Raw genomic sequence first — 116,110 nt, forward strand, 5'->3', positions numbered from 1 at the left:
ACTGACCAGTCAGTTTAACCTCGGTAGTGGGGAAAGTTCGAGCAACAATAATCCGGGATAGAATTAGCAGTCAATTGGACAGGGATTAGGGAAAGCCAGCACGGATTTGTTAAAGGCAAATCGTGTTTAATTAACTTGATACAGTTTTTTGATGAGGTAACAGAGAGTCGATGAGGGCAATGCAGTTAATGTGGTGTGTATGGAATTCGAAAAGGCGTCAGATAAAGTGCCGGATAATGGGTTTGTCATCAAGATTGAAGCCCATGGAATAAAAGGGGCAGTAGCAGCATGGATACAGAATTGGCTAAATAACAGGAAACAGAGTGTAGTGGTGAACGGTTGTTTTTCGGAATGGAGGGAGGTGTACAGTGGTGTTCCCCAGGGGTCGGTGCTGGGACCACTGCTTTCCTTGATATACATTAATGACTTGGACTTGGGGATACAGGGCACAATTTCCAAATTCTTGCTCCCAAAATGTTCCACTTCACTGTCATCTGCATTAAAATTCATCGGCCAATTATACACCCATTTTGCAAGTTTATTAATGTATTTTGTATTTGGTCGCAATCTTCATCAATATTATCCAAACTCCACCCCACCCCGCCAATCTGGTGTCATCTGTAAATTTTGAAATTGTACTTCCGATTCCCGAGTCCAATTCGTTGATGTGAATTGTGAACAGTGGTCCCAGAACCAATCCTTGTGGAGCCCCACTTTCCACCTTATACAGTGTGAGTCGCTACAATTAACCCCACTCTCTGTTTTAGAGCAGTCGTCAAGAGAAACTTCTTTACATAGGGAGTAGGCAGTCTGTGGAATTCACTTCCACGGTTAGTGTTTGGGGCACACAGTTCTGTAATGACAAGTGGTCCTCATGTTTTTATCCAAGACAGGCCTCAGCCCAGTCATTTACTCTAAATGTTGGTGCAATAGTTCAAGCTCAGAGGTGCCAGGTATCGGGAGCAGCAGTAGCTGTAAATAAAATCTAAATGTAAGTAAATACCAATATAGTTCATCTTCATCTATTTCGAGTTTAATAACTTTTGCTGAATGTGGCCCAGGCCAAGTGCCAGGATATCGGGTCAGGTTCACCATAGGAAATGAGTTTGACATCCCTGAGATAGACAATGTGAACCGGATTACCCTCATCCACTAACCCAGCAACTTCTTCAAAAAACTCAAGCAAGTTTGTCAGACACCATTTTCTTTCCCAGAAGCCGTGTTGAGTATCTCTAATGTCTCCTTCTCTTTCCCCATGATCATAAACAGCATCTCTTAGGGTCCCTTCAAGCATCTTCACTCTGATCGAGGTCACACTGATGGGCCTGTCATTCCCCGGCTCTGATCTGTCCCCTTTAATGAAAATGAGAATACGTGAGCTACCTTCCAATCTCAGGGGACAATCCCTGACTCTATTGAGCTGTTGAAGATACAGGCAAGGGGCTCACAGAGCACCCGTCCCATCTCTTTAAACACCCGGGGGTGGATATCATCTGGACCTGGAGCACAATGCATTTTGAGAGTTCATATTTTATCCAAGATGACATCCCATTCTATTTTAATATTTATGATGTTATTGTTGACAGCACATCCCACAGCTGGAATCTGAGCATCATCCACAGGAGTGTAGACTGATGTGAAATAGTCATTCAACAGCTCTGCCATAGCCCGGGAATCTGTCCTGAACTGTCTTTCAGTGGCCCCAAAGCATCTTTAATGGTCTTCTGACTCCTGACGGAGCTGGAAAGACATTTGCTATTATTCTCAGAATTGGGCACCATCTTCTTTTCCAAAGATCTCTGAGCTTCTCTAATGGCTGCTTTATCTCCCTCGATTGTGGGTGAGATTTGACCCAATTCTCCTGTAAACTGAATTCATCCTGATCCGATCTGGGTTAAATGTAAGACAGTTCGGGGAGTCAGGAATCATTCACCGCTAGACCCACACTGACAGGTAAAACCCCAGACGGTTCCTTAGTAAGGATTCCTCTGGTACCTCAGCATATCTTTGTCAGCTATCTTACAGTCCACTCCTGGAGGCCCCACTCCCTGAGCCTGCAACCTTCAGCAGGGTCAGTGGTGGAGTTCCGCAGTGGGAGTGATCCCAGAGTAACTGTCGGGATCGCCCCCACCCTGTGGATGGTCCGGGTCGTGTATTTTTAGTGATCCTGGTGTCTAACACGCACACATCAATAAAACCGGGAATTCTGGAAACACTCTGCAGGTCCTTCTTTATCTGGAGATCAAATGACTGTTGTATAATTGTACCAGCAGTTAACAGGCTCCTGGGAACTCCTCCCTCTGCTATTTTAATGCAGCCTTTAACCCATTTATTTATAACGGATTTCAGCAGATCAATTTTGCTTTTAAATCTCTTCTCACAGTCAGAACATTTAAAAGGTCTCTCATCAGAGTGAACTCGCTGGTGTGTCAGCAGGTTGCATGATTGAGTGAATCCCTTCCCACACACGGAGCAGGTGAACGGCCTCTCCCCAGTGTGACTGTGTCGATGAGTTTCCAGCTCTGAAGGGTAATTGAATCCCTTCCCACAGTCCCCACATTTCCACGGTTTCTCCGTGGTCCGGGTGTCCTTGTGTCTCTCCAGGTTGGACGATCAGTTGAAGCCACGTCCACACACAGAACACGTGTACGGTTTCTCCCCGCTGTGAATGGTGCGATGTTTTTTCAGGCTGTGTAACTGGTTAAAGCTCTTCCCACAGTCAGTGCAGTGGAACACTCTCACTCGGGTGTGTGTGTCTCGGTGCTTTCCCACTCACACTGCTGTTTGAAATCTTCTCCCACAGACAGAACAGACAAATGTTTCTCCTTCCACATTCAAAGGCCGATGATATTCAGGTCCTGATGAATCGAGTGACTCTGTCAGATCTTGACGTGATCTTTGGTTTGAGTTTCCCTCTGCAAATTCTCCCCTGTAAAATGAGTTTATAAAAGTTATCACTGGAAGTACAGGATAGAAATTCAGATCAGATAACTTTACTTTCGATGGAACATTATTTCCTCTCTCATTCCTCAAAGCTGTAAATCCCCGTCCCACACACTCTCCATCCTCCCTGTGCTGAAATCCAAACCCATCGCATCATCTTTCAGTGGCCCTAAACCATGAGTGAAAGGGTGAGAGACGAATGTGAGAGTGAATGTGAGAGAGTGTGAGAGTAAATGTGAGAGTGAGTGTGAGTGAGAGAGTGTGAGTGAGAGAGTGTGAGAGAGTGAGTGTGAGAGTGAGTGTGAGAAAGTGTGAGTACAGCAGTGGGCTCGGTGTGGAGAATGAAGTGGGGCAGGTGGAGCATGTTTCAGTGGGGCAGCAGTGATCATAATCTTATTCGGTTTAGAACAGTTTTGGAAAAGGACAGGGGACAGTCAAATGTGAAAATTCATAACTGGAGGAGGACTAATTCCAGTGAGTTAAAAAGGGATCTTGTCCTGGTGGATTGGAATCAAAAATTGGCAGGCAGAACAGTAATTGAACAATAGAATCATAGAATCATAGAAGTTACAACATGGAAACAGGCCCTTCGGCCCAACATGTCCATGTCGCCCAGTTTATACCACTAAGCTAGTCCCAATTGCCTGCACTTGGCCCATATCCCTCTATACCCATCTTCCCCATGTAACTGTCCAAATGCTTTTTAAAAGACAAAATTGTACCCGCCTCGACTACTGCCTCTGGCAGCTCGTTCCAGACACTCACCACCCTTTGAGTGAAAAAATTGCCCCTCTGGATCCTTTTGTATCTCTCCCCTCTCACCTTAAATCTGTGCCCCCTCGTTATAGACTCCCCTACCTTTGGGAAAAGATTTTGACTATCGACCTTATCTATGCCCCTCATTATTTTATAGACTTCTATAAGATCACCCCTTAACCTCCTACTCTCCAGGGAAAAAAGTCCCAGTCTGTCTAACCTCTCCCTGTAAGTCAAACCATCAAGTCCCGGTAGCATCCTAGTAAATCTTTTCTGCACTCTTTCTAGTTTAATAATATCCTTTCTATAATAGGGTGACCAGAACTGTACACAGTACTCCAAGTGTGGCCTCACCAATGCCCTGTACAACTTCAACAAGACATCCCAACTCCTGCATTCAATGTTCTGACCAATGAAACCAAGCATGCTGAATGCCTTCTTCACCACCCTATCCACCTGTGACTCCACTTTCAAGGAGCTATGAATCTGTACTCCTAGATCTCTTTGTTCTATAACTCTCCCCAACGCCCTACCATTAACGGAGTAGGTCCTGGCCCGATTCGATCTACCAAAATGCATCACCTCACATTTATCTAAATTAAACTCCATCTGCCATTCATCGGCCCACTGGCCCAATTTATCAAGATCCCGTTGCAATCCTAGATAACCTTCTTCACTGTCCACAATGCCACCAATCTTGGTGTCATCTGCAAACTTACTAACCATGCCTCCTAAATTCTCATCCAAATCATTAATATAAATAACAAATAACAGCGGACCCAGCACCGATCCCTGAGGCACACCGCTGGACACAGGCATCCAGTTTGAAAAACAACCCTCGACAACCACCCTCTGTCTTCTGTCGTCAAGCCAATTTTGTATCCAATTGGCTACCTCACCTTGGATCCCATGAGATTTAACCTTATGTAACAACCTACCATGCGGTACCTTGTCAAATGCTTTGCTGAAGTCCATGTAGACCACGTCTACTGCACAGCCCTCATCTATCTTCTTGGTTACCCCTTCAAAAAACTCAATCAAATTCGTGAGACATGATTTTCCTCTCACAAAACCATGCTGACTGTTCCTAATCAGTCCCTGCCTCTCCAAATGCCTGTAGATCCTGTCCCTCAGAATACCCTCTAACAACTTACCCACTACAGATGTCAGGCTCACCGGTCTGTAGTTCCCAGGCTTTTCCCTGCCGCCCTTCTTAAACAAAGGCACAACATTTGCTACCCTCCAATCTTCAGGCACCTCACCTGTAGCGGTGGATGATTCAAATATCTCTGCTAGGGGACCCGCAATTTCCTCCCTAACCTCCCTTAACGTCCTGGGATACATTTCATCAGGTCCCGGAGATTTATCTACCTTGATGCGCGTTAAGACTTCCAGCACCTCCCTCTCTGTAATATGTACACTCCTCAAGACATCACTATTTATTTCCCCAAGTTCCCTAACATCCATGCCTTTCTCAACCGTAAATACCGATGTGAAATATTCATTCAGGATCTCACCCATCTCTTGTGGTTCCGCACATAGATGACCTTGTTGATCCTTAAGAGGCCCTACTCTCTCCCTAGTTACCCTTTTGCCCTTTATGTATTTGTAGAAGCTCTTTGGATTCACCTTTGCCTGATCTGCCAAAGCAATCTCATATCCCCTTTTTGCCCTCCTGATTTCTCTCTTAACTCTACTCCGGCAATCTCTATACTCTTCAAGGGATCCACTTGATCCCAGCTGCCTATGCATGTCATATGCCTCCTTCTTCTTTTTGACGAGTGCCTCAATCTCCCGAGTCATCCAAGGTTCCCTACTTCTACCAGCCTTGCCCTTCACTTTATAAGGAATGTGCTTACCCTGAACCCTGGTTAACACACTTTTGAAAGCCTCCCACTTACCAGACGTCCCTTTGCCTGCCAACAGACTCTCCCAATCAACTTCTGAAAGTTCCTGTCTAATACCATCAAAATTGGCCTTTCCCCAATTTAGAATTTTAACTTTTGGGCCAGACCTATCCTTCTCCATAGCTATCTTAAAACTAATGGAATTATGATCACTGGTCCCAAAGTGATCCCTCACTAACACTTCTGTCACCTGCCCTTCCTTATTTCCCAAGAGGAGGTCAAGTTTTGCCCCCTCTCTAGTCGGGCCATCCACATACTGAATGAGAAATTCCTCCTGAATACACTCAACAAATTTCTCTCCATCCAAGCCCCTAATGCTATGGCTGTCCCAGTCAATGTTGGGAAAGTTAAAGTCCCCTACTATTACCACCCTATTTTTCTTGCAGCTGTCTGTAATCTCCTTACATATTTGCTCCTCAATTTCCCGTTGACTATTTGGGGGTCTGTAGTACAATCCTATCAAAGTGATCTCTCCCTTCTTATTTTTCAGTTCTACCCATATGGACTCAGTGGGCGAACCCTCGGATATATCCCCTCTCACTACTGCCGTGATGTTCTCCCTAATCAAGAACGCAACTCCCCCTCCTCTCTTACCTCCTGCTCTATCTTTCCTATAGCATCTGTACCCTGGAACATTGAGCTGCCAGTCCTGCCCCTCCCTTAGCCATGTTTCAGTAATAGCTATAACATCCCAGTCCCATGTACCCATCCATGCCCTGAGTTCATCTGCCTTGCCCATCAGACTTCTTGCATTGAAATAAATGCAGTTTAATCTAGACTTCCCTTGGTCTTTGCCCTGCTTTCTCAGACCATCTGTCCGGTCATGTTCTGTACACTCTCCCTTACTGCGTTTTGTTTCTGTCACCACTTTATTTCCCACTGACTTCCTGCATCGGTTCCCATCCCCCTGCCACATTAGTTTAAACCCTCCCCAACAGCACTGGCAAACACTCCCCCTAGGACATTGGTTCCAGTCCTGCCCAGATGCAGACCGTCCAATTTGTACTGGTCCCACCTCCCCCAGAACCGGTTCCAATGGCCCAGGAATTTGAATCCCTCCAGCTTGCACCATCTCTCAAGCCACGTATTCATCTTAGATATCCTGTCATTCCTACTCTGACTAACCCGTGGCACTGGTAGCAATCCTGAGATTACTACCTTTGAGGTCCTACTCTTTAGTTTAACTCCTAACTCACTAAATTCAGCTTGTAGGACCTCATCCTGTTTTTTACCTATATCGTTGGTGCCTATATGCACCACGACAACTGGCTGTTCACCCTCCCCCTCCAGAATGTCCTGCAGCCGCTCCGAGACATCCTTGACCCTTGCACCAGGGAGGCAACATACCATCCTGGAGTCTCGGTTGTGTCCGCAGAAACGCCTGTCTATTCCCCTTACAATCGAGTCCCCTATCACGATAGCTCCGCCACTCTTTTTCCTGCCCTCCTGTGCAGCAGAGCCAGCCACGGTGCCATGAACCTGGCCACTGCCACCTTCCCCTGGTGAGCCATCTCCCCCAACAGTATCCAAAACGGTATACCTGTTTTGGAGGGAGATGACCGCAGGGGACCCCTGCACTGCCTTCCTACTCTTCCTCTGTCTGTTGGTCACCCATTCACTATCTCCCTCAGTAATTTTTATCTGCGGTGTGACCAACTCACTGAACGTGCTATCCACGACTTTCTCAGCATCGCGGATGCTCCAAAGTGAATCCATCCGCAGCTCCAGAGCCGTCAAGCGGTCAAACAATAGCTGCAGCTGGACACACTTCCCGCAGGTGAAGGAATCAGGGATACAGGAAGGAGCCCTGAATTCCCACATCCCACAAGAGGAACATGACACGGCGCTGGGATCTCCTGCCATGACTTAACCCTTAAATTAGCTTAAGAACAACTACAATGTCAAGAGAAAAAAAAAGGAAAGAAAAACTACTTACCACTCCCTTTAAGGAGTTTACTCCTTTAAATTGTTCTCAATTTAGAGAATGTTAACTGCACTCGGGACCTTGATTCACTAAAAAATAAACGCTACTTCCGATAAGACCTGCAGACCTTCCCTTTCCTTTTACTTCAGTTACTGTAGATAAGTAGAAATACTCACCTGAACCTACTCACCAATCAGGTGCCTCCCCTGTGTCGCGTCCCGATCTGATTCCTGACGTCACTTCGAACTCGGTCGCAGCTCGGCTCGGCTCGGCTCCTCTCAGCGCTCTGAAATCCCGCCTTTTATCGGACGCTCCCTCCGCTCGGCTCGGCTCCTCTCAGCTGTTCTCAGCGCTCTGAAATCCCGCCTTTTATCGGACGCTCCCTCCGCTCGGCTCGGCTCCTCTCAGCTGTTCTCAGCGCTCTGAAATCCCGCCTTTTATCGGAAGCTCCCTCCGCTCGGCTCGGCTCCTCTCAGCTGTTCTCAGCGCTCTGAAATCCCGCCTTTTATCGGACACTCCCTCCGCTCGGCTCCTCTCAGCTGTTCTCAGCGCTCTGAAATCCCGCCTTTTATCGGACGCTCCCTCCGCTCGGCTCGGCTCCTCTCAGCGCTCTGAAATCCCGCCTTTTATCGGACGCTCCCTCCGCTCGGCTCGGCTCCTCTCAGCTGTTCTCAGCGCTCTGAAATCCCGCCTTTTATCGGACGCTCCCTCCGCTCGGCTCGGCTCCTCTCAGCTGTTCTCAGCGCTCTGAAATCCCGCCTTTTATCGGACGCTCCCTCCGCTCGGCTCGGCTCCTCTCAGCTGTTCTCAGCGCTCTGAAATCCCGCCTTTTATCGGAAGCTCCCTCCGCTCGGCTCGGCTCCTCTCAGCTGTTCTCAGCGCTCTGAAATCCCGCCTTTTATCGGACGCTCCCTCCGCTCGGCTCCTCTCAGCTGTTCTCAGCGCTCTGAAATCCTGCCTTTTATCGGACGCTCCCTCCGCTCGGCTCGGCTCCTCTCAGCTGTTCTCAGCGCTCTGAAATCCCGCCTTTTATCGGAAGCTCCCTCCGCTCGGCTCGGCTCCTCTCAGCTGTTCTCAGCGCTCTGAAATCCCGCCTTTTATCGGACGCTCCCTCCGCTCGGCTCCTCTCAGCTGTTCTCAGCGCTCTGAAATCCCGCCTTTTATCGGACGCTCCCTCCGCTCGGCTCGGCTCCTCTCAGCTGTTCTCAGCGCTCTGAAATCCCGCCTTTTATCGGACGCTCCCTCCGCTCGGCTCGGCTCCTCTCAGCTGTTCTCAGCGCTCTGAAATCCCGCCTTTTATCGGACGCTCCCTCCGTTCGGCTCGGCTCCTCTCAGCTGTTCTCAGCGCTCTGAAATCCCGCCTTTTATCGGACGCTCCCTCCGCTCGGCTCGGCTCCTCTCAGCTGTTCTCAGCGCTCTGAAATCCCGCCTTCAAGGAGGAGTTGGTTTGGGTACAGAGTAGACAGATTCCCACGAGGAGGAAAGGAACAGCATCCAAAGCTTGAGCTCCCTGGATAACTGAAGATTTCGAGATCACCATTTCTCCTTCATTTACAGACGCTCCCTGACCGATCACCATTTCTCCTTCATTGACAGACGCTCCCTGACCAATCACCATATCTCCTTCATTTACAGACGCTCCCTGACCGATCACCATTTCCCCTTCATTTACAGACGCTCCCTGAGCGATCACCATTTCTCCTTCATTTACAGACGCACCCTGACCGATCACCATTTCTCCTTCATTTACAGACGCTCCCTGACCGATCACCATTTCTCCTTCATTTACAGACGCTCCCTGACGGATCCCCATTTCTCCTTCATTTACAGACGCTCCCTGACCGATCACCATTTCTCCTTCATTTACAGACGCTCCCTGACCGATCACCATTTCTCCTTCATTTACAGACGCTCCCTGACGGATCGCCATTTCTCCTTCATTTACAGACGCTCCCTGACCGATCACCATTTCTCCTTCATTTACAGACGCTCCCTGACCGATCCCCATTTCCCCTTCATTTCCCGGCGGGTCGTGAGGGGGGGATAATGTTCACTGTTTTATATTCGGGTCTGGGGCCGCACTCGGGGTTTGTAAAGCCTGAGCCTGGGCCTGAGCCCGGACCCGGGCCCCGGGGTTTATTGAGCCTCTTGCTCCGATCCTCTGACCTGCACCGAACGCGCTCCTCCCGCAGCCTCGACTGGCCGCGCATGCTCAGGACACACTGCCCGGTAATGAGACACTACTGCGCCTGCGCACTGGCCTCCACTGATTCAGATAGGGCACAATCTGTACCGCGCTGCATGCTGGGTGATGCAGCCGCCATTGATGATCTTAATATCAGGCCGAAAAGCAAAGACATTTGAAGCAGGGCGAGCGCGTTTGGACCAAGGAAAATAAAATAAACTGAAAGCCCAGCCCTTCGTGCCATTTAAACCGGCACAAGCACACAGCATAGAAGCCCCCGCCCCACATTGGTGAACTCCAGAAAATATTTTTTTCGGTTACTTTTATTAATTTCGTTTTATTAATTGTTGCAACTGACGGGTTCAATTAATGTTTATTTTCCAACTGCACCTCAGGACCGTCAGTTTCACCATTAACCCCGCCCTGGTGATTAAGGAGATATCCGGACCAATAGGAGCAGCAGGAATTGATCGGAATTTCCTTTTATCGGTGGGGTGCCGCAGGGATCAGTGCCGGGGTCTCAACTATTTACAATATATATTAATGGCTTGGATGAAGGAACAGAGTGTCTTGTGGCCAAATTTGTTGATGATACAAAGATTGGTGGAAAAGCAAATTGCGATAAGGATACAAAGTGTCTGTAAAGAGATATTGACAGGTTAAGCAGATGGGCAAAAATTTGGTGGATGGAATCTCATGTGGGAAAATGTGAAGTCATCCACTTTGGGAGGAAAAATAAAACAGCAAAATATTATTTGAATGGAGAAATACTACAAAACGCTGCGGCACAGAGGGATCTGGGTGTCCTCGTACATGAAACATAAAAAGTCAACATACAAGTGCAGCAGGTTATCCGGAAGGCAAACGGAATATTGGCCTTTATTTCTAGCAGGATGGAGTATAAAAGCAGGGAAGTCATGCTACAACTGTACAGGGTGCTGGTGAGACCACACCTGGAGTACTGCGTACAGTTCTGGTGACCTTATTTAAGGAAAGGCATACTTGCATTGGAGGCAGTTCAGAGAAGGTTCACGAGGTTGATTCCGGGTATGGAAGGGTTGTCTGAAAAGGAAAGATTGAACAGGTTTGGTCTATAATTATTGGAGTTTAGAAGAATGAGAGATCTTATTGAAACATACAAGATTCTGAGGGGGCTCAACAGGGTTGATGCTGAGAGGATGTTACCCCTCATGGGGGAATCTAAAACTAGGGGGTATAGTCTCAGAATAAGGGGTCGCTCGTTTAAGACGGAAATGAGGAGGAATTTCTTCTTCCAGAGGGTTGTGAATCTTTGGAATGCTTTACCCCATAAAGCTGTGGAGGCTGAGTCATTGAGCACATTCAAGGCTGAGTTAGACAAATTTTTAATCAGAAAAGGAGTCAAAGGATATGGGGAAAGGGCGCAAAAGTCGAATTAATCTAAAAATTAGATCAGCCATGATCTCATTAAATGGTGGATCAGGCTCGAGGGGCCGAATGGCCGACTCCTGCTCCTTTCTCTTGTGGTCTTTTGGTGAATTGACTGGAGAGATGAGCGAACAGTTGGTCCTGCAACCAATCAGAGTGTGTGAGGGGCGGGAGTTGCGGCACTGAATGGGCGGGTCTAAGCCCAGATGTCCCTCATTGTCTGAAGCATCTTTCGCTCCAGGAGAAAACTCGACCTTTCTGTTGTGGCTTGAAACAGATGAAACCAGATGAGGTGGAGCAAACATTTCAACATTTGTTAGAAAAACACATGAATGAAGAACAGCCAACATGGATTATTTGAGATATCTCAAGTCTACTGATAAAGGGAATGTAGTGGATGTTGTGTAGATGGATTGTGAAAAGGTATTTGACAAGCTGCCGGACAGGAGGCTATTAAAATGAATGGGGCAGTGTGGGTAGGAATCTGTGTAAAGGGCAGAAAACAGAGAGTAGTGGTTAATGGATGTTCTTCAGACTGGAGGGATGTAAACAGTGGTGTCCCCCAGGGTCAGTGTTGGGACCATTGCTCTTCTCAATATCGAGAATGATCTGAGCTTGGGTATGTGGGACACAAGGTGAAAATCTCTCGATGACGCCAAAATTGGCAGCGTGGGGAACTGTGAAGAGGAGTGTCAGTGACTTCATTGTGACGTGCACAGATTGTCTTATTAATTAACAAGTCTGAGAGTCAGCAACTTTAATATCTTATTAAGAAATATATGAGCAAATTCTTTTTCCTCCACCAGAGTAAACATGCCAGTCCCCCGTGTGCACGAGATGATCCCGCTGGATGGAACCTCAGGCGCCCTGAGCTTGATCTCCGGTGTCTCCAGTCCTGACTGTCCCTTACATCAGTATCCCCACACTTTTATACCCAGTTGTGATCCATCTCTGTCACTGGAGCTGGAACTTCCCCAGTCTGTGGTTTACAAGGACACATTGCTTGGTTCCCAGCAGTTATTTTTCTTCAGTAGCGTTCTCATGACCCCTAAACTACCCTGCTTACTGTTAATTAGAATCATAGAATCAATGAAATTTATAGCACAGAAAGAGGCCATTCGGCCCAACATGTCCGTGCCGGCCGAAAAAGAGCTATCCAGCTTAATCCCACTTTCCAGCTCTTGGTCTGTAGCCTTGTAGGTCACGGCACTTCAAGTACATACCCACGGACTCTTTAAATGCGATGAGGGTTTCTGCCTCCATCACCCTTTCAGGCAGTGAGTTCCAGACCCCCACAACCCTTGGGTGAAAGAATTTCTCCTCAACTCCCCACTAATCCTCCTACCAATCACTTTAAATCTATGCCCCTGGTTATTAACCTCTCTGCTAAGAGAAGTGGGTCCTTCCAATCCACACAATCTTGGCCCCTCATAATTTTGTTCACCTCAATTAAATCTGCCTTCAGTCTCCTCTGTTCCAAAGAAAACATCCCCAACCTATCCAATCTTTCCTCATAGCTAAAATTCTACAGTCCAGGCAACACCCTTGTAAATCTTTCTTGCCTTGTGCATAAAATGTCTGCTATTTGAAAGTCATGACATTGATCAAAGTCTGCGTTGAGTTTTCTTGCCATTTGTGTCAAGATTTTGAAAAGATCTGCTGCCTGACACTTTAAATGTTACCGACCTTTAACTGTAGCTCACAGTGTCTGAACAGTTACTGTTAACATTGGCCTTTTATGTATCTTCTTGTGCTCCGTCTCCTTAACAACACAAGCTGATCACAGCAATGTTTTCTTCAAATTAAATCCCAGTGTGAAAAAAATGCACAATTTCAGAGTGAAGCAACTTATGCAAGATTGGTGGGAGATGCGACTGGAGAAAATGGGCCTGGGGCAGTGAGAACATCTCTTGAGCATGAAGATATTCAGTATCCGAAGAAGCAGGGAGATGAGGTCGTTGTGTCTATTTATCGTGGTATCTGCAAAATCCATCGTCTCTCAATACCCAGCATCCATCTTCCCCTCTCCTGCTTTCCAGTTAAGGTATTTTTTCTCGTTAAGTCGCAGTATTTGCTTTGAACATCTAATTCACCGGCATCTGGAGGAGCAGAGGAAGCTGGAGATAAAGTAATGACAGAAACAGAAGGAGATGGCTCGTGATGGCAGAATCTTGTGTGTGTCAATTGCTTCAAGTGAGACATGACAGTCCTGAGTTGCATTGCACCTTTCCCAGGAGCTGCACTGATTCGGTGCGTGTGTTTTGGAAATGGAAACAGTTCCACCAGCAGCTTGTGGTAATATTTCCCCTCACTGTCCATTTCATGTACCTGCCGACCCGCACTTGGTGCTGTCATTGTCTGAACAAGTCTTTCATGTTCAAACAGTAAATTCCATTTTGTGCGAGCAACTTGTCTGGGGCGAAAGTGACGTGAGTTTCAAAGGGACAAGTCGGAAAGGCAGCGTTGGTCTGTTTGCTTGAATGAAAATTGCAGCAGATTCGCTGGTGGTCCAGTGCTGAGGATTCGGGGCTCTCACCGCCGCAGCACCATGTTTGATCCCCGATCAGGGAACTTGACTTTCCTGGTGTTGTTCAAAATATCACCAACCAAATTCCCCCGACTGAGCACAAAGCTCGCTCCTGATCAACATGAGCAATTTCACCGCTCCTGCCTGAACAGCCAGCAGCCCATCATTCTTCAATTTTACAACCCAGAAGAGCAATACACAATGCACTTTCTTGCCTTCTGAAAAATGCCTCCTGTTCGAAAGTCGTGCCGCTCATCAAAGTCTGCATGAAGTTTTCTTGTAATTTCTGACATGATTTGGAAAAGATCTGCTGCCTGACACTTTAAATGTTGCCGACTTTTAACTGCAGCTCACAGTGTCCGAACAGTCACTGTTATCATTGGCCTTTTATGTATCTTCTTGTACTCCATTTCCTGAACAACACCAGCTGATCACAGCATCGTTTTCTTCAAATTGAATCCCAGTGTGAAAAAATGAACAATTTCAAAGCTAAGCAACGTGTGCAAGATTGGAAGGAGAGTGCGAGAGGAGATAATTGGCTTGGATCAGTGATCTCTTGAGCATTAAGACATTCGTTATCTGAAAGAAACACGGAGATGAGATTTTTGTCTATATTTATCAGTATAGAAAATAAGCAGTGAGTTGAGATCCTTTTGTCTATTCATCCTGCTATCAACAAAATCCTTCGCCTCTCAATGCCCAGCATCTTTCTTTCCAACTCCCTGCTTTGCAGGGAAGTCTTGGTTTCATTAATTCTCCGTGTTTGCAGCAAACATCTAATTCACCTGGCAGATCTGGCCGTGTCTTCTAGTCATATATCATCCCATCGTGCTGACATCATGTTAGCAACTCAAGATAAGCTGTTTGATATTCATGGATTGCATTTGAGTCAGTTTTCTATCTCAATATGTCGAGGAACCAACAAGTGAACAGGCTATTTTAGATCTAGTATTGTGTAATGAAACAGGGTTAATTGGTAATCTTGTAGTAGATGATCCTCTGGGGAAGAATGATCATAATATGGTAGAATTTCATATTGAGTTTGAGAGTTATGTCGTTAAGTCCGAAATTAGGGTCTTAAGTCTAAAAACCAATAACGTAGTTATGAGGGGTGAGTTGGCTAAGGTAGTTTGGGAAATTAGATAAGCAATGGCGAACATTTAAAGAAATAATTCATAATTCCTCAACAAAATTACATTCGCTTGAGGGTTAAAAACTCCACCGGAAAAGTGGTGCAACCTTGGTTAATTGGAGAGATTAATGACAGTATTAGTTTCAAAGAGGCTTACAATGTTGCCAAAAATAGTCGTAAGCTGTGGATCAGGAGGGTTTTAGAAATCAGCAAAGGATGACCAAGAAATTGATAAAATGGGTGAAAAAAGAATGAGGGTAAACTGGCAGAAAATATCAAAATGGATTGTAAGAGCTTCCACAAGTATGTATAAAGGAAGAGATTAGTAAAAGTAAACATGGGTCCTTGGAGACAGAGACAGGAGAATTAATAATGGAGAATAAGGAAATGACAGAGACGTTTAACAAGTATTTTGTATCTGTCATCATAGTAGAAGACACAAAAATCATACCAGAACTATTGGGGAACCAAGTTTCTAATGAGAGTGAGGAACCTAAAGCAATTAAGATTAGTAAAGAAACAGTACTGGAGAAATTAATGGGACTAAAAGCTGACAAATTCATTGGCCCTGATGGCCTACATCCTAGGGTTTTAAAAGAGGTGGCTGCAGAGACAGTGGATGCATTGGTTTTATCTTCCAGAGTTCCCATGATTCTAGAAAGGTCCCCATGGATTGGAAGGTACCAAATGTAACCCTGCTATTCAAGAAAGGAGGGAGAGAGAAAACAGGGAACTACAGGCCATTTAGCCTGACAATAGTAGTAGGGAAATTGCGAGAATCTATTACTAGGGACGTGGTAACAGGGCACTTAGAAAATCATAATATAGATAGGCACATGCAACTCGTTTTATGAAAGGGAAATCGTGTTTGACAACTCTATTAGAGGTTTTGAGGGTTTAAATAGCAGGGTAGATAAGGGAGAACCAGTGGATATAGAATATTTGGATTTTCAAAAGGCATTCGATAAGGTGCCACACAAAAGTTTGTTAAACAAGATTAGGGTTCATGGGATTGTGGGTAATATATTAACATGGATTGGGGATTGGTTGACGGAGAGAAAACAGAAAACCGGAATAAACAGGTCATTTTGGGGTTGGCAGGTTGTAACTAGTGGGGTGCCGTGAAGATCAGTGCTTGGGCCTCAGATATTTACAATCTATATTAATGACTTAGATGAAGGGACCGAGTGTTATGTATCCAGGTTTGCTGACGAGACAAAACTAGGTGGGAAAGTAAGCTGTGAGGAGGACGGAAAGAGGATGAAAAGTGAAACAGACAGGTTAAGTGAGTGGGCTAGAAGTTGGCAAATGAAGTATAAAGTGGGGAAATGTGAGGTTATTCACTTTGGTAGGAAGAATAGAAAAGCAGAATATCTTTTAAAAGGTGAGAGACTGCGAAATGTTGGTGTTCAGAGGGATTTGTGTGTCCTTGTACACGGATCACAGAAAGTTAACATGCAGGTGCAGCAAGCAATTAGGAAAGCAAATGGTGTGTTGGCCTTTATTGTGAGGTGGTTGGAGAACAAGGATAAGGAAGTCTTGCTGTAATTATATAGGGCTTTGGTGAGACCACATCTGGAGTACTGTGTACAGATTTGATCTCCTTACCTGCGGAATGATACACTTGTCTTAGAGTGGGTGAACAAAAGTTCACTAGATTGATTCCTGGGATAAGAGGGTTGTCCTGTGAGGAGAGATTGAGTAGAATGGGCCGATATTCTCTGGAGTTTACAATAATGAGGTGATCTCATTGAAACATATAAAATTCTTGGAGGGCTTGACAGGGTAGATGCTGGGATGCTGTTTCCCCTAGCTGGAGAGTCCAGAACTAATGGTTATAATCCCAAGATAAGGGGCCGGCCATTTGGTACAGAGATGAGGAATAATTTCTTCACGGAGAGGGTTGTGAACCATGAGAATTCTCCACCCCAGAGGGCTGTGGATGCTGAGCCATTGAATAGATTCAAAACTGAGGGAGATAGATTTTTGGACACGAAGGAACTCAAGGGATATGGGGATAGGTCGGGAAAGTGGAGTTGAGGTCGAAGATCAGCGATGACCTGATCAAATGGCGGAGCAGGCTCGAGGGACTGAATGGCCAACTCTTGCTCCTTTCGCTGATGTTGGTCCGCTGGAAAAGCAGAACTTGCCAGCTGTTTCAAAACTTTTAGCCTGAACAGGGACTTGAACCCTGGACCCTCAGATCACTACCTGTTTTAAAAGTCTGATGCTCTACCGACTGAGCTATCCAGGCTCGCTGTTGGATTAGTTTCCATCATACAGATTCATGGTGGGACTCAGAATTATCATTGTCAATGTCGAATTCGGGGGAGTATCTCTTTTATACAATTTTCAGCAACGTGTTGAGGAGAATCCTTGTTTCTGTTGAACATGATGTAAGAAACATGGACAGTGAACTCATGATTTTACAATTCTTCTTGTTTGTACCAAATTTCTTGTCATTCGTTAGCAGCAATAAAAAATACACTTTACCCAATGGTTCAAAAGCTGAACTTGTTCCACATGGGAGCTGGGAAAGGCCTCTCGACATTTCAGCCGATCAACAATTGAAAGCTGAATAATTTCACCCGTTACACCGTGACACCAGGCAGCAGATTTGCCTCCCGAATTTTCCCTACACGACACTTCAAACCGATGAATCCCTGCTTCACGGAAAGAAGAATTGTGTGTTTGGTTCTTTAGATTTAAAGATCTCGTGCCGGCCGCTTTACCATTTCAGCTCTCGCCAATCGCCCCCTCTCCTTCCTATAAACAAATAAACTCTCGCCTGCTATTGCAAGACGGGAGGCCCGAGGAGCCTCAGTGCCCACATGGGGACATGAAGAAGTCGATGTGTTATGGAACCGGTTGTACCTTGAACTCCAGTCAAAATGTTTCGAAGGTTCAACTACTTTAGATGGCGCTGAAACTCACAACCCCAGCATTTCTCGAGTGTATAATTATTGTAGAAATAACGCGCGCTGACCGATTGCTCCACTGGAGCCGCGCACGGTCTGTGTCCCCAGTGCTCCCATCAAACAGCTTCATCCTCGGTCTCTCAATTATCGCTTCCTGATCTTTCCCACACAGAAGCCTCCAAACAAGAGGCGATTCGTTAAACATCAGCAGTGACCTTTAAAAGCCGTGGAATCTGAAACAATGCCCCTGAAGATAAGAACATTTAATTATATTATTATTGACTAAAGGCCAATTTTTTCATGGTACTTTAAGCAGGATTTGGGCAAAGTGGGAGCTGAAATTATGAAACTCTCTCTGGGCAGTCGGTGATTGAAGAGATGGGAGTTATTTCATTTGAAAACCGAGGTTCGGAACTTCCTGATGATGAAGTGTGAGAGAAGATTGTGGTTAGTGGCAGTTGCCGGGGAGATCGAGAGGAGAGGGAGAAAAGTCAAAGTCACAGCTGTGACAGCTCAAGTGCTCTGCTTATCTGTAATATTTAGACAGTAATGTACAGTACAGGGCAAACCAGTTTAGAATGTGACCGTGACATGTAAATGTGACGACACGTTCTTGTTTCTGGGCTCATTGAGGTGGGAGTATAATTCTCGATGCGAGGTTCATATCCCGGCGAATCCCTAATTTAGCCCGGGACTTTTGATCTTGAGCTGCGGTTCAAACTTTTGCGATGAGGGAAAGGAAGTCCCCAAATCACTCCACCTGAATCTCAAGCGCTTTCGGAAGAAATTCAGTTCAAACAATCAGGGCTTTAAAGGCACCTCAATGACCTGCACTTTCATTGAACGAGCTTTGCTTACAATTGCATTCGACCTTGAAACCGCTCTGGTCTTTCCCCTCACTGAAGCAGAGTGAGGCCGCTCTGTATCTGTGAGCATGTCGGTGACGAGGTTCGCTCTGATATTGGTCGCTTTCAATTTTTAAAATTTCACCAAACTCAGGGAAAAGAAACCGAGAATCGAATTGTCCCTGTAAGTGATGAATTGAAGGGATTGGTGCTCCAAGCAGATCTGGAAAATGCGCAGTGCGGTCGCTCAGGAATTCCAAATCCACCCTCTCACCACTCGACGATCATATTAACTGAGCTTTACTCTGGCCCAGTGTCACCGCGCTGAAATCGAGTATTTCTCCGGCACGTTTCTCTTAACTTCACAGTTGCTGGTTTAAGAGTGAAGACCGGCTCGTTGGATTTTCACTCCTGCAAGTTTCAGCCACTCATTTTGGAAAAGTAAACTGACAGTAGACAACTGTTCTATTGGTCACTGCAATCAAAAAGTTGAGCTCAGTGAGTTACTGGTTCAGTGGGTGACTTCTTCACCTGTCTCGGTGGTGCTATCGGTTGGTGCGAAAGTTTGATGTTTCGAGCCCTAATTTTATTTTCCCTAAGGATTCATCGCCTCAAAGTTCCAGGGTTTCAATGTGTGTTTTGTCTGCAAGAAAATGTACCGTGATCATTGCCGGCTGAGCAGGGCTGATATTCCACCATTTACCCTGTTGTCGGAGAGCAGGCACATGAATCATATAAAGGAATGGAACATTGGCTTCACGGAAATCACAATTCATAACCCATTTATTTTAAGCGGGTTTATTTTAAATGAGTCAACGCCTGCCTTAAATGGTAGACTCAGGACAGTCACACAAACAGGTTCAATCTTCATAGAATAATTACCACAGTCATTTTTAGACTGGACGCCGCACGGCGACATTGCTGTCAGTGAAGAGAGACGAGAAAGACCAAAGTGCCGTTTGCCCCTCTCAGTGTGGCCCTGAAGGACTGTGTCCAGGCTGAAGTTCTGTTCCCACCGGACGATCCTCCCCCCAGATTGTCCTTCCTGAGCTCCAGTCAGGTGATGCTAAACACTCAGGTGGGAAAGACCAAAATCTACAACAAGGTGATTAAAACAAAGCTGATTTATTTAACAGATATCCAGAATATTAAACTCCAGCCCAGTTATAGGGGTTATTAACATCAGGAGAAACAAACCCCAACTGTCAGAATGAACATGGTTCAGTCCTGGATGGGATTAACAGCAGAATCCAACCCCTGTAGTCACTTTTGAACTCCCTGGTGTCTCAGTACGTGTGATGACTGAGTGAATCCCTTCCCACACACGGAATCATAGAATCAGAGAAAGCTACAGCACAGAAGGAAGCCATTCGGCCCATCGTGTCTGTGACGGCCGACAAAGAGCTATCCAGCTTAATCCCACTTTCCAGGGCTTGGTCCGTAGCCCTGTAGGTTACGGCACTTCAAATGCACATCCATGTACTTTTTAAATGAGTTGAGGTTTTCTGCCTCGACCACCCTTTCAGACAGTGAGTTCCAGACCCCGACCACCCTGTCCGCTTCTGTGTATCCTCGAACTTTATCACTGCTATCCGGAGGTCTAGGAGACAACCATTCGCTCCTCTATGACATAAATCGTGAATTATACCCTGACCCCGACGAGCCCAGAAACAAGAACGTGTCCTTAAATTAAAGTGTTACAGACACATTCTATGAGAGGTCTGTCTGTGCGATGAAATGGAGTTTTTGAACAGTCATTCTGATATCGGTTTCCTCCTCAAACCTCAACAAATACCAATTCCAAAGTGTGACTTTGTCGCTTAATTCCACAAATTAGGTAAAAATAATAAGCGACACAAAGCACTGCTGGGAGTTGAACCCAGGATCGCCTGTTTACAAGACAGATGCTTTAACGAACTAAACCACAGCACCAATTCACAGCACCTGTTCCCCACCTCGTCTCACTAATATCGATCAGTGACACGTTACTGTCTGTTCGAGGCACAGACCGTTTGATCTTTGTCCATTTCCCTTGTCCGTTTACCTGTGCATCCTGATACTGCCTGCATTTCTCACTGTGTTTATCTTTGTGTATCCATCAGTGTGTTGATACACGGATGATTAAGTGTGCTTGTGTTTGTTACATTAAATAAATTCGGGGTTCAGACAATTCTCGCTCTGACATTGGAGAACTATTGAGCTGAACTTTACAGCGAAGTCTTGTTTATTGTGGTGCTGAAACGAAAAAACCGAAGAGGTCCAAAAAGGGAAAAGGAGAAAAAACTTGTGAGGGAAAATAACGACAACAATCAAGGTATTTACAGGTATATTAAGAGAAAGAAGGGTGACTAAGAGTAATGTGGGACCCTTAAAGACAGATGGAGGTGATATTGTAATTGAAAATCAGGAAATGGCAGAGTTGCTAAATATTTACTTTGCATCGGTCTTCATAGAAAAGGATGAGGCAAACATAGCAGAGACACGAGGAAAACTGTAAATAAATCAAGGGGATTCAGTGTAAATAAAATAATGGCAATGGAGAAAATAATTCGATTGAAGATTGTCAAATCTCCAGGACCTGATGTTTACCATCCCAGGGGAATAAGAGGAATAGGTAAGGAACTTGTACATGCTTACTCATGATCGATCAAAACTCTCTTGATTCAGGAATTGTTGCTTTAATTGAAACATTGTCAATGTCACTCCATTATTTCGGATGGGTCGGAGAGATAAAGTTGGAAATTCTAGGCCTATCAGTCTGACGCCTGTTGTGGGGAAGTTACCAGTATCCGTTATTGGGGAAAGAATGACTGAGCACTTGGATAAATATGGAGTAATCAGAGAGAGCCAGCATGGATTTGTAAAGGGGAAGTCAAGTCGAACAAAGCTCGTTGAACTTTTTGAAGATGTAACTAACGTGCTCGATAATGGAGTGTCTCTGGGTGTGAGATGGACATTGACTTCCAAAGGCATCCAATAAGGGACCACATAAGAGACTGTCAACAAAAATGAGAGTGCGTGGAATTTAAGGCAACCTTTTGAAATGGGTCGGGAGTTGGTTAGAAGGTGGGAGGCAGAGGCCCGGGATAATAAGGGATGTACTCAAATTGGCCGGATGTGATTAGTTCTGGGGCATCAGCTTTTTCCGATATGTATAAATGACGGAGATGAAGGAATAGAGAGCCGAACACTCACGTTTGTCGCTGACATCGAGTTAGGAGGCGCAGTGAGTAGTGTAGATGGGAGCATAAAGTTACAAAGGGAAATTGATAGATTCAGTGAGTTGGTAAAACTGTGTCAGATGGAGCTTACATAGAATTACATCGAATGTACATCACAGAAACAGGCAATTCGGCCCAACAAGACTATACCGGTGTTTATGCTGCAGACGAGCCTCCTCCAACCCCTCTTCATCGAACCCTATGAGCAAACTCTAATATTCCCTTCTCCTCTATGTGCTTATCCAGCTTCCCCGTAAATGCATCCATTCTATTCGCCTTAACTACTCCTTGTGGTGGCGAGTTGAACATTCTAACGCCTCTCTGGGGAAGTCTGTTTCTCTTGAATGCCAGATTGGATACATTAGTGACTGGATGATATTCATGGCCCCAATGTTTTGGAGTCCCCACTCCCACAAGAGCGAACACCTTGTCTATGCCTCACCTATAAAGCCCTCACATAATCTTAAAGCCCGATATCAGGTCACCCTCAGCCTCCTCTTTTCTATACAGAAGAGCCCCAGCCTGTTCAAACTTTCAATATGGGGAAGTATATGGTCATCTACTTTGGACGGAAGCAATATAGATCAGAGTATTTTCTAAATGGTGAGAAGCTCGGAACTATGGAGGAGCAGAGAGATTTAGGGATCGAAGTACAGAAATCACTAAAAGCCAGTGGAATGCGAAAAAATAATTTGAAAGTCTAATGTGATGTTGGCCTTTATCTCAAGGGAGCTGGAATTCAAAGACGTGGAAATATGTTCCAGATAGAAAGCTCTGGTGAGACCCCATTTAAAGTATTGCATTCAGTTCTGGGCACACCCCTCAGGAAAGACATATTGGCCGTGGAGGGGATGCAGCGCAGTTTCACCAGAATGACACCGGGGCTAAAATGGTTACATTATGAGGGCAAGTTGCGTGGACAAGGTTTGTATTTCCTCGTGTATAGAGGATTAAGTGGTGATGTAATTCAGGTGTTGAAGGTGATTCAATGATCCAATGGTGGGTGTGTGAGTTGGTGCTGAATCGGTCCCCTTCAGTGAAGAGAGGGTCAGCGGGCGCCTGACAGACACGGCTCGGAACGGGACTCGCTTCTCTCCGGCGGCAGCGGCTGGTTTAGAGAGATCTCTCTGTCTGCTCCTGTTACTCCGCCTCCCGCACTCTGGGAGAACCGCGGAGCTCGGTCCTCATTTTTCTCTTATGGATCCGGCTCCATCCGTTTACTGTTGACGGGAGTGCGTCTGATACCAAGTCAGTCAGAAGCGGGTGCAAATCACAACATCGGCACAGGCCCAAGGACTGGGGACTGGTTTGATATTGGGTCCTTTTTAAGGGACCGGCTGTAGAATGTTTGTATAATAATAATGATCAGAATTAACTTTGAAACAATGAAGTTTTTTTCAGTTATTTCCCATTTCCACCCTCACCAGTTTTATACAGTAACAGGTAACAATGTTTGAGGGATGTGATGTCCAGTGTTGGTGGAATCAGTGTAATTTAACTTGATACATTGAAGAATCTCTTGTCTATCCCAGGCTCTTACCTTAGGTTTAGACCCTCACCTGGTTTAAAATCGGTCACTCACTGATATAAATAAACCAGTAACAATCCCGAAACCTCAGCGGGGATATTTGTTCCGATACTTAGTGACGGTCCCAATTTCCACTGAAATTCTCAATCAGCAAATCCCAGAGGCTGTTTCGGGTTTGACAAACTGTGAAACAGATTGTTTTAAAAGCCGGAAAGAGGGAAAAACTGGTGGTTGATATGAAGTGTTATACATTATCTCTTTCTGTTTCAGATTTACAATTTCTCTTTGTGTGTTACTGACAGGAGAGGCTATAACGGAGCCCAGTGACTGGGTCACGAGCTGCACTGAGTCATTGGCCTGTGTTACAGACTGGCTCGTTGGACCTGCTCATTTCGTGAACTCGCTGGTGTCTCAGCACGTGTGATGACTGAGTGAATCCCTTCCCACACACGGAGCAGGTGAACAGTCTCTCAACCAATGGGCATGCGTTGATGTGTCAGCAGTTCATTTCTGCTTTTAAAGCTCTTCTCACAGTCACTGCATTAAAAGGTCACTCAATAGTGTGAACAAGTTAATGTTTCAGAAGGTGGGATGATCGAGTGAATCTCTTCCCACACACGGAGCAGGTGAAAAGTCTCTCCCCAGTGTGAGTGCGTCGATGTCTCAGCAGTTCGTTTCTGATTTTAAATCTCTTCCCACAGTCAGAACATTTGAAGGTCACTCAGTGTGAACTCGCTGGTGTTTCAGCAGGGTGGATGACCAAGTGAATCCCTTCCCACACACGGAGCAGGTGAACGGCCTCTCCCCAGTGTGAGTGCGTTGGTGTGTCAGCAGATTAAATTTGCTTTTAAACCTCATCTCACAGTCAGAACATTTGAAAGATCTCTCATCAGTGTGAAGTCGCTGGTGTCTCAGCAGGTTGGATGACTGAGTGAATCCCTTCCCACACACGGAGCAGGTGAACGGCCTCTCCCCAGTGTGAACTCGCTGGTGTTTCAGCAGGTTCGATGAATGAGCGAATCCCTTCCCACACACGGAGCAGGTGAACGGCCTCTCCCCAGTGTGAGCTCGCTGGTGTTTCAGCAGGTTCGATGAATGAGCGAATCCCTTCCCACACACGGAGCAGGTGAACGGCCTCTCCCCAGTGTGAACTCGCTGGTGTGACAGAAAGTGTGATGACTGAGTGAATCCATTCCCACACACGGAGCAGGTGAACGGCCTCTCCCCGGTGTGAGTTCGTTGGTGTTTCAGCAGTTCAATTTTGCTTTTAAAGCTCTTCTCACAGTCAGAACATTTAAAAGGTCTCTCATCAGTGTGAACTCGCTGGTGTGTCAGCAGGTTGGATGACTGAGTGAATCCCTTCCCACACATGGAGCAGGAGAACGGCCTCTCCCCATTGTGAACTCGCTGGTGTGTCAGCAAGGTGGATGAATGAGCGAATCCCTTCCCACACACTGAGCAAGTGAACGGCCTCTTCCCAGTGTGAACTCGCTGGTGTGACAGAAAGTGTGATGACCGAGCGAATCCCTTCCCACACACGGAGCAGGTGAACGGCCTCTCATCAGTGTGAACTCGCTGGTGTGTCAGCAGGTTGGATGACTGAGTGAATCCCTTCCCACACATGGAGCAGGTGAACGGCCTCTCCCCAGTGTGAGTGCGTCGATGAGTTTCCAGCTCTGAAGGGTAATTGAATCCCTTCCCACAGTCCCCACATTTCCACGGTTTCTCCGTGGTCCGGGTGTCCTTGTGTCTCTCCAGGTTGGACGATCAGTTGAAGCCTCGTCCACACACAGAACACGTGTACGGTTTCTCCCCGCTGTGAATGGTGCGATGTTTTTTCTGGCTGTGTAACTGGTTAAAGCTCTTTCCACAGTCAGTGCACTGGAACACTCTCACTCGGGTGTGTGTGTCTCGGTGCTTTTCCACTCACACTGATGTTTGAAATCTTCTCCCACAGACAGAACAGACAAACATTTCTCCTTCCACATTCAAAGGCCGATGATATTCAGGTCCTGATGAATCGAGTGACTCTGTCAGATCTTGACGTGATCTTTGGTAAGTACAGGATAGAAATTCACATCAGATAACTCTACTTTCTCTGGAACATTATTTCCTCTCTCATTCCTCAAAGCTGAAAATCCCCTGTCCCACACACTCTCCCTCCTCCCTGTGCTGAAATCCAAACCCATCGCATCATCTTTCAGTGGCCCGAAACCGTGAGTGAAAGGGTGAGAGAGGAATGTGAGAGAGAGTGTGAGAGAGTGAGTGTGAGAGACAGTGTGAGAGAGAGACAGTGTGAGAGAGAGAGAGTGAGGACAGCAGTGCGCTCGGTGTGGAGAATGAAGTGGGGCAGGTGGAGCATGTTTCAGTGGGGCAGCAGTGATCATAATCTCATTAGGTTTAGAACAGTTTTGGAAAAGGACAGGGGACAGTCAAATGTGAAAATTCTGAACTGGATGAGGGCGAATTTCATCAGTTAAAAAGGGATCTTGTCCGTGTGGATTGGAATCAAAAATTGGCAGGCAGAACAATAATTGAACAGTGGGAGGCCTTCAAGGAGGAGTGGGTTTGGGTACAGAGCAGACAGATTCCCACGAGGAGGAAAGGAACAGCATCCAAAGCCAGAGCTCCCTGGATGACTGAAGATATAGAGATCACCATTGCTCCTTCATTTACAGACGCTCCCTGACCGATCACCATTGCTCCTTCATTTACAGACGCTCCCTGACCGATCACCATTTCCCCTTCATTTACAGACGCTCCCTGACCGATCACCATTGCTCCTTCATTTACAGACGCTCCCTGACCGATCACCATTGCTCCTTCATTTACAGACGCTCCCTGACCGATCACCATTTCTCCTTCATTTACAGACACTCCCGGACCGATCACCATTTTCCTTCATTTACAGACGCTCCCTGACCGATCACCATTTCTCCTTCATTTACAGACGCTCCCTGATTCGATGAGTCACGAGGTTTGACGCTGACACTGCGCATGCTCGGAGGCCGCGGGCCGTGTGTTGAGTTTCGGGTCTGATCTAAACCGGAGCCCCCGGAGTGTAGAGAGAGAGAGGAGAATGTTCACTGTTTGATATTCGGGCCCGGGGCCGCACTCGGGGTTTGTGAAGCCCCCGCCCCCTCCCCCGGGGTTTATTAACCCGCTCCCCCCGCCCATCTCTCACCTGTTGCCGACACGATCTCGGCCTCACTCCCCGCCCGCCGCGCATGCTCAGCTCACACTGCCCGGGTGATTGACGGGAGCTCCGGACCAATAGGAAGAGCGGAGAGGGGCTGGAGGACCGAGCGGGCGGTTGGTCCTCCAACCAATGGGAGTGGGTGAGGGGCGGGACCTGCGGCACCGAGTGGGCGGGGCTGAGCCCGGATCTCCCTCATTGGCTGAAACTCTGCATCAATTTTAAACCTGATTGATGTCAAACTCGAGGGAAAAACTGGACTTTAATAAAGGACAAAGAGGAGGGAATATTGGAGGGAATAACACAGTGTAGGGATAAAATGGATTAATTCAGGACAGACAGCAGGGATTATTGGAGGGAATAACACAGTGTAGGGATAAAATGGATTAATTCAGGACAGACAGCAGGGAATATTGGAGGGAATAACACAGTGTAGGGATAAAATGGATTAATTCAGGACAGACAGCAGGGATTATTGGAGGGAATAACACAGTGTAGGGATAAAATGGATTAATTCAGGACAGACAGCAGGGATTATTGGAGGGAATAACACAGTGTAGGGATAAAATGGATTAATTCAGGACAGACAGCAGGGAATATTGGAGGGAATAACACAGTGTAGGGATAAAATGGATTAATTCAGGACAGACAGCAGGGATTATTGGAGGAAATAACACAGTGTAGGGATAAAATGGATTAATTCAGGACAGACAGCAGGGATTATTGGAGGGAATAACACAGTGTAGGGATAAAATGGATTAATTCAGGACAGACAGCAGGGATTATTGGAGGGAATAACACAGTGTAGGGATAAAATGGATTAATTCAGGACAGACAGCAGGGATTATTGGAGGGAATAACACAGTGTAGGGATAAAATGGATTAATTCAGGACAGACAGCAGGGATTATTGGAGGGAATAACACAGTGTAGGGATAAAATGGATTAATTCAGGACAGACAGCAGGGAATATTGGAGGGAATAACACAGTGTAGGGATAAAATGGATTAATTCAGGACAGACAGCAGGGATTATTGGAGGAAATAACACAGTGTAGGGATAAAATGGATTAATTCAGGACAGACAGCAGGGATTATTGGAGGGAATAACACAGTGTAGGGATAAAATGGATTAATTCAGGACAGACAGCAGGGATTATTGGAGGGAATAACACAGTGTAGGGATAAAATGGATTAATTCAGGACAGACAGCAGGGATTATTGGAGGGAATAACACAGTGTAGGGATAAAATGGATTAATTCAGGACTGACAGCAGGGATTATTGGAGGAAATAACACAGTGCAGGGATAAAATGGATTAATTCAGGACAGACAGCAGGGAATATTGGAGAAAATAACACAGTGTAGGGATAAAATGGATTAATTCAGGACAGACAGCAGGGATTATTGGAGGGAATAACACAGTGTAGGGATAAAATGGATTAATTCAGGACAGACAGCAGGGATTATTGGAGGGAATAACACAGTGTAGGGATAAAATGGATTAATTCAGGACAGACAGCAGGGATTATTGGAGGGAATAACACAGTGTAGGGATAAAATGGATTAATTCAGGACTGACAGCAGGGATTATTGGAGGAAATAACACAGTGTAGGGATAAAATGGATTAATTCAGGACTGACAGCAGGGATTATTGGAGGAAATAACACAGTGTAGGGATAAAATGGATTAATTCAGGACAGACAGCAGGGATTATTGGAGGGAATAACACAGTGTAGGGATAAAATGGATTAATTCAGGACAGACAGCAGGGATTATTGGAGGAAATAACACAGTGTAGGGATAAAATGGATTAATTCAGGACAGACAGCAGGGATTATTGGAGGGAATAACACAGTGTGGGGATAAAATGGATTAATTCAGGACAGACAGCAGGGATTATTGGAGGAAATAACACAGTGTAGGGATAAAATGGATTAATTCAGGACAGACAGCAGGGAATATTGGAGGGAATAACACAGTGTAGGGATAAAATGGATTAATTCAGGACAGACAGCAGGGAATATTGGAGGGAATAACACAGTGTAGGGATAAAATGGATTAATTCAGGACAGACAGCAGGGAATATTGGAGGAAATAACACAGTGTAGGGATAAAATGGATTAATTCAGGACAGACAGCAGGGAATATTGGAGGGAATAACACAGTGTAGGGATAAAATGGATTAATTCAGGACAGACAGCAGGGAATATTGGAGGAAATAACACAGTGTAGGGATAAAATGGATTAATTCAGGACAGACAGCAGGGAATATTGGAGGGAATAACACAGTGTAGGGATAAAATGGATTAATTCAGGACAGACAGCAGGGAATATTGGAGGGAATAACAGAGTGTAGGGATAAAATGGATTAATTCAGGACAGACAGCAGGGAATATTGGAGGGAATAACACAGTGTAGGGATAAAATGGATTAATTCAGGACAGACAGCAGGGATTATTGGAGGGAATAACACAGTGTAGGGATAAAATGGATTAATTCAGGACAGACAGCAGGGATTATTGGAGGGAATAACACAGCGTAGGGATAAAATGGATTAATTCAGGACAGACAGCAGGGAATATTGGAGGGAATAACACAGTGTAGGGATAAAATGGATTAATTCAGGACAGACAGCAGGGAATATTGGAGGAAATAACACAGTGTAGGGATAAAATGGATTAATTCAGGACAGACAGCAGGGAATATTGGAGGAAATAACACAGTGTAGGGATAAAATGGATTAATTCAGGGCAGACAGCAGGGATTATTGGAGGAAATAACACAGTGTAGGGATAAAATGGATTAATTCAGGACAGACAGCAGGGAATATTGGAGGAAATAACACAGTGTAGGGATAAAATGGATTAATTCAGGGCAGACAGCAGGGAATATTGGAGGAAATAACACAGTGTAGGGATAAAATGGATTAATTCAGTACAGACAGCAGGGAATATTGGAGGGAATAACAGAGTGTAGGGATAAAATGGATTAATTCAGGACAGACAGCAGGGAATATTGGAGGGAATAACACAGTGTAGGGATAAAATGGATTAATTCAGGACAGACAGCAGGGATTATTGGAGGGAATAACACAGTGTAGGGATAAAATGGATTAATTCAGGACAGACAGCAGGGATTATTGGAGGGAATAACACAGTGTAGGGATAAAATGGATTAATTCAGGACAGACAGCAGGGAATATTGGAGGGAATAACACAGTGTAGGGATAAAATGGATTAATTCAGGACAGACAGCAGGGAATATTGGAGGGAATAACACAGTGTAGGGATAAAATGGATTAATTCAGGACAGACAGCAGGGAATATTGGAGGGAATAACACAGTGTAGGGATAAAATGGATTAATTCAGGACAGACAGCAGGGATTATTGGAGGGAATAACACAGTGTAGGGATAAAATGGATTAATTCAGGACAGACAGCAGGGAATATTGGAGGGAATAACACAGTGTAGGGATAAAATGGATTAATTCAGGACAGACAGCAGGGAATATTGGAGGAAATAACACAGTGTAGGGATAAAATGGATTAATTCAGGACAGACAGCAGGGAATATTGGAGGGAATAACACAGTGTAGGGATAAAATGGATTAATTCAGGACAGACAGCAGGGAATATTGGAGGGAATAACAGAGTGTAGGGATAAAATGGATTAATTCAGGACAGACAGCAGGGAATATTGGAGGGAATAACACAGTGTAGGGATAAAATGGATTAATTCAGGACAGACAGCAGGGATTATTGGAGGGAATAACACAGTGTAGGGATAAAATGGATTAATTCAGGACAGACAGCAGGGAATATTGGAGGGAATAACACAGTGTAGGGATAAAATGGATTAATTCAGGACAGACAGCAGGGAATATTGGAGGAAATAACACAGTGTAGGGATAAAATGGATTAATTCAGGACAGACAGCAGGGAATATTGGAGGGAATAACACAGTGTAGGGATAAAATGGATTAATTCAGGACAGACAGCAGGGAATATTGGAGGAAATAACACAGTGTAGGGATAAAATGGATTAATTCAGGACAGACAGCAGGGAATATTGGAGGGAATAACACAGTGTAGGGATAAAATGGATTAATTCAGGACAGACAGCAGGGAATATTGGAGGGAATAACAGAGTGTAGGGATAAAATGGATTAATTCAGGACAGACAGCAGGGAATATTGGAGGGAATAACACAGTGTAGGGATAAAATGGATTAATTCAGGACAGACAGCAGGGATTATTGGAGGGAATAACACAGTGTAGGGATAAAATGGATTAATTCAGGACAGACAGCAGGGATTATTGGAGGGAATAACACAGTGTAGGGATAAAATGGATTAATTCAGGACAGACAGCAGGGATTATTGGAGGAAATAACACAGTGTTGGGATAAAATGGATTAATTCAGGACAGACAGCAGGGATTATTGGAGGGAATAACACAGTGTAGGGATAAAATGGATTAATTCAGGACAGACAGAAGGGATTATTGGAGGGAATAACACAGTGTAGGGATAAAATGGATTAATTCAGGACAGACAGCAGGGATTATTGGAGGAAATAACAGTGTAGGGATAAAATGGATTAATTCAGGACAGACAGCAGGGAATATTGGAGGGAATAACACAGTGTAGGGATAAAATGGATTAATTCAGGACAGACAGCAGGGATTATTGGAGGGAATAACACAGTGTAGGGATAAAATGGATTAATTCAGGACAGACAGCAGGGATTATTGGAGGGAATAACACAATTTGGGATTAAAATGGATTAATTCAGGACAGACAGCAGGGATTATTGGAGGGAATAACACAGTGTAGGGATAAAATGGATTAATTCAGGACAGACAGCAGGGATTATTGGAGGAAATAACACAGTGTAGGGATAAAATGGATTAATTCAGGACAGACAGCAGGGAATATTGGAGGGAATAACTCAGTGCAGGGATAAAATGGAATAATTCAGGACAGACAGCAGGGAATATTGGAGGAAATAACACAGTGTAGGGATAAAATGGATTAATTCAGGACAGACAGCAGGGATTATTGGAGGGAATAACACAGTGTGGGGATAAAATGGATTAATTCAGGACAGACAGCAGGGATTATTGGAGGGAATAACACAGTGTAGGGATAAAATGGATTAATTCAGGACAGACAGCAGGGAATATTGGAGGAAATAACACAGTGTAGGGATAAAATGGATTAATTCAGGACAGACAGCAGGGAATATTGGAGGGAATAACACAGTGTAGGGATAAAATGGATTAATTCAGGACAGACAGCAGGGAATATTGGAGGGAATAACACAGTGTAGGGATAAAATGGATTAATTCAGGACAGACAGCAGGGAATATTGGAGGAAATAACACAGTGTAGGGATAAAATGGATTAATTCAGGACAGACAGCAGGGAATATTGGAGGGAATAACACAGTGTAGGGATAAAATGGATTAATTCAGGACAGACAGCAGGGAATATTGGAGGAAATAACACAGTGTAGGGATAAAATGGATTAATTCAGGACAGACAGCAGGGAATATTGGAGGGAATAACACAGTGTAGGGATAAAATGGATTAATTCAGGACAGACAGCAGGGAATATTGGAGGGAATAACAGAGTGTAGGGATAAAATGGATTAATTCAGGACAGACAGCAGGGAATATTGGAGGGAATAACACAGTGTAGGGATAAAATGGATTAATTCAGGACAGACAGCAGGGATTATTGGAGGGAATAACACAGTGTAGGGATAAAATGGATTAATTCAGGACAGACAGCAGGGATTATTGGAGGGAATAACACAGCGTAGGGATAAAATGGATTAATTCAGGACAGACAGCAGGGAATATTGGAGGGAATAACACAGTGTAGGGATAAAATGGATTAATTCAGGACAGACAGCAGGGAATATTGGAGGAAATAACACAGTGTAGGGATAAAATGGATTAATTCAGGACAGACAGCAGGGAATATTGGAGGAAATAACACAGTGTAGGGATAAAATGGATTAATTCAGGGCAGACAGCAGGGATTATTGGAGGAAATAACACAGTGTAGGGATAAAATGGATTAATTCAGGACAGACAGCAGGGAATATTGGAGGAAATAACACAGTGTAGGGATAAAATGGATTAATTCAGGGCAGACAGCAGGGAATATTGGAGGAAATAACACAGTGTAGGGATAAAATGGATTAATTCAGTACAGACAGCAGGGATTATTGGAGGAAATAACACAGTGTAGGGATAAAATGGATTAATTCAGGACAGACAGCAGGGAATATTGGAGGAAATAACACAGTGTAGGGATAAAATGGATTAATTCAGGACAGACAGCAGGGATTATTGGAGGAAATAACACAGTGCAGGGATAAAATGGATTAATTCAGGACAGACAGCAGGGATTATTAGAGGAAATAACACAGTGTAGGGATAAAATGGATTAATTCAGGACAGACAGCAGGGATTATTGGAGGAAATAACATAGTGTAGGGATAAAATGGATTAATTCAGGACAGACAGCAGGGAATATTGGAGGAAATAACACAGTGTAGGGATAAAATGGATTAATTCAGGACAGACAGCAGGGAATATTGGAGGAAATAATACAGTGTAGGGATAAAATGGATTAATTCAGGACAGACAGCAGGGGTTATTGGAGGAAACAACACAGTGTTGGGATAAAATGGATTAATTCAGGACAGACAGCAGGGATTATTGGAGGAAATAACACAGTGTAGGGATAAAATGGATTAATTCAGGACAGACAGCAGGGATTATTGGAGGGAATAACACAGTGTTGGGATAAAATGGATTAATTCAGGACAGACAGCAGGGAATATTGGAGGGAATAACACAGTGTAGGGATAAAATGGATTAATTCAGGACAGACAGCAGGGAATATTGGAGGGAATAACACAGTGTAGGGATAAAATGGATTAATTCAGGACAGACAGCAGGGAATATTGGAGGAAATAACACAGTGTAGGGATAAAATGGATTAATTCAGGACAGACAGCAGGGAATATTGGAGGGAATAACACAGTGTAGGGATAAAATGGATTAATTCAGGACAGACAGCAGGGAATATTGGAGGGAATAACAGAGTGTAGGGATGAAATGGATTAATTCAGGACAGACAGCAGGGAATATTGGAGGGAATAACACAGTGTAGGGATAAAATGGATTAATTCAGGACAGACAGCAGGGATTATTGGAGGGAATAACACAGTGTAGGGATAAAATGGATTAATTCAGGACAGACAGCAGGGAATATTGGAGGGAATAACACAGTGTAGGGATAAAATGGATTAATTCAGGACAGACAGCAGGGAATATTGGAGGAAATAACACAGTGTAGGGATAAAATGGATCAATTCAGGACAGACAGCAGGGAATATTGGAGGGAATAACACAGTGTAGGGATAAAATGGATTAATTCAGGACAGACAGCAGGGAATATTGGAGGAAATAACACAGTGTAGGGATAAAATGGATTAATTCAGGACAGACAGCAGGGAATATTGGAGGGAATAACACAGTGTAGGGATAAAATGGATTAATTCAGGACAGACAGCAGGGAATATTGGAGGGAATAACAGAGTGTAGGGATAAAATGGATTAATTCAGGACAGACAGCAGGGAATATTGGAGGGAATAACACAGTGTAGGGATAAAATGGATTAATTCAGGACAGACAGCAGGGATTATTGGAGGGAATAACACAGTGTAGGGATAAAATGGATTAATTCAGGACAGACAGCAGGGATTATTGGAGGAAATAACACAGTGTAGGGATAAAATGGATTAATTCAGGACAGACAGCAGGGATTATTGGAGGAAATAACACAGTGTTGGGATAAAATGGATTAATTCAGGACAGACAGCAGGGATTATTGGAGGGAATAACACAGTGTAGGGATAAAATGGATTAATTCAGGACAGACAGAAGGGATTATTGGAGGGAATAACACAGTGTAGGGATAAAATGGATTAATTCAGGACAGACAGCAGGGATTATTGGAGGAAATAACAGTGTAGGGATAAAATGGATTAATTCAGGACAGACAGCAGGGAATATTGGAGGGAATAACACAGTGTAGGGATAAAATGGATTAATTCAGGACAGACAGCAGGGATTATTGGAGGGAATAACACAGTGTAGGGATAAAATGGATTAATTCAGGACAGACAGCAGGGATTATTGGAGGGAATAACACAATTTGGGATTAAAATGGATTAATTCAGGACAGACAGCAGGGATTATTGGAGGGAATAACACAGTGTAGGGATAAAATGGATTAATTCAGGACAGACAGCAGGGAATATTGGAGGGAATAACTCAGTGCAGGGATAAAATGGAATAATTCAGGACAGACAGCAGGGAATATTGGAGGAAATAACACAGTGTAGGGATAAAATGGATTAATTCAGGACAGACAGCAGGGATTATTGGAGGGAATAACACAGTGTGGGGATAAAATGGATTAATTCAGGACAGACAGCAGGGATTATTGGAGGGAATAACACAGTGTAGGGATAAAATGGATTAATTCAGGACAGACAGCAGGGAATATTGGAGGGAATAACACAGTGCAGGGATAAAATGGATTAATTCAGGACAGACAGCAGGGAATATTGGAGGAAATAACACAGTGCAGGGATAAAATGGATTAATTCAGTACAGACAGCAGGGATTATTGGAGGAAATAACACAGTGTGGGGATAAAATGGATTAATTCAGGACAGACAGCAGGGAATATTGGAGGAAATAACACAGTGTAGGGATTAAATGGATTAATTCAGGACAGACAGCAGGGAATATTGGAGGAAATAACACAGTGTAGGGATAAAATGGATTAATTCAGGACAGACAGCAGGGAATATTGGAGGGAATAACAGAGTGTAGGGATAAAATGGATTAATTCAGGACAGACAGCAGGGAATATTGGAGGGAATAACACAGTGTTCGGATAAAATGGATTAATTCAGGACAGACAGCAGGGAATATTGGAGGGAATAACACAGTGTAGGGATAAAATGGATTAATTCAGGACAGACAGCAGGGAATATTGGAGGGAATAACACAGTGTAGGGATAAAATGGATTAATTCAGGACAGACAGCAGGGATTATTGGAGGAAATAACACAGTGTAGGGATAAAATGGATTAATTCAGGACAGACAGCAGGGAATATTGGAGGAAATAACACAGTGTAGGGATAAAATTGATTAATTCAGGACAGACAGCAGGGAATATTGGAGGAAATAACACAGTGTAGGGATAAAATGGATTAATTCAGGACAGACAGCAGGGAATATTGGAGGAAATAACACAGTGTAGGGATAAAATGGATTAATTCAGGACAGACAGCAGGGAATATTGGAGGGAATAACACAGTGTTGGGATAAAATGGATTAATTCAGGACAGACAGCAGGGAATATTGGAGGGAATATCACAGTGTAGGGATAAAATGGATTAATTCAGGACAGACAGCAGGGATTATTGGAGGAAATAACACAGTGTAGGGATAAAATGGATTAATTCAGGACAGACAGCAGGGATTATTGGAGGAAATAATACAGTGTAGGGATAAAATGGATTAATTCAGGACAGACAGCAGGGAATATTGGAGGGAATAACACAGTGTAGGGATAAAATGGATTAATTCAGGACAGACAGCAGGGATTATTGGAGGAAATAACACAGTGTAGGGATGAAATGGATTAATTCAGGACAGACAGCAGGGAATATTGGAGGGAATAACACAGTGTAGGGATAAAATGGATTAATTCAGGACAGACAGCAGGGATTATTGGAGGGAATAACACAGTGCAGGGATGAAATGGATTAATTCAGGACAGACAGCAGGGAATATTGGAGGGAATAACACAGTGTAGGGATAAAATGGATTAATTCAGGACAGACAGCAGGGATTATTGGAGGAAATAACACAGTGTAGGGATAAAATGGATTAATTCAGGACAGACAGCAGGGATTATTGGAGGAAATAACACAGTGTAGGGATAAAATGGATTAATTCAGGACAGACAGCAGGGATTATTGGAGGAAATAACACACTGTAGGGATAAAATGGATTAATTCAGGACAGACAGCAGGGATTATTGGAGGAAATAACACAGTGTAGGGATAAAATGGATTAATTCAGGACAGACAGCAGGGATTATTGGAGGAAATAACACAGTGTAGGGATAAAATGGATTAATTCAGGACAGACAGCAGGGAATATTGGAGGAAATAACACAGTGTAGGGATAAAATGGATTAATTCAGGGCAGACAGCAGGGAATATTGGAGGAAATAACACAGTGTAGGGATAAAATGGATTAATTCAGGGCAGACAGCAGGGAATATTGGAGGAAATAACACAGTGTAGGGATAAAATGGATTAATTCAGGGCAGACAGCAGGGATTATTGGAGGAAATAACACAGTGTAGGGATAAAATGGATTAATTCAGGACAGACAGCAGGGAATATTGGAGGAAATAACACAGTGTAGGGATAAAATGGATTAATTCAGGGCAGACAGCAGGGAATATTGGAGGAAATAACACAGTGTAGGGATAAAATGGATTAATTCAGGGCAGACAGCAGGGAATATTGGAGGAAATAACACAGTGTAGGGATAAAATGGATTAATTCAGGACAGACAGCAGGGATTATTGGAGGAAATAACACAGTGTAGGGATAAAATGGATTAATTCAGGACAGACAGCAGGGATTATTGGAGGAAATAACACAGTGTAGGGATAAAATGGATTAATTCAGGACAGACAGCAGGGATTATTAGAGGAAATAACACAGTGTAGGGATAAAATGGATTAATTCAGGACAGACAGCAGGGAATATTGGAGGAAATAACACAGTGTAGGGATAAAATGGATTAATTCAGGACAGACAGCAGGGAATATTGGAGGAAATAACACAGTGTAGGGATAAAATGGATTAATTCAGGACAGACAGCAGGGAATATTGGAGGAAATAACACAGTGTAGGGATAAAATGGATTAATTCAGGACAGACAGCAGGGACTATTGGAGGAAATAATACAGTGTAGGGATAAAATGGATTAATTCAGGACAGACAGCAGGGATTATTGGAGGAAATAACACAGTGTAGGGATAAAATGGATTAATTCAGGACAGACAGCAGGGATTATTGGAGGAAATAACACAGTGTAGGGATAAAATGGATTAATTCAGGGCAGACAGCAGGGAATATTGGAGGAAATAACACAGTGTAGGGATAAAATGGATTAATTCAGGACAGACAGCAGGGAATATTGGAGGAAATAACACAGTGTAGGGATAAAATGGATTAATTCAGGACAGACAGCAGGGAATATTGTGGGAAATAACACAGTGTAGGGATAAAATGGATTAATTCAGGAGAGACAGCAGGGATTATTGGAGGAAATAACACAGTGTAGGGATAAAATGGATTAATTCAGGACAGACAGCAGGGAATATTGGGGGAAATAACACAGTGTAGGGATAAAATGGATTAATTCAGGACAGACAGCAGGGAATATTGGAGGAAATAACACAGTGTAGGGATAAAATGGATTAATTCAGGACAGACAGCAGGGATTATTGGAGGAAATAACACAGTGTAGGGATAAAATGGATTAATTCAGGACAGACAGCGGGGATTATTGGAGGAAATAACACAGTGTAGGGATAAAATGGATTAATTCAGGACAGACAGCAGGGATTATTGGAGGAAATAACACAGTGTAGGGATAAAATGGATTAATTCAGGACAGACAGCAGGGATTATTGGAGGAAATAACACAGTGTAGGGATAAAATGGATTAATTCAGGACAGACAGCAGGGATTATTGGAGGGAATAACACAGTGTAGGGATAAAATGGATTAATTCAGGGCAGACAGCAGGGAATATTGGAGGAAATAACACAGTGTAGGGATAAAATGGATTAATTCAGGGCAGACAGCAGGGAATATTGGAGGAAATAACACAGTGTAGGGATAAAATGGAATAATTCAGGGCAGACAGCAGGGAATATTGGAGGAAATAACACAGTGTAGGGATAAAATGGATTAATTCAGGGCAGACAGCAGGGAATATTGGAGGAAATAACACAGTGTAGGGATAAAATGGATTAATTCAGGGCAGACAGCAGGGATTATTGGAGGGAATAACACAGTGCAGGGATAAAATGGATTAATTCAGGGCAGACAGCAGGGAATATTGGAGGAAATAAGACAGTGTAGGGATAAAATGGATTAATTCAGGGCAGACAGCAGGGAATATTGGAGGAAATAACACAGTGTAGGGATAAAATGGATTAATTCAGGGCAGACAGCAGGGAATATTGGAGGAAATAACACAGTGTAGGGATAAAATGGATTAATTCAGGGCAGACAGCAGGGAATATTGGAGGAAATAACACAGTGTAGGGATAAAATGGATTAATTCAGGACAGACAGCAGGGAATATTGGATGAAATAACACAGTGTAGGGATAAAATGGATGAATTCAGGGCAGACAGCAGGGAATATTGGAGGAAAACACAGTGTAGGGATAAAATGGATTAATTCAGGACAGACAGCAGGGAATATTGGAGGAAATAACACAGTGTAGGGATAAAATGGATTAATTCAGGGCAGACAGCAGGGAATATTGGAGGAAATAACACAGTGTAGGGATAAAATGGATTAATTCAGGGCAGACAACAGGGATTATTGGAGGAAATAACACAGTGTAGGGATAAAATGGATTAATTCAGGACAGACAGCAGGGAATATTGGAGGAAATAACACAGTGTAGGGATAAAATGGATTAATTCAGGGCAGACAGCAGGGAATATTGGAGGATATAACACAGTGTAGGGATAAAATGGATTAATTCAGGACAGACAGCAGGGAATATTGGAGGAAATAACACAGTGTTGGGGATAAAATGGATTAATTCAGGACAGACAGCAGGGATTATTGGAGGAAATAACACAGTGTAGGGATAAAATGGATTAATTCAGGACAGACAGCAGGGATTATTAGAGGAAATAAAACAGTGTAGGGATAAAATGGATTAATTCAGGACAGACAGCAGGGATTATTGGAGGAAATAACACAGTGTAGGGATAAAATGGATTAATTCAGGACAGACAGCAGGGAATATTGGAGGAAATAACACAGTGTAGGGATAAAATGGATTAATTCAGGACAGACAGCAGGGAATATTGGAGGAAATAATACAGTGTAGGGATAAAATGGATTAATTCAGGACAGACAGCAGGGATTATTGGAGGAAATAACACAGTGTAGGGATAAAATGGATTAATTCAGGACAGACAGCAGGGATTATTGGAGGAAATAACACAGTGTAGGGATAAAATGGATTAATTCAGGGCAGACAGCAGGGAATATTGGAGGAAATAACACAGTGTAGGGATAAAATGGATTAATTCAGGACAGACAGCAGGGAATATTGGAGGAAATAACACACTGTAGGGATAAAATGGATTAATTCAGGGCAGACAGCAGGGATTATTGGAGGAAATAACACAGTGTAGGGATAAAATGGATTAATTCAGGACAGACAGCAGGGAATATTGGAGGAAATAACACAGTGTAGGGATAAAATGGATTAATTCAGGGCAGACAGCAGGGAATATTGGAGGAAATAACACAGTGTAGGGATAAAATGGATTAATTCAGTACAGACAGCAGGGATTATTGGAGGAAATAACACAGTGTAGGGATAAAATGGATTAATTCAGGACAGACAGCAGGGAATATTGGAGGAAATAACACAGTGTAGGGATAAAATGGATTAATTCAGGACAGACAGCAGGGATTATTGGAGGAAATAACACAGTGCAGGGATAAAATGGATTAATTCAGGACAGACAGCAGGGATTATTAGAGGAAATAACACAGTGTAGGGATAAAATGGATTAATTCAGGACAGACAGCAGGGATTATTGGAGGAAATAACATAGTGTAGGGATAAAATGGACTAATTCAGGACAGACAGCAGGGATTATTGGAGCAAATAACACAGTGCAGGGATAAGATGGATTAATTCAGGACAGACAGCAGGGAATGTTGGAGGAAATAACACAGTGTAGGGATAAAATGGATTAATTCAGGACAGACAGCAGGGAATATTGGAGGAAATAACACAGTGTAGGGATAAAATGGATTAATTCAGGACAGACAGCAGGGATTATTGGAGGAAATAACACAGTGCAGGGATAAAATGGATTAATTCAGGACAGACAGCAGGGATTATTGGAGGAAATAACACAGTGTAGGGATAAAATGGATTAATTCAGGACAGACAGCAGGGATTATTGGAGGAAATAACACAGTGTAGGGATAAAATGGATTAATTCAGGACAGACAGCAGGGAATATTGGAGGAAATAACACAGTGTAGGGATAAAATGGATTAATTCAGGGCAGACAGCAGGGAATATTGGAGGATATAACACAGTGTAGGGATAAAATGGATTAATTCAGGACAGACAGCAGGGAATATTGGAGGAAATAACACAGTGTTGGGGATAAAATGGATTAATTCAGGACAGACAGCAGGGATTATTGGAGGAAATAACACAGTGTAGGGATAAAATGGATTAATTCAGGACAGACAGCAGGGATTATTAGAGGAAATAAAACAGTGTAGGGATAAAATGGATTAATTCAGGACAGACAGCAGGGATTATTGGAGGAAATAACACAGTGTAGGGATAAAATGGATTAATTCAGGACAGACAGCAGGGAATATTGGAGGAAATAACACAGTGTAGGGATAAAATGGATTAATTCAGGACAGACAGCAGGGAATATTGGAGGAAATAATACAGTGTAGGGATAAAATGGATTAATTCAGGACAGACAGCAGGGATTATTGGAGGAAATAACACAGTGTAGGGATAAAATGGATTAATTCAGGACAGACAGCAGGGATTATTGGAGGAAATAACACAGTGTAGGGATAAAATGGATTAATTCAGGGCAGACAGCAGGGAATATTGGAGGAAATAACACAGTGTAGGGATAAAATGGATTAATTCAGGACAGACAGCAGGGAATATTGGAGGAAATAACACAGTGTAGGGATAAAATGGATTAATTCAGGACAGACAGCAGGGATTATTGGAGGAAATAACACAGTGTAGGGATAAAATGGATTAATTCAGGACAGACAGCAGGGAATATTGGAGGAAATAACACAGTGTCGGGATAAAATGGATTAATTCAGGGCAGACAGCAGGGATTATTGGAGGAAATAACACAGTGTAGGGATAAAATGGATTAATTCAGGACAGACAGCAGGGAATATTGGAGGAAATAACACAGTGTAGGGATAAAATGGATTAATTCAGGGCAGACAGCAGGGAATATTGGAGGAAATAACACAGTGTAGGGATAAAATGGATTAATTCAGTACAGACAGCAGGGATTATTGGAGGAAATAACACAGTGTAGGGATAAAATGGATTAATTCAGGACAGACAGCAGGGAATATTGGAGGAAATAACACAGTGTAGGGATAAAATGGATTAATTCAGGACAGACAGCAGGGATTATTGGAGGAAATAACACAGTGCAGGGATAAAATGGATTAATTCAGGACAGACAGCAGGGATTATTAGAGGAAATAACACAGTGTAGGGATAAAATGGATTAATTCAGAACAGACAGCAGGGATTATTGGAGGAAATAACATAGTGTAGGGATAAAATGGACTAATTCAGGACAGACAGCAGGGATTATTGGAGCAAATAACACAGTGCAGGGATAAGATGGATTAATTCAGGACAGACAGCAGGGAATGTTGGAGGAAATAACACAGTGTAGGGATAAAATGGATTAATTCAGGACAGACAGCAGGGAATATTGGAGGAAATAACACAGTGTAGGGATAAAATGGATTAATTCAGGACAGACAGCAGGGATTATTGGAGGAAATAACACAGTGCAGGGATAAAATGGATTAATTCAGGACAGACAGCAGGGATTATTGGAGGAAATAACACAGTGTAGGGATAAAATGGATTAATTCAGGACAGACAGCAGGGATTATTGGAGGAAATAACACAGTGTAGGGATAAAATGGATTAATTCAGGACAGACAGCAGGGAATATTGGAGGAAATAACACAGTGTAGGGATAAAATGGATTAATTCAGGACAGACGGCATGGATTATTGGAGGAAATAACACAGTGTAGGGATAAAATGGATTAATTCAGGACAGACAGCAGGGAATATTGGAGGAAATAACACAGTGTAGGGATAAAATGGATTAATTCAGGACAGACAGCAGGGATTATTGGAGGGAATAACACAGTGTAGGGATAAAATGGATTAATTCAGGACAGACAGCAGGGATTATTGGAGGAAATAACACAGTGTAGGGATAAAATGGATTAATTCAGGACAGACAGCAGGGATTATTGGAGGAAATAACACAGTGTAGGGATAAAATGGATTAATTCAGGACAGACAGGAGGGATTATTGGAGGAAATAACACAGTGTAGTGATAAAATGGATTAATTCAGGACAGACAGCAGGGATTATTGGAGGAAATAACACAGTGTAGGGATAAAATGGATTAATTCAGGACAGACAGCGGGGATTATTGGAGGAAATAACACTGTGTAGGGATCAAATGGATTAATTCAGTACAGACAGCAGGGATTATTGGAGGAAATAACACAGTGTAGGGATAAAATGGATTAATTCAGGACAGACAGCAGGGATTATTGGAGGAAATAACACAGTGTAGGAATAAAATGGATTAATTCAGGACAGACAGCAGGGATTATTGGGGGAAATAACACAGTGTAGGGATAAAATGGATTAATTCAGGACAGACAGCAGGGAATATTGGAGGAAATATCACAGTGTAGGGATAAAATGGATTAATTCAGGACAGACAGCAGGGATTATTGGGGGAAATAACACAGTGTAGGGATAAAATGGATTAATTCAGAACAGACAGCAGGGATTATTGGAGGAAATAACACAGTGTGGGGATAAAAAGGATTAATTCAGGACAGACAGCAGGAAATATTGGAGGAAATAACACAGTGTAGGGATAAAATGGATTAATTCAGGACAGACAGCAGGGATTATTGGAGGAAATAACACAGTGTAGGGATAAAATGGATTAATTCAGGACAGACAGCAGGGAATATTGTGGGAAATAACACAGTGTAGGGATAAAATGGATTAATTCAGGACAGACAGCAGGGATTATTGGAGGAAATAACACAGTGTAGGGATAAAATGGATTAATTCAGGACAGACAGCGGGGATTATTGGAGGAAATAACACAGTGTAGGGATAAAATAGATTAATTCAGGACAGACAGCAGGGATTATTGGAGGAAATAACACAGTGTAGGGATAAAATGGATTAATTCAGGACAGACAGCAGGGAATATTGGAGGAAACAACACAGTGCAGGGATAAAATGGATTAATTCAGGACAGACAGCAGGGAATATTGGAGGAAATAACACAGTGTAGGGATAAAATGGATTAATTCAGGACAGACAGCAGGGAATATTGGAGGAAATAACACAGTGTAGGGATAAAATGGATTAATTCAGGACAGACAGGGGGGATTATTGGAGGAAATAACACAGTGTAGGGATAAAATGGATTAATTCAGGACAGACAGCGGGGATTATTGGAGGAAATAACACAGTGTAGGGATAAAATGGATTAATTCAGGACAGACAGCGGGGATTATTGGAGGAAATAACACAGTGTAGGGATAAAATGGATTAATTCAGGACAGACAGCAGGGATTATTGGAGGAAATAACACAGTGTAGGGATAAAATGGATTAATTCAGGACAGACAGCGGGGATTATTGGAGGAAATAACACAGTGTAGGGATAAAATGGATTAATTCAGGACAGACTGCAGGGAATATTGGAGGAAACAACACAGTGCAGGGATAAAATGGATTAATTCAGGACAGACAGCAGGGAATATTGGAGGAAATAACACAGTGTAGGGATAAAATGGATTAATTCAGGACAGACAGCAGGGAATATTGGAGGAAACAACACAGTGCAGGGATAAAATGGATTAATTCAGGACAGACAGCAGGGAATATTGGAGGAAACAACACAGTGTAGGGATAAAATGGATTAATTCAGGACAGACAGCAGGGATTATTGGAGGAAATAACACAGTGTAGGGATAAAATGGATTAATTCAGGACAGACAGCAGGGAATATTGGAGGAAATAACACAGTGCAGGGATAAAATGGATTAATTCAGGACAGACAGCAGGAATTATTGGAGGAAATAACACAGTGTAGGGATAAAATGGATTAATTCAGGACAGACAGCAGGGATTATTGGAGGAAATAACACAGTGTAGGGATAAAATGGATTAATTCAGGACAGACAGCAGGGATTATTGGAGGAAATAACACAGTGTAGGGATAAAATGGATTAATTCAGGACAGACAGCAGGGATTATTGGAGGAAATAACACAGTGTAGGGATAAAATGGATTAATTCAGGACAGACAGCAGGGATTATTGGAGGAAATAACACAGTGTAGGGATAAAATTGATTAATTCAGTGCAGACAGCAGGGATTATTGGAGGAAATAACACAGTGTAGGGATAAAATGGATTAATTCAGGACAGACAGCAGGGAATATTGGAGGGAATAACACAGTGTAGGGATAAAATGGATTAATTCAGGACAGACAGCAGGGATTATTGGAGGAAATAACACAGTGTAGGGATAAAATGGATTAATTCAGGACAGACAGCAGGGATTATTGGAGGAAATAACACAGTGTAGGGATAAAATGGATTAATTCAGGACAGACAGCAGGGATTATTGGAGGAAATAACACAGTGTAGGGATAAAATGGATTAATTCAGAACAGACAGCAGGGATTATTGGAGGAAATAACACAGTGTGGGGATAAAAAGGATTAATTCAGGACAGACAGCAGGGATTATTGGAGGAAATAACACAGTGGAGGGATAAAATGGATTAATTCAGGACAGACAGCAGGGATTATTGGAGGGAATAACACAGTGTAGGGATAAAATGGATTAATTCAGGACAGACAGCAGGGAATATTGGAGGAAATAACACAGTGTTGGGATAAAATGGATTAATTCAGGACAGACAGCAGGGAATATTGGAGGAAATAATACAGTGTAGGGATAAAATGGATTAATTCAGGACAGACAGCAGGGATTATTGGAGGAAATAACACAGTGTAGGGATAAAATGGATTAATTCAGGACAGACAGCAGGGATTATTGGAGGAAATAACACAGTGTAGGGATAAAATTCAATGGATGTTGTGAAGATGGATTGTTAAGAAGTGTTTGATAAGATGCCGGACAGGAGGCTTGTTGATCAGATTAAAGCTCACGGTATTACAGGGAGAGGGTCAGTGTGGATGGGATGTTTGATAAAGGGCAGAGTATTGGTTCATGGATGTTTTTCAGACTGTGGGGATGTGAACAGTGGTGTCCCCCAGGGGCAGTGTTGGGACCATTGCTCTTCTCAATATCGAGCCATGACCTGGGCTTGGGTACAAGGGCATAAGATCAACATTTCCTGACAACACCAAGATAGGGAGCATTAAGAACTGTGAAGAGGAATGTTAGAAACTTCAGTGTGACAGCGGAACATTAGGAGCAGGAGTAGGCCATTCAGCCCCTCGAGCCTGTTCCACCATTCAGTGAGATTTGTGTCAGTGAGTATGGGTTTGCTTTATATCAGAGTGGAGGAGATTAGTGTCAGTGACTGTGGGGTTGGTTTATATCAGAGTGGAGTTGTTTGTTGTCAGTGACTTGTTTCAGGAACTGGAATTAACCATTTAGCCCCTCAAGCCCACTCTGCCATTCAATTAGATCAGGACTAATCTGTGTCACAACTCCATTTACTCTTCTTTGCTCCTTGTCCCTTTCAACCCTCACACAACACAAATCTATCAATCTCAATATTGAACATTTCAATCGAGCCCCAGCATCCACAGCCTTTCGGGGAAGTGAGTTTGTAATTTCCACCACCCTTTGTGTGAAAAATTGCCACCTTATTTTGCTCATAAATGACCGAGCTCGAATTGTAAGATTATCAAGAAGGTGGCAGATGGAGTATAATGTGGGGAAATGTGGAAATTATTCACTTTGGTAGGAAGAATAGAAAAGCAGAATATTTTTTATAAGGTGAGAGTCTTAGAAATGTTGTTGTTCAGAGAGATTTGGATGTCCTTGTACACGGATCACAGAAAGTTAATATGCAGGTACAGCAAACAATTAGGAAAGCAAATAATATGTTGGCCTTTATTTTAAGTGGGTTGGAGAATAAGAGTAAGGGAGACTTGCTGCAGTTATTTCGGGCTTTGGTGAGACCACACCTGGAGCACTGTGTCCAGTTTTGGTCTCCTCACCTGAGGAAGGATATACTTGATTAGAGGGGGTGCAACGAAGGTTCACTAGATTGATTGCTGGGATGAGAGGGTTGTTGTATGAGGAGAGATTGAGTCGAATGGCCCGATATTCTCTGGAGTTTAGAAGAATGAGAGGTGATCTCATTGAGGGCTTGACAGGGTAGATGCTGAGAGGCCGTTTCCCCTGGCTAGAGAGTCTAGAACTCGGGGGCATAGTCTCAGGATAAGGGTTCGGCCATTTAAGACTGAGATGAGGAAAAATTTCTTCACTCAGAGGGTGGTGAATCTTTGGAATTCTCTACCCCAGAGGGCTGTGGATGCTCAGTCATTGATTATATTCAAGAATGAGATCGAGAGATTTTTGGACACCAAGTGAATCAAGGAATCAGGCAGGAAAGTGGAGTTAAGGGAGAAGATTAGCCATGTTCTTACTGAATGGCAGAGCAGGCTCGAGGGACCGTATGGCCCACTCCTGCTCCGATTTCTTATGCCTCTTGTTCTGGATTCCCCTCCAGAAGAAATCATTTATCTGTATTTACCTTATTGAATCATTTTATCATTTTAAACACCTCGATGAGGTCACATCTCAATGTTCTAAACTCATGGGAATAAAAACCAAGTTTATGCCACCTCTCCTCATAATTTAACCCTTTTAACCCCGGCATCATTCTGGTGAATCTGCACTGTACCTTTTCTAAGGCCGATTTATCTCTCCCTCGGTTCGGTGCCCAGTTCTCCAGGTGGGGTCTGACCAAGGTTCATTACAACTGAAGCATCACTTCTGTATTCCAACCCCACTCGAGATAAAGGTCAACATTCAATTAGACTTGTTGATTATTGTCAAGATTTGTAAGGAATTTGCAAAGGATTCGAGGGGATCTTAGAGTTGGGATTTTTCTTTATTCTGTCCACTCAAGGAGTTTGATAACAGACTTACTCCTTTGAATTTAGTGCTGGATTATTGAGCCGTGATGTGTTTACTTGTTTGTATTTTGTTAAATACATTTGCTGAGTGTATTTAAATTGAAGACGAGATTCCCAGGCCTGATGCTCTATTCACACATCGAAGGTGAGAGAGATGCTGTGGGACACACGATAAGTCCAGTAGCTGAAAGTGATTCACAGACTGGGTTTTGTGTTTAGTGATCCCGGGTACATTACTGATACCTTCCCTGGATCCCAAGGCTGGGAGAGGCACTCGGGAAGGACCGGGGAGCTGGGACTTGGCCATGAGAGAAATTGAAGGGATGAGAACTGAAATAATCTCCAGTGAGAAAGGAGAAAAGGCAGAATAATCGGTAATGAGGACATCAATTAGTCTCTTATCTTGAATTCATCAAGTAATTGACCCATTCTGTTTGAAACAAAGTTGATTTATTTGACATCGATCCAGAATATTGAATTTCAGCCCAGTTATAGCGGTTATTAACATCAGCAGAAACAAATCCCAACTTCCAGAATGAAGTTCTGCTGCTGAAACCCTCATCCGTGCCTTTGTTTACCTCCAGACTCGACTATTCCAATGCTCTCCAGGCCCGGCCTTCCACTTTACACCCTCCGTAAACTTAAACCCACAATCTCCAGATCAATAATCAGTCCCATTATTCATTGTGTCACTGGCCCGGGCTGTGGAGAACACGGAGCAGCTCCCACTCCCACAGCACTGCGGTATGAGCAGGTACCGAGTCAGCCTCAGTCATGAGCACTGGAATCCACGAGTCCGGGTGTGTCAAAGGTGCACGGTGAACAATCACCAAAGTGAACCATTTTTGCCGCTTCCCTTCGATACCTCAGCTGGTCGAGCGACAAGACTGTCGTGGAAAATAAGACAAAGTCATCCTTCCGTCATTTGTTCAATTCCTGCTCGAAGGAGAACGCGCGATTTTGCAATAAGCAGCAATTAGTTCAAGGTCGCTCTCTTAACTTTACAGGCACCTCACAGATTAACATGTTGCCATGAAGGCACAGGACGCCTCTTTTCCTGAAAACTTTCTGTGTCTGCCCAAACAAGGCTGCTCTGCCTCTGCTCACCAGCAGGGAGCGCTTTTGAGCAGCAACACTTCAAAACACTCAGCTCTCGCTTTCAGGCAAAAGAAGTCTTCGATCAGCACCGGACTCCACGAGTCTGAACGTGTCAACAGGCGCACGGTGAACAATCACCAAAGACAGCACTGTTTATCACTTCCCTTCGATAGCTCAGCTGGTAGAGCGGAGGACTGTAGTGAATAAAACAAAATAAAGTCATCCTTAGGTCGCTGGTTCAATTCCGGCTCGAAGGAGTGAGTGTGATTTTGGAATAAGCAGCAATTACCTCAAGGTCACTCTCTGAACTTCACAGGCAGCTCACAGATTAACATGTTGTCACTCAGGCACAGGACACCTCTTCTCCTTTCCAAAGCCGAAAAGCTTTCTGTGTCTGCCCGAGCACGGCTGTTTCACTCGAGCATTTCCCTCTGCTCACCAGCAGGGAGTGCCTTTGAGCAGCAACACTTCAAATCGCCCTCAATTTCAGGCAAAATGGTCTTCGATCAGTCAGTCAGTCAGGGCTCTCGCTGCTCCTCGAGCTCGGGCGGCTGTTGCTTTCTGGTGACCTCGTCTTCCTTCCGAAGGCGAGGGCTCTTCTCAGCATCATTCATGATTACTGCAGCTTCCCGTTCTGCTGTTCCTCACTTGCTGATGCTCGATACCGCCGATTGGAGCAAAGTATTTAATATATTCAGGGAGCGGCAACCCAAGGCAAGATTTCTCTGCTGGTCTTGGAGCAGCTTGAAGGCGAGTGTGAGGCAGGAACTGTGAGGGGCGATTTACAAACAGCAAACGAGGAATTAGCTCAACTGGTGGAGCGCTCACTTGGCCTGTGAGAAGTAGCGGGATCGTTGATTCTATTCTCCACTCACCGTTTGTCCTGGTGCAATTATACAGAAACAAGAGTGTTGTCAGTGAGTCCATCGCCCATGGACTTCCTAAACTTCACTGTGTGTTTGGGTACAGAGAGATCAAGGGGCAGCAAATCTTTTGATGCGCTGCAGGAAGCAAAAGTTCTTGATTTTGCTGTGCAGCAAAGATGGAAAGATGAGGTGAGAGATGGAAAAAAAGCTTCGTAATCCTTGATGCCTTCTCTGAAGATTGAATTCAGGACCTTCAGATTATGACACTGATGCACTGCTTGCTGCACTGAGAAGGCACTTACCAGGTATGGAGCCAGGCAGCACCACCAAGTAGGACAGCTTGAAAGGTATTGAAGGCCATAAAATTTTGCATTAAAAAATCCAAGCCAGGTAGGAATCGAACCTAATGCATTATCCATTGCACCACTGGCCCAGATTATAACGAATTGGTAGCAGTGGGAGGCAGTGGGCATGGCGGAGGTACTAAATAAATACATTGCATCTGTCTTTCCCAAGGAAGAAGACGCTGCCAGAGTGTCAGTAAAGGAAGATGTTGTAGAGATACTGGATTGGCTCAAAATTCATAAACAGGAGGTACTGGAAAGGCTGGCTGTACTTAAAGTAGATCCGTCATCTGGTCCGGATGGGATGCATCCTCGGTTGCTGAGGGAAGTAACGGTGGAAATTGCAGAGGTACTGGCAAAAAACCTCCAAACATCCTTAGATATGGGGGTGATGCCAGAGGACTGGAGAATTGCAAATGTTACACCCCTGTTCAAGAAAGGGTGAAAGAAAAAATCCAGCAACTACTGACCAGTCAGTTTAACCTCGGTAGTGGAGAAAGTTCGAGCAACGATAATCCGGGACAGAATTAGCAGTCAATTGGACAAGGATTAGGGAAAGCCAGCACGGATTTGTTAAAGGCAAATCGTGTTTAATTAAATTGATACAGTTTTTTGATGAGGCAACAGAGAGTAGATGAGGGCAATGCAGTTAATGTGGTGTGTATGGACTTCAAAAAGGCGTCAGATAAAGTGCCGCATAATGGGTTTGTCATCAAGATTGAAGCCCATGGAATAAAAGGGGCAGTAGCAGCATGGATACAGAATTGGCTAAATAACAGGAAACAGAGTGTAGTGGTGAACGGTTGTTTTTCGGAATGGAGGGAGGTGTACAGTGGTGTTCCCCAGGGGTCGGTGCTGGGACCACTGCTTTCCTTGATATACATTAATGACTTGGACTTGGGGATACAGGGCACAATTTCCAAATTCTTGCTACCAAAATGCTCCACTTCACTGTCATCTGCATTAAAATTCATCGGCCAATTATACACCCATTTTGCAAGTTTATTAATGTATTTTGTATTTGGTCGCAATCTTCATCAATATTATCCAAACTCCACCCCACCCCGCCAATCTGGTGTCATCTGTAAATTTTGAAATTGTACTTCCGATTCCCGAGTCCAATTCGTTGATGTGAATTGTGAACAGTGGTCCCAGAACCAATCCTTGTGGAGCCCCACTTTCCACCTTATACAGTGTGAGTCGCTACAATTAACCCCACTCTCTGTTTTAGAGCAGTAGTCAAGAGAAACTTCTTTACATAGGGAGTAGGCAGTCTGTGGAATTCACTTCCACGGTTAGTGTTTGGGGCACACAGTTCTGTAATGACAAGTGGTCCTCATGTTTTTATCCAAGACAGGCCTCAGCCCAGTCATTTACTCCAAATGTTGGTGCAATAGTTCAAGCTCAGAGGTGCCAGGTATCGGGAGCAGCAGTAGCTGTAAATAAAATCTAAATGTAAGTGAATACCAATACAGTTCATCTTCATCTATTTCTAGTTTAATAACGTTTGCTGAATGTGGCCCAGGCCAAGTGCCAGGATATCGGGTCAGGTTCACCATCGGAAATGAGTTTGACATCCCTGAGATAGACAATGTGAACCGGATTACCCTCATCCACTAACCCAGCAACTTCTTCAAAAAACTCAAGCAAGTTTGTAAGACACCATTTTCTTTCCCAGAAGCCGTGTTGAGTATCTCCAATGGCTCCTTCTCTTTCCCCGTGATCAGAAACAGCATCTCTTAGGATCCCTTCAAGCATCTTCCCTCTGATCGAGGTCACACTGATGGGCCTGTCATTCCCCGGCTCTGATTTGTCCCCTTTAATGAAAATGGGAACTACGTGAGCTCCCTTCCTATCTCAGGGGACAATCCCTGACTCTATTGAGCTGTTGAAGATACAGGCAAGGGGCTCACAGAGCACCCGTCCCATCTCTTTAAACACCCGGGGGTGGATATCATCTGGACCTGGAGCACAATGCATCTTGAGAGTTCATATTTTATCCAAAGTGACATCCCATTCTATTTTAATATTTATGATGTTATTGTTGACAGCACATCCCACAGCTGGAATCTGAGCATCATCCACAGGAGTGTAGACTGATGAGAAATAGTCATTCAACAGCTCTGCCATAGCCCGGGAATCTGTCCTGAACTGTCTTTCAGTGGCCCTAAAGCATCTTTAATGGTCTTCTGACTCCTGACGTAGCTGGAGAGACATTTGCTATTATTCTCAGAATTGGGCACCATCTTCTTTTCCAAAGATCTCTGAGCTTCTCTAATGGCTGCTTTTGTCTCCCTCGATTGTGGGTGATATTTGACCCAATTCTCCTGTAAACTGAATTCATCCTGATCCGATCTGGGTTAAATGTAAGACAGTTCGGGGAGTCAGGAATCATTCACCGCTAGACCCACACTGAGAGGTAAAACCCCAGACGGTTCCTTAGTAAGGATTCCTCTGGTACCTCAGCATATCTTTGTCAGCTATCTTACAGTCCACTCCTGGAGGCCCCACTCCCTGAGCCTACAACCTTCAGCAGGGTCAGTGGTGGAGTTCCGCAGTGGGAGTGATCCCAGAGTAACTGTCGGGATCGCCCCCACTCTGTGGATGGTCCGGATCGTGTATTTTTAGTGATCCTGGTGTCTAACACGCACACATCAATAAAACCGGGAATTCTGGAAACACACTGCAGGTCCTTCTTTATCTGGAGATCAAATGACTGTTGTATAATTGTACCAGCAGTTCACAGGCTCCTGGGAACTCCTCCCTCTGCTATTTTAATTCAGACTTTAAATCATTTATTTTAAGTGGGTTTATTTTAAATGAGTCAACGCCTGCCTTAAATGGTCGACTCAGGACTGTCACACAAACAGGTTAAATCTTCATAGAATAATTACCACAGTCAGTTTTAAACTGGACGCCGCACAGTGACTTTGCTGTCAGTGAAGAGAGACGAGAAAGACCAAAGTGCCGTTTGCCCCTCTCAGTGTGGCCCTGAAGGACTGTGTCCGGGCTGAAGTTCTGTTCCCACCGGACGATCCTCCCCCCAGATTGTCCTTTCTGAGCTCCAGTCAGGTGATGCTAAACACTCAGGTGGGAAAGGCCAAAATCTACAACAAGGTGTTTAAAACAAAGCTGATTTATTGAACAGATATCCAGAATATTAAACTCTAGCCCAGTTATAGGGGTTATTAACATCAGGAGAAACAAACCCCAACTGTCAGAATGAACATGGTTCAGTCCTGGATGGGATTAACTGCAGAATCCAACCCCTGCAGTCATATGTGAACTCGCTGGAGTCTCAGCACGTGTGATGACTGAGTGAATCCCTTCCCACACACGGAGCAGGTGAACAGTCTCTCCACAATGTGGGTGAGTTGATGTGTCAGCAGTTCATTTCTGCTTCTCAAGCTCTTCTCACAGTCACTGAGTTAAAAGGTCACTCAATAGTGTGAACAAGTGGATGTTTCAGAAGGTGGGATGAATTAGTGAATCCCTTCCCACACACGGAGCAGCTGAACAGTCTCTCCCCAGTGTGAGTGCGTTGATGTCTCAGCAGATCATTTCTGATTTTAAATCTTTTCTCACAGTCAGAACATTTAAAGGTCTCTCTTCAGTGTGAACTCGCTGGTGTGACAGAAGGAGGGATGACCGAGTGAATCTCTTCTTTCACACAGAGCAGGAGAACGGTCTCTCCCCAGTGTGAGTGCGTTGGTGTTTCAGCAGATTAAATTTGCTTTTAAACCTCTTCTCACAGTCAGAACATTTGAAAGGTCTCTCATCAGTGTGAACTCGCTGGTGTGTCAGCAGGGCGGATGACTGAGTGAATCCTTTCCCACACACGGAGCAGGTGAACGGCTTCTCCCCAGTGTGAGTGCGTTGGTGTTTCATCAGTTCAATTTTGCTTTTAAACCTCTTCTTACAGTCAGAACATTTAAAAGGTCTCTCATCAGTGTGAACTCGCTGGTGTGACAGCAGGTTGGATGACTGAGCGAATCTCTTCCCACACACGGTGCAGGTGAACGGCCTCTCCCCCGTGTGAGTGCGTTGGTGTATCAGCAGAATAGTTTTCCTTTTAAACCTCTTCTTACAGTCAGAACATTTAAAAGGTCTCTCATCAGAGTGAACTCGCTGGTGTCTCAGCAGGATGGATGACTGAGTGAATCCCTTCCCACACATGGAGCAGGTGAACGGCCTCTCCCCAGTGTGATTGTGTCGATGAGTTTCCAGCTCTGAAGGGTAATTGAATCCCTTCCCACAGTCCCCACATTTCCACGGTTTCTCCGTGGTCCGGGTGTCCTTGTGTCTCTCCAGGTTGGACGATCAGTTGAAACCTCGTCCACACACAGAACACGTGTACGGTTTCTCCCCGCTGTGAATGGTGCGATGTTTTTTCAGGCTGTGTAACTGGTTAAAGCTCTTTCCACAGTCAGTGCACTGGAACACTCTCACTCGGGTGTGTGTGTCTCGGTGCTTTCCCACTCACACTGATGTTTGAAATCTTCTCCCACAGATAGAACAGACAAACATTTCTCCTTCCACATTCAAAGGCCGATGATATTCAGGTCCTGATGAATCGAGTGACTCTGTCAGATCTTGACGTGATCTTTGATTTGAGTTTCCCTCTGCAAATCCTCCCCTGTGAAAGGAGTTTATAAAAGTTATCACTGTAAGTACAGGATAGAAATTCAGATCAGATAACTTTACTTTCTATGGAACATTACTTCCTCTCTCATTCCTCAAAGCTGTAAATCCCCGTCCCACACACTCTCCCTCCTCCCTGTGCTGAAATCCAAACCCATCGCATCATCTTTCAGTGGGCCTAAACCGTGAGTGAAAGGGTGAGAGAAGAATGTGAGAGTGAATGTGAGAGTGAGTGTGAGAGTGAGTGTGAGAAAGTGTGAGTGTGAGAGAATGAGTGTGAGAGAGTGTGAGTGCAGCAGTGGGCTCGGTGTGGAGAATGAAGTGGGGCAGGTGGAGCATGTTTCAGTGGGGCAGCAGTGATCATAATCTCATTAGGTTTAGAATAGTTACAGAAAAGGACAGGGGACAGTCAAATGTGAAAATACTTAACTGGAGGAGGGCAAATTCCAGTGAGTTAAAAAGGGATCTTGTCCAGGTGGATTGGAATCAAAAATTGGCAGGCAGAACAATGGGAGGCCTTCAAGGAGGAGTTGGTTTGGGTGCAGAGTGGACAGATGTCCACGGGAGAGAAAGGAAGGGCATCCAAAGCTAGAGCTCCCTGTATGACGAAAGAGATAGAGATTAAAATGAAACAGAAAAAGGAGGCTTATGAGGAATGTAAGGTTCATAATACAGTCGTGAACCAGGCTGAACGAAGAAAGTACAGAGATCTAAAAAAGGGAATAAGAGGTGCAAAGAGGGAGTATGAGAATATATTGGTGGTAAACATAAAAGGGAATCCAAAAGTCTTTTATAAACATACAAATAGTAAAAGGGGAGTCAGAGGAAGGGTGGGGTCGATTCGGGACAAAAAAGGAGATCTTCTTGTGGAGGCAGAGGGCATGGCTGAGGCACTAAATGATTACTTTACATCCGTCTTCACAAGAGAAGAGGATTCTGCCATTTTAGCAGGAAAGGAGGAGGTCGTTCTGATATTGGAGACGATAAAAATCGATAAAGAGGAGGTACTTAAAAGATTGGCAGTGCTCAAAGTAAAAAAGTCTTTCGGTCCAGATGGGATGCCTCCTCGATTACTGAGGGAAGTAAGGGTGTAGATAGCAGAGGCTCTGACCACAATCTTCCAATCCTCCTTGGATGTGGGAGTGGTGTCTGAGGACTGGAGGATTGCAAGTGTCACACCCCGTTCATAAATGTGGGAGAGGGATAAACCCGGCAATTACAGGCCAGTCAGCCTAACGTCGGTGGTGGGAAACTTCGAGAGACCAGAATCTGGGACAAAATTAATTCTCACTTGGAAGAACATGGGTTAATAAATGACAGTCAATATAGATTTGATAAAAGTAAAATCATGTCTGACTAATTTGATTGAGTTCTTCAATGAAATAACGAGAGGGTTGATGAGGGTAGTGACTCGATGTTGTGCACATGGACATTTAAAAGGCGTTTGGTAAAGTACCACCAAATGGACCTGTTGGTAAAATTGAAGCCCATGGCAGCATGGATACAAAATTGGCTGAGAGACAGAACGTGGAGATCAGTGATGAACCGTTGTTTTACAGACTGGAAGGAAGTATACAGTGATGTTCCACAGGGGTTGGTATTCGGACCATGACTCTTTTTTGAGATATATTAATGACCGAGAAGTGTAACCAGTGGGTGCCGCAAGGATCAGTGCTTGGGCCTCAGCTGTTTACAATATATATCAATGACTTAGATGATGGAACCAAGTGCAATGTATCCAAGTTTGCTGATGATACAAAGCTAAGTGGGAAAGTAAGTTGTGAGGGGGACACAAAGAGTCTGCAAAGGGATATGGACAGGTGAAGTGAGTGGGCGAGAAGGTGGCAGATAGAGTATTATGTGGGGAAATGTGAGGTTATTCACTTTGGTAGGAAGAATAGAAAAACAGAATACTTTTTAAATGGTGAGAAACTATTAAATGTTGGTGTTCAGAGGGATTTGGGTGTCCTCGTACAAGAAACACTGAAAGTTAACTTGCAGGTACAGCGAGCAATCAGGAAAGCAAATAGAATGATGGAATTTATTGCAAGGCGGTTGGAGTAGCTCCCGAACCGATCACCATTTGTCCTTTATCAACGGATGCTCCCCGACTCATCACCATTTCTCCTTCTTTTATAGACGCTCCATGGCCGATCACCATTTCTCCTTCATTCACAGACGCTCCCTGACCGATCTCCATTTCTCCTTCATTTATGGACGCTCCCTGACCGATCACCATTTTTCCTTCATTTACAGACGCTCCCTGACCGATCTCCATTTCTCCTTCATTTACGGACGCTCCCTGACCGATCCCCATTTCTCCTTCATTTACAGACGCTCCCTGACCGATCTCCATTTCTCCTTCATTTATGGACGCTCCCTGACCGATCACCATTTCTCCTTCATTTACAGACGCTCCCTGACTGATCTCCATTTCTCCTTCATTGACAGACGCTCCCTGACCAATCACCATTTCTCCTTCATTTACAGACGCTCCCTGACCGATCACCATTTCTCCTTCATTTACAAACGCTCCCTGACCGTCACCATTTCTCCTTCATTTACAGACGCTCCCTGACCGATCTCCATTTCTCCTTCATTTACGGACGCTCCCTGACCGATCCCCATTTCTCCTTCATTTACAGACGCTCCCTGACCGATCTCCATTTCTCCTTCATTTATGGACGCTCCCTGACCGATCACCATTTCTCCGTCATTTGCAGACGCTCCCTGACTGATCTCCATTTCTCCTTCATTGACAGACGCTCCCTGACCAATCACCATTTCTCCTTCATTTACAGACGCTCCCTGACCGATCACCATTTCTCCTTCATTTACAAACGCTCCCTGACCGATCACAATTTCTCCTTCATTTACAGACGCTCCCTGACCGATCACCATTTCTCCTTCATTTACAAACGCTCCCTGACCGATAACAATTTCTCCTTCATTTACAGATGCTCCCTGACTGATCACCGTTTCTCCTTCATTTACAGACACTCCCTGATGATCACAGCATCTCCTTCATTAACAGACGCTCCCGAACGAACACCATTTCCGCTTCATTTACAGACGCTCCCTGACCGATCACCATTTCTCCTTCATTTACAGACGCTCCCTGATTCGATGAGTCACGAGGTTTGACGCTGACACTGCGCATGCTCGGAGGCCGCGGGCCGTGTGTTGAGTTTCGGGTCTGATCTAAACCGGAGCCCCCGGAGTGTAGAGAGAGAGAGGAGAATGTTCACTGTTTGATATTCGGGCCCGGGGCCGCACTCGGGGTTTGTGAAGCCCCCGCCCCCTCCCCCGGGGTTTATTAACCCGCTCCCCCCGCCCATCTCTCACCTGTTGCCGACACGATCTCGGCCTCACTCCCCGCCCGCCGCGCATGCTCAGCTCACACTGCCCGGGTGATTGACGGGAGCTCCGGACCAATAGGAAGAGCGGAGAGGGGCTGGAGGACCGAGCGGGCGGTTGGTCCTCCAACCAATGGGAGTGGGTGAGGGGCGGGACTTGCGGCACCGAGTGGGCGGGGCTGAGCCCGGATCTCCCTCATTGGCTGAAACTCTGCATCAATTTTAAACCTGATTGATGTCAAACTCGAGGGAAAAACTGGACTTCAATAAAGGACAAAGAGGAGGGAATATTGGAGGGAATAACACAGTGTAGGGATAAAATGGATTAATTCAGGACAGACAGCAGGGAATATTGGAGGGAATAACACAGTGTAGGGATAAAATGGATTAATTCAGGACAGACAGCAGGGAATATTGGAGGGAATAACACAGTGTAGGGATAAAATGGATTAATTCAGGACAGACAGCAGGGAATATTGGAGGGAATAACACAGTGTAGGGATAAAATGGATTAATTCAGGACAGACAGCAGGGAATATTGGAGGGAATAACACAGTGTAGGGATAAAATGGATTAATTCAGGACAGACAGCAGGGAATATTGGAGGAAATAACACAGTGTAGGGATAAAATGGATTAATTCAGGACAGACAGCAGGGATTATTGGAGGGAATAACACAGTGTAGGGATAAAATGGATTAATTCAGGACAGACAGCAGGGAATATTGGAGGGAATAACACAGTGTAGGGATAAAATGGATTAATTCAGGACAGACAGCAGGGAATATTGGAGGGAATAACACAGTGTAGGGATAAAATGGATTAATTCAGGACAGACAGCAGGGAATATTGGAGGGAATAACACAGTGTAGGGATAAAATGGATTAATTCAGGACAGACAGCAGGGAATATTGGAGGGAATAACACAGTGTAGGGATAAAATGGATTAATTCAGGACAGACAGCAGGGAATATTGGAGGGAATAACACAGTGTAGGGATAAAATGGATTAATTCAGGACAGACAGCAGGAAATATTGGAGGGAATAACACAGTGTAGGGATAAAATGGATTAATTCAGGACAGACAGCAGGGAATATTGGAGGAAATAACACAGTGTAGGGATAAAATGGATTAATTCAGGACAGACAGCAGGGAATATTGGAGGGAATAACACAGTGTAGGGATAAAATGGATTAATTCAGGACAGACAGCAGGGAATATTGGAGGGAATAACACAGTGTAGGGATAAAATGGATTAATTCAGGACAGACAGCAGGGAATATTGGAGGGAATAACACAGTGTAGGGATAAAATGGATTAATTCAGGACAGACAGCAGGGAATATTGGAGGGAATAACACAGTGTAGGGATAAAATGGATTAATTCAGGACAGACAGCAGGGAATATTGGAGGGAATAACACAGTGTAGGGATAAAATGGATTAATTCAGGACAGACAGCAGGGAATATTGGAGGGAATAACACAGTGTAGGGATAAAATGGATTAATTCAGGACAGACAGCAGGGATTATTGGAGGGAATAACACAGTGTAGGGATAAAATGGATTAATTCAGGACAGACAGCAGGGAATATTGGAGGGAATAACACAGTGTAGGGATAAAATGGATTAATTCAGGACAGACAGCAGGGAATATTGGAGGGAATAACACAGTGTAGGGATAAAATGGATTAATTCAGGACAGACAGCAGGGATTATTGGAGGAAATAACACAGTGTAGGGATAAAATGGATTAATTCAGGACAGACAGCAGGGATTATTGGAGGAAATAACACAGTGTAGGGATAAAATGGATTAATTCAGGACAGACAGCAGGGATTATTGGAGGGAATAACACAGTGTAGGGATAAAATGGATTAATTCAGGACAGACAGCAGGGAATATTGGAGGGAATAACACAGTGTAGGGATAAAATGGATTAATTCAGGACAGACAGCAGGGATTATTGGAGGAAATAACACAGTGTAGGGATAAAATGGATTAATTCAGGACAGACAGCAGGGAATATTGGAGGGAATAACACAGTGTAGGGATAAAATTGATTAATTCAGGACAGACAGCAGGGAATATTGGAGGAAATAACACAGTGTAGGGATAAAATGGATTAATTCAGGACAGACAGCAGGGATTATTGGAGGAAATAACACAGTGTAGGGATAAAATGGATTAATTCAGGACAGACAGCAGGGAATATTGGAGGGAATAACACAGTGTAGGGATAAAATGGATTAATTCAGGACAGACAGCAGGGATTATTGGAGGAAATAACACAGTGTAGGGATAAAATGGATTAATTCAGGACAGACAGCAGGGAATATTGGAGGGAATAACACAGTGTAGGGATAAAATGGATTAATTCAGGACAGACAGCAGGGAATATTGGAGGAAATAACACAGTGTAGGGATAAAATGGATTAATTCAGGACAGACAGCAGGGAATATTGGAGGAAATAACACAGTGTAGGGATAAAATGGATTAATTCAGGACAGACAGCAGGGAATATTGGAGGAAATAACACAGTGTAGGGATAAAATGGATTAATTCAGGACAGACAGCAGGGAATATTGGAGGAAATAACACAGTGTAGGGATAAAATGGATTAATTCAGGACAGACAGCAGGGAATATTGGAGGGAATAACACAGTGTAGGGATAAAATTGATTAATTCAGGACAGACAGCAGGGAATATTGGAGGAAATAACACAGTGTAGGGATAAAATGGATTAATTCAGGACAGACAGCAGGGAATATTGGAGGAAATAACACAGTGTAGGGATAAAATGGATTAATTCAGGACAGACAGCAGGGAATATTGGAGGAAATAACACAGTGTAGGGATAAAATGGATTAATTCAGGACAGACAGCAGGGAATATTGGAGGGAATAACACAGTGTAGGGATAAAATGGATTAATTCAGGACAGACAGCAGGGAATATTGGAGGAAATAACACAGTGTAGGGATAAAATGGATTAATTCAGGACAGACAGCAGGGAATATTGGAGGAAATAACACAGTGTAGGGATAAAATGGATTAATTCAGGACAGACAGCAGGGAATATTGGAGGAAATAACACAGTGTAGGGATAAAATGGATTAATTCAGGACAGACAGCAGGGAATATTGGAGGAAATAACACAGTGTAGGGATAAAATGGATTAATTCAGGACAGACAGCAGGGAATATTGGAGGGAATAACACAGTGTAGGGATAAAATTGATTAATTCAGGACAGACAGCAGGGAATATTGGAGGAAATAACACAGTGTAGGGATAAAATGGATTAATTCAGGACAGACAGCAGGGAATATTGGAGGAAATAACACAGTGTAGGGATAAAATGGATTAATTCAGGACAGACAGCAGGGAATATTGGAGGAAATAACACAGTGTAGGGATAAAATGGATTAATTCAGGACAGACAGCAGGGAATATTGGAGGGAATAACACAGTGTAGGGATAAAATGGATTAATTCAGGACAGACAGCAGGGAATATTGGAGGAAATAACACAGTGTAGGGATAAAATGGATTAATTCAGGACAGACAGCAGGGAATATTGGAGGGAATAACACAGTGTAGGGATAAAATGGATTAATTCAGGACAGACAGCAGGGAATATTGGAGGAAATAACACAGTGTAGGGATAAAATGGATTAATTCAGGACAGACAGCAGGGATTATTGGAGGAAATAACACAGTGTAGGGATAAAATGGATTAATTCAGGACAGACAGCAGGGATTATAGGAGGAAATAACACAGTGTAGGGATAAAATTGATTAATTCAGGACAGACAGCAGGGATTATTGGAGGAAATAACACAGTGTAGGGATAAAATGGATTAATTCAGGACAGACAGCAGGGATTATTGGAGGGAATAACACAGTGTAGGGATAAAATGGATTAATTCAGGACAGACAGCAGGGATTATTGGAGGAAATAACACAGTGTAGGGATAAAATGGATTAATTCAGGACAGACAGCAGGGATTATTGGAGGAAATAACACAGTGTAGGGATAAAATGGATTAATTCAGGACAGACAGCAGGGATTATTGGAGGGAATAACACAGTGTAGGGATAAAATGGATTAATTCAGGACAGACAGCAGGGATTATTGGAGGAAATAACACAGTGTAGGGATAAAATGGATTAATTCAGGACAGACAGCAGGGATTATTGGAGGGAATAACACAGTGTAGGGATAAAATGGATTAATTCAGGACAGACAGCAGGGAATATTGGAGGAAATAACACAGTGCAGGGATAAAATGGATTAATTCAGGACAGACAGCAGGGATTATTGGAGGGAATAACACAGTGTAGGGATAAAATGGATTAATTCAGGACAGACAGCAGGGATTATTGGAGGGAATAACACAGTGTAGGGATAAAATGGATTAATTCAGGACAGACAGCAGGGAATATTGGAGGAAATAACACAGTGTAGGGATAAAATGGATTAATTCAGGACAGACAGCAGGGAATATTGGAGGAAATAACACAGTGCAGGGATAAAATGGATTAATTCAGGACAGACAGCAGGGATTATTGGAGGAAATAACACAGTGTAGGGATAAAATGGATTAATTCAGGACAGACAGCAGGGATTATTGGAGGAAATAACACAGTGTCGGGATAAAATTGATTAATTCAGGACAGACAGGGATTATTGGAGGAAATAACACAGTGTAGGGATAAAATGGATTAATTCAGGACAGACAGCAGGGATTATTGGAGGGAATAACACAGTGTAGGGATAAAATGGATTAATTCAGGACAGACAGCAGGGATTATTGGAGGGAATAACACAGTGTAGGGATAAAATGGATTAATTCAGGACAGACCGCAGGGATTATTGGAGGGAATAACACAGTGTAGGGATAAAATGGATTAATTCAGGACAGACAGCAGGGATTATAGGAGGGAATAACACAGTGTAGGGATAAAATGGATTAATTCAGGACAGACAGCAGGGATTATTGGAGGAAATAACACAGTGTAGGGATAAAATGGATTAATTCAGGACAGACAGCAGGGAATATTGGAGGAAATAACACAGTGTAGGGATAAAATGGATTAATTCAGGACAGACAGCAGGAAATATTGGAGGAAATAACACAGTGCAGGGATAAAATGGATTAATTCAGGACAGACAGCAGGGAATATTGGAGGAAATAACACAGTGTCGGGATAAAATGGATTAATTCAGGACAGACAGCAGGGATTATTGGAGGAAATAACACAGTGTAGGGATAAAATGGATTAATTCAGGACAGACAGCAGGGATTATTGGAGGGAATAACACAGTGTAGGGATAAAATGGATTAATTCAGGACAGACAGCAGGGATTATTGGAGGGAATAACACAGTGTAGGGATAAAATGGATTAATTCAGGACAGACAGCAGGGAATATTGGAGGAAATAACACAGTGCAGGGATAAAATGGATTAATTCAGGACAGACAGCAGGGAATATTGGAGGAAATAACACAGTGTAGGGATAAAATGGATTAATTCAGGACAGACAGCAGGGAATATTGGAGGAAATAACACAGTGTCGGGATAAAATGGATTAATTCAGGACAGACAGCAGGGATTATTGGAGGAAATAACACAGTGCAGGGATAAAATGGATTAATTCAGGACAGACAGCAGGGATTATTGGAGGAAATAACACAGTGTAGGGATAAAATGGATTAATTCAGGACAGACAGCAGGGAATATTGGAGGAAATAACACAGTGTAGGGATAAAATGGATTAATTCAGGACAGACAGCAGGGAATATTGGAGGAAATAACACAGTGTCGGGATAAAATGGATTAATTCAGGACAGACAGCAGGGATTATTGGAGGAAATAACACAGTGTCGGGATAAAATGGATTAATTCAGGACAGACAGCAGGGATTATTGGAGGAAATAACACAGTGTAGGGATAAAATGGATTAATTCAGGACAGACAGCAGGGAATATTGGAGGAAATAACACAGTGCAGGGATAAAATGGATTAATTCAGGACAGACAGCAGGGATTATTGGAGGAAATAACACAGTGTAGGGATAAAATGGATTAATTCAGGACAGACAGCAGGGAATATTGGAGGAAATAACACAGTGCAGGGATAAAATGGATCAATTCAGGACAGACAGCAGGGAATATTGGAGGGAATAACACAGTGTAGGGATAAAATGGATTAATTCAGGACAGACAGCAGGGAATATTGGAGGAAATAACACAGTGCAGGGATAAAATGGATCAATTCAGGACAGACAGCAGGGATTATTGGAGGGAATAACACAGTGTAGGGATAAAATGGATTAATTCAGGACAGACAGCAGGGATTATTGGAGGGAATAACACAGTGTAGGGATAAAATGGATTAATTCAGGACAGACAGCAGGGATTATTGGAGGAAATAACACAGTGTAGGGATAAAATGGATTAATTCAGGACAGACAGCAGGGAATATTGGAGGAAATAACACAGTGCAGGGATAAAATGGATTAATTCAGGACAGACAGCAGGGATTATTGGAGGGAATAACACAGTGTAGGGATAAAATGGATTAATTCAGGACAGACAGCAGGGATTATTGGAGGGAATAACACAGTGTAGGGATAAAATGGATTAATTCAGGACAGACAGCAGGGAATATTGGAGGAAATAACACAGTGTAGGGATAAAATGGATTAATTCAGGACAGACAGCAGGGAATATTGGAGGAAATAACACAGTGCAGGGATAAAATGGATTAATTCAGGACAGACAGCAGGGAATATTGGAGGAAATAACACAGTGCAGGGATAAAATGGATTAATTCAGGACAGACAGCAGGGAATATTGGAGGAAATAACACAGTGCAGGGATAAAATGGATTAATTCAGGACAGACAGCAGGGAATATTGGAGGAAATAACACAGTGCAGGGATAAAATGGATTAATTCAGGACAGACAGCAGGGATTATTGGAGGAAAAAGTACAGTGTAGGGATAAAATGGATTAATTCAGGACAGACAACAGGGAATATTGGAGGAAATAACACAGTGTAGGGATAAATTGGATTAATTCAGGACAGACAGCAGGGAATATTGGAGGAAATAACACAGTGTATGGATAAAATGGATTAATTCAGGACAGACAGCAGGGATTATTGGAGGAAATAACACAGTGTAGGGATAAAATGGATTAATTCAGGACAGACAGCAGGGATTATTGGAGGGAATAACACAGTGTAGGGATAAAATGGATTAATTCAGGACAGACAGCAGGGAATATTGGAGGGAATAACACAGTGTAGGGATAAAATGGATTAATTCAGGACAGACAGCAGGGAATATTGGAGGGAATAACACAGTGTAGGGATAAAATGGATTAATTCAGGACAGACAGCAGGGAATATTGGAGGGAATAACACAGTGTAGGGATAAAATGGATTAATTCAGGACAGACAGCAGGGAATATTGGAGGGAATAACACAGTGTAGGGATAAAATGGATTAATTCAGGACAGACAGCAGGGAATATTGGAGGAAATAACACAGTGTAGGGATAAAATGGATTAATTCAGGACAGACAGCAGGGATTATTGGAGGGAATAACACAGTGTAGGGATAAAATGGATTAATTCAGGACAGACAGCAGGGAATATTGGAGGGAATAACACAGTGTAGGGATAAAATGGATTAATTCAGGACAGACAGCAGGGAATATTGGAGGAAATAACACAGTGTAGGGATAAAATGGATTAATTCAGGACAGACAGCAGGGAATATTGGAGGGAATAACACAGTGTAGGGATAAAATGGATTAATTCAGGACAGACAGCAGGGAATATTGGAGGGAAATAACACAGTGTAGGGATAAAATGGATTAATTCAGGACAGACAGCAGGGAATATTGGAGGGAATAACACAGTGTAGGGATAAAATGGATTAATTCAGGACAGACAGCAGGAAATATTGGAGGGAATAACACAGTGTAGGGATAAAATGGATTAATTCAGGACAGACAGCAGGGAATATTGGAGGAAATAACACAGTGTAGGGATAAAATGGATTAATTCAGGACAGACAGCAGGGAATATTGGAGGGAATAACACAGTGTAGGGATAAAATGGATTAATTCAGGACAGACAGCAGGGAATATTGGAGGGAATAACACAGTGTAGGGATAAAATGGATTAATTCAGGACAGACAGCAGGGAATATTGGAGGGAATAACACAGTGTAGGGATAAAATGGATTAATTCAGGACAGACAGCAGGGAATATTGGAGGGAATAACACAGTGTAGGGATAAAATGGATTAATTCAGGACAGACAGCAGGGAATATTGGAGGGAATAACACAGTGTAGGGATAAAATGGATTAATTCAGGACAGACAGCAGGGATTATTGGAGGAAATAACACAGTGTAGGGATAAAATGGATTAATTCAGGACAGACAGCAGGGAATATTGGAGGAAATAACACAGTGTAGGGATAAAATGGATTAATTCAGGACAGACAGCAGGGATTATTGGAGGGAATAACACAGTGTAGGGATAAAATGGATTAATTCAGGACAGACAGCAGGGAATATTGGAGGGAATAACACAGTGTAGGGATAAAAATGGATTAATTCAGGACAGACAGCAGGGATTATTGGAGGAAATAACACAGTGTAGGGATAAAATGGATTAATTCAGGACAGACAGCAGGGAATATTGGAGGGAATAACACAGTGTAGGGATAAAATTGATTAATTCAGGACAGACAGCAGGGAATATTGGAGGAAATAACACAGTGTAGGGATAAAATGGATTAATTCAGGACAGACAGCAGGGATTATTGGAGGAAATAACACAGTGTAGGGATAAAATGGATTAATTCAGGACAGACAGCAGGGAATATTGGAGGGAATAACACAGTGTAGGGATAAAATGGATTAATTCAGGACAGACAGCAGGAATATTGGAGGGAATAACACAGTGTAGGGATAAAATGGATTAATTCAGGACAGACAGCAGGGAATATTGGAGGAAATAACACAGTGTAGGGATAAAATGGATTAATTCAGGACAGACAGCAGGGAATATTGGAGGGAATAACACAGTGTAGGGATAAAATGGATTAATTCAGGACAGACAGCAGGGAATATTGGAGGGAATAACACAGTGTAGGGATAAAATGGATTAATTCAGGACAGACAGCAGGGAATATTGGAGGGAATAACACAGTGTAGGGATAAAATGGATTAATTCAGGACAGACAGCAGGGAATATTGGAGGGAATAACACAGTGTAGGGATAAAATGGATTAATTCAGGACAGACAGCAGGAATATTGGAGGGAATAACACAGTGTAGGGATAAAATGGATTAATTCAGGACAGACAGCAGGGATTATTGGAGGAAATAACACAGTGTAGGGATAAAATGGATTAATTCAGGACAGACAGCAGGGATTATTGGAGGAAATAACACAGTGTAGGGATAAAATGGATTAATTCAGGACAGACAGCAGGGATTATTGGAGGGAATAACACAGTGTAGGGATAAAATGGATTAATTCAGGACAGACAGCAGGGAATATTGGAGGGAATAACACAGTGTAGGGATAAAATGGATTAATTCAGGACAGACAGCAGGGATTATTGGAGGAAATAACACAGTGTAGGGATAAAATGGATTAATTCAGGACAGACAGCAGGGAATATTGGAGGGAATAACACAGTGTAGGGATAAAATTGATTAATTCAGGACAGACAGCAGGGAATATTGGAGGAAATAACACAGTGTAGGGATAAAATGGATTAATTCAGGACAGACAGCAGGGATTATTGGAGGAAATAACACAGTGTAGGGATAAAATGGATTAATTCAGGACAGACAGCAGGGAATATTGGAGGGAATAACACAGTGTAGGGATAAAATGGATTAATTCAGGACAGACAGCAGGGATTATTGGAGGAAATAACACAGTGTAGGGATAAAATGGATTAATTCAGGACAGACAGCAGGGAATATTGGAGGGAATAACACAGTGTAGGGATAAAATTGATTAATTCAGGACAGACAGCAGGGAATATTGGAGGAAATAACACAGTGTAGGGATAAAATGGATTAATTCAGGACAGACAGCAGGGAATATTGGAGGAAATAACACAGTGTAGGGATAAAATGGATTAATTCAGGACAGACAGCAGGGAATATTGGAGGAAATAACACAGTGTAGGGATAAAATGGATTAATTCAGGACAGACAGCAGGGAATATTGGAGGAAATAACACAGTGTAGGGATAAAATGGATTAATTCAGGACAGACAGCAGGGAATATTGGAGGGAATAACACAGTGTAGGGATAAAATTGATTAATTCAGGACAGACAGCAGGGAATATTGGAGGAAATAACACAGTGTAGGGATAAAATGGATTAATTCAGGACAGACAGCAGGGAATATTGGAGGAAATAACACAGTGTAGGGATAAAATGGATTAATTCAGGACAGACAGCAGGGAATATTGGAGGAAATAACACAGTGTAGGGATAAATGGATTAATTCAGGACAGACAGCAGGGAATATTGGAGGGAATAACACAGTGTAGGGATAAAATGGATTAATTCAGGACAGACAGCAGGGAATATTGGAGGAAATAACACAGTGTAGGGATAAAATGGATTAATTCAGGACAGACAGCAGGGAATATTGGAGGAAATAACACAGTGTAGGGATAAAATGGATTAATTCAGGACAGACAGCAGGGAATATTGGAGGAAATAACACAGTGTAGGGATAAAATGGATTAATTCAGGACAGACAGCAGGGAATATTGGAGGAAATAACACAGTGTAGGGATAAAATGGATTAATTCAGGACAGACAGCAGGGAATATTGGAGGGAATAACACAGTGTAGGGATAAAATTGATTAATTCAGGACAGACAGCAGGGAATATTGGAGGAAATAACACAGTGTAGGGATAAAATGGATTAATTCAGGACAGACAGCAGGGAATATTGGAGGAAATAACACAGTGTAGGGATAAAATGGATTAATTCAGGACAGACAGCAGGGAATATTGGAGGAAATAACACAGTGTAGGGATAAAATGGATTAATTCAGGACAGACAGCAGGGAATATTGGAGGGAATAACACAGTGTAGGGATAAAATGGATTAATTCAGGACAGACAGCAGGGAATATTGGAGGAAATAACACAGTGTAGGGATAAAATGGATTAATTCAGGACAGACAGCAGGGAATATTGGAGGGAATAACACAGTGTAGGGATAAAATGGATTAATTCAGGACAGACAGCATGGAATATTGGAGGAAATAACACAGTGTAGGGATAAAATGGATTAATTCAGGACAGACAGCAGGGATTATTGGAGGAAATAACACAGTGTAGGGATAAAATGGATTAATTCAGGACAGACAGCAGGGATTATAGGAGGAAATAACACAGTGTAGGGATAAAATTGATTAATTCAGGACAGACAGCAGGGATTATTGGAGGAAATAACACAGTGTAGGGATAAAATGGATTAATTCAGGACAGACAGCAGGGATTATTGGAGGGAATAACACAGTGTAGGGATAAAATGGATTAATTCAGGACAGACAGCAGGGATTATTGGAGGAAATAACACAGTGTAGGGATAAAATGGATTAATTCAGGACAGACAGCAGGGATTATTGGAGGAAATAACACAGTGTAGGGATAAAATGGATTAATTCAGGACAGACAGCAGGGAATATTGGAGGGAATAACACAGTGTAGGGATAAAATGGATTAATTCAGGACAGACAGCAGGGATTATTGGAGGAAATAACACAGTGTAGGGATAAAATGGATTAATTCAGGACAGACAGCAGGGATTATTGGAGGGAATAACACAGTGTAGGGATAAAATGGATTAATTCAGGACAGACAGCAGGGAATATTGGAGGAAATAACACAGTGCAGGGATAAAATGGATTAATTCAGGACAGACAGCAGGGATTATTGGAGGGAATAACACAGTGTAGGGATAAAATGGATTAATTCAGGACAGACAGCAGGGATTATTGGAGGGAATAACACAGTGTAGGGATAAAATGGATTAATTCAGGACAGACAGCAGGGAATATTGGAGGAAATAACACAGTGTAGGGATAAAATGGATTAATTCAGGACAGACAGCAGGGAATATTGGAGGAAATAACACAGTGCAGGGATAAAATGGATTAATTCAGGACAGACAGCAGGGATTATTGGAGGAAATAACACAGTGTAGGGATAAAATGGATTAATTCAGGACAGACAGCAGGGATTATTGGAGGAAATAACACAGTGTCGGGATAAAATTGATTAATTCAGGACAGACAGGGATTATTGGAGGAAATAACACAGTGTAGGGATAAAATGGATTAATTCAGGACAGACAGCAGGGATTATTGGAGGGAATAACACAGTGTAGGGATAAAATGGATTAATTCAGGACAGACAGCAGGGATTATTGGAGGGAATAACACAGTGTAGGGATAAAATGGATTAATTCAGGACAGACCGCAGGGATTATTGGAGGGAATAACACAGTGTAGGGATAAAATGGATTAATTCAGGACAGACAGCAGGGATTATAGGAGGGAATAACACAGTGTAGGGATAAAATGGATTAATTCAGGACAGACAGCAGGGATTATTGGAGGAAATAACACAGTGTAGGGATAAAATGGATTAATTCAGGACAGACAGCAGGGAATATTGGAGGAAATAACACAGTGTAGGGATAAAATGGATTAATTCAGGACAGACAGCAGGAAATATTGGAGGAAATAACACAGTGCAGGGATAAAATGGATTAATTCAGGACAGACAGCAGGGAATATTGGAGGAAATAACACAGTGTCGGGATAAAATGGATTAATTCAGGACAGACAGCAGGGATTATTGGAGGAAATAACACAGTGTAGGGATAAAATGGATTAATTCAGGACAGACAGCAGGGATTATTGGAGGGAATAACACAGTGTAGGGATAAAATGGATTAATTCAGGACAGACAGCAGGGATTATTGGAGGGAATAACACAGTGTAGGGATAAAATGGATTAATTCAGGACAGACAGCAGGGAATATTGGAGGAAATAACACAGTGCAGGGATAAAATGGATTAATTCAGGACAGACAGCAGGGAATATTGGAGGAAATAACACAGTGTAGGGATAAAATGGATTAATTCAGGACAGACAGCAGGGAATATTGGAGGAAATAACACAGTGTCGGGATAAAATGGATTAATTCAGGACAGACAGCAGGGATTATTGGAGGAAATAACACAGTGCAGGGATAAAATGGATTAATTCAGGACAGACAGCAGGGATTATTGGAGGAAATAACACAGTGTAGGGATAAAATGGATTAATTCAGGACAGACAGCAGGGAATATTGGAGGAAATAACACAGTGTAGGGATAAAATGGATTAATTCAGGACAGACAGCAGGGAATATTGGAGGAAATAACACAGTGTCGGGATAAAATGGATTAATTCAGGACAGACAGCAGGGATTATTGGAGGAAATAACACAGTGTCGGGATAAAATGGATTAATTCAGGACAGACAGCAGGGATTATTGGAGGAAATAACACAGTGTAGGGATAAAATGGATTAATTCAGGACAGACAGCAGGGAATATTGGAGGAAATAACACAGTGCAGGGATAAAATGGATTAATTCAGGACAGACAGCAGGGATTATTGGAGGAAATAACACAGTGTAGGGATAAAATGGATTAATTCAGGACAGACAGCAGGGAATATTGGAGGAAATAACACAGTGCAGGGATAAAATGGATCAATTCAGGACAGACAGCAGGGAATATTGGAGGGAATAACACAGTGTAGGGATAAAATGGATTAATTCAGGACAGACAGCAGGGAATATTGGAGGAAATAACACAGTGCAGGGATAAAATGGATCAATTCAGGACAGACAGCAGGGATTATTGGAGGGAATAACACAGTGTAGGGATAAAATGGATTAATTCAGGACAGACAGCAGGGATTATTGGAGGGAATAACACAGTGTAGGGATAAAATGGATTAATTCAGGACAGACAGCAGGGATTATTGGAGGAAATAACACAGTGTAGGGATAAAATGGATTAATTCAGGACAGACAGCAGGGAATATTGGAGGAAATAACACAGTGCAGGGATAAAATGGATTAATTCAGGACAGACAGCAGGGATTATTGGAGGGAATAACACAGTGTAGGGATAAAATGGATTAATTCAGGACAGACAGCAGGGATTATTGGAGGGAATAACACAGTGTAGGGATAAAATGGATTAATTCAGGACAGACAGCAGGGAATATTGGAGGAAATAACACAGTGTAGGGATAAAATGGATTAATTCAGGACAGACAGCAGGGAATATTGGAGGAAATAACACAGTGCAGGGATAAAATGGATTAATTCAGGACAGACAGCAGGGAATATTGGAGGAAATAACACAGTGCAGGGATAAAATGGATTAATTCAGGACAGACAGCAGGGAATATTGGAGGAAATAACACAGTGCAGGGATAAAATGGATTAATTCAGGACAGACAGCAGGGAATATTGGAGGAAATAACACAGTGCAGGGATAAAATGGATTAATTCAGGACAGACAGCAGGGATTATTGGAGGAAAAAGTACAGTGTAGGGATAAAATGGATTAATTCAGGACAGACAACAGGGAATATTGGAGGAAATAACACAGTGTAGGGATAAATTGGATTAATTCAGGACAGACAGCAGGGAATATTGGAGGAAATAACACAGTGTATGGATAAAATGGATTAATTCAGGACAGACAGCAGGGATTATTGGAGGAAATAACACAGTGTAGGGATAAAATGGATTAATTCAGGACAGACAGCAGGGATTATTGGAGGGAATAACACAGTGTAGGGATAAAATGGATTAATTCAGGACAGACAGCAGGGAATATTGGAGGGAATAACACAGTGTAGGGATAAAATGGATTAATTCAGGACAGACAGCAGGGATTATTGGAGGGAATAACACAGTGTAGGGATAAAATGGATTAATTCAGGACAGACAACAGGGAATATTGGAGGAAACAACACAGTGCAGGGATAAAATGGATTAATTCAGGACAGACAGCAGGGAATATTGGAGGAAATAACACAGTGTAGGGATAAAATGGATTAATTCAGGACAGACAGCAGGGAATATTGGAGGAAATAACACAGTGCAGGGATAAAATGGATTAATTCAGGACTGACAGCAGGGAATATTGGAGGAAATAACACAGTGTAGGGATAAATTGGATTAATTCAGGACAGACAGCAGGGAATATTGGAGGGAATAACACAGTGTAGGGATAAAATGGATTAATTCAGGACAGACAGCAGGGAATATTGGAGGAAATAATACAGTGTAGGGATAAAATGGATTAATTCAGGACAGACAGCAGGGATTATTGGAGGAAATAACACAGTGTAGCGATAAAATGGATTAATTCAGGACAGACAGCAGGGATTATTGGAGGAAATAACACAGTGTAGGGATAAAATGGATTAATTCAGGACAGACAGCAGGGATTGTTGGAGGAAATAACACAGTGTAGGGATAAAATGGATTAATTCAGGACAGACAGCAGGGATTATTGGAGGAAATAACACAGTGTAGGGATAAAATGGATTAATTCAGGACAGACAGCAGGGAATATTGGAGGGAATAACACAGTGTCGGGATAAAAGGGATTAATTCAGGACAGACAGGGGGGATAATTGGAGGAAATAACACAGTGTAGGGATAAAATGGATTAATTCAGGACAGACAGCAGGGATTATTGGAGGAAATAACACAGTGTAGGGATAAAATGGATGAATTCAGGACAGACAGCAGGGAATATTGGAGGAAATAACACAGTGTAGGGATAAAATGGATGAATTCAGGACAGACAGCAGGGAATATTGGAACAAATAACACAGTGTAGGGATAAAATGGATTAATTCGGGACAGACAGCAGGGAATATTGGAGGAAATAACACAGTGTAGGGATAAAATGGATTAATTCAGGACACACAGCAGGGATTATTGGAGGAAATAACACAGTGTAGGGATAAAATGGATTAATTCAGGACACACAGCAGGGATTATTGGAGGAAATAACACAGTGTAGGGATAAAATGGATTAATTCAGGACAGACAGCAGGGAATATTGGAGGAAATAACACAGTGTAGGGATAAAATGGATTAATTCAGGACAGACAGCAGGGAATATTGGAGGAAATAACACAGTGTAGGGATAAAATGGATTAATTCAGGACAGACAGCAGGGATTATTGGAGGAAATAACACAGTGTAGGGATAAAATGGATTAATTCAGGACAGACAGCAGGGAATATTGGAGGAAATAACACAGTGTGGTGATAAAATGGATTAATTCAGGACAGACAGCAGGGAATATTGGAGGAAATAACACAGTGTGGTGATAAAATGGATTAATTCAGGACAGACAGCAGGGAATATTGGAGGAAATAACACAGTGTAGGGATAAAATGGATTAATTCAGGACAGACAGCAGGGAATATTGGAGGAAATAACACAGTGTAGGGATAAAATGGATTAATTCAGGACAGACAGCAGGGAATATTGGAGGAAATAACACAGTGTAGGGATAAAATGGATTAATTCAGGACAGACAGCAGGGAATATTGGAGGAAATAACACAGTGTGGTGATAAAATGGATTAATTCAGGACAGACAGCAGGGAATATTGGAGGAAATAACACAGTGCAGGGATAAAATGGATTAATTCAGGACAGACAGCAGGGAATATTGGAGGAAATAACACAGTGTAGGGATAAAATGGATTAATTCAGGACAGACAGCAGGGAATATTGGAGGAAATAACACAGTGTCGGGATAAAAGGGATTAATTCAGGACAGACAGGGGGGATAATTGGAGGAAATAACACAGTGTAGGGATAAAATGGATTAATTCAGGACAGACAGCAGGGAATATTGGAGGAAATAACACAGTGTCGTGACAAAATGGATTAATTCAGGACCGACAGCAGGGATTATTGGAGGGAATAACACAGTGTAGGGATAAAATTGATTAATTCAGGACAGACAGCAGGGATTATTGGAGGAAATAACACAGTGTGGGGATAAAATGGATTAATTCAGGACAGACAGCAGGGATTATTGGAGGAAATAACACAGTGTAGGGATAAAATGGATTAATTCAGGACAGACAGCAGGGATTATTGGAGGAAATAACACAGTGTAGGGATAAAATGGATTAATTCAGGACAGACAGCAGGGATAATTGGAGGAAATAACACAGTGTAGGGATAAAATGCAATGGATGTTGTGAAGATGGATTGTTAAAAAGTGTTTGATAAGATGCCGGACAGGAGGCTTGTTTGGTTTTTTTTATTCGTTCACGGGATGTGGGCGTCGCTGGCGAGGCCGGCATTTATTGCCCATCCCTAATTGCCCTTGAGAAGGTGGTGTTGAGCCGCCTTCTTGAACCACTGCAGTCCGTGTGGTGACGGTTCTCCCACAGTGCTGTTAGGAAGGGAATTCCAGGATTTTGACCCAGCGACAATGAAGGAACGGCGATATATTTCCAAGTCGGGATGGTGTGTGACTTGGAGGGGAACGTTGATCAGATTAAAGCTCACGGTATTACAGGGAATGGGTCAGTGTGGATGGGAAGTTGGATAAAGGGCAGAGTATTGGTTAATGGATGTTTTTCAGACTGTGGGGATGTAAACAGTGGTGTCCCCAGGGGCAGTGTTGGGACCATGTCTCTTCTCAATACAGAGCAATGACCTGGGCTTGGGTACAAGGGCATAAGATCAACATTTCCTGACAACACCAAGATCGGGAGCATTAAGAACTGTGAAGAGGAATTTTAGCAACTTCAGTGTGACATCGGAACATTAGGAACAGGAGTCGGCCATTCAGCCCCTCGATCCTGTTCCACCAATCAGTGAGATTGGTGTCAGTGACTGTGGGTTTGGTTTGTATCAGAGTGGAGGAGATTGGTATCAGTGACTGTGGGGTTGGTTTATATCAGAGTGGAGGAGATTGGTGTCAGTGACTGTGGGTTTGGTTTATATCAGAGTGGAGGAGATTGGTGTCAGTGACTGTGGGGTTGGTTTTTATCAGGCAGGAGGTGATTGGTGTCAGTGACTGTGGGGTTGGTTTTTATCAGGCAGGAGGTGATTGGTGTCAGTGACTGGGTTCAGGAACTGGAATTAGCCATTTAGCCCCTCAAGCCTGCTCTGCCATTCAAGTTGATTGAGACTAATCTGTGCCACAACTCCATTTACTCTTCTTTGCTCCATGTCTCTTTCAACCCTCACACAACACAAATCTATCAATCTCAATATTGAAAATTTCAATCGAGCCCCAGCATCCACAGCCTTTCGGGGAAGTGAGTTTGTAATTTCCACCACCCTCTGTTTGAAAATTTGCCACCTTATTTTGCTCTTAAATGACCGAGCTCGAATTGTAAGAATATGAAGAAGGTGGCAGATGGAGTATCATGTGGGGAAATGTGAATTGTTTCACTTTGGTAGGAAGAATAGAAAAGCAGAATATTTGTAAAAGGTGAGAGACTATGAAATGTTGTTGTTCACAGAGATTTGGGTGTCCTTGTACACGGATCACAGAAAGTTAATATCCACGTACAGCAAACAATTAAGAAAGCAAATGGTATGTTGGCCTTTATTGCAAGGGGGTTGGAGTATAAGAGTAAGGAAGTCTTGCTGCAATTATATCGGGCTTTGGTGAGACCACACCTGGAACACTGTGTACAGTTTTGGTCTCCTTACCGGAGGAAGGATATACTTGATTAGAGGGGGTGCAACGAAGGTTCACTGAATTATTTCCTGGGATGAGAGGGTTGTTGTATGAGAGAGTGAGCAGAATGGCTCTATATTCTCTGGAGTTTTGAAGAATGAGAGGTGATCTCATTGAAACACCTAAAATTCTTGGAGGGCTTGACAGGGTAGTTGCTGAGAGGCTGTTTCCCCTGGCTGCAGAGTCGAGAACTCGGGGGCATAGTCTCAGGATAAGGGTTCGGCCATTTAGGACTGAGATAAGGAAACATTTCTTCACTCAGAGGGTTGCGAATATTTGGAATTCTCTACCCCAGAGGGCTGTGGATGCTCAGTCATTGAATATATTCAAGACTGAGATCGAGAGATTTTTGGACACCAAGGGAATCAAGGAATCGGGCTGGAAAGTGGAGTTAAGGTAGAAGATCAGCCATGTCCTTACTGAATGGCAGAGCAGGCTCGAGGGGCCGTATGGCCCACTCCTGCTCTTATTTCTTATGCGCTCTTGTTCTGGATTCCCCTCCAGAAGAAATCATTTCTCTGAATCTACCTTATTGAATCCCTTTATTATTTTAAACACCTCGATGAGGTCACATCTCAATGTTCTAAACTCATGGGAATAAAAACCAAGTTTATGCCACCTCTCCTCATAATTTAACCCTTTTAACCCCGGCATCATTCTGGTGAATCTGCACTGTACCTTTTCTAAGGCCGATTTATCTCTCCCTCGGTTCGGTGCCCAGTTCTCCAGGTGGGGTCTGACCAAGGTTCATTACAACTGAAGCATCACTTCTGTATTCCAACCCCACTCAAGATAAAGGTCAACATTCAATTAGACTTGTTGATTATTGTCAAGATTTGTAAGGTATTTGCAAAGAATTCTAGGGGATCTTAGAGTTGGGATTTTTCTTTATTCTGTCCACTCAAGGAGTTTGATAACAGACTTACTCCTTTGAATTTAGTGCTGGATTATTGGGCCTTGATGTGTTTACTTGTTTGTATTTTGTTAAATACATTTGCTGAGTGTATTTAAATTTAAGACGAGATTCCCAGGCCTGATGCTCTATTCACACATCGAAGGTGAGAGAGATGCTGTGGGACACACGATAAGTCCAGTCGCTGAAAGTGATTCACAGACTGGGTTTTGTGTTTAGTGATCCCGGGTACATTACTGATACCTTCCCTGGATCCCAAGGCTGGGAGAGGCACTCGGGAAGGACTGGGGAGCTGGGACTTGGCCATGAGAGTAATTGAAGATATGAGAACTGAAATAATCTACAGTGAGAAAGGAGAAAAGGCAGAATAATCGGTAATGAGGACATCAATTAGTCTCTTATCTTGAATTCATCAAGTAATTGACCCATTCTGTTTGAAACAAAGTTGATTTATTTGACATCGATCCAGAATATTGAATTTCAGCCCAGTTATAGCGGTTATTAACATCAGCAGAAACAAATCCCAACTTCCAGAATGAGGTTCTGCTGCTGAAACCCTCATCCGTGCCTTTGTTTATCTCCAGACTCGACTATTCCAATGCTCTCCAGGCCCGGCCTTCCACTTTACACCCTCCGTAAACTTGAACCCACAATCTCCAGATCAATAATCAGTCCCATTATTCATTGTGTCACTGGCCCAGGCTGTGGAGAACACGGAGCAGCTCCCACTCCCACAGCACTGCGGTATGAGCAGGTACCGAGTCAGCCTCAGTCATGAGCACTGGAATCCACGAGTCCGGGTGTGTCAAAGGTGCACGGTGAACAATCACCAAAGTGAAACATTTTTGCCGCTTCCCTTCGATACCTCAGCTGGTCGAGCGACAAGACTGTCATGGAAAATAAGACAAAGTCACCCTTCCATCATTTGTTCAATTCCTGCTCGAAGGAGAACGCGTGATTTTGCAATAAGCAGCAATTAGTTCAAGGTCGCTCTCTGAACTTTACAGGCACCTCACAGATTAACATGTTGCCATGAAGGCACAGGACGTCTCTTTTCCTTTCTCAAACCTGAAAACTTTCTGTGTCTGCCCAAACAAGGCTGCTCTGCCTCTGCTCACCAGCAGGGAGCGCTTTTGAGCAGCAACACTTCAAAACACTCAGCTCTCGCTTTCAGGCAAAAGAAGTCTTCGATCAGCACCGGACTCCACGAGTCTGAACGTGTCAACAGGCGCACGGTGAACAATCACCAAAGACAGCACTGTTTATCACTTCCCTTCGATAGCTCAGCTGCTAGAGCGGAGGACTGTAGTGAATAAAACAAAATAAAGTCATCCTTAGGTCGCTGGTTCAATTCCGGCTCGAAGGAGTGAGTGTGATTTTGGAATAAGCAGCAATTACCTCAAGGTCACTCTCTGAACTTCACAGGCAGCTCACAGATTAACATGTTGCCACAGGACACAACTTTTCCTTTCCAAAACCGAAAAGCTTTCTGTGTCTGCCCGAGCACGGCTGTTTCACTCGAGCATTTCCCTCTGCTCACCAGCAGGGAGTGCCTTTGAGCAGCAACACTTCAAATCGCCCTCAATTTCAGGCAAAATGGTCTTCGATCAGTCAGTCAGTCAGGGCTCTCGCTGCTCCTCGAGCTCGGGCGGCTGTTGCTTTCCGGTGACCTCGTCTTCCTTCCGAAGGCTCGGGCTCTTCTCAGCATCGCTCATGATTACTGCGGCTTCCCGTTCTGCTGTTCCTCACTTGCTGATGCTCGATACCGCCGATTGGAGCAAAGTATTTAATATATTCAGGGAGCGGCAACCCAAGGCAAGATTTCTCTGCTGGTCTTGGAGCAGCTTGAAGGCGAGTGTGAGGCAGGAACTGTGAGGGGCGATTTACAAACAGCAAACGAGGAATTAGCTCAACTGGTGGAGCGCTCACTTGGCCTGTGAGAAGTAGCGGGATCGTTGATTATATTCTCCACTCACCGTTTGCCTTGGTGCAATTATACAGAAACAAGAGTGTTGTCAGTGAGTCCATCGCCCATGGACTTCCTAAACTTCACTGTGTGTTTGGATACAGAGAGATCAAGGGGCAGCAAATCTTTTGATGTGCTGCAGTCAGCAAAAGTTCTTGATTTTGCTATGCAGCAAAGATGGAAAGATGAGGTGAGAGATGGAAAAAAAGCTTCGTAATCCTTGATGCCTTCTCTGAAGATTGAATTCAGGACCTTCAGATTATGACACTGATGCACTGCTTGCTGCACTGAGAAGGCACTTACCAGGTATGGAGCCAGGCAGCACCACCAAGTTGGACAGCTTGCAAGGTATTGAATGCCATAAAATTTTGCATTAAAAAATCCAAGCCAGGTAGGAATCGAACCTAATGTGTTATCCATTGCACCACTGGCCCAGATTATAACGAATTAGTAGCAGTGGGAGGCAGTGGGCATGGCGGAGGTACTAAATAAATACATTGCATCTGTCTTTCCCAACGAAGAAGACACTGCCAGAGTGTCAGTGAAGGAAGATATTGTAGAGATACTGGATTGGCTAAAAATTCATAAGGAGGAGGTACTGGAAAGGCTGGCTGTACTTAAAGTAGATCCGTCATCTGGTCCGGATGGGATGCATCCTCGGTTGCTGAGGGAAGTAACGGTGGAAATTGCAGAGGTACTGGCAAAAAACCTCCAAACATCCTTAGATATGGGGGTGATGCCAGAGGACTGGAGAATTGCAAATTTTACACCCCTGTTCAAGAAAGGGTGAAAGAATAAATCCAGCAACTACTGACCAGTCAGTTTAACCTCGGTCGTGGGGAAAGTTCTAGCAACGATAATCCGGGATAGAATTAGCAGTCAATTGGACAGGGATTAGGGAAAGCCAGCACGGATTTGTTAAAGGCAAATCGTGTTTAATTAACTTGATACAGTTTTTTGATGAGGTAACAGAGAGTCGATGAGGGCAATGCAGTTAATGTGGTGTGTATGGACTTCGAAAAGGTGTCAGATAAAGTGCCGCATAATGGGTTTGTCATCAAGATTGAAGCCCATGGAATAAAAGGGGCAGTAGCAGCATGGATACAGAATTGGCTAAATAACAGGAAACAGAGTGCAGTGGTGAACGGTTGTTTTTCGGAATGGAGGGAGGTGTACAGTGGTGTTCCCCAGGGGTCGGTGCTGGGACCACTGCTTTCCTTGATATACATTAATGACTTGGACTTGGGGATACAGGGCACAATTTCCAAATTCTTGCTCCCAAAATGCTCCACTTCACTGTCATCTGCATTAAAATTCATTGGCCAATTATGCACCCATTTTGCAAGTTTATTAATGTATTTTGTATTTGGTCGCAATCTTCATCAATATTATCCAGACTCCACCCCACCCCGCCAATCTGGTGTCATCTGTAAATTTTGAAATTGTACTTCCGATTCCCGAGTCCAATTCGTTGATGTGAATTGTGAACAGTGGTCCCAGAACCAATCCTTGTGGAGCCCCACTTTCCACCTTATACAGTGTGAGTCGCTACAATTAACCCCACTCTCTGTTTTAGAGCAGTAGTCAAGAGAAACTTCTTTACATAGGGAGTAGGCAGTCTGTGGAATTCACTTCCACGGTTAGTGTTTGGGGCACACAGTTCTGTAATGACAAGTGGTCCTCATGTTTTTATCCAAGACAGGCCTCAGCCCAGTCATTTACACTAAATGCTGGTGCAATAGTTCAAGCTCAGAGGTGCCAGGTATCGGGAGCAACAGTAGCTGTAAATAAAATCTAAATGTAAGTAAATACCAATATAGTTCATCTTCATCTATTTCGAGTTTGATAACTTTTGCTGAATGTGGCCCAGGCCAAGTGCCAGGATATCAGGTCAGGTTCACCATAGGAAATGAGTTTGACATCCCTGAGATAGACAATGTGAACCGGATTACCCTCATCCACTAACCCAGCAACTTCTTCAAAAAACTCAAGCAAGTTTGTAAGACACCATTTTCTTTCCCAGAAGCCGTGTTGAGTATCTCTAATGGCTCCCTCTCTTTCCCCGTGATCATAAACAGCATCTCTTAGGATCCCTTCAAGCATCTTCCCTCTGATCGAGGTCACACTGATGGGCCTGTCATTCCCCGGCTCTGATTTGTCCCCTTAATGAAAATGGGAACTACATGAGCTACCTTCCAATCTCAGGGAACAATTCCTGACTGTATTGAGCTGTTGAAGGTACAGGCAAGGGGCTCACAGAGCACCCGTCCCATCTCTTCAAACACCCGGGGGTGAATATCATCTGGACCTGGAGCACAATGCATTTTGAGAATTCATATTTTATCCAAAGTGACATCCCGTTCTATTTTAATATTTATGATGTTATTGTTGACAGCACATCCCACAGCTGGAATCTGAGCCTCATCCACAGGAGTGTAGACTGATGAGAAATTGTCATTCAACAGCTCTGCCATAGCCCGGGAATCTGTCCTGAACTGTCTTTCAGTGGCCCTAAAGCATCTTTAATGGTCTTCTGACTCCTGACGGAGCTGGAAAGACATTTGCTATTATTCTCAGAATTGGGCACCATCTTCTTTTCCAAAGATCTCTGAGCTTCTCTAATGGCTGCTTTTGTCTCCCTCGATTGTGGGTGATATTTGACCCAATTCTCCTGTAAACTGAATTCATCCTGATCCGATCTGGGTTAAATGTAAGACAGTTCGGGGAGTCAGGAATCATTCACCGCTAGACCCACACTGAGAGGGAAAACCCCAGACGGTTCCTTAGTAAGGATTCCTCTGGTACCTCAGCATATCTTTGTCAGCTATCTTACAGTCCACTCCTGGAGGCCCCACTCCCTGAGCCTACAACCTTCAGCAGGGTCAGAGGTGGAGTTCCGCAGTGGGAGTGATCCCAGAGTAACTGTCGGGATCGCCCCCACCCTGTGGATGGTCCGGATCGTGTATTTTTAGTGATCCTGGTGTCTAACACGCACACATCAATAAAACCGGGAATTCTGGAAACACACTGCAGGTCCTTCTTTATCTGGAGATCGAACGACTGTTGTATAATTGTACCAGCAGTTAACAGGCTCCTGGGAACTCCTCCCTCTGCTATTTTCATGCAGACTTCAACCCATTTATTTTAAACGGGTTTATTTTAAATGAGTGAACACCTGCCTTAAATGGTAGACTCAGGACTGTCACACAAACGGGTTAAATCTTCATAGAATAATTACCACAGTCATTTTTAGACTGGACGCCGAACGGTGACTTTTCTGTCAGTGAAGAGAGACGAGAAAGACCAAAGTGCCGTTTGCCCCTCTCAGTGTGGCCCTGAAGGACTGTGTCCAGGCTGAATTTCTGTTCCCACCGGACGATCCTCCCCCCAGATTGTCCTTTCTGAGCTCCAGTCAGGTGATGCTAAACACTCAGGTGGGAAAGACCAAAATCGACAACAAGGGTTTAAAATAATGCTGATTTATTTCACAAATATCCTGAATATTAAACTCCAGCCCAGTTATAGGGGTTATTAACATCAGGAGAAACAAACCCCAACTGTCACAATGAACATGGTTCAGTCCTGGATGGGATTAACAGCAGAATCCAACCCCTGCAGTCATATGTGAACTCGCTGGTGTCTCAGCACGTGTGATGACTGAGTGAATCCCTTCCCACACACGGAGCAGGTGAACAGTCTCTCAACCAATGGGCATGCGTTGATGTGTCAGCAGTTCATTGGTGCTCTTCTCACAGTCACTGAGTTAAAAGGTCACTCAATCGTGTGAACAAGTGGATGTTTCAGAAGGTGGGATGAATTAGTGAATCCCTTCCCACACACGGAGCAGCTGAACAGTCTCTCCCCAGTGTGAGTGCGTAGATGTCTCAGCAGATAATTTCTGATTTTAAATCTTTTCTCACTGTCAGAACATTTAAACGTCTCTTATCAGTGTGAACTCGCTGGTGTGACAGAAGGAGGGATGACCGAGTGAATCTCTTCTTTCACACAGAGCAGGAGAACGGCTTCTCACCAGTGTGGGTGCGTTGGTGTGTCAGCAGGTGGGATGATTGAGTGAATCTCTTCCCACACACAGAGCAGGGGAACGGTCTCTCCCCAGTGTGAACTCGCTGGTGTGTCAGCAGGGTGGATGACTGAGTGAATCCCTTCCCACACACGGAGCAGGTGAACGGCCTCTCCCCAGTGTGGGTGCGTTGGTGTGACAGCAGAATACTTTTGCTTTTAAACCTCTTCTCACAGTCCGAACATTTAAAAGGTCTCTCATCAGAGTGAACTCGCTGGTGTGTCAGCAGGGTGGATGAATGAGCGAATCCCTTCCCACACACGGAGCAGGTGAACGGCCTCTCCCCAGTGTGAATGCGTCGATGAGTTTCCAGCTCTGAAGGGTAATTGAATCCCTTCCCACAGTCCCCACATTTCCACGGTTTCTCCATGGTCCGGGTGTCCTTGTGTCTCTCCAGGTTGGACGATCAGTTGAAGCCTCGTCCACACACAGAACACGTGTACGGTTTCTCCCCACTGTGAATGGTGCGGTGTTTTTTCAGGCTGTGTAACTGGTTAAAGCTCTTTCCACAGTCAGTGCACTGGAACACTCTCACTCGGGTGTGTGTGTGTCTCGGTGCTTTTCCACTCACACTGATGTTAGAAATCTTCTCCTACAGATAGAACAGACAAATGTTTCTCTTTCCACATTCAAAGGCCGATGATATTCAGGTCCTGATGAATCGAGTGACTCTGTCAGATCTTGACGTGATCTTTGGTTTGAGTTTCCTGTCTGCAAATCCTCCCCTGTAAAAGGAGTTTATAAAAGTTATCAATGTAAGTACAGGATAGAAATTCAGATCAGATAACTCGGCTTTCTATGAAACATTATTTCTTCTCTCATTCCTCAAAGCTGTAAATCCCCGTCCCACACACTCTCCCTCCTCCCTGTGCTGAAATCCAAACCCATCGCATCATCTTTCAGTGGCCCTAAACCATGAGTGAAAGGGTGAGAGAGGAATGTGAGAGTGAATGTGAGAGAGTGAGAGAGTGAATGTGAGAGTGATTGTGAGAGAGAGTGTGTGAGTGTGAGAGAGTGAGTGTGAGTATAGCAGTGGACTCGGTGTGGAAAATGAAGTGGGGCAGGTGGAGCATGTTTCAATGGGGCAGCAGTGATCATAATCTCATTAGGTTTAGAACAGTTATGGAAAAGGACAGGGGACAGTCAAATGTGAAAATTCTTAACTGGAGGAGGACTAATTCCAGTGAGTTAAAAAGGGATCTTGTCCGTGTGGACTGGAATCAAAAATTGGCAGGCAGAACAGTAATTCAACAGTGGGAGGCCTTCAAGGAGGAGTTGGTTCAGGTGCAGAGTGGACAGATTCCCATGAGGAGGAAAGGAACGGCATCCAAAGCCAGAGCTCCCTGGATGACTGAAGATATAGAGATCACCATTTCTCCTTCATTTACAGACTCTCCCTGACTGATCACTGTTTCTCCTTCATTTACAGAAGGTCCCTGACCGATCACCATTTCTCCTTCATTTACAGACTCTCCCTGACCGATCACCATTTCTCCTTCATTTACAGACGGTCCCTGACCGATCACCATTTCTCCATCATTGATAGATGCTCCCCGACTGATCACCATTTCTCCTTCATTTATAGACGCTCCCTGATCGATCAACATTTCTCCTTCATTTACAGACTTTCCCTGACCGATCACCATTTCACCTTCATTTACAGACGCTCCCTGACCGATCACCATTTCTCCTTCATTTACAGACGCTCCCTGACCGATCACCATTTCTCCTTCATTTACAGACGCTCCCTGACCGATCACCATTTCTACTTCATTTACAGACGCTCCCTGACCGATCCCCATTTCCCCTTCATTTCCCGGCGGGTAGTGAGGGGGGGATAATGTTCACTGTTTTATATTCGGGTCTGGGGCCGCACTCGGGGTTTGTAAAGCCTGAGCCTGGGCCTGAGCCCGGACCCGGGCCCCGGGGTTTATTGAGCCTCTTGCTCCGATCCTCTGACCTGCACCGAACGCGCTCCTCCCGCAGCCTCGACTGGCCGCGCATGCTCAGGACACACTGACCGATAATGAGTCACTACTGCGCCTGCGCACCGGGCTCCACTGATTCAGATAGGGCACAATCTGAACCGCGCTGCATGCTGGGTGATGCAGCCGCCATTGATGCTCTTAATATCAGGCCGAAAAACAAAGACATTGGAAGCAGGGCGAGCGCTTTTGGACCAAGGAAAATGAAACAAACTGAAAGCCCAGCCCTTCGTGTCATTTAAACCGGCACAAACACACAGCATAGAAGCCCCCCCCCCCCACTTTGGTGAACTCCAGATAATATTTTTTTCATTTACTTTTATTAATTTCGTTTTATTAATTGTTGCAACTGACGGGTTCAATTAATGTTTATTTTCCAACTGCATCACAGGACCGTCAGTTTCACCATTAACCCCGCCCTGGTGATTCAGGAGATATCCGGACCAATTGGAGCAGCAGGAATTTATCGGAATTTCCAGTAATGAGTGGGGTGCCGCAGCGATCAGTGCTGGGGCCTCAACTATTTACAATATATATTCATGGCTTGGATGAAGGAACAGGGTGTCTTGTGGCCAAATTTGTTGATGATACAAAGAAAGGTGGATAAGCAAGTTGCGATAAGGACACAAATTGTCTGTAAAGAGATATTGACAGGTTAAGCGGATGGGCAAAAAATTGGTGGATGGAATATAATGTGGGAAAATGTGAAGTCATCCCCTTTGGGAGGAAAAATAAAAAAGCAAAATATTATTTGAATGGAGAAATACTACAAAACGCTGCCGTACAGAGGGACCTTGGTGTCCTCGTACATGAAATATAAAAAGTCAACATACAACTGCAGCAGGTAATCCGGAAGACATACGGAATATTAGCCTTTATTTCCAGCAGGATGGAGTATAAAAGCAGGGAAGTCATGCTACAACTGTACAGGGTGCTGGTGAGACCACATCTGGAGTACTGCGTACAGTTCTGGTGACCTTATTTAAGGAAGGTCATACTTGCATTGGAGGCAGTTCAGAGAAGGTTCACGAGGTTGATTCCGGCGATGGAAGGGTTGAAAGCTGAATAATTTCACCCGTTACACCGTGACACCAGGCAGCAGATTTGCCTCCCGAATTTTCCCTACACGACACTTCAAACCGATGAATCCCTGCTTCAGGAAAGAAGAATTGTGTGTTTGGTTCTTCAGATTTAAAGATGTCGTGCCGGCCGCTTTACCATTTCAGCTCTCGCCAATCGCCCCCTCTCCCTCCTATAAACAAATAAACTCTCGCCTGCTATTGCAAGACGGGAGGCCAGAGGAGCCTCAGTGCCCACATGGGGACACGAAGAAGTCGATGTGTTATGGAACCGGTTGTACCTTGAACTCCAGTCAAAATGTTTAGAAGGTTCAACTACTTTAGATGGCGCTGAAACTCACAACCCCAGCATTTCTCGAGTGTATAATTATTGTAGAAATAACGCGCGCTGACCGATTGCTCCACTGGAGCCGCGCACGGTCTGTGTCCCCAGTGCTCCCATCAAACAGCTTCATCCTCGGTCTCTCAATTATCACTTCCTGATCTTTCCCACACAGAAACCTCCAACCAAGAGGCGATTCGTTAAACATCCGCAGATCTTTAAAAGCCGTGGAATCTGAAACAAAACCCCAGACAATAAGAACTTTTAATTATATTATTATTATTAACGTAAGGACAATTATTTTCATGCTACTTTGAGGATTTGGGGAAATTGGGAGCTGAAACTAAGAAACTCTCTCTGGGCTGTCGTTGATTGAAGAGATGGGCGTTATTTCATTTGAAAACCGAGAATATGAACTTCCTGATGGAGAAGTGTGACAGAAGATTGTGGTTAGTGGCAGTTGCCAGGGAGATCGAGAGGAGAGGGAGAAATGTCAAAGTCACAGCTGTGACAGCTCAAGTGCTCTGCTTATCTGTAATATTTAGACAGTAATGTAAAATACAGGACAAACCAGTTTGGTATCGGTTATCAAAAATACTAAAAGTCCCGGGTTCAAAGGCGGATTTGTGAAGAGGGAACTGATTTAACCGCCAGACCGAAATCATTCCCCATGAATCTGAAGCGTCTTGCGGAAAACGGCAGTGCGAACTGTTCTGTTCGTGTCATGACTTGAAAGACCCTCCAATTACCGACAGTATCTTTGAACGAGTTGTGCAGACAAACCGCGATAGAAGCCGCTTTGCACTCGTCAAACGTGTTGGTGACGATATTGGGGTTGATAAGGGTCGATTTCAATTATTTGACATCTCACCATGTGACCCGAAGATTGACGGCAGGATTGAGTTTTTCCTGTCAGTCCTGAATTGAAGGGAAAGGCGCAACAAGCAGGTCAGAGAAATGAAGGGCAGAAAATGTGGGTGAAACTTGCACGAGTGAAAATCCCTGTATGTTGGAAGATTCAGTCCCCATTGGTGGAGAGGATTGGGATTTCAAGCTGTCTCACAGCTCACACACACACCATTGGCTCATTTAATCACCTTCAACAACTCGATTACATCAACACTTAATCTTCTGCACACGAGGAAATACAAACCTTTTCTCTGCAACTTGTCCGCATAATTTAACCATTTTAGCCCCGGTATAATTCTGGTGAATCTGCGCTGCACCCCCTCCAAGGCCAATATATCCTCCCTGAGGTGTGGTGCGTCGAACTCATTTAGTACCTCTGCCATGCCCACTGCCTCCATGAGCAGATCTCCTTTATGGTCCCTATTCGTCCCCGCCCCTCCTCTTACTACCCGTTTCCTGTTAACATGTCTGTAGAAGACTTTTTGATTCACTTTTATGTTTCCCGCTTCATCTTACTCTCTATCTCTCTTATTATCCAGGGAGCTCTGACTTTATTTGCCCTACCTTTCTACCTCGTTGGAATGTACCTTCTCTATACCCGAATCATCTTTTTAAAAGCCGCCCACTGTCCAATTATAATTTTGCCTGACAATCTTTGATTCCAATTTACCGGGGCCAGATCTGTTCTCATCCCACTGAAATTGACCTTCCTCCAATTGAGTACATTTACTTTAGAGTGGACAGTGTCCATTTCCATAGCTATTCTAATCCTTATGATACTGATCGCTGCTCCCTAAATGCTCCCCCACTGACACTTGCTCCACTTGGCCCGCCTCATTCCCTTGAACCAAGTCCAGCAATGCCTCCTTCCTCAGTGGGCCAGAAACGTACTGGTCGAGAAAGTTATCCTGAACACATTTCAAAAATTCTTCCCCTTCTTTGCGCCTTATATTATTGTTATCTCAGTCTATATTAGGATAGTTGAAATCCCCTGTTATCACTACTCTATGGCTTATGCACCTCTCTATAATTTCCCTGAAAATTTGCTCCTCTATATCCGTCCCACTGGCTGGTGGCCAAAAGAATACACCAAGTAATGTAATCGCACCTCGATTGTTCCTTAACTCGAACTCAGTACCCAGGAGAAATTCCCTCCTTCCTGGGAACTTTTTGTTAAGCAGAAGTTAGCAGCAAAAAGTGTTCGTGGTGGGACTGAGAAATGCTGAAACATCCGGCACCCGGTAAAACAGAGCTCCAAGTGTCGGTTTAAATAAAGTCCTGAACTGACAAAGCGGAGGGCAGATGAGGATTGAATTAAATCCCAATTCAATGAATCTAAACAAGGTTTAAATAAGTGAACCTGTCAGGAGTGGGATTCCTGAGCTTGTGTGTGAGCTGAAACTGGATCGGTCCCGTTCTGTAAAGACTGAATGGCAGGCGGCTCCCAGACAGGGCTCAGGCCGGGACTGGCAGCTCTCCGCTGGGAACGGCTGGATTGGAGAGCGGGGCTCCTGCGGTGTTGCTGCTGCTGCTTCCGCCTCTTCGAGTCCCTGTGGCGGTCGGTACCGATTTCCCTCCTATGGATCCGGCTCCAGGTGGGCGCTGTGGACCTCGTGGCGCAACGGTAGCGCGTCTGACTCCAGATCAGAAGGACGCGTGTTCGAATCACGTCGGGGTCATTGCATTTTCGCAACGTTTCAGTGTCACTCTGTTTTATCGCTGGGCAGTCTTTCAGGGATGGTCTGTTCACTGTGTGTAAAATAATATTTATCACAGAATGAACACACCACAGAAGGAGGCCATTCAACCCATCAATCCCTTACCTGCCTTTTGTAAGACCAATCCCATTGGTCCCATTCCCCGTCCCTTTCCCCGTGGCCCTGCATTTTCCCCTTCAAGTATTTATCAAATTCCTTTTTAAAAGCCACGATTGAATCTGCTTCCACCGCCCTTTCAGGCAGCGCATTCCAGATCATAACCATTCGCTGCGTAAAAAAGATTTTCCTCATGTCGCCTTTGGTTCTTTTGCAATCACCTCAAATCTGTGTCCTCTGGTTCTCGACACTTCCGCCAATGGGAACAGCTTCTCTTTATTAACTTTCTCTGAACCCTTCATGACTTTGAACACTTCTATCAAATCTCCTCTGAACCTTCTCTGCTCGAAGGAGAACAACCCCAGCACGGGGTAAATGCGGTCAATTAGCTTCAATTTATTTATTTGGGCATTAAACAAAATGTGAAAGACTGGCGAGGCGTTGTGTGAACGGAGCTCACTGCTTTAAGACAATAAATCCAATCACTGCGTGGGCGCTGGGTTCAAATCTCACTACTGATAGAATTTCTGGCAATGTTCATTTTGACCTGTTCGCAGAAAACCCGATTGTCGTGCGATGGAGCAGAGGATGTGAAAGAAGCTGAAAGTGGAAGTGCAGATATTAGTTTCATCACAGTGACTGGACACGTTTCCACAGGTAAGGACCTCTCACCTTAAGATTCTTTCCAGCAGAGTGGGACAGGTGATCAGAGTGACCGGGCTCCAGCGGCGCAATCGGTCAGTGCGTGGTTCTTATCTGACAGGACAGGGTCAGGAAATACCGAGGTTGTTAATTCGAGTCTCACCGAGATCAAACAATCCTTTTGCTTGTGAACATTTTGACCGGAGGTGAAGGTACAATTGGTTTGTTCCAAAATGCATCTACTTATCTGAATTGCCATGTGGTTCCTCCGGATAACGCTGTTGCAATAGCAGATGAGATGTTCAGTATTACTTGTTTACAGGAGGGACGCTGCGGTTTTGGAGACACAAACTATGATTTTGATCCATCTACAAATCGTGGGATTTAACTGGAGCTTTGAACCAGCGCCTTAGACCGCTCAGCCAGGATACTTTCCAACCTGCACTTCAGGAGCTAGTTTTACAGGAATAGAATTACTACAAGCAAGAATTCTACCCCTCCAGCACCAATGCTCACACGGCAGCAGGATGCATGTGTCCAGTTAGAAACCTGTCTGAAGGAACATTCAGTCTGACAGAGCCGGAAGTCCAGCAGATTGACTTTCGGTCTGAGCAGATGTTGAGTCTCCTCCAGTTCAGAGTGGATTTAGAATCATAAATCCGGGTGTGACTGGAGCCACTTGTGTAAGATGAAGTGTCGGGGGCAGTTTCCCGTCCTTGACGGACATCAATGATCCGGTTGCGGTTTTGCTGCAAAATTTCACTTCCCAGCTCCCGAACTAAAATCCAACTCTGGTGGGACTCGAACCCACAACCTTTGAATGTCCCCTCCGATTATTAAGTAGAAGTCCAACACGCTATCCATTGCACCACAGAGTCAGTTATGCCATTTGAAGGAGAGCGGGGATCCTGTGCTGTGGTTGAGGCGGTCAGGCCGCTCCTCTTTCCGCCTCTCACATTCCGAGAGCCGGGGCGGCAGTCTGCACCGATCGCCCTCCAATGGATCCGGCTCCAGCCGCTTGTTGTGGGCCTGGTGCAAGAACAGTCGCGTCTGACTCCACATCAGAAGGCTGCGTGTTTTGAACCAGGTTGAAATCACAACATTTTCACTGTGTCTCAGGGTCCTGCCGACTGATTTTAGATCGGGACAGTGTTTTAGCGATGGGATGTTCAGTGTTTGTGCAACAATATCAAAATTAAATTTGACACATTAATAAGCTTTTTGTTCTATTACTTTCTATTTCCACCCTCTCCAGTTTTATGTAGAAACAGTTAACAATGTTTAAGGGATGTGGTGTGCAGTGTTTGTGGAATCAGTGTAATTAAATTTGATACTTTCATCTGTTCCTTCTCCAACCCAGACTCTTATCATTAGATTTGTACCTTCACCCTGTTTAAAATAGGTCACTCAGTGATAGAAATAAATCAGTCACAACCCCGAAACCTCAGCGGGTATATTTGTTCCAATACTTTGTGACGGTCTTGATTCCCATTCAAATTTTCAATCAGCAATTCCCAACGGGTGTTTTGGGTTTGACAAACTAATTTAAGTACTTGACTGGTTCCTGGAAATGATCCAGTGGGGATTTCCTCACCGGTACAGATATAGAAATAAATGCATTCCATCATTTCACAAATTACAGTTGTGTAAATAAATATATCACGATATCCAACATGGAAAAGCAACTCTTCGTGTTCATAAAAAAACTTCCACATTTTATTTTATTAATCCACTTACGTTTCAATGTAGAACATATATTCAGAGCATCCCTCTAAACTTAAAGAATGGTAAAACAATTGCAGATTTTACAAACAAATAACACGCCATCGTATAAGTAAGATTAATGCCTACTTTGTGAAAGTTGTATTCTAATTGTCTTTATGATGTTACGAAAAATATTTCTAGATGTACATCCCCAACTTAACGGAGAAACTAAGATGTAAACCAAAAGGATTTTTCAAAAACTATTTGGGGCGATATGATCAGTTCCCCTTCTCCTTTCTTTAATTGTTACCTTTTGCTAATTGTTCATCTTGATCCGTTTGCTTCATTTTTTCCTCAGTCATTTATGGTGAATTTTCTATCTGTTAACATTCTTAAATATTTGATTTGTTTGCTCTCTCCATCTTGAATTGTGAATTGTTGATCTCCATGTTAAAGTCTGAAGCAGAAATGTGTTTATATTCAGGCGTGACTCTGAAGTGTGAGACCGAGAGGTGATGTCGGATGTGTGACCGAGAGAACAACTGCTGGAGGCGGAACTGTCCGTAACCTGACATACCCCGTGTGGCATTGCTCATGGTCGGTCGGATGACAATGTTTTATATTGACTGAACGGCTATGTATATAACACACAACGGATTTACTGCTGCTTTAACTCCACAAAGTATAATCACCATAAATGACCAAAGTCTCAGATCAGTTCGAATTGAATTACTGTTGGTGAGGGGAGTTTGTACATTGGAAGGAGTTTATATATTTACAGCTCCAGGTAAACCTGCAAACCTCCCTCACCTGTAGGTTACGTCACCATGAGGTGTCGACCTTCCTTTGCGCTTCTGGTCTTCTGAAGTGTGATTGAACCTGACCAAAAGTTTCCTATAATTAGTGAGGAAGGAAGGTATCAGTGTAAATGGGAGATATAAACGTGGATGTTTCACTGGGTACCATGGGAACCAGATACACTGCTCATTCCAGTTATTTGTCCAGCAGGAAACAGAAATCATTCTCTTCAACTGTACTCGCCCGAAGGAAAAGGAAACAGTTCTTTGTTTTAGCTTCTTCTGTTGGTTTACGTTCAGTCACCGAGAAAGTGACAGAGAGAGAGACTGAGAGATTGGATTGGCTGTTTCACTTTATAATCAATTATACTTTGTACTTATTGTTAGAGACGGTTCCATCCCAACAATCCTGTGCCTGACCTTCTCATTGATACTCAGATGTGTTCAAAATGAGTTTCAACCAATTTTACAAAAGCTGAACAGCGAAAACTGCTCCGAAACGAGCTTCGCTCAGCAACTCTTCATGGAGATTCGGTTGCTGGTTGTAAGTAAAGAAGTTTGTACAATCAGCCCTCTGGAGCAATATCCTCAAAAGGTGTTTCGGACACATTGTATGAGAGGTCCGCCTGTACAATGCAGGAACATTTACATACTGCAGATCTGGAATCCTTTCCTTGTTGGCTCCGGAACTAATACAAATACCGCTCTGTGTTATTTTGTTGCTTAATTCACAAATTGGGTAAATATCACAAAAGGCCCCGACCAAACGGGCACTTTGAGCAGCTCAGCCACGGAGCCAAATCAAACTGCAACTTCACCACCTCCTCTCACTGATACCTGTCAGATACCCGCCACTGTCTGGTGGAGTTTGAGGCCGTTTGGTACATTTCTATATCTCTTGTCGATTTCGCTGTGTTGACCGACACTGTCTGTATCTCTCGCTGTGTTTATCTCTCTGTGTCAATCTGTGGGTTGATTCTGAATGAAAAATGAAATAAAACACATTAGTCATCAGCTGGGCCAGTGGCGCAATGGATAACGCGTCTGACTACGGATCAGAAGATTGTAGGTTCGACTCCGACCTGGCTCGGATTTAAGCAATTTTCCCTCTGACACTGGGGAACTGAGAATCAAATTTCATAATAAAATATTGTTTATGGTGAATCAGCGAAGAAAACATTCCATTTTCAATGATTTCGGTTCAGTTATGTACAGAATGAAACTGTGACCACAAGTTGTTTGCAACAAGCCGCCTTTTAAGTTGATGTCCGGCTCGCTAACATGCAGTTTTGGTCTCCATACTTAAGAAAAGACATACTTGCTCTCGAGGCAGTACAAAGAAGGTTCACTCGGTTAATCCCGGGGATGAGGGGGCGGACATATGAGGAGAGGTTGAGTAGATTGGGACTCTACTCATTGGAGTTCAGAAGAATGAGAGGCGATCTTATTGAAACATATAAGATTGTGAAGGGTCTTGATCGGGTGGATGCGGTAAGGATGTTCCCAAGGATGGGTGAAACTAGAACTAGGGGGCATAATCTTAGAATAAGGGGCTGCTCTTTCAAAACTGAGATGAGGAGAAACTTCTTCACTCAGAGGGTGGTAGGTCTGTGGAATTTGCTGCCCCAGGAAGCTGTGGAAGCTACATCATTAAATAAATTAAAAACAGAAATAGACAGTTTCCTAGAAGTAAAGGGAATTAGGGGTTATGGGGAGCGGGCAGGAAATTGGACATGAAGCTGAGTTCGGATCGGTCAATGCCCTGTGGGTGGCGGAGAGGGCCCAGGGGCTATGTGGCCGGGTCCTGCTCCGACTTCTTGTGTTCTTTAGATTTGTGGTTGGGATCAGATCAGCCATGATCTTATTGAATGGCGGAGCAGGCTCGAGGGGCCGATTGGCCTACTCCTGCTCCAATTTCTTATGTTCTTATGTTCTAAGTGTGGGCACCGCACTGATAAGCTTCAGGTGCATCCGGGCCTTTCAGACACTTCGTGTGACACAAGAGCTTTCCAATCCCCGCCAGCTCCTGGACACCGAGACTTCCGTTCGAAGCAGCATTCACCGGCAGGAGCGCTATTCCGCTCCCTTTGCCGGTCTGCCTAAAATCCGATGCTAAAATTACAAAGTAGGACGGACAGTAACTGGAAAACAGTTCAACTTTCAGTGTTCAGACTTTGGTGAGAGCTGTGAACAGGACTTTGGGTAAATATAAATTGGGTGTGGATTAGGAGTGCGCTGTTCTGTTATAAACTGTGGGTGTGTATATATGAGTGCGATGTTTATATATGAACTGTGGGTGTGTATATATGAGTGTGATGTTTATATATGAACTGTGGGTGTGTATATATGAGTGAGATGTTTATATATGAAATGTGGGTGTGTATATATGAGTGTGATGTTTATATATGAACTGTGGGTGTGTATATATGAGTGTGATGTTTATATATGAACTGTGGGTGTGTATATATGAGTGTGATGTTTATATATGAACTGTGGGTGTGTATATATGAGTGTGATGTTTATATATGAAATGTGGGTGTGTATATATGAGTGTGATGTTTATATATGAACTGTGGGTGTGTATATATGAGTGTGATGTTTATATATGAACTGTGGGTGTGTATATATGAGTGTGATGTTTATATATGAACTGTGGGTGTGTATATATGAGTGTGATGTTTATATATGAACTGTGGGGTGTATATATGAGTGTGATGTTCATATATGAACTGTGGGTGTGTATATATCAGTGTGATGTTTATATATGAACTGTGGGTGTGTATATATCAGTGTGATGTTTATATATGAACTGTGGGTGTGTATATATGAGTGTGATGTTTATATATGAACTGTGGGTGTGTATATATCAGTGTGATGTTTATATATGAACTGTGGGTGTGTATATATGAGTGTGATGTTTATATATGAACTGTGGGTGTGTATATATCAGTGTGATGTTTGTATATGAACTGTGGGTGTGTATATATGAGTGTGATGTTTATATATGAACTGTGGGTGTGTATATATGAGTGCGATGTTTATATATGAACTGAGGGTGTGTATATATGAGTGCGATGTTTATATATGAACTGTGGGTGTGTATATATGAGTGCGATGTTTATACATGTACTGTGGGTGTGTATATATGAGTGTGATATTTATATATGAACTGTGGGTGTGTATATATGAGTGCGATGTTTATATATGAACTGTGGGTGTGTATATATGAGTGCGATGTTTATATATGAACTGTGGGTGTGTATATATGAGTGCGATGTTTATCTGTGAAGTGCGGATTGACCGGGAGGGGCAATTCCTCCTGGGGTTATATTTTCTTCCAACATAATGACACAAAGTTCAATTTGCAGTGGGACGGAAATCGTTCAGTTGGGAGGGCGTCAGAATAAAGATCTAAAGATCTCGGGTTTCACAAGTTTGAGTTATTTTGTTTCTGCCTCTTTGAATCCCAGAATCATTGAATGGTTTCAGCACGGAGGGAGACCGTTCGGCACTTCGAGTCCGTGCTGGCCCTCTGCAAGAGCAATCCAGCTTGTCACACCGCCCCCCCACTCCCCCAGTTTACCCGTAGCCCTGCATTTTTTTCCCTTCAAGTACTTATCCAATTCCCTTTTGAAAGCCACGATTGAATCTGCCCACAGCACTCACTTAGGCAGTGAATTCCAGATCTTAACCACTCGCTGTGTAAAAGCGTTTTTCCTCATGTTGACTTTGATTCTTTTGCAATCTCCATAAATCTTTGTCCTCTGGTTCTTGACCCTTCCGCCCATGGGAGCAGTTTCTCTCGATCCACTCTGTCTAGAATCTTCATGTTTTTAAAAACATCGACGAAATATCCTCTCAACATTCTCTGCTCTAAGGAGAACAACCCCAGCTTCTCCAGTCTATCCACGTAACTGAAGTCCTTCATTCCTGGAACCTTTCCAATAAATCTGTTCTGCGCCTTCTCAAAGGCCTTCACATCCTTCCTAAAGTGCGGTGCCAAGAACTGGACACAATACTGCAGTTGTGGCCGAACCAGTGGTTTATAAAGGTTCATCATAACTTCCTTCCTTATGTACTCTATGCCTCTATTTGTAAAGCCCGCGATCCTGTATGCTTCTTTAACCGCTTTCTCAATCTGCCCAGCCATCTTTAAAGATTTGTTCACATGAACCCCCAGATTTCTCGGTTCCTGCAGCTCCTTTCGAATTGTGCCCTTCAGTTTATTTCTCCTCTCCTCGTTCTTCCACCAAAATGTATCGCTTCGCACTTCTTTGCGTTAAATTTCATCTGCCATGTTTCTGCCCATTCCACCAACCTGTCTTTGTCCTGTCACTATCCTCCTCACTGTTGTTGGACTGGAAAAATACGCTTGTGAACACAGATCAAAAACCTCCAGCCTCCCCTCACCTAACCTGATATATATATAATAAAGAATGATTAGCCACTCCTATCCTCACAAAAATTCGATAGTTAAATCGCACATGTCGCATTTAGGTAGCAGCAAAGCATGATGGGATACTTGACCATTATGGGAGCAGTTCGTAACCCACACTGTAAGAGCTGACAAAGGCAGGTTTGTTGGATTTATGGCCACCCCCTCGATTATCTCCAGAGCACACTAAGGAATGTTTACTCAAGGACATTGTTTATCCGAACTAACTCACTTCGGATGATTAAGGGAGAAGCGGTGGATATTTCCAAGGTCTCCCCAGCACAAAAGGGAGTGAGGGATGAGCTGCTCAGGACTTGTGAAGACCCCCGCCCAGTCTCAATGTTTGGGACTTATGTGTTTACTGATAAGGGCCCTCCTCAGGAATGTGAGATGTTTAATGTCATGGGACGATCCAAGGTAGCCCCTGACAAGTGAGTGGCAGACTATACCACCCAATGAAACCCACTGTAGTTATGTAAACATGTACCCTCACCTTTCACAGCAGGTGGGTGTTGCTTATTGAAAGGTATAAACATGCTTGTAGTGCTGATGTTCCTTTGAGAGTTAGTCACGAGCTTGAGGAAGCTGACCACTCTCCCTTTGTGCGCAAAGTTTTCGAATAAACTTTAACTTTGTCAGCAGTTCAGTCTCCGTCTGGTTTTGCTCCAAAAATTCGAGTCTAACAGTTGTTGTCAGAAGTGGGATACTGCGCTGCAGGTAGGCTAACGGATCCTGTATTGGAGGGTGCGTGGTATAGTGAAACAGGATAGCCCTGTACTCCAGATGGGGGGTGCCCCTGTATAAAGCCCTCGAGGGTGAGGCCGGTAGCCTATGGTAGGGGCTCGGCTCATCATTGGAGACAGGATTGGCAGTGGCACTTGCCGCAGTATTAAAATTATCCACGTAGTAAAATTCCTCACGGAGACCACGGATTGACGGAATTGACTAGACCTGTAGGTATATAAGATATAGTGTAAGTGTTTGTTTGCTTAGAGTATAAGTTTATGCCGTTATTCCGATACAGTATAAGGTTGGATTTTGAGAGTCACGTGGTGATCGACACGGACAAGGGTGGTGGTTTATCTCAAACACCGAGCCTGAGCCTGAATTAAGAGGACCAAGTCCCACGTGACGGCCAGGATTAAGTAGGCGAAGGGAACGACAACCACCACAGGATCGTGATCCGGGGACCAGTGAGTGTGTATAAATTAGACTATAAGGTGATACGTTTGTGCCGATTAAAGTATAAGATTAGAGTAAAATAAATGAAAGTATAAGATAGAGCATAAGGATATACATAATGATTGACATGAGTAACGAGGGGAAACCCCTTCCTCCGGACGTCCCGGCTCTGCCCACCAGTGTCTCTGTTGTAAAACGAGTCCAAGAGGCTAATTTAAAATATCAAAGTGAAATGATCAGGAACGGATGGAAGGAAACGAGTCCAGTGGTCGATCAAATGGAGTGGTGGGCGGGACACAAGGCTGCTAAACAAATTAATTATGGTACCGTTCTGCTCGCTAGTTGGGCAGATCAGACAGGATATTTAATCGTGGACAAATGGGGGAGACCGTCTTCTCTCCAGGACTTTTTGAGACCTGTAAAAGAGGCTAAAGTTCGAGTTTGCAGCCTTTTTGGATCTGGAAGTGCCAGCAACGGAGGAGTTAGACGATTTACAGGAATGTGGGGGGAATGGTTAAGGCAATGGAGGCTCTGCAGCACAAAACGCCGCAGCCTGAGTGCCTCCCAAATACAACCGTATCTGCCCTTCGGCACCGGTACAACCTGGAAATGGGGAGCCGAAACCCCTGGCCCCTGTCCGAGTAAATCCAAACCCAGCCGGAGGGGCAGCAAATGGGGAAATGGGAGGCAGGGGCACATTGGGGGGAATCTCAGCCTTTAACACCACAGGAGAGATCCAGCCTGATCCCTCTCATAACCGACCTGAAGTGACATAATCCCAATGTCGACGTATGGGCAAAGATACAAAGCGCCGCCCGACATTTTAATCTGTCCATAAAGGACATAAAAGATATCATTGAGGTTAAGTGCCTCTCTGCTGTCTTTGGGGCGTTGCCCCCTTGGGATTTGCAGGTCCCAGCCACTATGGTCGAGTGTGACACCCAATTTGAAGCTCTAAAGACCTGGGTTCAAGATGGATTGGGTAACGGCACTGCCACCTGGACAGAACTCACGGCCCCACGACAAAACCCTGGGGAAGACCCCAGTGCGTATATTGACCGGGTAATTGAACGGTATGAACATTGGGGACAGACCAACGGCATCCCCGCCAAACACAACGATCCAAGATTTATAGATAGCTTAATTCGGGGACTGGATAAACTACACCAAACAGCGCTTAGGATGGGGGCCAGTCCACAGGCCACTGAGGCAGGGCTTCGGGAATGGACTAGTCAGCTTTTCGGGTTCTATCTGACAGACACCCACACTCACCGCCAGGGCCACACCCTACCCGTCCTGCCGTGGATCCTGCACCACACTCGCCCAAAAATTAAAACAGAACCGGTAGCAGTAGCCCGAGAGGATCGTGCCTGCTCTAATTGCCAGGAAACAGGCCATTTATATCGAGATTGCCCCGTGTAAAGGAAACCATGCACCAATCGTGGGCGCCCGGGGCATAGCCAAGCCACGTGTTACGGAAAGGGGGGGGGGAGGGAAGGACAGGGGCCCCGGGGAACCACTCAGGGGTCACAAAGACCAACAAAGGGGGGGTTATCCGACCGTGAATTGGAGGGACTGCGAGCTCTCCTCCTCCCATCTTCCCCTCATCAAGGATTGGACACCACGGCCTCCTCCGTCGGAGGACCGGGGGCCACCCGCCCGTGTCTAAACGTACTGTTAGGAGGCCGGCAGTGTTGTGCTCTTTTATACACGGGAGCCTCGGTGTCGATAACCGACTCAGATTTTCCTACCGTAAAAAAATACATATCAGCGGGGTTAGTGGGGAGAGCGTGATCCATCGCCAGAGCATTCCAATCCCCCTACAGATATCCCCCGGGCCAGGCTCTGGGAAGGTCCCAATAACCAGGGTCTGATTTTGGGAATGGACATCTTGCACCAGATAGAGGCGAACCTGCCTTGAGTGACCACTCACTGCAAATAGGGGGGCCGGGAGGGGGAGGTTTCCCTTTTCAGCAGATTATCCCCAACAGTGTGGGGTGCAGGTCCTCCGACCGATTGAGCGTGCTTGGACGGAGGAAGGGATATGGGGGAAAGTTTGCGCAGTTTACCCTCTCGCATGGGCGACACACAAGCTAGATTTCGGTAGGGCACAGATGGACCCTGTCAGGGTTCACGGACCCTACCACGAGGCTCACCGACAGTATCCCCTTCGGCCGGAGGCCCAACGTGCCGTTGAGTCATTAGTGGGAGATTTGTTAGAAACCGGGATAGTGATTGAGACCCGTTCCCGGACCAACTCCCCCGTATGGCCTGTGCAAAAGCCAGATGGGTCCTGGAGGCTGCCCATAGACTATACGGCCCTGAACAAAGTCACAGATAAACTCCACGCTCGAGTAGCAAACCCCGCTACCATTTTAAACGGCCTCCACCCAGGCCTGTCCATATTTACGGCACTGGACATCCAAAACGGGTTCTGGACCTGTCCTCTGGACGCTGGGTCCCGGGAATGTTTTGCCTTCACTGTGCGGTCCACTCAATATACCTGGACCCGGCTGCCCCACGGATTCCACCATTCCCCCATTATTTTCCACGAGTCTGCAAAAGGCTCTCCAACCGGCAATGGTGGATGCCCGCATGCAAACCCCCGCCTGTCTCCAGTGTGTAGACGACTTTCTCATCAGAAGCCCTTCACCCTCAGATCATTTAGACGCCCTAACATGTGTCTTGGAGACGCTAATCGTCGGAGGTTTTAAACTGAATCCGACTAAGGCCCAGGTGGGGCTCACATGGGTTATCTATCTGGGTCAGATCATCTCCCCAGAAGGGAGAACGTTAACCCACAAGAGGGTCCGAGCACTTTTACAAATGCCGCGACCGGCGACCGTCGACCGTCTCCGTCCTGCGGAGTGTAATGGGTTTGTTCAATTACTGCCTCACGTACGTAACTGACTTCACCGAATTGGCAAGTCCCATAAACAACCTCCTAAAGGGAGGGCCCCCGGGAGAGGCGAGACTGGATTGGACACCTGAGGCAGTCGAAGCTTTTGAAATGGTCAAAATCACTTTGGCTAATGCACCTGCCCTCGGTCTCCTGGACCCTGCAAAACCCTCCCATTTGTGGAATTGGGTGGGCAATCGGGCATATAGTGCGGTGGTGGGACAATTCCGGGACGATCACATCCGGCCGGTGGGGTACTATTCCTGCCCAATACCACCCTCTATGACAGGACAGCCTCCATATCTGGCCGCCACCGACTGTGCGGCACCGGCTGTAGAAGCAAGAGAGCCCATGGTTGGTCCCGGTAAAGTTATCGGACACACCCGTCACAGCCTCGTTAAACTCCTCACAGGCAGCGTAAAAACAACTTCCAATCAGGGGCGTGCGAGATGGGAGGCGTGTTTGTTCGGTCAGGGGATCCGGATCGAGGTGATAACTGACCCTCGAACGAACCCGGCGTCTTTCCTGATTGATGAAGGGACTCCTCATGATTCACGACTATTTTACGCTCCTAGAGTCAGGGACCTCTCCTTACGGAACCCATAGTCCGGGCCTGTTTAGAAATGTCTGTAGACGGGTCCAGCTTTTACCACGAGGGCCGACGGGTCAACGGATGGGCCGTGGTGGGTCCGTCAGGACAGACTCTTGCTCAAGGGGCCTTGGGAACGGAGGAGGGGGGCAACTGGCAGAGATCACCGCGCTCACCAAAGCCCTCCAATTGGCGGACGGGGCAACGGCGAACATATACACTGACAGCCAGGATGCTTACTCTGTCGTCCATGACTATTCGCGTCTCTGGCAGCGACGAGGCTGTTTGACTACCTTAGGCCACTCAATTAAACACGGCCCCTGCGATCGCCGAGCTTATTCGGGCAGCGGATGGTCCCACCTTGGGGGCTGTCATTAAGATTCGGGCCCATCAGACGGAGGAGACCCCGGAAATCAGAGGGATCCGGGCTGCGGACTTGGCCGCTAAGCAGGCGGCCTCCACCCTCCCTGTGACGGCTCTTAATTCTGCAGAGGGGAAGCACAAGGGAAGGGTTCCGAAGCTAGCGAGGTAACAAGTGAGTCCCTCCTAACCGCGTACCTCTCTGAGTCCCCCGAGAATATCCACCTCTGGGTGCAAGAGGGAGCACATCAAGACGCCCAGAGGTTTTGGCGTCATGAGACCCGGTATGCGGTCCCTGGAGCCTTTAGACGAGCCCTGGTACAATCCGACCATGAACCCACACACCTGGGAGGGTACAAATTATACTACCTCATAGCTGACACCTGGTGGTGGCCCGGCCTGGCCAGGGAAATCCACGAGTCCGGGCGCTTCTGTTTGCCCTGTCTCCAAACGGGAATTGCCCCCTCCCTCCCAGTGGCGGGTACAGCCATGTTTTTGTCATCATTGACCATTTCACTCGCTGGGTGGAGGATTTCCCGACCAGGGGGAATACGGCCGAAGCAGCAGCAAAAATCCTAGCCATGGAGGTCATTCCTCGCTGGGGAGTGTCCTACCAGATAGGTTCGGATCAGGGAACTCATTTCACCGGCAAGACAATGAAACAGGCTTTGGCTCTTTTGGGGGTCCGACAGCGGTTCCACATCCCCTGCCATCCTCAATCGTCTGGAATGGGAGAGGGAATGAACCGCACGCTAAAACAATCCATCAGTAAAATCATCCTGCAGACCGGTAAAGGGTGGAACACCGTCCTCCCCGCTAATCTTTGGCGATTACGGGCCACGCCAGCCAAAAGCACCGGCTTTACACCATTCGAACTAATGACTGGACGGGCCATGGTGTTACCCCAAGACGCACCCCCACTGGGCACAGGGGACACCTCCCAGTTCCAAAACACCCTCCTGACATACCTGCGTCTGCTCAGTGAGACCAACCAGGCTAACCATTTCCGGGTCCAGCATTTACAGGAGGCACACTATCTCTCTAGATGTCAGCGTCTCCCTCCTCAAGCTGATTGCTGCAGCATGAACGGATCGGACTGGATTGGAACAGGACGTGTGGAGGGGTTAACAGATGCGTAATAAATCGTTAAGAATAATGCGAATCAACTCTCTTGTTTTTTTTCCAGGACCAAGGTCAGAAGATCGAGTCAATTGTTTAGGATGTTCTGTATCTCTCTCTCTGCCTTACAGGTACACGGGCCGGCCCCAGTACTGCCACCGCTACCGGACATATTGACTCTCCAACTATTGGTTACCCAGGCTGGAATATTTCCCTCCTCTTCATCCTCCTCTCTGTTTCTTTCCTCTTTTCCCAGGTCTATCGGACCCCTCTTCGCCTACCCCGGCCCAGCACTGGTCCCTGAATCTGGGACACTGGCGACTTTGACACTATGAATTGGTCTGTATCAGGGATGATAGGATTGTTGGGACTGCTGGTTTATGGGCGGGCAGCTACTGACTCGGAGTTAGAATGGTGCCGGGACGAGTTTGGTACACACACGTGCTATCTGGATGATAGCCGAGGTGGGTATGTGTTCGTTACGCTACTTAATGTGTGCCATCCCCAGTCCGGAGTTTAGCTTCACCCCGGAAAATCCTGTACGAATTGGACATGAGGAGCTGGTGGACATACGCCAGGACAACACGACCTTTCTTCCAGTGTCTGAAGACATTAGGAACGACGTATGGAACTACATCAACACGATTGGATATCCAATACCTCCATTGCCCGAACACCTGAGACAGTTACGAGAGAAGGTTGAACATTCCCAGCAGGTGTATTATACCATGGAACAGGGGAGCAAGGAGTTGAGGAAAGACATAGACGCGATCAAGGTGACCATGTGGTGGGATGTCTTATGGGACTGGGGACTAAATGGACAGATTCACCCACGGATCCAACTAATTTCCCATGTTTTGGTCATGGTGCAGTTAATACTGGTCTCTATTCTGCTATGTATGGCACGTAAGAAATGTAAACGGGCTGTGGCAAAACATCTGGCTGGACAGGAGGTTAAAACAGCTGGTGCATGCGCCCCTCCCCACCCGTGCTTCAGACGATTTCAGCCGCTTGTGGGAAAAATCAAGTGTGTGGGTGAGGAGAGCAGCAGGAGATTGAATCGGGAATGGTTTTAATGTAAATGACTAATTACCCTCTTTTGATGCAGACCCGGTGCCTCGACGGGCGGCCGCCTGGACAGGACTCATGTCGGATCATATGTGACCAATAGAGGATCCCCCTGGAATAGCCAGTGGGCTGGAGAGGGGAGAGGGGGAGTAAATTATGTTGATTATTATACAAAACCTCAGTCACTTGCGCTCTTGCTTTTCCCTGAATAATCCAATGTCCAGGTTTGGAGGGGGGACTGTTGGACTGGAAAATAGGCTTGTGAACAGAAATCCAAAACCTCCAGCCTCCCCTCACCTAACCTGATATATATATGTATATATATTAAAGAATGATTAGCCACTCCTATCCTCACACACACAAGTAGTTAAATCGCACATGCAGCATTTAGGTAGCAGCAAAGCATGATGGGATACTTGACCATTATGGGAGCAGCTTGTAACCCACACTGTAAAAGCTGACAAAGGCAGGTTTGTTGGATTTGTGTCCACCACCTCGCTTATCTCCAGAACACACCAGGGAATGTTTATCCAAGGCCGAAGCCGACATTGTTTATCCGAACGAGCTCACTTCAGATGATTATTGTAAACAATTTTACAACACCAAGTTATAGTCCAGCAATTTTATTTTAAATTCACAAGCTTTCGGAGATTTTCTCCTTCCTCAGGCAAATGTTTCAAGATCTCCTTGAAGCCTACGCATTTATACATATTGAACAATACATGGTGTTTACAGACTGCCCCTGCAACTGCCCGTTGCCAAGGCAATCACCGTGTTCAGACAGAGAGGTGTTACCTGCAGAACCTCCGAATACACATTCAACAAAAAAACAAACAGGGAAAAAAAACAGAGAAAAAAAAACACAGAGAGAGGCAGAAACATCCGGAAGGCAGAGAGAGCCAGCAAATGACCCATTATATTAAAAACAGATAACATTTGTTCGCTGGTGGGGTAACGTGTAGCGTGACATGAACCCAAGATCCCGGTTGAGGCCGTCCTCATGGGTGCGGAACTTGGCTATCAATTTCTGCTCGACGATTTTGCGTTGTCGTGTGTCTCGAAGGCCGCCTTGGAGTACGCTTACCCGAAGGTCGGTGGATGAATGTCCATGACTGCTGAAGTGTTCCCCGACTGGGAGGGAACCCTCCTGTTTGGCGATTGTTGCGCGGTGTCCGTTCATCCGTTGTCGCAGCGTCTGCATGGTCTCGCCAATGTACCATGCTCTGGGGCATCCTTTCCTGCAACGTATGAGGTAGACAACGTTGGCTGAGTCACAGGAGTATGAACCATGCACCTGGTGGGTGGTGTCATCTCGTGTGATGGTGGTATCTGTGTCGATGATCTGGCATGTCTTGCAGAGGTTACCGTGGCAGGGTTGTGTGGCGTCGTGGACGCTGTTCTCTTGAAAGCTAGGTAGTTTGCTGCGAACGATGGTCTGTTTGAGGTTGGGTGGCTGTTTAAAGGCGAGTAGTGGAGGTGTGGGGATGGCCATAGCGAGGTGTTTGTCCTCATTGATGACATGTTGAAGGCTGCGGAGAACATGGCGTAGTTTCTCCGCTCCGGGGAAGTACTGGACGACAAAGGGTACTCTGTTGGTTGCGTCCCGTGTTAGTCTCCTGAGGAGGTCTATGCGATTTTTTGCTGTGGCCCGTCGGAACTGTCGATCGATGAGTCGAGCGTCATATCCCGTTCATTCAGATGATTAAGGGAGGAGCGGTGGATATCTCCAAGGTTACCCCAGCTCAAAAGGGAGTCAGATAGGAAGCAGCTGCTCAGGACTTTGTGAAGACCCTTTGTGTAGTTTCAATGTCTGGGACTTGTGTTTACTGATAAGGGTCCTCCTCAGGAATGTGAGATGTTTAAAGTCATGGGACGACCCAAGGTAGCACCTGACAAATGAGTGGCAGACTATACCACCCAATGAAACCCTCTGTAGTTACATAGACCTGTACCACATTCTACGGCAGGTGGGTGTTGCTTATTGAAAGGTATAAACATGCTTGTAGTGCTGACGTTCCTTTGAGAGTTAGTCACGAGCTTGAGGAAGCTGCCACTCTCCCTTTGTGCACAAGGTTTTCTAATAAACTTTAACTTTGTCAGCAGTTCCGTCTCCGTCTGGTTTTGCTCCAAAAATTCGAGTCTAATAAGGCTGAGGATTGATTTAATTGAGGTGTACAAATTTATGTGTGGACTAGATAGGCTGGATAGGAAGGACCGATTTCCCTGAGCAGAGAGGTCAATAAACAAATGGCATAGCATAGATTTAAAGTGATTGGTAGAAGGATTATTGAGGAGCTGAGGAAAACATTTTTCACCCAGAGGGTGGTGAGTGTCTGGAACTCACTGCCTGAAAGGGTGGTAGAGGCAGAAACCCTCAACTCATTTAAAAGGTACCCGGATATGCACCTGAAGTGCCGTGACCTCCAAGGCTATGGACCAAGTGCTGGAAAGTGGGATTAGGCTGGGTGGCTCATTTTCGGCTGGCGCGGACACGATGGGATGAATGGCCTCCTTCTGTGTTGTAAATTTTCTCTGATTCTATGATTCTGATTAACACTAAGCAGGGTAGTTCAGGGATCATGAGAACACTACTGAAGAAAAGTAACTGCTGGGAACCAAGCAATGTGTCCTTGTAAACCACAGATTAGGGAAGTTCCAGCTCCAGTGACAGAGATGGATCACAACAGGGTATAAAAGTGAGGGGATACTGATGTAAGGGGCAGTTGGGACTGGAGACACCGGAGATCAAGCTCAGGGAGTCCGTGGTTCCATCCAGAGGGCTGATCTCGTCTCCACGGGGGATTTGCATGTTTAGTCTGGTATGGTAGAGGAAAGAGAATTTGCTCATATATTTCTTGATGAGGTATTAAAGTTGCTGACTCTCAGACTTGTTAATTAATAAGACAATGCATTATTTAGAACCTTCCATCCCTAAGTCTCTTTGCTCCTCTACTTTTAAACTTTGACCATTCAGTTTACATTCCATCTCATTTTTCTTCCTCTCAAAATGCAAAACGTCACATTTCCCTGCATTAAATTTCACCTGGCCCATTTCCTAACCCGTGGACGTCACCGTGAAGTCTCTGACACTCCTCTTCACAGTTGCCCCGGTGCCAATTTTGGCGTCATCTCGAGATTTTCACCTTGTGTCCCACATACCCACGGTCAGATCATTCTCGATATTGAGGTTAGCAATGGTCCCAGCACTGACCCTGGGGGACACCACTGTTTACATCCCTGCAGTCTGGAGAACATCCAATAACGACTACTCTCTGTTTTCTGCCCTTTACACAACTTCCTGTACACACTGCCTCATTCCCTATAATACGGTAAGTACTAATTTTATCAACAAGTCTCCTGTCCGGCATCTTACCAAACACCCTTTCACAATCAATGTACACAACAACCACGACATTCCCTTCATCAGTCTTGAGTTATCTCAAATGATCCATGTTGGCTGTTCTTAATTAATGTGTTTTTCTCACAAATGTTGAAATGTTTGCTCCACCTCATCTGGTTTGATATGTGTCAAGACACAACAGAAAGGTCGAGTTGTCTCCTGGAGTTCAAGATAAATTTGGTTTTAAAAATGATGCTTCAGACAATGAGGAACATCTGGGCTCAGACCCGCCCATTCTGTGCCGCAACACCCACCCCTCACACACTCCGATTGGTTCGAGGACCAACTCACCCGCTCACCCCTCCAGTCAATTTCCGCTCCTCCTATTGGTCCGGAACTCTCCTTAATCACCAGGGCGGGATGAGTGGTGAAACTGACATCCTGAGGTACAGTTGGAAAATAAACATGAATTGAACCCGTCAGTTGCAACATTTAACAAAACGAAATTAATAAAAGTTACCGTAAAAAATATTTTATGGAGTTCACCAAAATGGGGGAGTGTCTGCGCTGTGTGTTTGTGCCGGTTTAAATGGCACGAAGAGCTGGGGTTTCAGTTTATTTTATTATCCTTGGTCCAAACGCGCTCTTCTTGCTTCCAACATCTTTGTTTTTCGGCCTGATATTAAGGATCATCAATGGCGGCTGCATCACCCAGCATGCAGCGCGGTACAGATTGTGCCCTATCTGAATCAGTGGAGCCCATCGCGCAGGCGCAGTAGTGCCTCATTATCGGGCAGTGTGTCCTGAGCATGCGCGGCCAGTCGAGGCTGCGGGAGGAGCGCGTTCGGTGCAGGTCAGAGGATCGGAGCAAGAGGCTCAATAAACCCCGGGGCCCGGGTCCGGGCTCAGGCCCAGGCTCAGGCTTTACAAACCCCGAGTGCGGCCCCAGACCCGAATATAAAACAGTGAACATTATCCCCCCCTCACTACCCGCCGGGAAATGAAGGGGAAATGGGGATCGGTCAGGGAGCGTCTGTAAATGAAGGGGAAATGGTGATCGGTCAGGGAGCGTCTGTAAATGAAGGAGAAATGGTGAACCGTCAGGGAGCGTCTGTCAATGAAGGAGAAATGGTAATCGGTCAGGGAGCGTCTGTAAATGAAGGAGAAATTGTGATCGGTCCGGGAGCATCTGGAAATGAAGGAGAAATGGTGTTCGGTCAGGGAGCGTCTGTAAATGAAGGAGAAGTGGTGATCTCGAAATCTTCAGTCATCCAGGGAGCTCGAGCTTTGGATGCTGTTCCTTTCCTCCTCGTGGGAATCTGTCTACTCTGCACCCAAACCAACTCCTCCTTGAAGGCCTCCCACTGTTCAATTACTGTTCTGCCTGACAATTTTTGATTCCAATCCACCTGGACAAGATCCCTTTTTAACTCACTGGAATTAGCCCTCCTCCAGTTAGGAATTTTCACATTTGACTGTCCCCTGTCCTTTTCCATAACTGTTCTAAACCAAATGAGATTATGATCACTGCTGCCCCACTGAAACATGCTCCACCTGCCCCACTTCATTCTCCACACCGAGCCCACTGCTGCACTCACACTTTCTCACACTCACTCTCTCACTCTCTCGCGCTCTCTTACATTCACTCTCACATTCCTCTCTCACTCTTTCACTCATGGTTTAGGGCCACTGAAAGATGATGCGATGGGTTTGGATTTCAGCACAGGGAGGAGGGAGAGTGTGTGGGACGGGGATTTACAGCTTTGAGGAATGAGAGATGAAATAGTGTTCCATAGAAAGTAGAGTTATCTGATCTGAATTTCGATCCTGTAATTACAGTGATAACTTTTATAAACTCCTTTTACAGGGGAGGATTTGCAGAGGGAAACTCAAACCAAAGATCACGTCAAGATCTGACAGAGTCACTCGATTCATCAGGACCTGAATATCATCGACCTTTGAATGTGGAAGGAGAAATGTTTGTCTGTTCTGTCTGTGGGAGAAGATTTCAAACATCAGTGTGAGTGGGAAAGCACCGAGACACACACACCCGAGTGAGAGTGTTCCAGTGCACTGACTGTGGAAAGAGCTTTAACCAGTTACACAGCCAGAAAAAGCATTGCACCGTTCACAGCGGGGAGAAACCGTACACGTGTTCTCTGTGTGGACGAGGCTTCAACAAGGACACCCGGACCATGGAGAAACCGTGGAAATGTGAGGACTGTGGGAAGGGATTCAATTCCCGTTCAGAGCTGGAAACTCATCGACGCAATCACACTGGGGAGAGGCCGTTCACCTGCTCCGTGTGTGGGAAGCGATTCATTCAGTCATGCAACCTGCTGACACACCAGCGAGTTCACTCTGATGAGAGACCTTTTAAATGTTCTGACTGTAAGAAGAGATTTAAAAGCAAAATTGAACTGCTGAAACCCGTTTCAGATAAATGATTTAAAGTCTGAATTAAAATAGCAGAGGGAGGAGTTCCCAGGAGCCTGTTAACTGCTGGTACAATTATACAACAGTCATTCGATCTCCAGATAAAGAAGGACCTGCAGTGTGTTTCCAGAATTCACGGTTTTATTGATGTGTGCGTGTTAGACACCAGGATCACTAAAAATACACGATCCGGACCATCCACAGGGCGGGGGCGATCCCGACAGTTACTCTGGGATCACTCCCACTGCGGAACTCCACCACTGACCCTGCTGAAGGTTGCAGGCTCAGGGAGTGGGGCCTCCAGGAGTGGACTGTAAGATAGCTGACAAAGATATGCTGAGGTACCAGAGGAATCCTTACTAAGGAACCGTCTGGGGTTTTACCTCTCAGTGTGGGTCTCGCGGTGAATGATTCCCGACTCCCCGAACTGTCTTACATTTAACCCAGATCGGATCAGGATGAATTCAGTTTACAGGAGAATTGGGTCAAATATCACCCACAATCGAGGGAGACAAAAGCAGCCATTAGAGAAGCTCAGAGATCTTTGGAAAAGAAGATGGTGCCCAATTCTGAGAATAATAGCAAATGTCTTTCCAGCTACGTCAGGAGTCAGAAGACCATTAAAGATGCTTTCGGGCCACTGAAAGACAGTTCAGGACAGATTCCCGGGCTATGGCAGAGCTGTTGAATGACTATTTCTCATCAGTCTACACTCCTGTGGATGAGGCTCAGATTCCAGCTGTGGGATGTGCTGTCAACAATAACATCATAAATATTAAAATAGAATGGGATGTCATCTTGGATAAAATATGAACTCTCAAAATGCATTGTGCTCCAGGTCCAGATGATATCCACCCCCGGGTGTTGAAAGAGATGGGACGGGTGCTCTGTGAGCCCCTTGCCTGTATCTTCAACAGCTCAATAGAGTCAGGGATTGTTCCCTGAGATTGGAAGGGAGCTCATGTAGTTCCCATTTTCATTAAAGGGGACAAATCAGAGCCGGGGAATGACAGGCCCATCAGTGTGACCTCGATCAGAGGGATGATGCTTGAAGGGATCATAAGAGATGCTGTTGATGATCACGGGGAAAGAGAAGGCGCCATTAGAGATACTCAACACGGCTTCTGGGAAAGAAAATGGTGTCTTACAAACTTGCTTGAGTTTTTTGAAGAAGTTGCTGGGTTAGTGGATGAGGGTAATCCGGTTCACATTGTCTATCTCAGGGATGTCAAACTCATTTCCTATGGTGAACCTGACCCGATATCCTGGCACTTGGCCTGGGCCACATTCAGCAAACGTTATTAAACTAGAAATAGATGAAGATTAACTGTATTGGTATTTACTTACATTTAGTTTTTATTTCCAGCTACTGCTGCTCCCGATACATGGCACCTCTGAGCTTGAACTATTGCACCAACATTTAGTGTAAATGACTGGGCTGAGGCCTGTCTTGGATAAAAACATGAGGACCACTTGTCATTACAGAACTGTGTGCCCCAAACACTAACCGTGGAAGTGAATTCCACAGACTGCCTACTCCCTATGTAAAGAAGTTTCTCTTGACTACTGCTCTAAAACAGAGAGTGGGGTTAATTGTAGCGACTCACACTGAAAAAGGTGGAAAGTGGGGCTCCACAAGGATTGGTTCTGGGACCACTGTTCACAATTCACATCAACGAATTGGACTCGGGAATCGGAAGTACAATTTCAAAATTTACAGATGACACCAGATTGGCGGGGTGGGGTGGAGTTTGGATAATATTGATGAAGATTGCGACCAAATACAAAATACATTAATAAACTTGCAAAATGGGTGTATAATTGGCCGATGAATTTTAATGCAGATGACAGTGAAGTGGAGCATTTTGGTAGCAAGAATTTGGAAATTGTGCCCTGTATCCCCAAGTCCAAGTCATTAATGTATATCAAGGAAAGCAGTGGTCCCAGCACCGACCCCTGGGGAACACCACTGTACACCTCCCTCCATTCCGAAAAACAATCGTTCACCACTACACTCTGTTTCCTGTTATTTAGCCAATTCTGTATCCATGCTGCTACTGCCCCTTTTATTCCATGGGCTTCAATCTTGATGACAAACCCATTCTGCGGCACTTTATCTGACGCCTTTTCGAAGTCCACACACACCACATTAACTGCATTGCCCTCATCTACTCTCTGTTACCTCATCAAAAAACTGTATCAATTTAATTAAACACGATTTGCCTTTAACAAATCCGTGCTGGCTTTCCATAATCCTTGTCCAATTGACTGCTCATTCTATCCCGGATTATCGTTGCGAGAACTTTCTCCACGACCGAGGTTAAATTGACTGGTCAGTAGTTGCTGGATTTTTTCTTTCACCCTTTCTTGAACAGGGGTGTAACATTTGCAATTCTCCAGTCCTCTGGCATCACCCCCATATCTAAGGATGGTTGGAGGTTTTTTGCCAGTACCTCTGCAATTTCCACCGTTACTTCCCTCAGCAACCGAGGATGCATCCCATCCGGACCAGATGACGTATCTACTTTAAGTACAGCCAGCCTTTCCAGTACCTCCTCTTTATGAATTTTCAGCTAATCCTGTATCTCTACAACATCTTCCTTTACTGAAACTCTGGCAGCGTCTTCTTCCTTGGGAAAGACAGATGCAATGTATTTATTTAGTACCTCCGCCATGCCCACTGCCTCCCACTGCTACTAATTCGTTATAATCTGGGCCAGTGGTGCAATGGATAACGCATTAGGTTCGATTCCTACCTGGCTTGGATTTTTTAATGCAAAATTTTATGGCCTTCAATACCTTGCAAGCTGTCCGACTTGGTGGTGCTGCCTGGCTCCATACCTGGTAAGTGCCTTCTCAGTGCAGCAAGCAGTGCATCAGTGTCATAATCTGAAGGTCCTGAATTCAATCTTCAGAGAAGGCATCAAGGATTACGAAGCTTTTTCTCCATCTCTCACCTCATCTTTCCATCTTTGCTGCATAGCAAAATCAAGAACTTTTGCTTACTGCAGCACATCAAAAGATTTGCTGCCCCTTGATCTCTCTGTACCCAAACACACAGTGAAGTGTAGGAAGTCCATGGGCGATGGACTCACTGACAACACTCTTGTTTCTGTATAATTGCACCAAGACAAACGGTGAGTGGAGAATATAATCAACGATCCCGCTACTTCTCACAGGCCAAGTGAGCGCTCCACCAGTTGAGCTGATTCCTCGTTTGCTGTTTGTAAATCACCCCTCACAGTTCCTGCCTCACACTCGCCTTCAAGCTGCTCCAAGACCAGCAGAGAAATCTTGCCTTGGGTTGCCGCTCCCTGAATATATTGAATACTTTGCTCCAATCAGCGGTATCGAGCATCAGCAAGTGAGGAACAGCAGAACGGGAAGCCGCAGTAATCATGAGTGATGCTGAGAAGAGCCCGAGCCTTCGGAAGGAAGACGAGGTCACCGGAAAGCAACAGCCGCCCGAGCTCGAGGAGCAGCGAGAACCCTGACTGACTGACTGATCGAAGACCATTTTGCCTGAAATTGAGGGCGATTTGAAGTGTTGCTGCTCAAAGGCACTCCCTGCTGGTGAGCAGAGGGAAATGCTCGAGTGAAACAGCCGTGCTCGGGCAGACACAGAAAGCTTTTCGGTTTTGGAAAGGAATAGTTGTGTCCTGTGCCTGAGTGGCAACATGTTCATCTGTGAGCTGCCTGTGAAGTTCAGAGAGTGACCTTGAGGTAATTGCTGCTTATTCCAAAATCACACTCACTCCTTCGAGCCGGAATTGAACCAGCGACCTAAGGATGACTTTATTTTGTTTTATTCACTACAGTCCTCCGCTCTACCAGCTGAGCTATCGAAGGGAAGTGATAAACAGTGCTGTCTTTGGTGATTGTTCACCGTGCGCCTGTTGACACGTTCAGACTCGTGGAGTCCGGTGCTGATCGAAGACTTCTTTTGCCTGAAAGCGAGAGCTGAGTGTTTTGAAGTCTTGCTGCTCAAAAGCGCTCCCTGCTGGTGAGCAGAGGCAGAGCAGCCTTGTTTGGGCAGACACAGAAAGTTTTCAGGTTTGAGAAAGGAAAAGAGACGTCCTGTGCCTTCATGGCAACATGTTAATCTGTGAGGTGCCTGTAAAGTTAAGAGAGCGACCTTGAACTAATTGCTGCTTATTGCAAAATCACGCGTTCTCCTTCGAGCAGGAATTGAACAAATGACGGAAGGATGACTTTGTCTTATTTTCTACGACAGTCTTGTCGCTCGACCAGCTGAGGTATCGAAGGGAAGTGGCAAAAATGTTTCACTTTGGTGATTGTTCACCGTGCACCTTTGACACACCCGGACTCGTGGATTTCCTCCAATAATCCCTGCTGTCTGTCCTGAATTAATCCATTTTATCCCTACACTGTGTTATTTCCTCCATTAATCCCTGCTGTCTGTCCTGAATTAATCCATTTTATCCCGACACTGTGTTATTTCCTCCAATATTCCCTGCTGTCTGTCCTGAATTAATCCATTTTATCCCGACACTGTGTTATTTCCTCCAACAATCCCTGGTGTCTGTCCTGAATTAATCCATTTTATCCCTACACTGTGTTATTCCCTCCAATAATCCCTGCTGTCTGTCCTGAATTAATCCATTTTATCCCTACACTGTGTTATTTCCTCCAATAATCCCTGCTGTCTGTCCTGAATTAATCCATTTTATCCCTACATTGTGTTATTTCCTCCAATATTCCCTGGTGTCTGTCCTGAATTAATCCATTTTATCCCGACACTGTGTTATTTCCTCCAATATTCCCTGCTGTCTGTCCTGAATTAATCCATTTTATCCCTACACTGAGTTATTCCCTCCAATAATCCCTGCTGTCTGTCCTGAATTAATCCATTTTATCCCAACACTGTGTTATTTCCTCCAACAATCCCTGGTGTCTGTCCTGAATTAATCCATTTTATCCCTACACTGTGTTATTTCCTCCAATATTCCCTGCTGTCTGTCCTGAATTAATCCATTTTATCCCTACACTGTGTTATTCCCTCCAATAATCCCTGCTGTCTGTCCTGAATTAATCCATTTTATCCCCACACTGTGTTATTTCCTCCAATATTCCCTGCTGTCTGTCCTGAATTAATCCATTTTATCCCTACACTGTGTTATTCCCTCCAATAATCCCTGCTGTCTGTCCTGAATTAATCCATTTTATCCCTACACTGTGTTATTTCCTCCAATATTCCCTGCTGTCTGTCCTGAATTAATCCATTTTATCCCTGCACTGTGTTATTTCCTCCAATAATCCCTGCTGTCTGTCCTGAATTAATCCATTTTATCCCTACACTGTGTTATTCCCTCCAATATTCCCTGCTGTCTGTCCTGAATCATCCATTTTATGCCTACACTGTGTTATTCCCTCCAATAATCCCTGCTGTCTGTCCT

The 116,110-nt window shown here is 44.3% G+C and overlaps 7 non-coding genes and 1 pseudogene across 7 annotated transcripts; 4 read left to right on the forward strand and 4 right to left on the reverse strand.

Annotated features, from left to right (window-relative positions):
• Positions 1-2,484: 2,484 nt before the first annotated feature.
• LOC137310667 (zinc finger protein 229-like) lies at positions 2,485-92,830 on the reverse strand (annotated as a pseudogene).
• Positions 16,951-17,035, reverse strand: trnak-uuu (transfer RNA lysine (anticodon UUU)). The gene is given in 2 exon segments: positions 16,951-16,986; positions 16,999-17,035. It is a non-coding gene; the product is annotated as a tRNA-Lys (tRNA).
• On the forward strand, positions 49,133-49,226 carry trnay-gua (transfer RNA tyrosine (anticodon GUA)). The gene is made up of 2 exons: positions 49,133-49,169; positions 49,191-49,226. It is a non-coding gene; the product is annotated as a tRNA-Tyr (tRNA).
• Positions 79,239-79,332, forward strand: trnay-gua (transfer RNA tyrosine (anticodon GUA)). The gene is made up of 2 exons: positions 79,239-79,275; positions 79,297-79,332. It is a non-coding gene; the product is annotated as a tRNA-Tyr (tRNA).
• trnaw-cca (transfer RNA tryptophan (anticodon CCA)) lies at positions 89,916-89,987 on the forward strand. The gene has a single exon. It is a non-coding gene; the product is annotated as a tRNA-Trp (tRNA).
• On the reverse strand, positions 91,551-91,642 carry trnar-ucu (transfer RNA arginine (anticodon UCU)). The gene is given in 2 exon segments: positions 91,551-91,586; positions 91,606-91,642. It is a non-coding gene; the product is annotated as a tRNA-Arg (tRNA).
• A 1,452-nt stretch (positions 92,831-94,282) lies between the features above and the next one.
• trnar-acg (transfer RNA arginine (anticodon ACG)) lies at positions 94,283-94,355 on the forward strand. The gene has a single exon. It is a non-coding gene; the product is annotated as a tRNA-Arg (tRNA).
• Positions 94,356-114,448: 20,093 nt separating this feature from the next.
• trnay-gua (transfer RNA tyrosine (anticodon GUA)) lies at positions 114,449-114,542 on the reverse strand. The gene is made up of 2 exons: positions 114,506-114,542; positions 114,449-114,484 (listed from the first exon to the last, which is right to left on the reverse strand). It is a non-coding gene; the product is annotated as a tRNA-Tyr (tRNA).
• Between the last annotated feature and the right edge of the window lie 1,568 nt (positions 114,543-116,110).

This window comes from Heptranchias perlo, unplaced genomic scaffold, assembly GCF_035084215.1.
Source record: "Heptranchias perlo isolate sHepPer1 unplaced genomic scaffold, sHepPer1.hap1 HAP1_SCAFFOLD_269, whole genome shotgun sequence".
NCBI classification, from domain to species: domain Eukaryota; kingdom Metazoa; phylum Chordata; class Chondrichthyes; order Hexanchiformes; family Hexanchidae; genus Heptranchias; species Heptranchias perlo.